Below are 144,179 nucleotides of genomic sequence, written 5' to 3' on the forward strand. Positions count from 1 at the left end.
GTGTGTAGCGAGAGAGAGAGAGAGAGAGAGAGAGAGAGAGAGACAGAGAGAGAGAGAGAGACAGAGAGACAGAGAGAGTTAGGGAGGGAGAGAGAGGGGTTGTGTGTGCCTCGCTTTTCAATGTGATGGAACTTGTAAGATTGTGTGTGTTGGAGAGAGACGGAGATAGGGAGGCACAATAAATCATTTTTTCGTTAACCCATTCAACACTCATGGACCACGGTATTATTATCATTGCAGATATTGGTGGAGACGTCAAAATTACAATCCAGTTCGGTAGCGTTTAGCGTTGTGATCAAAGCGTTCAGCGCCCATAATCCAGGTCCATGTATGAATTTTCATATTTGATCATTTATCTCGAAATTTGACCACATTACCTAATTTGCTTTAAACTTGTTTAGTCTTTCTCACCCTTCTTTCCAATGATTTCCTACAATGTACCATCATGATTATGATGCTTAGATAACACAAGTTATTGTCTTCTCCCAACTTCTCTGATTGAGGAGGAAGCGCGGGGGAATTCCAAGTTATAACTATTGCGAGGGACTTATCGTCATGTGGACAGCTTTTAAAGTGAAGACGTTACCTGTGAAGAAGAAGACGCTTTAAAAGTGAAGAATTTACCTGAAAGCAGTAGATTGAACAAAAAGAAAGCAACAAAAAGTTCGAAAGTAAGCAGGAAAGTAATGATTTCCAATCTTTCCTCATCACACTCATCAATATTTTCCTCTGTGATTTCCCATCATTTCGTGACTTTCTCCATTTCCTACATGCCTGATACTTCCTCATGGGTTCACCATTTAATCACTCCCTACATTTCCTCCTTTCCTAATAATATCATCTAATATGGATTAATATGTCCTTACTCTTTTGCAGGCTGTACCTACTTCACCTTGAAGTTCCATCATTTTGTCACTTTCTCCTATTTTCTACATTCCTAATACTTTCAAATAAGTTCAGCATTTCCTCATCTCCTGTATTTCCTGTTCTCCTAATTCTTCCCCATCATTCATCATTCGCGCTTAACAAGTTCCCGCGAATGCATTATTTTTCATTCGACTCCTACTCCCCTACTCCTTTCGATGTAAGTCTTAACGGGTTTAATTCATATTCATAGGAAATGGGTGTTCTCCGACTTCTCCACATATTTTGCCTACGAAGTAAATTCAAAAGTCTTACGCAAGAACGAGCAAGAAAATTTCTAATGGGAAAATTAGAGAGTGGGTTGCCGAACTCGATCTCATGTGTGTGATAGAAAATAGAAATTAAATGGTACGTATACCTATGTATGGTACGTAGTTAAGAAATAGATATTTAAATACAATTTTAGGTGCTTAGATATGCTATTGTGTCGTCATTCTATGAATAATCTTACTCTTAGCAGAATAACAGACAGAATCACTAACTTAATAACCAAAGAAACTTCCTTAATATGTACATACATAACCAGTTGTTCTTAAGAAGTTTCTATATATTTTGAATATTTGACTCTTTTACCTGTTTAAAACTCCACACATAAACGGTGGTGTTGCTTCAAACTTCAAATAGTGCTGTGCATGGTGTTGCCTTTAATAATAGTCAACATTTCAGCCCAATTTTAACTCCTGTCCCTTGCTCCCTGCATGTTAAACATGCATCAGTATCCTGGGGAGGGGGAGAAAAAAGTTTCAAAGGTTTTTAACAAAAGCTTAATAGAATATTTCCTATTAGTTTTTCCTTCCCAAGCTTGTTATATCTGGGCGAGCGGCTTAAGCTAATAAATAAACAGAAACTTTTCGGGACAACTCGTGCGGTCATGGCTCCGAGCCAAAAACTTCGGTTTAATTCTAATCATATTTTATTTTTCCACGAAAATCTCCCTCTGTCCCTCATCCGCAGATGAAAATTATTTCAATTGTTATGTTTTCGAGGGATAAAAGAATGAAGGTGGCCCAGTGACGCACGAACGTGGGGGAAATTTCGAGGGAAATATCTTTTTCTGGGGGGACGGAAATTGTGTACCTTTTTCCCGAAAGATCGCTATCGAAGGGGCGACCCTTTTCCTCCCTCATTTAGTATTATCCAGAGGTATATTTGTGTTTTATGTTTACCTTACTCTTTATTTCCTTAGAATTCTGCAAACTGGTCATGTAAATTTTTGAAAATGTAGAAAATTAGAATAACTTTTCTCTTGATTGTCGTTCATCGTTGTAGGAACAATAGCAGTTCTCTCACGGATCGTATTCTGCTTTGCGAGGTGAGTTTTCAATGTTTTCCTCCGCGATATAACATCATAGCTACTGCAGAATATGAAGATCTTCATTTAAAATCCTATTGGACATGCACTATCCAACAAGAGCTTTCACAGTCGCAGATTTCAGGAAGAAAGCAATTATGATCATGACGTTCATAGCCTACATGAGAAGTCTGGGACACAGGATAAGGTAGGTGTTAAGTATTTCAGTATCTAAAAGATATCCAGTGAAACCAAATTTCATAAATGCCGTCTACCATATCTTTCTGAATTCCGAAGCCTTCGCCACTGGAAAGCCATGCCTGTATGCGGCGGAAAGGCTTTGCCTTGTCAACACCAGCGAAGTCTCATAATTCTCAAATCATAATCTTCAACTGTTGAGTTTTTTCAAGTACCTATCTAAGTTGTCTTCTAGTTCTTGTGTGACATTGGTTTGGTTTTTAACTGATATAGGTTGTTTCTTGTGTGATTGTATGTGTATCTTTGCTGTAAGCTTACCTATGTCTTCTTTCCTTGTTGGTACAAGTGTACACTGCTTCATTCCTTCTTTTCCATGCTTCCCAAATTGTTCAATAATACCATGCAAATCTTCCATGTATTTGTTTATGTGAACGTTGTTGTTTTACCCAACTTGAAAGACCTTCATGCTGTAAGCTTTGCGGAAAATGTATGATTTTATGTGGAAGACTGACATTTCACTGTCACTTCCATCTCTTTTCCCATCACTCTCAATTCACAATAGCTGTTCTCTCACGGATCGTATTCTTCTTTGCGAGGTGAGTTTTCAATATTTTCCTCCGCGATATAACATCATAGCTACTGCAGAATATGAAGATCTTCATTTAAAATCCTATTGGACATGCGCTATCCAACAAGAGCTATCGCACTCGCAGATTTCAGGAAGAAAGCAATTATGATCATGACGTTCACAACCTACATGAGAAGCCTGGGACACAGGATAAGGTGCTAAGTATTTCAGTATCTAAAAGTAAAACCAAATTTCATAAATGCCGTCTACCATACCTTTCTGAATTTCGAAGCCTTCGCCACTGGAAAGCCATGCCTGTATGCGGCGGAAAGGCTTTGCCTTGTCAACACCAGCGAAGTCTCATAATTCTCAAATGATATCAGGTATATAGGTGGTTTTGGTGGGGAGGTTTTTTATGTTCTGAATATTTGTATTGTTTGTGGGGATGCTGACGCAGGTTACATCAGTGGCAGGGTATAGGTGGTTTTGGTGGGGAGGTTTTTTATGTTCTGAATATTTGTATTGTTTGTGGGGATGCTGACGCAGGTTACATCAGTGGCAGGTTCGGTCCACAAACTTTTAGGAACAACTTTGAAAGGTCCTTTTCCTTATTAGATAGCTCCTAATTTTTGACAAAATCATTTAGGAACGACTTCGAAAATCTCTTTTTGGAGGGTTTTGAGGGCACGTTTTCTGAAATGTAAAATTCGAATTTTGTTTGATCAGCAAAATAACATTCTTCTCTTGAGCTGTAAGAGTTTTGATCGGGTACCTAATATCTACGTATTCCTAATTTAAAGGATTCCTCTTTCGAAAGAGGAGACAGGAAAACCCGACCAAAAATCTTAAATTTTTTATAGGCTCCCTGAATCCAGCATTTACTCCACCATTACTACCTACATTATCTACCTACTTTGTGTGAGGTTTTACAACATTTCACAACACTGTGTTACCTTCATGCCAACTGTGAAAGCATCTATTCCCCCATACTAGGATACACCTTCATCTAGCGTGTAAGTAATTTATTTTATTGTTCAGTTAGTAGGTAATAAATTAAACGGTAAGTGCTTTCCTTGATTGTTTATTATACCCCATTTAGTGAGTTTATTGTACCCCATTTCGTGTGTTATAGGTGTGACAGAGACATCTCATTTTTATCTCTCGAGCAAAAGAGCTTTTATGTAGCTCTTCTCCCTTTTTTTAATGTTTTAATCAATACGGGTTGCCAGGAACAGAAATCCGGTGGTATGTAAACTGTAAGTGTCTAAATTTTCCGTGGAAAAAGTCCTACAACTCTCGTTTACTCTTGTATTTTTTATAGGTGTGTATTATTTTACAGGTTTCCTCTGAAGTTTAATTCCATGTTACCAATTAAAAAAAAATCTGGTGTGAACATCACACGACTTTCCTTATCCTATTGAATGATGCTTATTTGAGTGTTCTTTTACCCTAACTTTTACAATATCTCTAACCTTTTTTTCGCTATAGCTGAAAACCGCCAAAAAAACGGTCGAAATCTGTCCAAGGAATTGTGATTCCCGTCTCATCTACACCAAAGGCTATCCCTCTTCCAGGTCTTCTAGTCTCCAACACATCCTCCTTACTGTCCGCCACTAGGGAGCTGGGAATCCCGTCCGGTAAATGATAGATAATAATCACTCTCATCCATCTTTCATAAACATCCCCCACCTCCCAGCGCTCCACCGCAAAACCTGGCCAAGGTAAGAACACACAGGGACACAGTTGGTGGTTTTGCGACAAAACAAACATACCCGAACATAAATTTCGCTTCAAATCTCATAAAAACAATCTTTCCCTGCCCTCTGACCCGTTGGCCCCTAGTGGTCCCCTATATGGGAAGATTTATTGTGCTCAAATCTTCGTTAGTCCGCCCCTTCTCGGGGAAGGTTTTTGTCGGACCCCCCGCAGGTTCCCAAACCCTTTCGGAGGGGATTTTATCGGTTTTTTGCTGCAACTTCTTCCCCCACCAAGCTCCTCCAATAATGATCGTTTCATTTCCTTGTGGCCGCTGTTTCAATTTTCTCGGTTTTTATGGAGGAGAGATAATAAATTGGAATGGAGTGTCCATTTGTCCTCACATCATGTTCAGACAAGGAATTAATGCGAATTATATCATCAAGTACGTGACGGAGTTTGAGCAGGACAATAAGGGCCATTACGGAATAATGGGATTGCATAATGGGATAGTTCTGATAATGTGATACAGTGATAAGTACTCAAAATAATTATCTAAAAGAGCAATCATTTATATATTTATTGATGAACTGCCCATTTTCAATAGCTGCTGCCGCAAAATATTATTAGTTCTGTTTACGAAATTCCTAGTTTTCAGTGATTTCCCTGCATTAACAAGAGATACCATTGTCATTTGACCTTCTGTGGCCGATAGAAGAGGGCCCAGATTTACCAGAATGAAATGGCGAATATCACATTCGTACACGTTAATGAGTCAAGTCCATCTCAAGAACATTCAAGATTCTCAAGAACATATTATCCAAAATTTCTCAATAACGCCCCCCACCCCCTTAGTTGGAACAGTTGAAAGTTTTGATACCCTCAATAAGCTTAACAAGCATGACGTAATTCTTCATCCTACGTGCACAACTGCACATTGTCTATTTTTCCATTAGGTAGATAATTAACATTCAGCCCTCCTATTATTAGTTCTGTTTACGAAATTCCTAGTTTTCAGTGATTTCCCTGACATAACAAGAGATACCATTGTCATTTGACCTTGTGTGGTCAACGGAAGAGGGCCCAGATTTACCGGAATGAAATGGCGAATATCACATTCGTACACGTTAATGAGTCAAGTCCATTTCAAGAACATTCAAGATTCTCACGAACATATTATCCAAAATTTCTCAATAACGCCCCCCACCCCCTTAGTTTTGGAACAATTGAAAGTTTTGATACCCTCAATAAGATTAACAAGCATGACGTAATTCTTCATCCTACGTGCACAACTGCACATTGTCTATTTTTCCATTAGGTAGATAATTAACATTCAGCCCTAATCAATTTTGATGGACAACTAATCATTTCTGATATTCTTGGTCAGTACCAGGATCCAGGAAGCTCCATAAAATATATCACATGGTGTGATTCACACACCGGGGCTTTTAACGACCGTGGTCGAATTTTTGAAAGCTTTAGTTTCCTTTACAGGGTGTTTCAAACATTTATCATTACCACAGGTGTCATGCAATACAGAAAATGTGAACGCCGATTTTTTGAAAGCTTTAGTTTCCTTTACAGGGTGTTTCAAACATTTATCATTACCTCAGGTGTCATGCAATACAGAATGGATGGATGCAATACAGAAAATGTGAACGGATTTCGAGAGAGCGATTCTTATTTTTAAAGAGGCAATCCCATGGTGGTAAGTTAGGTAGAAACACACTACTATCACCTATCACGTCACTTGAGCTCACGAGACGTGATAGTGTGTAATGTGAACGGGTTTCGAGGGAGCGATTCTTATTTTTTAAGAGGCAATCCCATGGTGGTAAGTTAGGTAGAAACACACTACTATCACCTATCACGTCACTTGAGCTCACGAGACGTGATAGTTAGTGTGTTTCTACCTTTATGTGCTTCAGCCAAATCTGACGGATGTAGCCAGCAGCTATAACACGTTGAACGAACCAGTTTCCGACTGAACACTGAAGTTAAGTAGTAACGTATTGAGCGGTTGGAATCGATAGGACTATCTGGGACATCACGCAGATCACGCTCTGCTGGCCATTTCGGTAATGCACTCAGCCTCGCAAGAAAAGACCTGAGGGACCTACGTCCAAAGGCACCCCGTACACGGACGGTGATATCAAATATGTGTCGGTTCCCCTAACAAATGGGATACCAAAAACCTTGCTTTTATTTTTCAGGGAAAACACAGGGCGAGTTTCTCTATAACACTCATAACACCGTGTTTTAGGGGGTTCTGGAGAATTTCTAATTATAAAACTTTGGGAACGGTATTCACCTGTGCGATTATTGAGGAGGTGGAGGAGGAGGAGGAGGAGGAGGTGAGGAAAGGGGGAGGAGGAGAAGGGGAAGGGGAGAGAGGACAAGGGAGAGGGTAGGAGGGGAAGAGGACAAAGGAGAGAGGGGAGAGTGCAAAATGTTACAAATGTTACAAATTGAAGGATAAACTTTAAAGCGAATGCGGCAATCATCTTGATGATATAAAAATATTATCTATTAAATTTCTTCACTACTGACATAATGGGTTAAAATAACCTACAGGTGGCAAGATGGCATAAAAACTTCTTTCTTCTGAACTGCTAAATGTGAAGTCCAAAAAAGAGCAAAGTCACCTCTTTTAGGATACTTATTTTCGGATAAATTAAGCCTATTTTCTGTTAAAAGGACCAGTTTATGGAGTATGAAGTTAAAAGGACTAGTTTATGGAGTACACACTACACTACACACTGTAGGTACGTTCCAAGGACATTCAAAGAAAACCCTTCAGATTATGATGAAACTGACGAGTATGTCCTTACTGATTCGTCAGAGCTACATTTCTATCCCTTATTTCTAAATAATAATTAACTAGAGGAAAAAGATAGTGTTTCATTCCAATTGCAGAAGATGATTTTCAACAGGTCAAATTCAGGAAAGAAAAAGTCACAGTTGAGTTAAGATTTCAAGACCTTTTTATTTATATTGTTTGCCAAAGCTCTCTCAAAAAGCATCCATCTCGCGGCTCAAGTTGTAATATTGTAAAAGAGGTTCAAGATAACATGACTTTACAGTATTGTAGGCAATGTCAATTAACACATTGACTGCCCAGCATGAAATGGTGGTGTATAACCACAGGCCCGCGATGTCAGCGATGTATCGTTGACGGGGCCCTCAGGCAGCTCCTGGAGGTGTATGCATGGGGAACAACACGTCTGTTGCTGGCTCCATGTTTTTTGATGAATAAATAATGTCGAACCCCCAAAAACCACTTTCCTGTTTCGTAAATAAAATGTAAAAGAACTGTCTACCTATTGTTCGGCTTTGGGACATTTAATTAGCCTTTTTGAACGAATTGAATGTCAATTTACCTAAGATAAGTGATTGAAAGTAAGGTGATTCCACTTTCTTTACTGGAGATTTAAAGTATATTTCTAGTAATTTTATAGACACTAATATGTCCCAATGAGTTGACAAGACTATTAAGTTAATTGCAAATATTTTATCAAACTCGTTGAATTTATTGAAATATTATTTAACACAATGTTTACACAATTTAGAAACATAGGTAATTTTGCGGCATTGACATATCTTTTAAGTAACTAATGTATAAATAACTCCATGGCGAAGACAGGAAAAAAGCATACCACTCTAATTTATAAATCAAATAATAAATATTGTGATATTGTAACATTGCTTTTGAATTTAGAATTATGTAGGTTGTTATTTTTAATTCAAATATTGCTTAAAATAATATTGCTCTGGAGACTAGAGGTAGGTCGAAAGTATGGTCACGTTGTTCCTATAGGTTTTGATTCCCGTCCGGGGCGGATTTTATCTGTTCGTTCTCGGAATGGCTGGCTTTCTCCTGTCTTGATGTCTTCCTTCTCTCTTAGATTTCGGGACGATAAGACATTAGCAGTTACAGGGAACTGTAAAAAAAAAATGCCCTGATTACCAAAGGTTGGCTAAAATTGGTTGTGCTAATTCTTTCCTAAGTATGGCGAATCCTTGCTTTAAGTTTAAGGTATACATGTAGGTACTTAAGTATAAAATATAATATAATCATAGTTCCTGTAGAAGTAGAGAAAAACAACAGCAACGGTAAAAAACAATGCAAAACATCATCATTGGAATTTGAGCATGATTTCCATTCAACTTTGTGCGGAGCTGAGATATTTCATATTTTTATCTGCGGAGGAAAAATGTTATGTTAAACAATAAGACTCATCAAAATGTTTAATGTTAACCACACTACCATAACAATACTGTAGCATAATATTGTGCAAAATGTTACAAATCGTTGAAATTGAAGGATAAACTTTAAAGCAAATGCGGCAATCATCTTGATGATATAAAAATATTATTAAATTTCTTCACTACTGACATAATGGGTTAAAATAACCTACAGGTGGCAAGATGGCATAAAAACTTCTTTCTTCTGAACTGCTAAATGTGAAGCCCAAAAAAGAGCAAAGTCACCTGTTTTAGGATACTTATTTTCTGATAAATTAAGCCTATTTTCTGTTAAAAGGACCAGTTTATGGAGTATGAAGTTAAAAGGACTAGTTTATGGAGTACACACTACACACTGTAGGTGCGTTCCAAGGACATTCAAAGAAAACCCTTCAGATTATGATGAGACTGACGAGTATGTCCTTACTGATTCGTCAGAGCTACATTTCTATCCCTTATTTCTAAATAATAATTAACTAGAGGAAAAAGATAGTGTTTCATTCCAATTCCAGAAGATGATTTTCAACAGGTCAAATTCAGGAAAGAAAAAGTCACAGGTGAGTCTTTAAGATTTCAAGACCTTTTTATTTATATTGTTTGCCAAAGCTCTCTCAAAAAACATCCATCTCGCGGCTCAAGTTGTAATATTGTAAAAGAGGTTCAAGATAATATGACTTTACAGTATTGTAGGCAAATGTAGGCAATGTCAATTAAGTGTCAAAGATTCAAAGGAGTCAACATGATTCTTGTGTTCCTACATCAGTTTAGACAAGACCGAGTTGAAAACCATCACACTTGATAATATTTTACATAACATAAATGTTTTTGAGTGAATACTATTGACAGAGCCTGAAAGAGAAAACTACCCGTCAACGATATATCACTGACGGGGCCCCAGAGTAAAAATGACCGTCAGCGAAATATCGCTGACGCGGCAGTCAATGTGTTAAGTGTCAAAGATTCAAAGGAGTCAACATAATTCTTGTGTTCCTACATCAGTTTAGACAAGACCGAGTTGAAAACCATCACACTTGATAATATTTTACATAACATAAATGTTTTTGAGATCAATTTCATTAAAGCTGACTTTTACTAACTTAATCTAATTGGGGGAGCTAGACTAAGGGGTATGTAATATTTTTTGTTGGGTATTATGTTACATTGGAACAATTTTAAAATGGAACGAGGGTAAATGAAATTTTGGTGTAACAATTTATATCGCAAAAAAATAAATAAAATGTAAAAGAACTGTCCACCTATTGTTCGGGTTTGGGACATTTAATTAGCCTTTTTGAATGAATTATTGAATGTCAATTTACCTAAGATAAGTGATTGAAAGTAAGGTGATTTCAGTTTCTTTACTGGAGATTTAAAGTATATTTCTAGTAATTTTATAGACACTAATACATATGTCCCAATGAGTTGACAAGTTAATTGCAAATGTTTTATCAAACTCGTTGAATTTATTGAAATATTATTTAACACAATGTTTACACAATTTAGCAACATAGGTAATTTTGCGGCATTGACATATCTTAAGTAACTAATGTATAAATAACTCCATGGCGAAGACAGGAAAAAAGCATACCACTCTAATTTATAAATCAAATAATAAATTAATATTGTGATATTGTAACATTGCTTTTGAATTTAGAATTATGTAGGTTGTTATTTTTAATTCAAATATTGCTTAAAATAATATTGCTAGGAAAAATGTTCTAACGAACAGAAAACGCAATAAATAACAACAATAATAATTAAGAATGAAACAGACTAGAAAGAAAGAACAAAGAAGAAGAAATCGTGGCAGAGGAAGAGAAGGAAAAGGATAGGAATCCGAGGCAAAAGGACGAGGAGAAGGAGAAGAAGAAGAAGAAGAAGAAGAAGAAGAAGAGGGAGGGCGAGGATAAAGAGAAGACGGCGAAGAAGGAGAAGGAGGAGGAGGAAGAGGAAGAGGAAAAACACTGAGAATTAGTGGCGTGTTTTCCATGAAATCTTAGGGAAGAACAGCTTTCCTTCCTCCCTGCGATTATTTCGTTACGCCCTTTATTTACCACTTAGGTACATAACATACATTGTAAGTGATTATCCAACCTGGATTCTACGACCATCAGCAGAATCATCATCTGGATCGAACGGTAGAGATAGCACTAGGCAAAAATGTCGCAATGTCTTTGTCATTTCTTGTATTTAGGTATTTGTGTTTAAGTAACCAATATTAGTATGGAGAGTTTAAAGAAATAAAGGCCGGGACACACATAACCACACCGAGACCGTTCCGAAATACGGCCAAAGTTTGGACGTGCTACGTGGAAGAGAAGGAAAAGGATAGGAATCCGAGGCAAAAGCAAAAGGACGAGGAGAAGAAGAAGAAGAAGAAGAAGAATAGGGAGGACGAGGAGAAAGAGAAGACGGCGAAGAAGGAGAAGGAGGAAGAGGAGGAGGAAAAACACTGAATTAGTGGCGTGTTTTCCATGAAATCTTAGGGAAGAACAGCTTTCCTTCCTCCCTGCGATTGTTTCGATACGCCCTCTATTTACCACTTAGGTACATAGTGTGTGATTATCCAACCTGGATTCTAAGACTATCAGCAGAATGACCATCTGGATCGAACGGTAGAGATAGCACTAGGCGAAAATGTCGCAATGTCTTTGTCATTAAATTTCTTGTATTTATGTATTTGTGTTTAAGTAACCAATATTATTATGGAGAGTTTAAAGAAATAAAGGCCGGGACACACATAACCACACCGAGACCGTTCCGAAATACGGCCAAAGTTTGGACGTGCTACGGCGAGAAAGAAAACAACGCGTTTTAACGTTTTGGGATCACACACCACCGCAACTGCAACCATGTGCCTATTATTCCAATGTCTTTTATTGTGCCGATTCAATACCACTATCAGATATCTTGAGTAGTCGATTATTGATAATTTGGTAGAACACAATAATATGAAACATTTGATAAAAGTCTTCATAGAAGACCAACATAAGTTCTTCGGTCAAATTTAAATGAACTTCGAAAATCTAATATTTTAAATGATAAGAATAAAGTCGAAAAAATATTGCTCTCGTGTAAATTTATTGCTTTTTTAAATTGAAATTTGTGGAAAATAATTTTGAAATTTTGTGTTAGGAACATCATTGAATCAATACTGAATTTTGCCCTTATGAATTCCTTTTTGCACCTTGCATAAAGCAATTTTATTTGTTGCTTATATTAATTTATTAGTTAATATTTCATTCAGTCTTCTGATCTGTTCATAATAGGTAATTTTCATAGAGAAAACACGCAACACCAAAAATGAACACCAAAAGATACAGAACAACACATAAACGGAAAAAAGTAAACATTGACAAAACACCAACAATTCTAACAATTACACTAAACATGTAAACATCAATAAAAGAAATGAAGGCAGAAGAAAATAGACGAAATATTTAAAATACACGTAAAGAATAAAGTAGTATGTTGGTATTAGTAAAAATATCAGATAGCAAAATAGATCCATAGGTAAATATAAAGAATTTTGCGAATTAGGTACCTCAATTTTGATGAATCTATCATGAGAATTAGCAAGAGAAAGTAACTCTTTGTTCCAATATTCTCACATGCATCTCGAGTAGCAACTGTATTGTTTCATTAAGTTTTACATTTACCAACTGATTATTATTTTTCTGGATCATACAGTAAGACTTTTATATTATTCCTTCTAAATAAATTTGAATAAATAGCGAATTTTCCCCATATGAATTTCTTTACAACCTGCATAACCTTTTTAATCTTTTCTTCATGGATTGGATATAGGGTGAGTGTAGCACCTATGGTCAGTGTAGCACCTATGGACACTTTACACGTGTCCAAGGCATTAGCGTTTAAACAACACCAAGTAAATAAAAGATTATATCGAGTCAACTAAGAAATTTATAGGTAAGATAGGAAATCATAGTAGCTATGACATTAGAATAAAGATGCTTTATTTATGTGTGTTTAGCTAAATTCTCTTTAGGAATGATTTAAACATTTTTTTTTTCTTCATTCATAGGTAGGTACGTACATGTTTGATTAAAAGATTTCTTTTACACCAATGAACATCTTTGTGAGCCAGCCTAGTTAGCTTAGTTGGTAGTGCGTCTGCCTTGTAAGCGCTAGGCCGCGGGTTCGATTCCCGCCCGGGGCGGATTTTGATAAAAAAGTCAACGATATATCGCTGACGGGGATTCACTCTTAGGTTCACGTAAAATATACCAAATGATTCCTCACAGGCCCCACTATTCAGTAGCAAAATTGCCTAAACTCTACGGTCAACCACCTCACTCAACGTTGTTTCAATTTCCTGTTATTAATTTGCCTTTCAAATCTCTCCCTCTGGTTCCACAGTGCATTCATCTACCCAAACCTACAGCTACAGATTTTATTAATAAAATACAATAACGAGTTCATTTTTTTCTCTCCTGAAACCCATCAGTGTCTGTGATAACCAGAGTCCTTCAAATATGACGTTTATTTTTCTTAAAATATGACTCTAAAAATATGACTTTATGACAGATTGGCGAACGTAAAGCGGCGGGCGGCAACAGCTTGCATATATTTTCTTACTTTTTTAAGAGCAGAAAAAATCTAGGTACTTTTTTTCAATACTGGAATATTATTTTTTCCTTCTTTTTTTTCAATCAAATTGGGTGGTTGCACTTTAGGAATGGAGGGCATTGACAGGGCTGAGGGCCCGTTGAATGCAGATGGACTGGACAAACAACAAAATCAATGAATCTATCAACTTGAGTGATCCTGATTCCTGATCATGAATATACGGACGGTTTCTAATAGGTTCATTTTCAATTGATTTCTAAAAAAAAAAATTGTTGATTTTAAGCTACAAACCTATCCCAGGATGACGTCATGATTGTAGTTAGGTATAGATAGCTGTATAAATCCTAGTGGAAAAGGATCACACTGATGACCGATATTAGTCACGGTAGAAAATCAAAAGCAAGGTTTTGTATACAACTTAGCAACTTACGAGTGGCGGCATAAGCAAAATTTCCTAAGAGCCCCCTATTGGGACTTTCTGGAGTTCTTAGCTGCTGTTTCAATAAATAAATTTTCTACTGTTTTAATAAATGAAAAAGTTTACAACAGCCTCTCACAACTTCCTACTGTTGATTTCATATTTTGTCAAACTCTGGTCTGACCTAGGGATATAAAGTGGACTTAAGTCACTCACCCACTCGGCACACGATATAGATTCCACCGTAACCAAGTACCTACTTTTTACGTACATAGGTACTTGCCTATAACTTTACATTATGTATTTTTTTTAGTTTATGTTTTTTATACGGTATACATACCTATGCTTGTACTATAGTATGAACCGTACATCTAAAATTATAGTAAGATATCTACTATCTACCCAGATATAGTAATTGTAGTATATACGTACATATAGGTACCTATTTATAAACCAGTTTTCGCGCTTGTACTACCGAATTTATTTTTTGTTTATTTCTTATTTAACTAATTAGTATTGTTTAATATTCTCAAATTACTGTATATTTTTTAGTTGTAGCTATGTGTCGAATTATAAAACTAGTTTGACCTACCTACAATAATTCAGTACCTACGCTCTTTCAAATTGCTAATTTGCTTTATTTCTGGACCACAAAGGAGGAAAAAACTTGAGGGACAGATGATGCGAATGTTCCCATTTATTTACTCACTAGTAAGAAAATTTGGACTGTACACTTGACTGGAGCAAGACTAGTACTACAGTGGAATCAGCGGGAATTGGGTTAAACTCAAAGTAGATAGGTAGTATAGGTACATAAGTATTGCCCACACTTTGGCATTTCTTCCTAAATTTTCGAACTGGAATGGATTGGTTTCAAAGGATTGAAGATTGAAGAAAGCATTTTTTAGTCCGTCCTTCCTTTATTAAATTACAATAGTAATAATAAAAGGTATAGGGACGGACTATTGTATTCGCTTCGGTGTCTGTCTGTGTCTGTCTGTCTGTGTGTGTCTGTCCCCATAGAACAGGCTTGTCCAACTCACGAAAATCACACCTTCTACGTTTGTGTACCGAAGACGTGAATGTCGATATTCACGCACTTGTGTCAGCTGCAGAGTGTCCACAGAAATCGCACTAATGTCATCATGTGGTAAGTTTTCATAATAAAATAAAATTATAATATATTATAATTACATTACACCAGTACATACACCATAATTACATTACATTATGTTCGCGGATTTCGCGATTATGTTCGCGGATTTCGCGATCTTGTTCGCGGATTTCGCGATTATGTTCGCGGATTTCGCGATTATGTTCGCGGATTTCGCGATTATGTTCGCGGATTTGGCGATTTCGTTCGCGGATTTCGCGATTGTGTTCGCGGATTTGGCGATTTTGTTCGCGGATTTGGCAATTATGGTCGCGGATTTGGCGATTTTGTTCGCGGATTTTGCGATTATGTTCACGGATTCGGCAATTATGTTCGCGGATGCGCGTCCCGAATCGACATTTTGGATATTTGGCAAGCCTACTATTAGGTCTCTGTATACCTATTAGGTATCTGGCTGGATCTTATTAGGTATCTGTCACCTTCATAAACCAATCTTAGAACAAAAATCTGGTGTGAACATCACACGACTTTCTATTACATTTGCAGTAAAAAAAAATGTAATAAAAGGGAAATTTGTTGACACAGGGGAGTATCGGACGATTGATAAGAGTGGTATAAAAGTTGATCTGCAACCAGAAGCAGAGAGAATTAAATTTTAATGATTCTGTTTAAGGGGTTCGATTATTTATTTATCATTTAGACATTTCAAATACTTACACAATTTTTAAACAGCATACAAACTTTCTGCACAGTACCATCAATGTATGCTTACAGCATTTTTATTTCTCTGAACCCTAAACTGTTTTCAAGAGGTTTGATGGAGGGAACTGTAATTGCTAAGGTCTCATCGTTTTTAAACAGCATACAAACTTTTTGCACAGTACCATCACTGTATGCTTACAGCATTTTTATTTCTCTGAACCCTAAACTGTTTTCAAGAGGTTTGATGGAGGGAACTGTAATTGCTAAGGTCTCATCTGTTGAATGAATTCGTTCCCCCACGGATAACAAAATCTACTCTATGATCACTTTGATAAGGTATCTATACTTGTTCCTATGAAAATTGGTGGAGATGTCAAAATCACTTCAAATCATTCAATAATGTTAGATCTTTATATACAAATAGTGGAGATGACAAAATCACTTCACATTATTCAATAGTGTTGGAACTTAACACAAATAGTGGAGATGACAAAATCACTTCAAATTTCAAATCATTCAATAATGATAGATCCTTACACAAATAGTTAGTGGAGATGACCAAATCCCTTTTTAAGCTGTCGGCGATGTCACATTCAATACACAAGTTGTCAATGGATTACCGAATTTAAGCAACGTTGCGCGTGGTTGATATCCGGTCGGGTGACTACCGGTTGTTACTGTCTTTTAACCGTGCGTATGCGTGAGATATTCATGGTACCTATCTCACGGTGCTAGGGATTTCAACCCTTTGGATTGGGATTTAAACCCTTTGGACGCCCTGAAAAAAATCTTACCAAACCATTAATACTCGTGTGCGAACGGCCTCCACACCTGAGGATAAATATCTTGGCAAAATGAAGCTTACAATTTATACTTATAATGAAGTTTACAATTTATTTTTATAAAGCTTAACAATTTATGTAATCCAGACTTGACATATTCAGGTAAAAATTCAGAACATGCCTAAACTCTACGGTCAACCACCTAACTCAACGTTGTTTCAATTTCCTGTTATTAATTTGCCTTTCAAATCTCTCCCTCTGGTTCCACAGTGCATTCATCTACCCAAACCTACGCTAAGCTATACCTACATTGCTATAGATGTGCTATACATTGCTATAGATGTGCTATACATTGCTTTGGCTATTTGGCTCTACATTGAGCTTATGAGTAATCTTACAGTTGTATAATCCCTCATGTCACTTTTATTTTGAGAGGAGTCTCAGCACCAAACCTACAGCTACAGATTTTATTAATAAAATACAATAACGAGTTCATTTTTTTCTCTCCTGAAACCCATCAGTGTCTGTGATAACCAGAGTCCTTCAAATATGACGTTTATTTTTCTTAAAATATGACTCTAAAAATATGACTTTATGACGTTTATTTTTCGTGAAGGAAGGAGGAAGAGCTCGGTTGAGATCCAAACTCTGAAACTGCAGTGCAAAGAACCCGCTCTAGTGAACTAAATATTCAGCCTCTCTTTGAAATGAGAGGTATTTTTTTATGCGGACTCGAGTTTTTGGTAGATTTTATCGTTTTTATCCTTATTTGCTAATTGATGACCTGATAGACAGATACAGGCAAAAGGTATTTTTATCTGGGGCCTATTCCTAAAACCCTAAAAGACACGGAGTTCTCAAAGGGATAGATACGTCGCTTTTCAACTGTCGTTTGCTAACTGCAACATCACTTTCTTCAGCAATTGACCTCCTATTCTACAATTAATATTTATTTATTTAGTTAACTGTGGAAGCACCCACTCTATGCCACAAAGGCTTCTAAGGAGCTTATTTTACTTCCCGTGTCCCTGAGGCAGGTAAAGGATTGGGTTTACTACAAGGCTAATCCGGCTAAAGCCACCTTATTCGGAAGGCTAAAGACGGAAATCCGATTTTTTTTTCTTCTAGTTAAGCAAGGTCTTTTTACTGAATTATTAGTTGTATGTATTATTCTTCAACCCATCAAATATACGAGACCTTGTTTAGACTGCTGGGGTAAAGGGACTTTTCAGTCCTATTCGGGCAGGATAAACAAGATATATTCTATTCTTACCGAGTCACTGGATTATAAACCAGGTCCTCGATTTACAGCTACATATATCGAAGCTCAAAAGGGTACAGGTCCAACACGACATTTTACCCAACAAATTCCTACGATGCGGGTAACCATCGCCGTGCCGTCGCGTCGGAGTACCTACATCACGAGATACTGGACATTTCGGTGTGCTGTTCTATTCTGTGCACCAAAAAGCGAAATTGTCAAGATTAATCGTCTCACATGGTAACATTGGCAACCTTTTCCATTACAAAACCCTGGAAACTGAAATCCGAAAAATTCTTAATCTTCTAAAAGAGATCCTTCAGGATATGGCATCCAAAGACCCCTGAATCTGCTGAACTGTAGCTGTCAACAGGTCAACACTTATTCCAATCCAACAGCCAAACTAACAATTGGGCAATTGGAGAAGTAAAAGGTAGATTACATGCTCCTGGTTACAGTTTTGACCATTCACTCAATGGTCAAATCCAAGTCTTCTAACAAGTGGAACCCAGAGACAGAAAAAAACTATTTGATCTGTATAAAAGATTATCGCACCGGTCAATTGCATATCATACCTCAGTGAGCTGCTCGATCACCAATGGTCAAATCCAAGTCTTCTAACAAGTGGATCCCAGAGACAGAAAAAAACTATTTGATCTGTATAAAAGATTATCGCACCGGTCAATTGCATATCATACCTCAGTGAGCTGTTCGATCAAGTAGACGGGGAGTGAAATAAATTCTCAATTTATTTAAATCGAATTTAATTATTTTTTGAAGTTTAAAATTTAATTTTTAGTGTTTCAGTGTTTTGTGGATTTACCTGGTGCCAAAATGAAACTTTTTGTAAGTATACGAGACTTGCTTAGCAATGTTATTTTTTTCCAGTGATTTGGAAATTGTGCTTGGTTTGGTAATCAGTATACCTACCTGGGTGTTCTTTGAATTTCATTTTAAAATTTGTCTTTTGAATATTATTTTGATGATTTACCTATTCAATTTTTCGTTTTACCCACGAATTCAGTACGTAACTGTGGGGTAATGGGAGTATCAATGTGCGTTAACAGCATTATAATTATGTACAGACCTTTTGCAAACAATCTCATTTAAATTCGACTGACCTTTTCAAGAGTTAAAAGAATGCAAACTTAGACTGCTCAAGTTTCGAATTGGTTAGTCCTTAGTCCTCATCAGCCAGCTTTAGTGCTTAGTGTTATCAATAACTGTAAAAGTCTCGACAACTTGTTGTGAGAAGGATGTACTTACTTAAATTTTATGAGATGACTTGGACTCGAACTACCAACCTCCAGATCCGAAGTAAACAAAGTCTGATTACCATTAATAAAAATGTGTTTTGTTTCACTATTTTGAAAAATAGTCATTCAGTCCGATTTCAGCAAGATACGTAATAAAGGTCATTTGCCTGGATATTTCACAAAACAGATTTCGTAGGAAACTTTCGGTCTAGTTTTTGGGACTCATTGGACATTTGCGGGCTCTTTTTGAACGTCAGAGTAAGGTTTACAAGGCTCATGATAAGTACACATTTTGTTTACTCTCACAATTAGATCCCAAAATTTCAAATTTATAAGCAGTTCTAATCACAATTTGTTTACAATACTGAGCAGTCTCATAATAAGCGTGATGTAATCGCTCCAGGTAGCACACACTAAAACCAACATCATCTTCACCCAGGAGGAATTTCTGTATTATCATTATTCATTAATTTGAAATTTCCGGTCTTCCTTATTAACCTAGAAATCTTTCCGAATTCAGAACTCAGCATGCATGCTGTCATGAATGTTTCAGAACCAGTTTTTGGCCAAAACCCAATGTGAATTTTTTATACCAGGTGATAGTATAGGTGACATTTTATGCAGAACTACCTAATTTGAAATTTCCGGTCTTCCTTATTAACCTAGAAATCTTTCCGAATTCAGAACTCAGCATGCATGCTGTCATACTCTGAATGTTTCAGAACCAGTTTTTGGCCAAAACCCAATGTGAATTTTTTATACCAGGTGATAGTATAGGTGACATTTTATGCAGAACTACACATAACTATGGTTATTATAAAGATGTTACATATTATAGCATACAGGTCATCATCATAATCTTATGAGTCACATCTTACAGTAGGGGTCTTACTAGAATCACAGATGAGACTAGTTTCTCTGACATTTACACCGAATCTCTTTTGTAGACCTGTAATTTACATGATAACATATGGAATTTGATATTCACATGATTGCACTTTAATTTGATCCTCACATCAGAGTATCTAATTAATTCAATCACTACATTAATTTGCTAAAAGGGTGTCTGAATATTTTCTGAGTTAGTTCTAGACTATGGAAGTGGTCTACATTACGTAGAATTGAGGTACCATTGTTTTGTGTATTTCAGGTAAAAAAATTATGCTTCGACCGATTCTTGTTGTGTTTTAAATTTAAACTGTTATCGATATTCATCAACCGAGTATGAACCTGTCTTATAACAGGGAAATAGGTACTAGGTAGTTTTAAAAACTCTGTAGTACTTTGTTTTTCCACATGACTGAGCCACTCTGTACTTCCTGTTCCAGGTTTGCCTAGCATTGTTAGCTGCAGTAGCTCTTGCTGACAAGACCTCCTCGCAGAACGAGCAAAAAGAGAACAAAAATGGAAAGAGAGGAATCTTCGGCGAAAGTCTGGGATATGCTGATTCACTGCCAGTCTACTTGACTCCACCAGCTGTTGAATCATCTTACCAATCCTATGTTGCTGCTAGTCCTGCCCCAGTCATTGTTGCCAGCCCTGCCCCAATCATCGCTGCCAGCCCTGCCCCAATCATTGCTGCCAGCCCTGCTCCAATCATCGTAGCCAGCCCTGCTCCAGTTTATGCTGAAGCTGCTCCCATCTATGCTTCCCCTGCTCCTGTCTATGCTGCCGAAGCTCCAGTCATTGCTTCCGGCCCTGAAGTTGTCATTGACTCTGGTTACTCTGGAGCCAGTGCAGGTTCTTTCGTTGAAGAATCTTCAGCATACGCTGCTGGTGCTAGTTACGGTGCTGGTGCAGGAGCTGGAGTTGGTGCTGGCAGAGCTTACGGACCAAACGAAGGCGTCCTCAGACAGGTCACTTACCACAGAGATGTATCCGTTCCAGTATCCATCCCACAGCCATTCCCAGTTGAAAAGCAAGTCTACTACCCAGTCCATGTTCCCGTCCAAGTCCCAGTTGAGAGACCCGTCCCATATGCCGTAGAAAAGCCAGTGCCTTACCCAGTTGAGAAGCCAGTCCCCGTCCCAGTCGAAAGAGAAGTCCCCTACCCAGTCAAGGTCCCAGTCAGAGTTCCAGTGATCCTTACTCCGGAGCTAGTGCAGGTTCTTTCGTTGAAGAATCTTCAGCATACGCTGCTGGTGCTGGTTACGCTGCTGGTGCTGGAGCTGGCATTGGAGCTGGAAGAGCTTACGGACCAAACGAAGGCATACTCAGACAGGTCACTTACCACAGAGACGTATCCGTTCCAGTATCCGTCCCACAGCCATTCCCAGTTGAAAAGCAAGTCTACTACCCAGTCCATGTTCCCGTCCAAGTCCCAGTTGAGAGACCCGTCCCATATGCCGTAGAAAAGCCAGTACCTTACCCAGTTGAGAAGCCAGTCCCCGTCCCAGTCGAAAGAGAAGTCCCCTACCCAGTCAAGGTCCCAGTCAGAGTTCCAGTGATCAAGCCATACCCAGTCCCAATCGAGAAGCACTTTCCAGTTGTCACCGGTGAAAGAACCGTGTCCTTCCCAGTAGCCCAGCCAGTTTTCATTGACAGACCCTACCTTGCTTTCCAGACACCAACCTACAGCGCAAGCACCATCACCTCAGGAAACGGTGCCTTTGGTGGATTCTCTGGTGCCAGTGGATTCTCAAGCGGAAGTGGATTCTCTGGTGGTAATGCTGGATACTCTAGTGGCAACAGATACACCAGTGGAAGTTCTGGATACTCCAGTGGAAGTTCCGGATACTCCAGTGGTAACTCTGTATACTCCAGCGGTCGTTACTCCAGTGGATCTTCCAACAGTGGATTTGTTCCAGTCAGCAGACCAGCCGTCTACAAATCTGCCAACAACGGAGGCAGCTACCCTGGTCAAGGTCAAAGATACTCCAGCTACGGACCAAAATCCTCCTCTTCCTCCTATTAATGAACTCGATCTAGCTTTTAGCAATGTATAATTTGCTGATGTGCTTGTTGATCGCCAGTTCTCACTAGTCAATATGCATTTCTTACTTAGTCTGGTCAAGGTCAAAGATACTCCAGCTACGGACCAAAATCCTCCTCTTCCTCCTATTAATTAACTCGATCTAGCTTTTAGCAATGTATAATTTGCTGATGTGCTTGTTGATCGCCAGTTCTCACTAGTCAATATGCATTTCTTACTTAGTGAACTTTGTGATACTATACCTTATGAAATCTTTGAGCAAAAAGTATTGTTTGTTTTTCTTTTAAAGACGTTGGCAGCTCAATTCGGTAATTCTTAGATCCTTTTATCTCCACGATCTTTCCAACTGGAACCGTTTTTCTATCTCTTTGTTTTGTCTTTTATCTTGGCGTGTGCACCAAATACCGTTTGCTTGCTTATCTCTTCATAATGATTTTTTACTTTCCTTTTTCTCTCAAAAAGGTCAGGGGATACTCTTTTGAAGAAGTGAATGAATGACTACTCCCGTATATCTCGACATGTGTGGGGAAACAGTAGGACAAAGGTGAGGGATATCAAGAGCTATATAATACGTAGAGGGATGATGATTATTGAAGGTAAGATGGTTAGAGAATGTGGAAGCACTTCAAGTATTGATAGTTCTCCACAAGTTATAGGTACACGCGTTCCGGTATACAGGGTGGTCGTAGGTTAGGTGAACGGTAACACGGTATAACATAATGAGAAGAGATAATATTGGTTATGTTGAGAACCTAATTTTCATTTTAAAAAGTTATCATGCTTGGCAATCGAATTAGGCTGATAGTTAAGTAGGTACATGTTTAGGGGTTTTAAAGAAATATCAATGGATAGAGCGAAAGCCATCTTTTATTATCTTTAAAACTTTTGTCCGTCAATAGTGGAGAGAGAGATAGAAAAAGATAGTGAGGGGCTAAAGAAAAGACAGACGGTAAGAGAGAGGGAAGAACTGAAAAACAGAGACGGGACAAGGGTTAAAGGAAAAGACGGAGAAAGAGGAGTCTATAGAGAAAAGACAGAGAGAGAAAGAGGAGTCTATAGAGAAAAGACAGAGAGAGAAAGAGGAGGCTATGAAAAAGAAAAAGAGTGGGGAGTCCTCATAAGACGGATTTGGGGCTGTCTGTTTTGTGTTGCATCACTTTCCAGGGGACTCATTAGTTTTTTTTTTTTTCAATTATTGAATCAACCAAAAATACTCCAGACGTCAAGCAGTCCATGAAAAACTAAAAGATTTACAAGTTCCGCACCACTAAAAGAAAAGAAGAAGGACCGGGAAAAGAAGAACCTAAAATTTAATATGAAAGTACCTTATCAGCTGAATAAGTTAGTAGCGAGATTTGCCCCATACACACATACAGACGAACATTACAAACGAATAAACAAAAAGAAATCTCAAAAGTTCAATAAAAGCATGCTTTTAACGACCGTGGCCGATTTTTTGAAAGCTTTAGTTTCCTTTACAGGGTGTTTCAAACATTTATCATTACCTCAGGTGTCATGCAATACAGAATGGATGGATGCAATACAGAAAATGTGAACGGATTTCGAGAGAGCGATTCTTATTTTTAAAGAGGCAATCCCATGGTGGTAAGTTAGGTAGAAACACACTACTATCACCTATCACGTCACTTGAGCTCACGAGACGTGATAGTGTGTATCTACCTTTATATGCTTCAGCCAAATCTGACGGATCTAGCCAGCAGCTATAACACGTTGAACGAACCAGTTTCCGACTGAACACTGAGGTTAAGTAACGTATTGAGCGGTTGGAATCGATATGACTATCTGGGACAGCACGCTCTGCTGGCCATTTCGGTAATGCACTCAGCCTCGTAAGAAAAGACCTGAGAGACCTACGTCCAAAGGCACCCCGTACACGGGCGGTGATATCAAATATGTGTCGGTTCCCCTAACAAATGGGATACCAAAAACCTTGCTTTTATTTTTCAGGAAAAACACAGGGCGAGTTTCCCTATAACACTCATAACACCGTGTTTTAGGGGAGTTCTGGAGAATTTCTAATTATAAAACTTTGGGAACGGTATTCACCTGTGCGATTATTGAGGAGGAGGAGAAGGAGGAGGAGGTGAGGAAAGGGGGAGGAGGAGAAGGGAAAGGGGAAAGAGGACAAGGGAGAGGGTAGGAGGGGAAGAGGACAAAGGAGAGAGGGGAGGGGGTCGACTATTTAGGGATATTAGGGGGATGATAGCCCACAGGTAAATAAGAGGGTGGGGATAGGCAAGGAATTGTTCAGGAGGGGAAAAGGAGTATTCTGGATAGGGGTGGAGGTGGAGGGAGGGGGTTGTTCAGGGTAAGGAGGGGGAAGGATTAAGAGGAGAGGCGGATATACAACAATACTGCAGGTGAGGATATTTTAATAGGGTTTTCTCTGGTGGGGAGGAGAGTGGAATAAAGGGAGTGTGGTACCTTTTTCTGAGAGAGGGAGAAAGAGAGAGAGGGAGAGAGGAGGGAAAATAAAGAGGAGAGGGGAGGGGAAGGAGATAGAGACAGAGGAAGAAGGGAAGAAAGAGGAAAAGGTAAAGGCACAAACCGGGGTAGAGAGAGGTACCCATTTCTGATGTTTTTCTATAAAATTCCTTCGTCGGTAAAGCTGGGTGTATGTACAACAGCTTGCAATTATGAGAGCTTGCTTTAATTCTAGCTCCTGGAGGTGCATGGGGAACAACACGTCTGTTGCTGGCTCCATGTTTTTTGATGAATAAATAATGTCGAACCCCCAAAAACCACTTTCCTGTTTCGCGTTGACACACAGTCCGGCACAGTCTGAATCGTCCGGCAACATGGATTCACCTCGTCGATCGACGGCCGCGGCCGGTCGACTATGTTTGGACACTCCTTTATATGGCTATTGACTCTGCTCAAAATTAGTTACCTTGATGCTTGGTGTTGAAAAGATTGGATGTCGACACATCAACATATTCATTGGTTAGGCCGGTCACTAACAACAGGCATATGCCTATCATGCAAAACCTGTTGTGAGTAACAGGCTTTAAATTTCCTTTTCCTTGTAGTATTTCTTAACCTGATGCACGAGTACCTTAAAATAAGTATTGAGATAGGTGAATACCCCCTTTTATAATCGTTTGTATATCTCCAGACGGCACAAGTCCCCATCAATTGGGGTTAAAAACAAACAAGCTGCAGTTTCGGAAGCCCAACGAGGTTCAAATCTCGCCACATGTCCAGATCCCCAGATGCACCCGGGCTGCAAATGTGCTAAATCCAGTATATATGTATAATATAATATGGTACATCTGGCTGATCAGATGCGAAAGAGGTGAATAAACCCTTCGCAATCGACGGGAGCCCACGATGCAAATGTCTACGGGTCACCAAACTCTGGAAAGGGTTCGAAGAACCTTTAAAAGGGTTGGTGAACCAAAAATTATTATCACCTTTGTATTGTACATTATATTTGGAGCACCTTTTTATTCCGAGGTAGGCTACCCTATCTGTCCCGGATTTGATTATCAAATTAGAATAGTGTAGGGTCGTTGTACTAAAAGAAGACGTGGGCCTTGATCCCCCATATTCGCAATAGTGCTCTGCAAATCTTCATAGTAGGTACTCTGTTTTTGAAATACACTAACCAATAACCTATTTCAAAGTAAATCCTGTTGCACAGTTGTATGGAAGAGAAGGACCAAGGACCTTCTTTGAAAATTTAGCCAACACCTGGGAGCAGCCTAAGACGCGTTTCGTTCTTATTTGAACTCATCAGTTAGACATAGCTCTCAGGTGCTGGCCAATTCTGCAAATCTTCATAGTAGGTACTCTGTTCTGGAATTTTTGAAATACACACTAACCAATAACCTGTTTCAAAGTAAACCCTGTTGCACAGTTGTATGGAAGAGAAGGACCAAGGACCTTCTTTGAAAATATTGTTTGTAGATCATTATGGAGAGAATGGAGGAATATGCTAGCTCAAGAGAGGGTCCTACATTTTAGTCGCATGTCCTATTTGGGATTCGAACCTCAAAAAACATTTCCTTTTCTAAGATGAAATTGGAAAGATGACCTTTTTCGGGTTCGGGGTACCTATTGTGCGAGCTTTAAATTTTGAATAAATAAAATTTCATATTGTTTGTAGATCATTATGGAGAGAATGGAGGAATATGCTAGCTCAAGAGAGGGTCCTACATTTTAGTCGCATGCCCTATTTGGGATTCGAACCTCAAAAAACATTTTCTTTTCTAAGATGAAATTGGAAAGATGACCTTTTTCGGGTTCGGGGTACCTATTGTGCGAGCTTTAAATTTTGAATAAATAAAATTTCTGTAGTCCGTACCTACCCCTTTATTATTGTACCTTATTTGGATTTGGAATACTTTTGCGAATAAAATGTAAATTTATGCTCAAAGCGAATTTCCTAACATCCATCTATTCTACCTTATTTTGAAGAAAATAACTCGAGATAGGGAAGAACATGAAAGAAATATTTAAATGAAGAAACATTTAATATCCATATCAAAATGGATATACAGGATGCCTGAGGATTGAGTTTACACATCCATCTATTCTACCTTATTTTGAAGAAAATAACTCGAGATAGAGAAGAACATGAAAGAAATATTTAAATGAAGAAACATTTAATATCCATATCAAAATGGATATACAGGATGCCTGAGGATTGAGTTTACAGCGAATTTCCAATTCAGCGTAGCGTTAAGGTCAACAAAGGGTTGCATGTAAATTATCCGTGTAGCATTGTTGCTCCTAGGTTTCAGATGTCTTCTGCAGTCTGCAGCATTTACCTATTGTCCCTGATTTATAAATCTGGAACAGCTGTTTAGAGCAATTGCTGTTGATCACTACAACACGTGATCTCTGTAAATATCTGGAATCTTGAGTTTACACATGTGTTCATAATGATTTGGCACGGGAAGTTCTCCGTATCTGGTAAGTCAGACGCAGGTTGTTTCCGTTATTTTGTTGTAAACTTTTTTGGCCCTTTCTTGATTATCTGTAGTTAATAGTTATCAGTTATGATGTTGTGTCAATGCAATTTCTTCTACGGTACCTAATACCATTACGAATGTAGGTATGGGCTACATTTTTCGAACCCAAAAATTTACGAATCAGTTTTGGAATTATGTAGATAAACCTACTCAGTTTGAAAAGCATTGCTTAGAGTGAATCGTGCACACATACATTCTGAACACCCAGTATACGTACCAATAGTTTTTATACATAAAAAAAGAACATCAAACATCGAATAAATTATTGTAAAACGAAATAAAATACATAAATAAAAAGCAAATATTGAAATTTCATTTTATCATCATTTTAGATAAACCTACTCAGTATGAAAAGCATTGCTTAGAGTGAATCGTGCACACATACATTCTGAACACCCAGTATACGTATCAATAGTTTTTATACATAAAAAAGGAACATCAAACATCGAATAAATTATTGTAAAACGAAATAAAATACATAAATAAAAAGCAAATATTGAAATTTCATTTTATCATCATTTTTGTAAATGGAGGAAAAAATGAATTCGAACGAGAGCTTTTCCCAGTTGAAAACAGATAAATCAACTTCCTATATTGAGTTTGATACCTGCAGTCAATGCGACCATTATTTTGAATTTTCCAATGACCTAAACGTATGCTATAACTTTGGTATGATCAATGATGACAATGGCAATGCTGATGTTGATGGTTGATGTAAAACTAAATTTTGCAACAGCTTAATTCGGTTATTTTTATCCGATTTTTAAGCCGAAATTTTCTAAATATTATGTACTTTTATTGTTATCTGACAGAATACTTTCAGAATGAGAGCTTTAATAACTTCCCGAACCATTTTCCAAAGTTCTCATTTTTTAAGAAAACCAATTGCCTTATTTTTCCTTAAAATTAATAGTACCCAATGACCTAAACGTATGCTGTAACTTTGGAATGATCAATGATGACAATGGCAATGCTGATGTTGATGTAAAACTAAATTTTGCAACAGCTGAATTCCGTTATTTTTATCCGATTTTTAAGCCGAAATTTTCTAAATATTCAAACATGTCTAACATTCAAGTAATTTTAATCTTATTAAATCCATTTGAAAAGAATAATAATTGACTATGTACTTTTATTGTTATCTGAATACTTTCAGAATTAGAGCTTTAATAACTTCCCGAACCATTTTCCAAAGTTCTCATTTTTTAAGAAAACCAATTGCCTTATTTTTCCTTAAAATTAATAGTACTTTTATTCAGTACAAATCTATGTAACTAATATTTTAAATGGATTACAATTGGGATTAAGTTTGGACAATAAATCTACTAGATCCTAGTAATTTTTACATGCGAATTTTCTCTGGTGCGAAACTACCGCTACTTTGAAAACAAGGAAAATCAAAAATGATTATAAGCAACCAATTGTTCATGACCCATTTTCTCTTGAAACGTACCAAAAGTTTATCCTAAAGGGCAGTTGAAATTAAATATTAGACGAAGGAAATCTATTAAAGTAATTGCGTAGTATGAACTATAGTGGATAATAATGGGAAATAGATAAATAAATATCTCATGAAAATATTGCTTCCTAATTGAATTGCTTGTTATTTGGGAAATAATGAAGTCTCTACAACTCGTTCTAAAATATTCTAAGTGTCTAAAAATAAATAATTGAAATCAAAAATTGACAAGCGTGCATAGTAATTTTCATGTCACAAAACAGCATGCTATGTACAGTACAGAATGTTATGAACTTTCAGAACTCACGAAATATGTACATGGGTGTAGTCAATATAGAAATTGATGGGTTGGTAACAAATAAGTACCTACAAAGGCATTACTTGGAAAATGAAAACCCATTTCCTAATTACCTACTTGGGAATGTTGAATTTTACAGTAGATAAAATAAAAGATTATATCGAGTCAACTAAGAAATTTATAGTTAAGATAGGAAATCATAGTAGCTATGACATTAGAATAAAGATGCTTTATTTATGTGTGTTTAGCTAAATTCTCTTTAGGAATGATTTAAACATTTTTTTTTTCTTCATTCATACCTAGGTACGTACATGTTTGATTAAAAGATTTCTTTTACACCAATGAACATCTTCGTAAGCCAGCCTACTTCATTCATACCTAGGTACGTACATGTTTGATTAAAAGATTTCTTTTACACCAATGAACATCTTCGTAGACTTAAAATCCATAGCAAATAATATGATTTTCAATAGTATAAAGTGCTAAGTAAAATAGAAAATAGAGAGAAAATTCAAGTGAATGTTAACTTTAACAAATGAGTAAGAATAATTTAGATACAGTTAAAGCTGTTAAACCAGTTTGATGATTAATTAGAATAGAAAAGAGCGAAAGATATCATAAGCTTAAGAATTAAAATTTTCAGGAAACAGATAAGAGTAAGTAAAGATATAAAGAGAATAGAAACAATACAGATATTTTTTACTCATCTAGTGGATGATACACAGAATATAGACAAGTTGTATAAATTGCAAAACGGAAAAATCCCAAATCATAATAGACATTTGACATGCATTTTGCAAAGTACCTAGTAATAACGCTAATCAAATCTTTTTTTACTTTCTGTATTCTTTTTTACTTTCATGTATATTGTTTTACTTAAAAGGGTAAGTATCTATACTACTTACCTCTATTTCTGCCAGTTATTTATCGTAAGTCGAATTCTGTTACTCACCCGCCCTGGATAAAAAGGGGTTCTCAGGATTGTCACTCGTTACCACTGCTGTAAAACAACTGTAGTAATCGAGTTCTTGTGGAAATAGAGTTCCCTCGTAAAGCCATCATGCATTTCGTCAGGAACTACTAATATTGTGCCTTAACATTGCAAACAACTCGTAATAGCAAGGATATTCAATAATAATTTGTACTCTTTTTTCTAGGAAGCCTCTTCGGAGTAATGTTGTAAAATAGTATACCTACTTTGAAGAGTTTGAAGAGCATTGTTTGTTCGAATTACTAGCAAAGTTTATGGCTGACAAGTAAATTGAAGCCGTAGAAGGACATCGAACTTTTAAGTCTAGAGTCATACCCACTACGTAGGCATGTAAATTATGTCGTACACAACGCGTAACTTGTCATTAGAGGCACACAGTTGTTGCTTCTCCAATATTTGTCTAACTTGTCTTTTTTTACTTTCTATTACCTTTACGTATAGGGAACCTATACAAGGTAATGAGAAAGTATTGCAATCGGTCCAAATTTTCAAAATCCGAGTGGTACGTACTAAAGTCGATTCTTTAGGAAGGAAGTCATAATTTAATTTTCTAATATTTAATCTTGTATCTTATTTACAACAGGTTATGACGACAGTTCAAATGCAGAGACTTACTATGACGAATATAAAACAAGTATGAAGGACGAGACCACAGTCTTTCAGGAAGCTCAGCCACCCTATGATCCAAAATATCTCAAGAACGGTTTGTCGTAGAGAAATAAAATTTGGTATGCTATCCCGGTATGGTCCAAGGACGCGACTGTAACAATTTGGCAAAAATCGGATAATCACCCATCCAGATATTAACCAAAGTAATTGTTACTTAACCCTCATTTCGTGGAAAATGTTGAAAAGGTTGTGAACAAAATATCTCAAGAACAGTTTGTCGTAAAGCGATGAAATTTGGTATGCCATCCCGGTATGGTCCAAGGACGCGACTGTAACAACTTGGTAAAAATGGGATAGTCACCCATCCTGATATTAACCAAAGTCACTGTTGCTTAACCCTTATTTCGTAAAAACGGTAAGAGACATAGAAAACCTTTGGTCATTCGGATGTGAATATTCTAATCAACGTGATTTTTCACGCCGAATCGAATGGTGCTACTCTTAGTACTGTCTGACTTACGGTTGAGAAGTTACGGGTTCGATACTTCCCTGTGTCGACAAATTTCCCTTTTATTCGTGAACCATTAACAAGTAAGCATGTGAATAGTTGATCCCATGGGATTTTTCACGCTTACTATGACGAATATAAAACAAGTATGAAGGACGAGACCACAGTCTTTCAGGAAGCTCAGCCACCCTATGATTCCAAAAGAAACTCCTCCAGAGGTTCAAGGAAGAAAAAGTCCTGGAGTTCCAAACATAATACGACCAAAGATGTGAATATCTACATGAGTTCGGCTACCAAAAACAATTACTTTGAAAAATTATCTACTCAGTCCAAAACATTTTTCAATACGAGGAAGGCCTCTTTGGAGAAGAAAAGTCACCCAAGGTTTGTATTGGATTGTAGTAAGAAATCAATACTCAGGTTCATACATAAGGAAAAAGAAATGGATGTAGCACAGCTCAGAGATTTGAAAAATGAAGTTGATATTGACGAACATTTGATTCCTCTAGAAGAGCTTTACAGTATACTCGATACTCACCCGGACAGAGGTCTTTCTGAACTTGAAGTTAAGAGAAGACTTGAAAAAGATGGACCGAACTCGTTACCTCAAAAATACAGAATCAATAATGTTTATGTTCTCGTTGGATACATATTTAGAGGATTTTCCGCTCTTTTGTGGTTTGGAGCCCTTTTAAGTTTCTTGGCTTATTTGTTGGAGGCAGAAACAAATGAGGAGAAGCCACAGGATAACTTGTGGCTGGGAATCATTCTTGCTTTGACATGTATTGTCACTGGTATGTTTTCTTTCTACCAGGAAAGGAAAAGTTCCCACATTACAGAGTCCTTTGCGAAAATGATACCGACAAGAGCCACAGTAATACGAAATGGCTCTGTCAAAGAGATTGATTCCGCAGGATTGGTAAGAGGTGATATTGTTCTTTTGAAAATAGGTGACAAGGTTCCTGCTGATATAAGACTAATTGAAATTCAAGATCTCAAAGCTGAGAACTCGAGTCTTACTGGAGAAGTAGAGCCTGTTACATGTACCCTTGGTGCTACTAACAGTTTTGCCGTTGAATCTAGAAATCTAGTGTTCTTCTCAACTAATCTTGTATCTGGTTCTGGAAAAGGTGTTGTTATACTGACAGGCTCAAATACCGTGATGGGTAAAATAGCAGGACTGACCAACAGGTTAGAGAAAAAGACAACACCAATTGAGCAAGAAGTGCAACACTTTATGCGTTTGATATCAATGTGGGCATTAACTCTAGGTGCTATTTGCTTCCTTCTTGCCCTATACATTGGATACAATTGGCTAAATGCATGTGTTTACGTCATTGGAATAATAGTAGCAAATGTACCAGAAGGCCTGCTTGCTACTCTCACAGTAAGTTTAACTCTTACAGCTAAAAGATTAGCAAGTAAAAACTGCATTGTGAGGCGCTTACAAACTGTTGAGACTTTGGGATCCATTAGAACGATTTGTACGGACAAAACTGGTACTTTAACTCAAAATAAAATGACTGTTCTTCACCTTTCTTTCAATAGAGAAATATATCACGTTAAAAATGGAGTCGATGTGGATATACAGAACTTTGAGACAAACACGACATACAAGACTTTGGTAAGAGCAGCATGTCTCTGTAGCAAGGCTGAATTTGAACCAAATCAGGACAATATACCAATGAGAGAGCGAAAAGCAAGTGGAGATGCCACTGAGGTTGGAATATTACATTTTATTCAACCTCGAATAAAGAGCATACAGGATGTAAGAAATACGTTCCCTAAAGTCACAGAAGTACCTTTCAACTCGTTGAATAAGTTTCACCTAACCGTTCATTTTTCGCCTCTAAATAAATATTTTCTGTTGATGAAAGGAGCTCCAGAGGTCATTATGGAAAGATGTACGACAATGATGGCGGAATCTGATAAAGAAGCATTTTTAACTGCGGAAAAGAAATATGAACTCGAAGATAAGATAAAGTTATTTGCTAGCAAAGGAGAACGAGTTTTAGCATTTGCAGATTTGCACTTGGGGCAAAACAATTTTCCTGTGAATTTCAAGTTCTCTACAGATCCTATGAATTTTCCTAGCAGTGGATTTCGACTCATAGGACTGATCTCTCTTTATGATCCTCCACGACCAGCGGTACCTGATGCTATAGACGCATGTCACAAAGCTGGCATTCGAGTCATAATGGTAACTGGTGATCATCCATGTACTGCCAAAGCTATTGCTATAAAATGTCATATATTATCAGAGACCTCTTCTGATGACAATGTTTTCACTGGAACAGATCTACGTAAGATAACAGACGAAGAGTTAAAAGATATATTGGAAACAAATAAAGAACTTGTTTTTGCACGGACATCTCCCTTACAAAAGTTGAGAATCGTTGAACTATATCAAAGTCTTGATGAAATAGTGGCAGTGACAGGAGATGGTGTCAATGATGCACCTGCTCTGAAGAAGGCGGACATTGGAATAGCAATGGGTATCACTGGTTCTGAAGTTTCTAAACAAACAGCGGACATGATTTTGATGGATGACAACTTTGCATCAATTGTTTTGGGAATTGAAGAAGGGAGACTAATTTTTGATAACCTGAAGAAATCGATCGCTTATATTTTAGCTTCAAATATTCCGGAAATTCTACCCTTCTTGTTTTATATTTTCTTGGGAATTCCTCTCCCAGTTAGTACAGTAACCGTTTTGTGTATTGATCTTGGAACAGACATGTGGCCTGCAGTGTCTCTTGCTTACGAAAAGCCAGAAAGTAATATCATGAGTAGAGAACCAAGAAATCCAAGGACCGACCACTTAGTCGGTAGAAAACTTGTGACGTATGCTTATTTCCATTTAGGTATATTGGAAACTTTAGCAGGTTTTCTAACATATTTTCATGTAATGTATGATGCTGGATGGGATCCTATGGACTTATTAAATATAAGGAAGTCTTGGGAGTCAAATAACAACTTAGAAGACTCATATCATAAAATGTGGACTCGTACAGAACGAACATGGACTTATTAAATATAAGGAAGTCTTGGGAGTCAAATAACAACTTAGAAGACTCATATCATAAAGTGTGGACTCGTACAGAACGAATGAATTTGGAAAGCACATGTCAGACTGCTTACTTCATTTCTATCGTCATAGCTCAATGCGCTGCTCTCATTGTTTGTAAAACCCGCTACAATTCCATTTATCAGCAAAAAATGAACAATTGGGTGTTAAATATTGGACTTGTTTTTGAAATTCTGGTCGCTTTTGTTTTGTCATATTCACCATATCTAAATAAAGTCCTCAAGACAAGACCAGTCAAAATGAAATACTGGTTAACACCGCTACCAATAGCTGTTCTAATCGTAATTTATGGTGAATTTGGAAAAATCATCAGCAGATTGTACCCCAATTCTTTCATGGCACATCACCTGACGTTCTGAATGGAAATTTTAAAAAATAAAACCTTGAATATCCTTGCCAAGTAGCTAAGTACTTACCTCATCTATTGTTTCTGAACACCATAATCTCATGAATTTATTACTTTTGAACTCTTAATACTAAACTTAGACGAATAAACTAAAAGTAATTTTATGTAAGTATTTTTGAAAATACCTACAAATTATTTTAATTTATTACTTTTGAACTCTTAATACTAAACTTAGACGAATAAACTAAAAGTAATTTTATGTAAGTATTTTTGAAAATACCTACAAAATCCCTATTTTAATATAAATGACTAGATTTTTCACTCAAATCTTTTCTGACCAAAATGATTAGGTGCTTTTATTTTAAGGTATCCATTATTTAATGCAGAGTGTTTCCGTAACCTGAGAGTTTATTGTGTGTTTTTCCCAATTTAAAACTTCAATGAAGCAATTAAATTCACGAGCTATGGACAATTTTCGTGTTTTGGGAAATAACACCATTGCTATTAAACTGTTTGCATGTTAATAGCCAAAGTATACTTAGCTCTATTCGCTTTAACAATGTTATTTTTGAAGGTTCCTTCTTCTTTTTCTTCCACTTGCCAAAAAACCCTAACTTACGAGTATTTTCATTACACACAACATAGGTACAGGTGTGTCTCTCATAAATTCACGTAGAAAACGTGAAAATAGTAACATGCGTAACTAGACATTTTACAAAGTCTTTCTTGGAATATTGACTCTCTGTTTAATTTAACTATATCTGCTGGGAGAAATGCATACATATTCTCAAATTCTTTTAATTTTGAAAGTAGGTATTTTCTATTTTCAAAGTATTGTAAGGGTTATGATGATATTTTCCTCAGATTGTTTCTTTCTTTTCATCGCAATATTCCGTCATGCTACCTCCACATTTTCATTTATTCTTTATTTCATTATGATATTTTTTCTTTTTACTTCATTAGAATTATTGTGTTCTTTATCTTATTTTTATTTATTTATTTTTCAACCCATTACTGTGTCCATAAGATTGTTCGCTATGGCATAAAGGAGGTTATTCAAGATTTCGCTACTTTTTTTTGGAATGAGTTTTTGGAGAAAAGAGCTAGTTTAGAGAAAAGTGCCACGTAATTTACACGTTATGTTAGGTATTTGGGCTTATGGATATCTAGAGGAACACAATAGAAGATTGAGACATAAGTGTAAACCTGTACAACAGCTGTTTTGCTCATCTTATTTTTATTTATTTATTTTTCAACCCATTACTGTGTCCATAAGATTGTTCGCTATGCCATAAAGGAGGTTATTCAAGATATCGCTACTTTTTTTGGAATGAGTTTTTAGAGAAAAAAGCTAGTTTAGAGAAAAGTGCCACGTAATTTACACATTATGTTAGGTATTTGGGCTTATGGATATCTAGAGGAACACAATAGAAGATTGAGACATAAGTGTAAACCTGTACAACAGTTGTTTTGTCACCAATTGCCAGCTTTCAGCATTCAAAGGGCTAATCTCATTCCTTTTCGTTTTTCCTTTCTTCAATTGACATTTTTCGTTCTTGTACAATTTTATTTTCATTTGATTATTGATTTCTTTTGATTGTCTGTCTCAGTCTTTTGTTCTCTCTAATTTTATTGTTCTGCCTTCCAAGGTACTTACTATTGATCAGAAAATCAATTCTCAAATCTTTAGGTCAAAACTTGAGGGAAGGCAGGAAGAGACTGAGGAGGAGGATAACTAAATGGAAATGGGCAAATAGGGAAACTCAATTATGGTCAGCTTATTTCGTCGAAAGTGTAGAGACTGACTTTCGATTTTTAATTCCAGTGTTGATCATCAGTGGAAATTCTTCTAGCCTTTTTATAATTTCATTAATTAAATAACTATATCTTTGTGAGATCGATGCCAAAAAATGGTGGTTTTAATTTGTTCAAACCAAAATCCACTAGAACTTCATTTGAACCAAAAACTAACGATATTCACAATAAAGAGAAGAAGAAGAGGTTTTGGAAACCATCAAGATGTAAGTAAATCTAAAATTTATCATTGGAAATGTATCTAGTGTACATAGGTCTGTAAATACGAGTGGTACCCATCTAGTGGATGATACACAGAATATAGACAAGTTGTATAAATTGCAAAACGGAAAAATCCCAAATCATAATAGATAATAGACATTTGACATGCATTTTGCAAAGTACCTAGTAATAACGCTAATCAAATCTTTTTTTTTAATTTCTGTATTCTTTTTTACTTTTTTTACTTTCATGTATATTGTTTTACTTAAAAGGGTAAGTATCTATACTACTTACCTATATTTCTGCCAGTTATTTATCGTAAGTCGAATTCTGTTACTCACCCGCCCAGGATAAAAAGGGGTTCTCAGGGTTGTCACTCGTTACCACTGCTGTAAAACAACAGAACTGTTATAATCGAGCTCTTGTGGAAATAGAGTTCCCTGGTAAAGCCATCATGCATTTTGTCAGGAACTACTAATACTGTGCCTTAACATTGCAAACATATCAACTCGTAATAGCAAGGATATTCAATAATAATTTGTACTCTTTTTTCTAGGGAGCCTCTTCAGAGTAATGTTGTGACATAGTATACCTACTTTGAAGAGTTTGAAGAGCATTGTTTGTTCGAATTACTAGGAAAGTTTATGACTGACAAGTAAATTGAAGCCCTAGAAGGACATCGAACTTTTAAGTCTAGAGTCATACCCACTACGTAGGCATGTAAATTATGTCGTACACAACGCGTAACTTGTCATTAGAGGCACACAGTTGTTGCTTCTCCAATATTTGTCTAACTTGTCTTTTTTTACTTTCTATTACCTTTACGTATAGGGAACCTATACAAGGTAATGAGAAAGTATTGCAATCGGTCCAAATTTTCAAAATCGGGAAATGGGTGGAAATATCCGTTTTGGGGTCCCCTGATTCCAAAAAAGTGGTTTTTAGCCCATGGTCTGTACGTAACGTACGTACGTACGTGTATCATCCTAAGACTGTTGTTAAATCCGGAAGAGCCTTGATGTTCATTTTGATGAAAGCTTCGACTCTTCAACAAGTTGTTATGCTAACGAAAATAACTGCATTCATGAAAATGTGCCTGATTCTCCCCTCCACTTGTGAATGATATTTTGTATAAAACGTTCGAAATAATTAGAGATAAGAATAAGACGTTTTCATACGCACATAAAAATGCTGAAAAACCGCCAGGCATGAGGATTTGGGATTTATAGCTTTTGAAAGTTAATAGAAAAGCTTCAGTGTGTACAGAAGCTAAAGCGATTTGATAGGGGGTAATGTGGTAGTGGAGAATCATGGATGGGATGGGTTTGGGAGGAGGAAAGTAATCGGGTAATGTGATGAGTCAAAAAAATAGTCGAAACGGTTGACTTTTCAGTCTTCGTCGACAAACAACTTGATCAAATATCATTGAGATTTTGTCGTCATTTGAATTTTTTGAACTTTCCCAGAAATAAAAAATTTAGTACCTACATAATTATTATCCAATAAGTAAGCCTCTAAAACACTCTCAATAAATTTTATTGATAGATACGATACGATCATAGGTACCCACTACCCAAGTCAATTGGTCAGAATTTAGAAAAACAAATAAAAATAATAATGATGAAATGAAAATAATAAGTACTTACATTTACAGGAATCAAAAACACTGGAACATTCAACAGGGAAAAGAAAAATAATGCGCGAAATGAAAACAAAAGCTTTATAATGAAAACACCAAAACCATGCAAATTCAGCGCTAATGAATGGCGAAATCAAAACACGTGCGAAAACACAAAATCCACATGGTGATTAGAAAATCATCTACTAAGATTAGAAACAAACCGATTGCACAACGTTCCCAAGCTTTGGAAAAAGTTCCCATGTGATTTTTCACGCGGAATCGAATGGTGCTACTTTTAGCACTCTCTGACTTACAGTTGAGGCCAGCAACCAGGTGTTCTGTGCAACAAGTCCATTGTTACAACGGGACATACTGACTCTTGAGTCCCACTAGACGTATTTTTGTAGGTACTAAAGTCAATTCTTTAGGAAGGAAGTCATAATTTAATTTTTAATCTTGTATCTTATTTACAACAGGTTATGACGACAATTCAAATGCAGAGACTTACTATGACGAATATAAAACAAGTATGAAGGACGAGACCACAGTCTTTCAGGAAGCTCAGCCACCCTATGATTCCAAAAGAAACTCCTCCAGAAGTTCAAGGAAGAAAAAGTCCTGGAGTTCCCAACATAATACGACCAAAGATATGAATATCTACATGAGTTCGGCTACCAAAAACAATTACTTTGAAAAATTATCTACTCAGTCCAAAACATTTTTCAATACGAGGAAGGCATCTTTGGAGAAGAAAAGTCACCCGAGATTTGTATTGGATTGTAGTAAGAAATCAATACTCAGGTTCATACATAAAGAAAAAGAAATGGATGTAGCACAGCTCAGAGATTTGAAAAATGAAGTTGATATTGACGAACATTTGATTCCTCTAGAAGAGCTTTACAGTATACTCGATACTCACCCGGACAGAGGTCTTTCTGAACTTGAAGTTAAGAGAAGACTTGAAAAAGATGGACCGAACTCGTTACCTCAAAAATACAGAATCAATAATGTTTATATTCTCGTTGGATACATATTTAGAGGATTTTCCGCTCTTTTGTGGTTTGGAGCTCTTTTAAGTTTCTTGGCTTACTTGTTGGAGGCAGAAACAAATGAGGAGAAGCCACAGGATAACTTGTGGCTGGGAATCATTCTTGCTTTGACATGTATTGTCACTGGTAGTTCTCGTTGGATACATATTTAGAGGATTTTCCGCTCTTTTGTGGTTTGGAGCCCTTTTAAGTTTCTTGGCTTATTTGTTGGAGGCAGAAACAAATGAGGAGAAGCCACAGGATAACTTGTGGCTGGGAATCATTCTTGCTTTGACATGTATTGTCACTGGTACTGCCTTCCATGTTTCTGTCCTTATCTCGTACTCTGCTTCATCGTTTTCTTTCTCCTTCTCTATTTATGCTTCATTTTTCATTATTATTTTTATCAACAGTATATTTTTTTTTTCTCTTATTTTTCATTTTGATTTTTATTCACTTATTTCGACATCATGTTTCACGTTTGTCTTTGTTCTGCTTCGATTTTATTTTGTATCAACAGTATATTTTTCTCTTATTTTTCATTTTGATTTTTATTCACTTATTTCGACATCATGTTTCACGTTTGTCTTTGTTCTGCTTCGATTTTATTTTTGGAAAACAAAGAGGAAGATCAAAATTTTTCGTTCTTTAAAACTCCCAACTTTTTACTTCCTTTTGCAACTCTGGACCTGAATTTTGATCTCAATTTATGTACCTACGTCTCAAAATTTTTAACTTGTTCGATAATTTACTTATTAAAATCTCAAAAAGAAACTACCTGTTAAGAAGAAAAAAAAGTAAAATATACGTCTCAAAATTTTTAACTTGTTCGATAATTTACTTATTAAAATCTCAAAAAGAAACTACCTGTTAAGAAGAAAAAAAAGTAAAATGGAATAAGAAAAAAAGTCGGTGTTTCCTTCTACCTCTGGATTCAGGGACAATATTGATTAACAATTGGCCGAATGAGAGAGAGAGAGGGAGAGGGAGAGAGAGAAAGGCACATTTTGTTGAGAAAGTTATGGTTCCAATCAGACAATTTATTTCATCTGGAGTTAATGAAATTTACCCTCCCTTTGTTCTCAAAACCGGAGAGAAAAAAAGGTAATTTAATTATTTTTTTCGGGAATAAATTTATACGAAACATAATAATTTCCAATGACATTTTTAATGTAAAAGAAAAAGGAAGAAACCGAAAGAGAGTAGCGGAAAGCGGAAAAGTCAGGGGTGGAACGAAAATGTTGAGCGAACTTAAAGATAACGAAATTCTCTTTTTGGGCAGGGTCGTCAACTGTGGGGAGGAACGGAAAATAACTCCTGAATTATACTCTGAATATTTTCTTAATCTATTTATTTATTTTCAGGTAGTTTGTTATCAGTGCAACAAAAGTATAGTCCTAGGACTCCTTGGGACTTGCTGAATGCTGGAGTTCACCGAAAGAGAGTAGCGGAAAGCGGAAAAGTCAGGGGTGGAACCAAAATGTTGAGCGAACTTAAAGATAACGAAATTCTCTTTTCCTTCAGGGTCGTCAACTGTGGGGAGGAACGGAAAATAACTCCTGAATTATACTCTGAATATTTTCTTATTCTATTTATTTATTTTCAGGTAGTTTGTTATCAGTGCAACAAAAGTATAGTCCTAGGACTCCTTGGGACTTGCTGAATGCTGGAGTTCGGTACATCCCCAGTCGGTACCCGAAAAGTGGTGCGTACCCAGTCAGTTTTTTCATTTGTTAGTGTGTGTTGGTTGGTATTGAGAAATCTACAGACAGCAGACAGCTGGGATCCAGTCAGGTGTATCATCCTAAGACAGTTGTTAAACCCGGAAGAGCCTTGATGTTCATTTTGATGAAAGCTTCGACTCTTCAACAAGTTGTTATGCTAACGAAAATAACTGCATTCATGAAAATGGTTTTTTCATTTGTCAGTGTGTGTTGGTTGGTATTGAGAAATCTACAGACAGCAGACAGCTGGGATCCAGTCAGGTGTATCATCCTAAGACTGTTGTTAAATCCGGAAGAGCCTTGATGTTCATTTTGATGAAAGCTTCGACTCTTCAACAAGTTGTTATGCTAACGAAAATAACTGCATTCATGAAAATGTGCCTGATTCTCCCCTCCACTTGTGAATGATATTTTGTATAAAACGTTCGAAATAATTAGAGATAAGAATAAGACGTTTTCATACGCACATAAAAATGCTGAAAAACCGCCAGGCATGAGGATTTGGGATTTATAGCTTCTGAAAGTTAATAGAAAAGCTTCAGTGTGTACAGAAGCTAAAGCGATTTGATAGGGGGTAATGTGGTAGTGGAGAATCATGGATGGGATGGCTTTGGGAGGAGGAAAGTAATCGGGTAATGTGATGAGTCAAAAAAATAGTCGAAACGGTTGACTTTTCAGTCTTCGTCGACAAACAACTTGATCAAAAAATATCATTGAGATTTTGTCGTCATTTATTTTGAACTTTCCCAGAAACAAAAAAATTTAGTACTACCCACACAAATTACCAATAAGTAAGCCTATAAAACTCGGATTTTTTTTTTTTTTTTTCCGGAAACACTCTCAATAAATTGATAGATACGATACGATCATAGGTACCCAAGTCAATTGGTCAGAATTTAGAAAAACAAATAAAAATATCAATGATGAAATGAAAATAATAAGTAGGTACTTACATTTACAGAAATCAAAAACACTCGAACATTCAACAGGGAAAAGAAAAATAATGAAAACAAAAGCTTTATAATGAAAACACCAAAACCATGCAAATTCAGCGCTAATGAATGGAGAAATCAAAACACGTGCGAAAACACAAACACAAAATCCACATGGTGATTAGAAAATCATCTACTAAGATTAGAAACAAACCGATTGCACAACGTTCCCAAGCTTTGGAAAAAGGAGGGGGAAATGAAATGAAAATGAAAATAATAATGAAAAGTGTTGCTTTTGACTGTCTCAATGATTTCTTCCATCACAATATAGGTTATTTTTTTTTTTTTTTTTTTTTTTTTTTTTAAAAGGAAAAAGGGTTTTTTTTCGTAGATTTTTTATAACTTATGAAAAATAAATGTGTATTTTTCACATGATAAAATTTAATTCTTGTTGAACTACACATTGTGAATAAGAAACAATGACTGGAATGATGAATTTGAAATTACCAGAACTAGCTTTGTTAATAATAATAATTAATCTTGTAAGGGCAGAAGAAAATACTTATTATGCCCAGATCAAGTGAGTATAAAGAGAGGTTATGTTAAGTTATTTTAGAGATAACTCAAGCACAAAAGAATACAAAAGCAAATCAGAGTCTTGTAAACAAACAAAACAGCAAACAAATGAAAATAAAATAAACAATTAGATTTTCAAAATAAAAATTCAAATAAATACGTGTATTTCTAATTACAGTAATCTCTTACCGTTATAAATCTTAATGCTTTCTATGAAATATGTACATGTTTAAACATGATTTATATCAAATAATACGTTTCTTATTATTTAACATAAAACGAACAATAAAAATAATGACTTAGAATAATTTGGAATGTAGGTATTTATATGGAGATCTTTGTTTATAAGAGAAATTACCTATATTAAGTTATTACTTTTAACTTTCAAGTTCTTAAATAGTAATAGCTTGTAAACATTGTAGTGACTAATTTATTTTTATACAAAGCAATAATTGAAATATTTACAACACATGCCTTTCATATTTCTGTAAAAATAATGACTTAGAATAATTTGGAATGTATTTATATGGAGATCTTTGTTTATAATAGAAATAAAGTAAGTTATTACTTTTAAGTTCTTAAAGGGTAATAGCTTGTAAACATTGTAGTGACTAATTTATTTTTATACAAAGCAATAATTGAAATATTTACAACACATGCCTTTCATATTTCTTACAAACTATGGACGGTTACTACTGTAAATAAATCAACAAATCCCAAAATAATGAAAACATAGGTGAACTAAAAGAACAAGTAGCAATAATACGAAATTCATAATATATATGAATGGAAACACAAGAAAAATCAATTTGAAAAATATACAGATCAGTCTACGGGGAAAAGGGGGAGGAAAATACTCAAACTTAATTCAGAAGGTGAAAATTAGTTTTAAATAACAAACATTTTGGTTTTAAAATCAAACTACTTTTACGTAAAATAGTTAAAAATAGAGGCAATCTGGATACCTTTATAAATACCATTAATAAGCCAACGCATCTTTGGTAAACGAATCCCTTAAAAAAAAAAAATCTAGATGACACTGTGTTGGTTTTGTAAAAATTGGGTATGTGGAAAGATTGTAGGTAAGGGTGTAATGTACTTTTTAGGAGAACGCCATTTATTGATTAGGTATTAATAATCTAATAGGTAGTTTTAAAAAACATTGCTTTGAATCAACTTAAATTTAAAATTGCTTTAAAAAGAAATCTAGATGACACTCTGTTGGTTTGTAAAAATTGGGTATGTGGAAAGATTGTAAGGGTGTAATGTACTTTTTAGTAGAACGCCATTTATTGATTAGGTATTAATAATCTAATAGGTAGTTTTAAAAAACATTGCTTTGAATCAACTTAAATTTAAAATTGCTTGAAAAATTGCTTTTCTAAATACCTACCTACTACCTACGCACCAGTTTTTTTTTTTTTTAGTCAATGTGTTCTCCCGAACGTGTAGGTAATACCTGAGTAGGTTTTAAAAATAATTAAGAAAAAATAAAATAAAGGTAGGTAAGTAGGTATGCACACTTAGAGCTAAACTGATTCTCAACAATTTTGCTCCAAATAATAAGAAAATAAAAAGCAAGGGGAAAAATAAATCACTCAGTTTTGTAAATGAATAAAAAATAAAACTTCGTTGCAATTATTTTAATCAGTAAGACAAATCTAATTTAAAAGGAAAACTTTTCTTTATAGATAGGAGACGATAAACTTGAACATTTAACGTAAACTTTCAATTAATGAAGAAGAGTAGAAAGTGTAAAATCGGGAGAAAGGAAATCATAGTGAAAAATTTGTTCCATAAAAATAACTAAATAACTTTGTAAAAAATTAAAGGAAGAAAAAGTTAATTTCTCTGGTTCTGTGTTGAGAAAAATATAAGAAGTTTCTATAACTAAATAACTTTGTAAAAAATTAAAGGAAGAAAAAGTTAATTTCTCTGGTTCTGTGTTGAGAAAAATATAAGAAGTTTCTAAGGAAAAAAAAAGTTATTGTAAGACAACTTGAGATTTCATCTAAAAAATTACAAGTAAGTCTAAGTAAGTTTTTATTTAAAAGGATTAGAAAGTTTGTTTTGCATACATTTTCCAAAGATCTTCTTAAGAGTAAGAAAAAATGTAAAGAAGTGAAAATTATACCTAGGTAGATTTTTTGTAAACATAGTAGGTATAGATGTAGACATAGAAAAGAGTTTGAATAATTTAAATCATATTTGATAGATTTAACAGTCATAGTTAGATTTAGATACTCGTAAAATTGTGTCTTGTAGTAAAGCTGTATCATTGCTTCCAATAGTTCAAATTATGTTGGTATAGTTACCAATAAAAATCATTTTTCACTATAACTAAAAACTTTTAGTTCCTCAAAAACAAAACGTAGGTTCTTATCACTTAAATTTTTGGGCCTTTCATATCAACTTCAATAGCATTCTCATAATTTTTATGTTTTTCAAGAGATTATAAGGCACCCAGTATTTCCAGATTTTCTTATTATGCAGCAATAACAAGTGTAACATGTACCATTTACAAACACTGCTTTCATTATTCGCTTTATTTAAACAGGACAATTAAAGAGTAAGTTTTTGTTTAGAGGAACTAAAGTTTGAAAAAGCTTTTGTCTTTTTTATAACTTATGAAATCACTGTTAGCAACAAAGTAACGAGCCCCGAGCATTCTCGGAATAAATGTGTATTTTTCACATGAATGGCATTTAAATAAAATTTAATTCTTGTTGAACTACACATTGTGAATAAGAAACAATGACTGGAATGATGAATTTGAAATTACCAGAACTAGCTTTGTAGTGAACTTCTTGAACAAGTATACCAACATGTATTTCCCGATAATACCAGAAATATTTTTAGAAGCTACATTACTACATTTAGGTACATATATTACTGGGATTTAGTACAGCAACTGTGTTTATTTTACATTCAGCTTTTATATCCTGCTCTTGGTACTTGTCTCCATGTCTATCACTAGCTTTGTAGTGAACTTCTTGAACAAGTATACCAACATGTATTTCCCGATAATACCAGAAATATTTTTAGAAGCTACATTACTACATTTAGGTACATATATTACTGGGATTTAGTACAGCAACTGTGTTTATTTTACATTCAGCTTTTATATCCTGCTCTTGGTACTTGTCTCCATGTCTATCAAACTCATCTACATGATTTGTTTGCAAAAGACGAGAAGAAACAAGTTCTGTACATTTCAGAAACATTATTCTTGTCATTAGATGGAAATACGTTACTTTGTTTGAGTCACTTTGAAAAAGTTTAATGAGTTGCTGCTCTACAAAACACATAAAAAAAGTTTTCAGAAAAAAAAGCATAAAGAACATAATAATTTTGTCAAGCTGATGAAAATTCTAAAAAATGGGAAAGAAGTGGAAATATCAACTTACCTTCCTTCCACCACTTCTCTGACTGACTTCCAACAGAAAAACAAATATACGTTAAGAAAGGAAATGATTAGAACCCGGATTACCCGAAGCTTAAGGACTAGAATAAATTTAAAGTTAAGAGACTAGCGAGCTACTGGACGGTGCTGAATATGTGGGACTAGGCAAACAGGACTAGACTATTTGAAGAAGTGCTGAACTTGGTGCATGGACAATGACAGGAGGGCGGGGAGGTTCTGCTGATATTGCTGCTTCAGGAAGGCATGCTGATTCTAAATGTTTGTTCAGATAGGACTTGAGTGCGAACGTCTTATGACACCTGTTACATTCAAAGTTTTTGTTCCCAGAGTGCGTCTGCATGTGCGCGCGCAGGTTTGATCGGTCAGCAAACGCTTTGCCGCAATGCGCACAGCCGTACGGCTTCTCTCCCGTGTGCGAGCGCAGATGACCTTGGAGCAGCCATGGCCTTGAAAACAATTTACCACAGACACCGCAGGCATGGGTCAGCTTATGTGTTAGAAGATGCATCGCCAAAGCTGGCATACTCACATAGGCTTTACCACAGGTTAGACATTTCTTTGCTGATTGAGAATCTAAAGACCGATGCGTCTGCTTGTGCCTGGAGAGATTGGAACTAGTTGCGTATTGTTTACCACACTCGGAGCAAGTGTACTTTGTTCTATTCTCTGGTGTCAGAGGTGAAGGCACATGGGCGTTAATGACGGCAGGCGATTTCTTTTTCGATCTGCCGTACAAGTGTACTTTGTTCTATTCTCTGGTGTCAGAGGTGAAGGCACATGGGCGTTAATGACGGCAGGCGATTTCTTTTTCGATCTGCCGTCACTAACAAAGAAAGCTTCGTAGGTGTAAGCGACTGTTTTAGATGGCGTTGGCGTTTTAATTGTGGTTAGCACAGGCGCGGGGGGTGAAGCACTTAAATCTAGAATAGCTTGAGCGGCAGTTATATCTTCCTCGGGTCTCCTATCATCTAACGAGTAGGGTCTGTAGATATCTTTCTTCTTAGGAGGTAATGATAAGGCAGCTCCAGTGCTGGTGAAGCACATGGCGAGGGATTTCTGTCGTGGATGAGTTTGGGTAGGTGGCCTGTTCTCATTGGGACTATGAAGCGTTGCATAGCAGGGAGGTGTTGTGGTCTCTCTAGGAAGATAGGCAGAGTAGTGGGACAAGTCTTGGACATAACCTGCAATCAGAGAACAGAACGAAACAAATGTGTTAGTGTGTTAGTATTAGAAAATCTACATCTTCATATTCGAGTAAATGGAATTTTAAATGAATAATTAAGGACAAGACTGCTGTACATAAACAATAAACCTGAGAATGTCAAATACCTACCTACTTCATTAAAACTTATGAAGATATAAATTACTATGTGATGAAATATGATACAATACAATTTCCATTTAGATTAACAATATTATTATCAAAGTAGCTTTTTGGACAAAATCCATTATCCTACTGAAATGAACCTCCGACGATACAAACTTGGACATTAGGGAATTGCACACAATACCTTCTTATTCACAACAGAAAGCACAAATAGGATCTTTCGGTATCAAAATTCAAATTTTAATAAAAACGGGAATTGAAAACGGGAGAAACGTCACGAGAGATTCAGTCATTGTGTTGAAAATGAACCGAAGTCTCGTTGACAAAAGGGTTGAAGACAATTTCAATTTGAATGGCCACAGGAATGAAACTTTTCTCTAATATTATATTAATTAAAGTTCACCTCAGCACCTCGGTAAGCTCGCCCAATAAAAGTCCATTACAATAAAAAAAAAAGGTCATTGCGAACGAACTGTTAATACACTTCTACCAGTTTTCCGTTTTTATTGTGTGGGACTGTGGGATACATTATGTAAATGCAGCTCTATTACCAGTGGAGTTATATCTACTTTTCCAAATTAAAACTTTTCAACCGCTCTTTGTGTTGAGGCTTTTGTAGAGCGGTGCTTTCTTTTATGGACTGTAATTGACTTTGCCGTCTACGTCAAAAGCTGCAGTGCAGACTATTGGATCGTTTTCAAAGATGTAGGATATTCTAGATTTGCTTTAATTTTGAGGAGCTGTATAAATTATTCGTTCGCCTTCACTATGTGAGTGAAATATTTTTAAACCGTAAATAAACAATAATTTTCTGTGTAAATCTACATCATCGCACTGCTACTTAACACAAACCAAAAAGTTTAGAAAAGGGCTCCAAAAAGATTATCTGTACAAAAAGTCACAAATGTTTCTCTGTGAATGCTGCAAAAGGAAAGGCTAGCTTGGCTTTGAGAGAAAAGGAGACTTGAAAAAAAAGCCGCATTAAAGTGGGGAAGGACTTTGCGAAACAAGTGCTTCCCCCGTCCCCCATCCGTTTGTTATCCCTTCTCCCCGTCTCTGAACCTTAGTGGCCGAGATGTCTCTTGTCCTTTTTATATTAATGAAGATAGCCGGGGATTATCTTGGACTTAGTAACACAAAAACCTGACTACTTCACATTTTGTACCTTTCCCCGCTTTCCTCTGATGTCATCCCATCTTTTCGTTGGCCTTTTCTTCGAAATCTGTAAACTGTGAAAGCCCGGGTCGACTTTGCTGGGCGGACAGTTTAGTTTTCATTCATTTTACTTTAATTAAATCCCTCGTCCTGACATTAGCCCTTTGGTAACGTGTGGGGCGAGATGTGTGCGGTGGCTGTGGGTAGCTGAATTAAATCTGTGACTCCCACACCGGAGCGGTGTTAATTTGTGGGATCTTTTGTGTTGGTTTTTAGTCACTTAATCGCTGTGACTAGACAAGTCACTTCGGTTTCAAATCGAACAAGAAAAGATAGTAGAAGAACTTGAGTCGTTGTTGCTGTAACTTGATGCATCTGAAGGACTTCGGTAACATTTTTAAGCAGCAAATGAAACAAGAGTTTCCAAGGAAACAATATGGACATGTTGATTTCTTTTTTGACCACGAATACCTGTAGAATATGGTTCTTCAAATTTCACTAAAATTCTACTAACCCGAACTAGTTTTTGTTAGTGATAAACACTCAACTGTTCTACTGCTTTTCTTTTTCCCTATTTGACACAAAAGCACAAGTCACTAGAGGGTTAATAGGAAGGCTTTCTTCTTCCCGTTGACTTTTATTAACCTTTTTTATTTCCACCATTTCTTAACATAAACATACATAATGCCAGAGATTAGAAAGAAAATCCGAACGAAGGGCAAAGTCATTAGAGGAGAAAACTGGAAACCAAGTACATGAAATGGTCTGGAAGGAAATTGACAGGAGAGAAGATGGTTTGCTCGTGGAATTTTGGAATCTTGAGAATCAGGCTTTATGTACCCAGTACCCAGTTACCCACGTTTCAATACAATTATGTGTAGCTAATTGTATAATATACCTTAAAGCTCTTAAGATCATTAGTATTAGTATTAGTGCTTTATTTAGACTGTCGAATTAGGACATGTAGTCCCATTATCTCAACAGTTAAACAGGTACAGGTATTATCATATTAACAGATCCTTTCCATCCATTGTAGGCACCAAAATGCCAACCCTCTAAAAGAGCAGCTACAACGACGATACCTTTAGGAAAAGTCTCCCAAAACGAAAATCAATAGAAATGAAAATTACGTTTTTTTATATAAAAAACTTCGCGTCTCGTTGAAAAAAACAAACTGCATGCGATAAATTTTCCAAGTTTTCAGGCTAAATGAAGGCGCCGCATTTATCACTCTGTGTTCATTTAGTATCAAACTCCGTGTTCTGCCATAGCTAGAGGCGCTCCCTACCCTTCCATCCTATCTTCCCTACCCTTCTATCTCATCTTTCCTACCCTTCCGTCCTCTCCTTCCTACCCTTCCCGTCCTGTCCTTCCTACCTCCCATCCTATCTTCATTTGAAAATGTTCATTCCTCTTTGTGATCATCCAGAGTTTCTCTCTCTCTCTCTCGCTCTCTCTCTTCCTCTCTCTCTCTGCCAGATGAATTATCTCTATGATTCTCGTTTTCGGATTATCATTAGGTATCTCTCCACCACCCCTAGGGCGATACGTTCGTGTGCCAGTTTGGGTTTTATTGTTCCAATTGGCTCGTGACCGCTGCTAGTCTGAACGAAAATTGATGGAAGATGTAGCAAGATAACAGTAAAGGTAGAACCACACTACCATCACGTCACGTGAAGTCATGGTGAGTCAGGGATGTAATTTAAAGTTTTCCCAAAATATTGTGGGTAATTTCGTTCAGGTCAACCACAACACTATCATGTGACATGACGTGACGTAACATGATGGTAGTATGGCTGTTTTGAACAAGATTACCTGCAATATTAAGGGAACACTTTGAACTACATCTTTCTAACTCCCCATGACTTCACGTGACGTGATGGTAGATTTTCTACCTAAGCTCCTTGGAGCTATACTCAAATAAGTGGTCAAATTCTCAAATAGTCGAGGAATTGAGAATAAATTTCATTCCATGGCTGGGATTGAACCCGCGTGTCTAGACACTTCGCCACCGAGACATGCTAGGTACAACGAGTGCGACACGAAAATCCATCTTAAGAACTCTGGGCTCTGGAAGAAGTAACTTCCAAAAGTCCCATTTTATCGACGAACATCTTCGAGACTAGATTGTTCCGGTAATTCAATCAAGTAAAAGGCTTACGACACCTCACCCCGTTCATTTGTTGACTTTGTAACACATGTACACCATAATTATAATTAATATCTCCCAATGTATGCTAACACGTAACAGACCCGGTAAATTTCATATTGGATAAACATTACCGTAACGTTTTAATGTAATGAAAATTTCTCGACGTGTAATGAAAACAAAATTTTCGTATTAATTAAAAATAAAATTGTTTTCGTAACCTCTTCTCTCGAGCTTTTAATGGTAAATAATAATATTCACAGGTCTTGCAAAGTGTAACATAACACCTTCTTGAAATAATATCACAATACAGGGTTGCCAAGTTGGGAATATTATTTTTAATGTTACCTCCTCACCCATAGTTAACGTTAGGGAAGAGGAAGAAATGCTATTAAGTCTTTTGGAATATGGGGGTTCATTATTATCAAAATTTTGGTTTCCTTTATGGATCTACAAAAACAGAAAATAGCAATCCACTAATTACATACGTATATTTTACAAATCATCACATTGTAAGTGATACTGACATCTCCACTAATTTTTGTACATCTCTATACGCCTTGAATAATAATCAGAAGTGAAATTGACATCTCCACCAATTTTTGTACAGCTCCATACTCTTTGAATAATATTGGAAGTGAAAATGACATCTCCACTAATTTAATTTTTTGTATTTACCCATAATAGTTTTAGTTTTATCAGAAAACTCTTTTCCAAAGAAGAAATGTAGACAAATTGTACAATGTTTTTCACTTTCTACCTTCTTTCTACACTCTACTATAAGTAGAATACAGCTTACTTTTCGGTCATTTGTCAGCATTAGTACGCATTTTCTTTCAAATCCACTTTCTTGAAAGACCTACTTGTGTCAAAGTTCGTCAGTCTGTTTGCTACAAGTCTTGTTTGATTGTCTCTGTCGATGCCAATGACAGGCTTTGCTGCTCACTCTGCTCATGATGTGTATTTGATCAATACCTACTTTAATATAAAAAGCACGAAATGCGGAAAAAGAGAAAACGAGGGCCGTCCACAGGAGGATCCCTCCGGCCGACTTTGTCCCGGGCCGGTGCCTCTCAAGAGGGTCTGAAACCAGCAGACTGTCAAAACAGAGTTGAATGGAGATCATAGCGCATAGAGCATCGAGCAGGTAGCCCCGGGTCGGGGCCTCTCAAGAGGGCCTGAAACCAGCAGACTGTCAAAACAGAGTTGAATGGAGATCATAGCGCATAGAGCATCGAGCAGGTAGAGGGAAATTACGATACAAGGAAGCGACAAATACAAACAGCATAAGCTGAAAACGAGAGCTCTATGCACTAGGGAATTGCACACAATACCTTCTTATTCACAACAGAAAGCACAAATAGGATCTTTCGGTATCAAAATTCAAATTTTAATAAAAACGGGAATTGAAAAAGGTGTTGTGGTCTCTCTAGGAAGATAGGCAGAGTAGTGGGACAAGTCTTGGACATAACCTGCAATCAGAGAACAGAACGAAACAAATGTGTTAGTGTGTTAGTATTAGAAAATCTACATCTTCATATTCGAGTAAATGGAATTTTAAATGAATAATTAAGGACAAGACTGCTGTACATAAACAATAAACCTGAGAATGTCAAATACCTACCTACTTCATTAAAACTTATGAAGATATTTAAATTACTATGTGATGAAATATGATACAATACAATTTCCATTTAGATTAACAATATTATTATCAAAGTAGCTTTTTGGACAAAATCCATTATCCTACTGAAATGAACCTCCGACGATACAAACTTGGACATTAGGGAATTGCACACAATACCTTCTTATTCACAACAGAAAGCACAAATAGGATCTTTCGGTATCAAAATTCAAATTTTAATAAAAACGGGAATTGAAAACGGGAGAAACGTCACGAGAGATTCAGTCATTGTGTTGAAAATGAACCGAAGTCTCGTTGACAAAAGGGTTGAAGACAATTTCAATTTGAATGGCCACAGGAATGAAACTTTTCTGTAATATTATATTAATTAAAGTTCACCTCAGCACCTCGGTAAGCTCGCCCAATAAAAGTCCATTACAATAAAAAAAAAAGGTCATTGCGAACGAACTGTTAATACACTTCTACCAGTTTTCCGTTTTTATTGTGTGGGACTGTGGGATACATTATGTAAATGCAGCTCTATTACCAGTGGAGTTATATCTACTTTTCCAAATTAAAACTTTTCAACCGCTCTTTGTGTTGAGGCTTTTGTAGAGCGGTGCTTTCTTTTATGGACTGTAATTGACTTTGCCGTCTACGTCAAAAGCTGCAGTGCAGACTATTGGATCGTTTTCAAAGATGTAGGATATTCTAGATTTGCTTTAATTTTGAGGAGCTGTATAAATTATTCGTTCGCCTTCACTATGTGAGTGAAATATTTTTAAACCGTAAATAAACAATAATTTTCTGTGTAAATCTACATCATCGCACTGCTACTTAACACAAACCAAAAAGTTTAGAAAAGGGCTCCAAAAAGATTATTTGTACAAAAAGTCACAAATGTTTCTCTGTGAATGCTGCAAAAGGAAAGGCTAGCTTGGCTTTGAGAGAAAAGGAGACTTGAAAAAAAGCCGCATTAAAGTGGGGAAGGACTTTGCGAAACAAGTGATTCCCCCGTCCCCCATCCGTTTGTTATCCCTTCTCCCCGTCTCTGAACCTTAGTGGCCGAGATGTCTCTTGTCCTTTTTATATTAATGAGCCGCATTAAAGTGGGGAAGGACTTTGCGAAACAAGTGCTTCCCCCGTCCCCCATCCGTTTGTTATCCCTTCTCCCCGTCTCTGAACCTTAGTGGCCGAGATGTCTCTTGTCCTTTTTATATTAATGAAGATAGCCGGGGATTATCTTGGACTTAGTAACACAAAAACCTGACTACCTACTTCACATTTTGTACCTTTCCCCGCTTTCCTCTGATGTCATCCCATCTTTTCGTTGGCCTTTTCTTCGAAATCTGTAAACTGTGAAAGCCCGGGTCGACTTTGCTGGGCGGACAGTTTAGTTTTCATTCATTTTACTTTAATTAAATCCCTCGTCCTGACATTAGCCCTTTGGTAACGTGTGGGGCGAGATGTGTGCGGTGGCTGTGGGTAGCTGAATTAAATCTGTGACTCCCACACCGGAGCGGTGTTAATTTGTGGGATCTTTTGTGTTGGTTTTTAGTCACTTAATCGCTGTGACTAGACAAGTCACTTCGGTTTCAAATCGAACAAGAAAAGATAGTAGAAGAACTTGAGTCGTTGTTGCTGTAACTTGATGCATCTGAAGGACTTCGGTAACATTTTTAAGCAGCAAATGAAACAAGAGTTTCCAAGGAAACAATATGGACATGTTGATTTCTTTTTTGACCACGAATACCTGTAGAATATGGTTCTTCAAATTTCACTAAAATTCTACTAACCCGAACTAGTTTTTGTTAGTGATAAACACTCAACTGTTCTACTGCTTTTCTTTTTCCCTATTTGACACAAAAGCACAAGTCACTAGAGGGTTAATAGGAAGGCTTTCTTCTTCCCGTTGACTTTTATTAACCTTTTTTATTTCCACCATTTCTTAACATAAACATACATAATGCCAGAGATTAGAAAGAAAATCCGAACGAAGGGCAAAGTCATTAGAGGAGAAAACTGGAAACCAAGTACATGAAATGGTCTGGAAGGAAATTGACAGGAGAGAAGATGGTATGCTCGTGGAATTTTGGAATCTTGAGAATCAGGCTTTATGTACCCAGTACCCAGTTACCCACGTTTCAATACAATTATGTGTAGCTAATTGTATAATATACCTTAAAGCTCTTAGGATCATAAGCAGGTACAGGTATTATCATATTAACAGATCCTTTCCATCCATTGTAGGCACCAAAATGCCAACCCTCTAAAAGAGCAGCTACAACGACGATACCTTTAGGAAAAGTCTCCCAAAACGAAAATCAATAGAAATGAAAATTACATTTTTTTTTTCATATAAAAAACTTCGCGTCTCGTTGAAAAAAACAAACTGCATGCGATAAATTTTCCAAGTTTTCAGGCTAAATGAAGGCGCCGCATTTATCACTCTGTGTTCATTTAGTATCAAACTCCGTGTTCTGCCATAGCTAGAGGCGCTCCCTACCCTTCCATCCTATCTTCCCTACCCTTCTATCTCATCTTTCCTACCCTTCCGTCCTCTCCTTCCTACCCTTCCCGTCCTGTCCTTCCTACCTCCCATCCTATCTTCATTTGAAAATGTTCATTCCTCTTTGTGATCATCCAGAGTTTCTCTCTCTCTCTCTCGCTCTCTCTCTTCCTCTCTCTCTCTGCCAGATGAATTATCTCTATGATTCTCGTTTTCGGATTATCATTAGGTATCTCTCCACCACCCCTAGGGCGATACGTTCGTGTGCCAGTTTGGGTTTTTATTGTTCCAATTGGCTCGTGACCGCTGCTAGTCTGAACGAAAATTGATGGAAGATGTATCAAGATAATAGTGAAAAAAGGTAGTGTGTATACATTTCATGTAAACATTTCATGTAAACACACAACCATCACGTCACGTGAAGTCATGGTGAGTCAGGGATGTAATTAAAAGTTTTCCCAAAATATTGTAGGTAATTTCGTTCAGGTCAACCACAATACTATCATGTGACATGACGTGACGTAACATGATGGTAGTGTGGCTGTTCTGAACAAGATTACCTGCAATATTAAGGGAAAACTTTGAACTACACCTTCCTAACTCCCCATGACTTCACGTGACGTGATGGTAGATTTTCTACCTAAGCTCCTTGGAGCTATACTCAAATAAGTGGTCAAATTCTCAAATAGTCGAGGAATTGAGAATAAATTTCATTCCATGGCTGGGATTGAACCCGCGTGTCTAGACACTTCGCCACCGAGACATGCTAGGTACAACGAGTGCGACACGAAAATCTATCTTAAGAATTGTTCCAATTGGCTCGTGACCGCTGCTAGTCTGAACGAAAATTGATGGAAGATGTAGCAAGATAACAGTAAAGGTAGAACCACACTACCATCACGTCACGTGAAGTCATGGTGAGTCAGGGATGTAATTTAAAGTTTTCCCAAAATATTGTGGGTAATTTCGTTCAGGTCAACCACAACACTATCATGTGACATGACGTGACGTAACATGATGGTAGTATGGCTGTTTTGAACAAGATTACCTGCAATATTAAGGGAACACTTTGAACTACATCTTTCTAACTCCCCATGACTTCACGTGACGTGATGGTAGATTTTCTACCTAAGCTCCTTGGAGCTATACTCAAATAAGTGGTCAAATTCTCAAATAGTCGAGGAATTGAGAATAAATTTCATTCCATGGCTGGGATTGAACCCGCGTGTCTAGACACTTCGCCACCGAGACATGCTAGGTACAACGAGTGCGACACGAAAATCCATCTTAAGAACTCTGGGCTCTGGAAGAAGTAACTTCCAAAAGTCCCATTTTATCGACGAACATCTTCGAGACTAGATTGTTCCGGTAATTCAATCAAGTAAAAGGCTTACGACACCTCACCCCGTTCATTTGTTGACTTTATCTTAAGAACTCTGAGCTCTGGAAGAAGTAACTTCCAAAAGCCCCATTTCATCGACGAACATCTTCGAGACTAGATTGTTCCGGTAATTCAATCAAGTAAAAGGCTTACGACACCTCACCCCGTTCATTTGTTGACTTTGTAACACATGTACACCATAATTATAATTAATATCTCCCAATGTATGCTAACACGTAACAGACCCGGTAAATTTCATATTGGATAAACATTACCGTAACGTTTTAATGTAATGAAAATTTCTCGACGTGTAATGAAAACAAAATTTTCGTATTAATTAAAAATAAAATTGTTTTCGTAACCTCTTCTCTCGAGCTTTTAATGGTAAATAATAATATTCACAGGTCTTGCAAAGTGTAACATAACACCTTCTTGAAATAATATCACAATACAGGGTTGCCAAGTTGGGAATATTATTTTTAATGTTACCTCCTCACCCATAGTTAACGTTAGGGAAGAGGAAGAAATGCTATTAAGTCTTTTGGAATATGGGGGTTCATTATTATCAAAATTTTGGTTTCCTTTATGGATCTACAAAAACAGAAAATAGCAATCCACTAATTACGTTTTAATGTTACCTCCTCACCCATAGTTAACGTTAGGGAAGAGGAAGAAATGCTATTAACTCTTTTGGAATATGGGGGTTCATTATTATCAAAATTTTGGTTTCCTTTATGGATCTACAAAAACAGAAAATAGCAATCCACTAATTACATACGTATATTTTACAAATCATCACATTGTAACTGACATCTCCACTAATTTTTGTACATCTCTATACGCTTTGAATAATAATCAGAAGTGAAATTGACATCTCCACCAATTTTTGTACAGTTCCATACTCTTTGAATAATTGGAAGTGAAAATGACATCTCCACTAATTTAATTTGTTGTATTTACCTATAATACGAGTTTTAGTTTTATCAGAAAACTCTTTTCCAAAGAAAAAATGTAGAGAAATTGTACTATTTTTTTCACTTTCTACCTTCTTTCTACACTCTACTATAAGTAGAACACAGCTTACTTTTCGGTCATTTGTCAGCATTAGTACGCATTTTCTTTCAAATCCACTTTCTTGAAAGACCCACTTGTGTCAAAGTTCGTCAGTCTGTTTGCTACAAGTCTTGTTTGATTGTCTCTGTCGATGCCAATGACAGGCTTTGCTGCTCACTCTGTGATACTGACATCTCCACTAATTTTTGTACATCTCTATACGCCTTGAATAATAATCAGAAGTGAAATTGACATCTCCACCAATTTTTGTACAGCTCCATACTCTTTGAATAATATTGGAAGTGAAAATGACATCTCCACTAATTTAATTTTTTGTATTTACCCATAATAGTTTTAGTTTTATCAGAAAACTCTTTTCCAAAGAAGAAATGTAGACAAATTGTACAATGTTTTTCACTTTCTACCTTCTTTCTACACTCTACTATAAGTAGAATACAGCTTACTTTTCGGTCATTTGTCAGCATTAGTACGCATTTTCTTTCAAATCCACTTTCTTGAAAGACCTACTTGTGTCAAAGTTCGTCAGTCTGTTTGCTACAAGTCTTGTTTGATTGTCTCTGTCGATGCCAATGACAGGCTTTGCTGCTCACTCTGCTCATGATGTGTATTTGATCAATACCTACTTTAATATAAAAAGCACGAAATGCGGAAAAAGAGAAAACGAGGGCCGTCCACAGGAGGATCCCTCCGGCCGACTTTGTCCCGGGCCGGTGCCTCTCAAGAGGGTCTGAAACCAGCAGACTGTCAAAACAGAGTTGAATGGAGATCATAGCGCATAGAGCAGGTAGAGGGAAATTACGATACAAGGAAGCGACAAATACAAACAGCATAAGCTGAAAACGAGAGCTCTATGCACTCCGCTCTGTTTTTAGCCTAATTCAGCGAAAACCACCTAGGTACCGAATAATATTGTTTGTAAAAAAAGTAAAAATTGTTGCAAAGAGAAAAAAGTGTCCATTTATGGCATTAGCTCCCTTTGGCCGGTTGGCCTGTAAACGGCCCTGGAGAGAACGAAGGGAAAGAGAGAAACTATGTTTACTTAAATGCCATCATTTTTTCCCTTTTTCTACTGTTGCATGGATATACGTATTTATACGTCATAGAATATAGTCGTTCAGTGTTTGGTATAGTGGGTGTACTTCGCACTAGAAACTTTTTCCTTGGAAACTTGGAAGAAAAAGTGGTAAATACCTTCAAAGTTGCCATCTTGAAATTGAGGAGGTACCTACCTAATTAGAAGAATGTTGGTGCAGGTTCCTGGGTGCACTACCTATGTGGTATGTAGATCGTTTCTGCCTCCATATGATGATCCAAAATACTTAGTCATTATTTAAGTATTTATTTACTGTCGTTATCAAACTTCATTTTACAAATAAAGTTGACAGCCATTTGCCCTAATTTTTTCTACGTAGGTATTTGAGTTTATTTTCATTGGAAACCAAATTGTACTCCGTTTGTGTATTTATATACTTTGAGTAGGTTCCTCAAATCTGCATGCTTTCAAAACACCCTCTATTTAAAAAAAAAGAGGAAAAACACAATATTGTATTGCTGATGTTTGTTTTCATGCAATACCTCCCTCTCTTCCTTCTCGCCTCATCCCTCCTTTTCCTTTTCTCTTCCTTCTTACTGGGGAGAGAAGGAGGTAGAGGAATGGGAAGGAAGAAAATGAGGGAGAGGGAAATTTCCATCATTAAATGGGAGAGAGGGAAATGAGAGGAGGGAATAAGGAGGGAGGGAAGGAGAGGAGGGAAGGAGAGGGAGAAGGGTTCTCTTCCTTGCTGTGAAACAGGATGTCCATCGATATTAGCTCTTGACCAAAATGGGAGACAGGTGACGGAAAGAACAAAATAGTAGGTAGACTTTTTTCAAGGGCAAAATTTCGGGAAATTCGGTGTCTCCACTAGCTCAACCTATTTTCATACAGTTAACCTGCTGCTGTACAATAATCCAGTACACTGATTTCCAGGCAATGAATCAAACAGGAAGTCGTAAAAGCTTGAAAGAAATTAATCAAAAAGAAGAAGAAGAATAAAAGGACCTGTGGATTTTTGCAAAAGAACTAAAGAATTAGAAAACTGAAAGCAAAGGGGGAAGAGGGTGACTGAAATGAGAAGAAAAGGAACAAGAACAAAAAGAGAAGAAAAAGGAACAAGAACAAAGAGCTCAGGAGAAGAATTCGAGGAACAAAAAGGTAAGAAGGAGAATTCGAAGGAGGAATCGTTCACAAGGAATAAGAATATAAGAAACGTAGCCGAGTGGAAGAATAAGGTAGAAAAGAGAAGAAATAGCGAAAGGAAGTTGAGCAGAAAATAAAATGTAATACAAAGAAGACGAAAAAAAAAAACTAAAGGAAGTCTAAAGAAAGAGCCGTTAGGGAAGAGAGAAGAGGAAGAGTGTGAGAGAGAGAGACAGAGAGAGAGAGAGAGAGAGAGAGAGAGAGAGAGAGGAAGGAAGGAAAAGGAGACCAGAAGAAGAGAGAAGAGTAAGGAAAAGACAGGAAGAAAGAGAGAGAAGAGGAGAGGTTTAGATTTTTTATTTGTTTAAAATTTCTTCTTTTTCTCTCTTATTCCCGTTTTTTTTTTTTTTCCTTATCATTCGTACCATTCTGCAGCATCTCTTCTCTTTTCTCTCCCCCCTCTCTTCCTCTCTTTTTTTTTGTTTTGCCATTTCTAAAAGATTATAATATTAATCTTCATACCTCTCTCTCTCTACCTCTTTGTCTTTCTTTATATCATACCCTCCTCCTCATTTTCCTTCTCTCTCTCTCTGTCTTTCTCCCTCCCTCTTTCTCTCTCTCTGTCTTTCTCCCTCCCTCTTTCTCTCTTGTAAAAGATCCTCGGGGTATTTAATTGAAATCTCTTCTTGTTATTTCTAGTCATTCCCTCTTGCTTTCCTTTTCTCCATTCCCTCTTGCTTTATTTCCTCTTCTCCTGACAGCTTTATTTCTCTAAGTTTTAATCCTGGCTAGGAATGGTTGGCATATGACCACTAAATAGCTAAACCCTAGGTATGTATGTATGCTTATAATCTAGTCTAGTCCAGTCTAGTCTAGTCTAGTCCAATGGTGGCTCAGTAATAAAGCGTTTGGCTCTTAATTCGAGGAACTGAGGTTTTAGGGACCATAGAGGGAATATATTCCCTCTATGGCTCTATGGTCCCTCTATGCTCCCTAATATATTCCCTCTATGGTTTCTATCCAAAGAGGGAATATCTTTGGATAGAAAATTTGTAAATCAGATATATACCTACCTGAAATAGGTACCTTTCTTGGTGGAATATTTATCAAATCCAGAGCGAAAATCTTGCCAAAAAAATCGGGTTTCTATACGTAGGAATCCAATAGTCCCATACTTTCTATTCTCCCTGTGGCATTTCCAAGTTCCAACCTTTTCAACGTCTCTATAACAATCCTACCTAGACTTGATGAGATCGACAAAACGCCCCAAGCCTTTCGTCAGTGCTTTCAACATATGGCTCCCCTGCCAAAGCGTTGTTCATTTGTGGAATCTTTTGTGTTGGTTTTTAGTCACTTAATCGATGTGAGCGGAGTAGAAGAGCTTGAATCGTTGTCGTAACTTGGTTCAACATGCTTCTTCTGAAAATTTTGACAGCAAATGACCAAAAGTACCCTTGAATACCTATGAAAATTTGAACGTGATGATTTCTTTTCTAAATATATGAACATGAACATGATTCAGATTTAAGATTCTACAAACCCGAACTTGCTTTTGTTAGTGTTCGGAATATTTTGTATTTTTGTCACTGGACACAGGTACACTAGTGGGTTAATAGGAAGGCTTTCTTCTTCCCGTTGACTTTTATTAACCTTTTTTATTTCCACCATTTCTTAACATAAACATAATGCCAGAGCCATGAGTAAAACATTACCTCCGTCTGAAAACGAGTTAAGAATAAATTCCCCAAACACATCATTTCTTACCTCTCTTTGACCTGTTCCCCTTCATGATATTGTCCTGATACTTTGACAGGCAAAATAAAACAATCCACTTTACTACACTCTCACTTACTTATGTACAAACCCACTTAGGTCCCTATGTATACCTTATTTACTGAGTATACTATGTATAAAGGGGGTTCAAAGTTCAAATGGTAACTTGGCCATGGAAAACGAACCACCTGAAATTGTTGTTTTTTTTTAATTTTTTTTCTTAAAGAAGGAGAAGGAGGGGTAGAAGAAGAAAAAGAAGAAGAAGCAGAAGAAGAAGAAGTTTGACACTTGGAGCGAATTTTTGAAACTCAACGGAGGTCTTATCGTTCTGAAATCGAACAAAGGAGGATGGGAAAGGAGAATTTGGAGAAAGCCAGACGTTCCGAGAACGAACCTTAAGAAGACACTGTATTATTAGGACGGATATGTAAGCTATGTACCTCAATGTACATATCCCTATCCTCCTATATATCTCCATATAGGTAAGTAAATAGGTATACATACGTATAAGTAGCTTGTATCTATCTATACCTTTACTCGTAACTAGAGTACCTACATTTTTATATGAAACGTTTTTCTCTTTCGAAGTAAAATTGCTGAGCACTTCGCTGTGATGCCTCGTAAATTTGAATGTTTTTTTTTTTTTTTTTTTTTTTTTTTTTTTTTTTTTTTTTTTTTTTTACTGCCAAAATGCGTGATATGTTCACACGACATCGCAATGCTTCTTCTTCTTCTTCTTCTTCTGCTTCTTCTATTTCCTCCTCCTCTTTCCTTCTTGTTCATGTTCTCTTACAACATGTCCTTTTGATTCCAGTTGGAAATGTTTGTGTAAGATTGAAAAGATCTGGTGTGAATATCACACGCCTTTCATTATGGAAGAAAAAAAATCTCGGGCTTAGCTGATGAAAAAGCCTTATGAGATGTCGAAATTAAATACGTATATTAAGCACGCAAGTTCAAACAATCTTATGCAGAGATGTTACTTTTCCTCCTCCTCCTTCCTTCTTGTTCCTGTTCTTTTACAGCATATCCTTTTGATTCCAGGTGGAAATGTTTGTGTAAGATTGAAAAGATCTGGTGTGAACATCACACGCCTTTCATTATGAAAGAAAAAAAATCTCGGACTTAGCTGATGAAAAAGCCTTATGAGATGTCGAAATTAAATACGTATATTAAGCACGCAAGTTCAAACAATCTTATGCAGAGATGTTAAACATTTTAAATCTTTCAATCCAGTTTCCAATCGTGGTAGAACAAACCTGTTGTCAAAACTCCCAAACTTTTCAACTCCAATTCTTCACTTCGAATTCTTCTCCTGAGCTCTTTGTTCTTGTTCCTTTTTCTTCTCTTTTTGTTCTTGTTCCTTTTCTTCTCTTTTTGTTCTTGTTCCTTTTCTTCTCATTTCAGTCACCCTTTTCCCCCTTTGCTTTCAGTTTCCTAATTCTTTAGTTCTTTTGCAAAAATCCACAGGTCCTTTTATTCTTCTTCTTCTTGATTAATTTCTTTCAAGCTTTTACGACTTCCTGTTTGATTCATTGCCTGGAAATCAGTGTACTGGATTATTGTATAGCAGCAGGTTAACTGTATGAAAATAGGTTGAGTTAGTGGAGACGCCGAATTTCCCGAAATTTTGCCCTTGAAAAAAGTCTACCTACTATTTTGTTCTTTCCGTCACCTGTCTCCCATTTTGGTCAAGAGCTAATATCGATGGACATCCTGTTTCACAGCAAGGAAGAGAACCCTTCTCCCTCTCCTTCCCTCCTCTCCTTCTCCTTCCCTCCCTCCTTATTACCCCCTCTCACTTCCCTCTCTCCCATTTAATGATGGAAATTTCCCTCTCCCTCATTTTCTTCCTTCCCATTCCTCTACCTCCTTCGCTCCCCAATGTATCATGAGAGAAATTTCCCTCCCTCCCTTCAATCTCCCTCCTTTTCCTCCCCCTCCCATATCATGATAGAAACCTCAACAAGTACCTCGTAAAAAAAAGGGCTGAGATATCCCCAAGCCCCGGGAACATAAATTGACCCTCTCTTATGTTTTCCCTGACGTTCGCAGTTTTGTGATTTTTTTCACCCCCCAAACACGAAGGGAAAAAAAACTGCTTACTGATGCATTGCCAAAAACATTGGGGAAATTTTTCGAGTTTTTGACCCTTTGTTTTTTGTGTGTGGGATAAGTGAGGGCTGAGGTATCCCCAAGCCCCGGGAAACATAAATTGACCCTCTCTTGTGTTTTCCCTGACGTTCGCAGTTTTGTGATTTTTTTACCCCCCAAACACGAAGGGAAAAAAACTGCTTACTGATGCATTGCCAAAAACATTGGGGAAATTTTTCGAGTTTTTGACCCTTTGTTTTTTGTGTGTGGGATAAGTGATGGAGATTGAGCGAGTATTGGAGAGAGAGAGAGAGAGATATAGAGAGAAAGAGAGAGAGAGAGAGAGAAACAGAGAAGAGGAAGAAGAGATATGGGGAGAATAGGAACAGGAGAATAGAAGAGAGAGAGAGAGAATACCATTGAAACCAAAAACGGAAAGAGCAACAAAAAAGAGATAGAGCGAGAGAGAGAGCATACGAAAAGAAGGAAACGAGGGAGCAAAAAAGAAGAAGGAGGATGAGAAAATGATGAAGGAGGAGAGGTGAAACGACAGGGAAGAATGGATATGAGAAAGCAAACAATAATATAAAAGTACAGGGAAAATGAACTTTTCGGGGGGAGGGAGAGAAAGGGAGAAAACAAGAGAGAACTGTCGACCTGTTGAACAGAATAGAAAACTTTCTGAGGGGAAATTTTCGAGCTTGGGAAAACAATATTCGAGTTGGGTGAGAAAATTTTAATTAGGAACTTTTGTGCTACCAAAGAGTATGAATGATTTGCTATCCAAAGTAAAAGGTAACAGAATGAGCTAACCAAAAGCACCTTTGAGCATTTTAAAAGATTATTTGCTACCTGAGTAAATTAAAATGTAGCAGAATGTGGCATAAAAAGTGGATGTTCTACTGTAAAAAGATGAGGTGATTTGCTGCTCCAAATATGGAAATGTAACGATTTCTTTCGTCGTACATTTTACCACATGAAAATTTTGGTGGAGACGCCAAATTTCCACTCATGTACGACAAATGTGTTTTTGTTAGTGGAGACACCAAACTTCCAAGTTTCTTAGCCCGTGTGAATGAAGCTTTATAAATTGAACGAATAACACCTTTGTTAGGGGTGTTAGAGGATACTGCCACTCCCCACTAAAGGTTTTTCTCACTAAAAAGGGGGATGTTGTGTACTTATGCCTGTCTCAAGAGAGAGGCTGAGAGGGCGAGAGAGCCTAGTCTGCTTTCCTTTTAAATATCTACTTATTCTTGCAAACAGCTTACTTGAAACTTACACATACCTACATGCAAGTTTTTCAGCCCGTGTGCATGAAGCTTTAGAAATTGAACGAATAACACCTTTGCTAGGGGATACTGCCACTCCCCACTAAAGGTTTTTCTCACTAAAAAGGGGGGATGTTGTGTACTTATGCCTGTCTCAAGAGAGAGGCTGAGAGGGCGAGAGAGCCTAGTCTGCTTTCCTTTTAAATATCTACTTAAAGAGTGATGGAGATTGTGAAGACTCTTTCCATCACTCTCTCGACAGCGCCAGGGATGAGTGACAGATTTTAATAAAGACGGAGTAGAGAATAGAATAGAAGTGTTGCTCGAGATAGTTAGGGGAGGGAGAGAGAGAGTGAGGGAAATAGGGATTTAAATAGGGAGGGAAAAGAATGGAAATATGAAGGGGAGAGAAGGAAAAAGAGGAGAGGGAGGGAAAGGAAGAGGATTGAGAGGAAAGGTTGGGGGAGAAAAAGAGAAAAAAACAGGCATAGATTTTTATTCGCCTCTTAGACTCTTGTGAATTTATTAACCCTCAAGATGTCTCGAAAAATTGCACAACCGGCAACCGTTACAAATACGAGACCCGTTTGGGACGGAACGACTTTAGAACTTTTTCAATGTCAACAATATTTCCATTGAAAATAGAGCCGCCAAGTAGACAACCAACAGCGGTAACTTGAAGGCTTGAGCAACATGAACTTCCAACTGTACCCAAAAAACGTAGAGAAATAAATAGAAAACACAGAAATCCTCTGTTAAGCCTCTGTACACAGTGGAAACATTTGTTTCCACAGTACACAGAGGAAATTCTGTACACAGTGCAAGAGAAATACAATAAATGTTTCAACTGTTGCGCAACTTTCAAGATTATTATTAGGAAAGATGGAAATGCAGATTGTCACTCCAGTGGGTGTGTGTCTATCTTTCTGTCTTTCCAAGAAGGTTATCAAAAATGTCCACTAAGCTTCCAACGGGTTAACCGAAACTTATTCTTTCGAATTGACACATTGTTCTCCCTTCAGAGTGAGGGAGACAGAAGATAGCTTATCATACCCTTCTGGGTGTGGGACAAGGAGAGGAAATACATTTCCATTATTAACTTTACAAGAATGCCAGAGATTAGAAAGAAAATCCGAACGAAGGGCAAAGTCATTAGAGGAGAAAACTGGAAACCAAGTACATGAAATGGTCTGGAAGGAAATTGACAGGAGAGAAGATGGTTTGCTCGTGGAATTTTGGAATCTTGGCAATCAGGCTTTATGTACCCAGTTACCCACTAATCAATACAATTATGTGTAGCTAATTGTATAATATACCTTAAAGCTCTTAGGATCATAAGCAGGTACAGGTATTATCATATTAACAGATCCTTTCCATCCATTGTAGGCACCAAAATCCCAACCCTCTAAAAGAGCAGCTACAACGACGATACCTTTAGGAAAAGTCTCCCAAAACGAAAATCAATAGAAATGAAAATTACATTTTTTTTTTCATATAAAAAACTTCGCGTCTCGTTGAAAAAAACAAACTGCATGCGATAAATTTTCCAAGTTTTCAGGCTAAATGAAGGCGCCGCATTTACATTTTAAATCTTTCAATCCAGTTTCCAATCGTGGTAGAACAAACCTGTTGTCAAAACTCCCAAACTTTTCAACTCCAATTCTTCACGTAAAGGAATCTTTGAGGGTTTCCTTACTTCCTTTAGGGTTAGAGGCAACTTTGATTTCGTTCGCTTTGTCTTCCACGAAATCCTAATTCGGTCTCATTTATAATTCAGCCTGCCCTTTTTCTTTTTTTCTTGTAATGGAATTTTCGATTCCCATTTTCATCATCATTATCCTCTTCCCTAATCTTTGTTTTATTCATGTTGAAAGCACTGACGAAAGGCTTGGGGCGTTTTGTCGATCTCATCAAGTCTAGGTAGGATTGTTATAGAGACGTTGAAAAGGTTGAAACTTGGAAATGCCACAGGGAGAATAGAAAGTATGGGACTATTGGATTCCTATAACAACCCGATTTTTTGGCAAGATTTTCGCTCTGATTTGACAAATATTCCACCAAGAAAGGTAGGTTATTTCATGTAGGTATCTGATTTGGCAATATTTTCGCTCTGATTTGACAAATATTCCACCAAGAAAGGTACCTATTTTATGTAGGTATCTGATTTGACAAATTTATTTCTATCCAAATGGATATTTCTATCCAAAGAGGGAATATATTCTCTCTTTAATATATTCCCTCTTTGGATAGAAAATTTGTCAAATCTATAGAAAATTTGGATAGAAACCATTGTTTTAGGGACCATAGAGGGAATATATAGAACCATAGAGGGAATATATTCCCTCTATGGTCCCTAAAACCTCAGTTCCTCAAATTAAGAGCCAAACGATTTATTACTGAGCCACCATTGGACTAGACATAGATACCTACCTAGGGTTTAGCTATTTAGTGGTCATATGCCAACCATTCCTATAGCCAGGATTAAAACAAAGAGAAATAAAGCTGTCAGGAGAAGAGGAAATAAAGCAAGAGGGAATGGAGAAGAGGAAAGCAAGAGGGAATGACTAGAAATAACAAGAAGAGATTTCAATTAAATACCCCGAGGATCTTTAACAAGAGGGAAAGAGGGAGGGAGAGAGACAGAGAGAGAGAAAGAGGGAGGGAGAGAGACAGAGAGAAAGAGGGAGGGAGAGAGACAGAGAGAGAGAGAGAAGGAAAATGAGGAGGAGGGTATGATATAAAGAAAGACAAAGAGGTAGAGAGAGAGAGGTATGAAGAGATTAATATCAGGCTAAGAAGCTAAGTCACGTATTCTGTTTACCTCATTTTTGTATCATTTTGCATTGTTCTTTTCCTATCAAATATCTAAAATACAAGTTTTTTTGTTTTTATTTTATTTAGGACTTATTATTATTTATTTTGTTACTTTTTTTTAAGATACCTAGACCTTTGAATTTCTTATAAATATTTATACCTATCAATTGTATAATGAAGTAAACATTGCTAAGTGGATAAATAAAGGATCTTTGAGCTTAAGGACGGGCAAGATTTGAAGGATGACGTAAGAAACAAAGAAATAAAAACAAAAATAGAAGGGTTGTAGGCGGAATAAAAAATCTGAATTATTACCGGAGAGGGAAAGAGAAATAGAGAGAGAAGCGTATTTGAGGGAAAGATAAATAAAAGATAGACAGCTTCCTTCCTCTTTCTTTCTCTCTCTCTCTCTCTCTCTCTCTCTCTCTCTCTCTCTCTCTTCTGCATGTTTTGTGCTTAAGGGCGGGCAAGATTTGAAGGATGACGTAAGAAACAAAGAAACAAAAACAAAAATAGAAGGGTTGTAGGCGGAATAAAAAATCTGAATTATTACCGGAGAGGGAAAGAGAAGTATAGAGAGAAGCGTATTTGAGGGAAAGATAAATAAAAGATAGACAGCTTCCTTCCTCTTTCTCTCTCTCTCTCTCTCTCTCTCTCTCTCTCTTCTGCATGTCACTTGTAAAAAAAAGAGACAAAACCCTTTTACAGCATTTTCCTCGTTTTCTTCTTCTTACTCTTCCTCATTTACATCTTGTGTCACTCTTCCTTCCTATTCCCTCCCCTCTTATCTTCCCCTCCCCCTCCAATCCCCTCCAGACAAGGAGGAATGAATTAAAATATGCGAATCTCGGCTTGAAAATAAAAAAAAAGAGAGACAAAACCCTTTTACAGCATTTTCCTCGTTTTCTTCTTCTTACTCTTCCTCATTTACATCTTGTGACACTCTTCCTTCCTCTTCCCTCCCCTCTTATCTTCCCCTCCCCCTCCAATCCCCTCCAGACAAGGAGGAATGAATTAAAATATGCGAATCTCGGCTTGAAAATCTTGGAATGCGAACAGGGTGGGTAAGAAGTAAAGGAAATAAAAGGAGAAAAAAAATAAGAAGCTGAAATGAAGTAGGTGAAGGAGAAGATCGAAATAACGAAAAAAAAAGAAGAAGATGATGACGAAGAAGAGCGGTTACCAAAAAAACGAAGATGAAGACAATCGGAGAAAAAATAGGTATATAAATGAGAAACTAGGCGACAACCTTGCGGAATGCTGTCTACGGTTTTTCTCTTCCGAATTTCAAGTTACTTCCCAATTGAATCATCAAAACTGGTCGGAAATTAACAGGTTTTTTTGTACAGTTCAAAAACATGGGTACGTGGGGAAAATTCCAAATAAAAATCGGAATTTACCGTTACCGTGTCAAACTCCTTTTGTAAGTCAATATCCCGCGGAAAGAGAGGAAGAAAATTGTTAAAAAAGCGAACAATGGAGAAAAAAATAAGAAGCTGAAATGAAGTAGGTGAAGGAGAAGATCGAAATAACAAAAAAAAAGAAAAAAAAAAAGAAGAAGATGAAGAAGAAGAGCGGTTACCAAAAAAAGAAGATGAAGACAATCGGAGAAAAAATATATAAATGAGAAACTAGGCGACAACCTTGCGGAATGCTGTCTACGGTTTTTCTCTTCCGAATTTCAAGTTACTTCCCACAATTGAATCTTCAAAACTGGTCGGAAATCAACAGGTTTTTTGTACATTTCAAAAACATGGGTACGTGGGGAAAATTCCACATATAAATCGAAATTTACCGTTACCGTGTCAAACTCCTTTTGTAAGTCAATATCCCGCGGAAAGAGAGGAAGAAAATTGTTAAAAAAGCGAACAATGGAACGGAAAATTAGAACACAAAATGGAATAGGCACACGTTCTGCAGCTTTCCACTCACCTTCTTCTGTGTAAATAAAACGGAGCGTAAATATAAATATATTTACAAGCCTTTGTATAACGGAGGCATTTTTAAAACGGAAAGATAAATGCGATTTTCTTCTGTCTTGAGTTTTTTTTTTTTTTTTTTTTTTTTTTTTTTTTTTTTTTTCTTTTTGTTGTTTTTTAATAATAAAATTTATTTTTTTTTTTTTTTTTTTTTTTTAATCCTTTCTACTCCTGTTGGTACCTACAGGTTTCTCTCTCTCTCTTTTTTTTCTCATCTTCATCGCTGTCATTTTTTGCCTCCTTAATTCTCAGGACTTTGTTCTAAAGCGACTTCCTTTCATAATGCTTCCTCTATTTTGCTGTTAAAATATTAGCTTGAACTTGAAAATGGGTTACATACTCTCCATTTTCACGGGGGTTGGAGATTTGACTATTGGGAGATTTGAATAATGGGAGATTCTTTAGTCACCATAAAATTACAAAATCGATAAACAGGTATGTTTTTGAATCGTCTCTTGGAGAAAACTCAAGGATCTTCGAATCTTCATCGAAAATTCCTTTTTGGCAAGATTTTCGCTCTGATTTGACAAATATTCCACCAAGAAAGGTAGGTTATTTCATGTAGGTATCTGATTTGGCAATATTTTCGAAGTGGATTAATATGTTAGAAAGAGGGGGAGGAGGTGAAGAGGGACAGGACGGAGTGGGAATAAAGAAAAATAAAGACATAAAAGAGCTCATAAAACAATATGTCCACGACAATAAAAAAACAAGAACACAAATCTTTTATACCAAAACATCGGACGAAGGAGGAAAAGAAGAGAAGGACGGTGGGAAAAGGAAGAAGAAGAAACACATGAAGGAAAAGAAGAAATACACAAGAAAAAGAACAATAAAAACCAAGAAACAAGGAATGAGAAGAGCGGAAAAAATGAAAAGATAGAGGAAGAGGGAGGAAGAAGGAAAAAGAAAACATTCAACAGTCATGCACATACTGTGACACAGCATGGAGAGAGAGAGAGGGGGGAGGGAGAGCGAGAGAGAGAGAGGGAGAGAGAGAGAAAAAGGGAAGAAGGATGGAGGAAAAACAAATAAAAATAATTTTCTTAAAAAAAGAAACGAAAAGGGCACGAGAAGAAATATTGCAATAAAAATACTGAACTCCATCCTATACAAGATGGAAAAACATTTAGATAGAGATGTAGACGAAGAAATTGCTCAGAGAGATAGAAAGGATGGGAGAGAGAGAGAAGGAGAGAGAGAACTGGGAGGGAAAGAAAGAAACCAAGAAAGAGATAAAATATTATGGAAAGACAAATATAAAAATTAAAAGAAAACATGAAGAAATCGTAAAACCGGCTAGAGAAAGCAGAGCATTGAGAAAGAAATTAGGAGGAGGCTCAGAGAGATAGAAAGGATGGGAGAGAGAGAGAGAGAAGGAGAGAGAGAGACAACTGGCAGGGGAAGAGAGAATCCAAATGGGAAGAAACCAAGAAAGAGATAAAATATTATGAAAAGACAAATATAAAAATTAAAAGAAAACATGAAGAAATCGTAAAACCGGCTAGAGAAAGCAGAGCATTGAGAAAGAAATTAGGAGGAAGAGAGAAGAGAGACATGGAGAGGCCTGAAATATTGATGGAGGCGAATTTATGGCGAGAGAGAGAGAGTTGGAGACGAATAATTATTAATGAGTAGTAGAGAGAAAAAGTGACAGAAAGAGAGTTAAATTGAAGAATACAATAGAAGTAAAGACGAGAGAGAGAGAGAGAGAGAGAGAGAGAGAGAGAGAGAGAGAGAGAGAGAGAGAGAGAGAGAGAGAGAGAGAAAAAAAGGTAGACTTTGGGTATACGCAAATGAGTAAGCCCAGTCAAAAAATTGTAAAGAATTCCATTATTTAAAAAAGTTAAAAAAGAAAGAAAAAAAAAACTGATAAAAAAGACCATTCCGAGAGTCCATAGGAATTCAAAGGGCTACAAAATCCCATATTATTATACCTCTCTCCCCTTCATTTTTCTGGACTTAGCAAAAAAATCCCTTTTCTTTTTTTCCCCTCTCCCTCCCATCCGAAGCATTCTCTATTTCTGTCTCCCTCGCATGTTTTTATGCTTGTTTTCTACCTTAACGTTTTCATACTTGAAGAATTTAAGGCGAATTTATGGCGAGAGAGAGAGAGTTGGAGACGAATAATTATTAATGAGTAGTAGAGAGAAAAAGAGACAGAGAGTTAAATTGAAGAAATTAATAGAAGTAAAGACAAGAGAGAGAGAGAAAGACCTCTTTATTAGTAAAATAGGTACACTTTGGGTATACGCAAATGAGTAGGTAAGCCCAGGCAAAAAATTGTAAAGAATTCCATTATTTAAAAAAGTTTAAAAAAAAAACTGATAAAAGGACAATTCCGAGAGTCCATAGGAATTCAAAGGGCTACAAAATCCCATATTATTATACCTCTCTTCCCCCTTCATTTTCTGGACTTAGCAAAAAAATCCCTTTTCTTTTTTCCCCCTCTCTCTCCCATCCGAAGCATTCTCTATTTCTGTCTCCCTCGCATGTTTTTATGCTTGTTTTCTACCTTAACGTTTTCATACTTGAAGAATTTTCTCCATTTCATCCCTCCAACTCTTCCTTTCTCCCACTCTTCTTCCCTCCAATTGACCTTTATTATTTTAGTTGTGTAGTTTTTTCTCCTCTATCTTTCTCCCCCTTTCTCTCCTCCTCTCTTTCTCTTTTCTTCCTCGCTTTTTTTCATTCACGTTTTCCAGAAAGTTGTGCTTTGGTAAAACTCGTATTCCATGTAGAAAGTTGGATAGACTTAAAAGTCTCGTTCCATGATAGTAGAAAGACTTGTGTGAGTTGAAATTATCCAAATGATTAGTTCCTTTCTGATCCATCTTTCTTTTATAGACCAAACAAAGGTAGGTACTTTCGGCGTGATAGAGCATTTTGCGATCACGGTGATTTTGTCACATCCACTAATATAGGAATGTTTTGATGTGCTCATTTCGCCCTCTTCTTAAATTCTTGCCATGTACTTTCAGCGAGGGACTGAAAAGGTCTTTTAATGGTATATTATTTAATCAAAAGTTTTAGTTAAAATTGGCAAAAAAAAAAAAAAAAATGTACCTACCTAGTACCTAGGTATTCACATCTTGATAAACTCTGAATTTCTGAAACTTTGCTAACACAAATAAATGAAATTTGCTGATTAGATTTTGGGTCCAAATTAGCCTCTGATGACCTCATTCTGTCCTTCCTTTGAGCATTGAGTGAGATAATTTACCGAACTGTCTAATACATTTGAGAGAAATGAAAGATAAATTTACTATGAGTCATTTTAGACCAATATGTACCTACCTACTCGTTTACGAAATAGCTTCAGGACAAGTATACAACTGCTGAGTAGATGAAAACGAAGGGAGAAGATCAACACAATACGAAATTATTCAAGACACAAAGTAGGCATTAGATTCGATCATGTTCTTTCCCCTTTCTCCCTCTTCCAAAACGTTCAAGGGGGGGGGGAAGTAGAAAATTCCCTCACATATTGTCCAAATTAGGCTTGTTTCCCCTCCTCTCCTTTATTCTCTCTCCCTTGCGTATCCTTTATTTTACCCTTCACTTTTCCTCTTCTTCTCCCCTCACACCGTGCAATTTAAATACCTAACAAGTAGTTTCACCCCTCCACAAATAAATGTCCCGTCCCTTTTCTACTTGGCCCCTATCCCCCCCCCCTTTCATTTTAATACCTCCACCTCCTCCTGATCTCTAACAAGAAACATTCCCTCCAAATTCTCCCTCCTTTTACCCCCCCTTCCTTCCTTTCTTCCCCTCCCCTAAGCTCCTGAGGCTCTCTTCGGATCATCTATCTCTTTTCTCCTCTTCTGCCTGTCTTTCTATGTCATTCCTTTCTTCTAACCTCTCGCTCTCCTTATCTTCCCTCCTTCCATCTCTCTCTCTCTCTCTCTCTCTCTCTCTCTCTCTCTTTCTCACCACTGTCCCTTCCAAATTCCATTCTTCCCTGTCTTTCTATCTCTCTCTCTCTCTCTCTCTCTCTCTCATCCCCTATCCTTCGCCCCCACCTTCTCTGGGAGAGATCCCTACTCTATCTCTCCCTCTCTCCTCTCCTACCATCTATTCCTACCCCCACCCTTCCTGAAAGTCCCTGCCTCTCCCCCCGATTTCTCTATTTATCCCCCTCCCCTACTCTTCCTCCCCTTCTAAGCTCTCTCTCTCTCTCTTTTTTCTCATCTTCATCGCTGTCATTTTTTTCCTCCTTAATTCTCAGGACTTTGTTCTAAAGCGACTTCCTTTCATAATGCTTCCTCTATTTTGCTGTGAAAATATTAGCTTGAACTTGAAAATCGGTTACATACTTTCCATTTTCACGGGGGTTGGAGATTTGACTATTGGGGATTTGAATAATGGGAGATTCTTTATATCTTTATTCACCATAAAATTAAAAAATCGATAAACAGGTATGTTTTTGAATCGTCTCTTGGAGAAAACTCAAGGATCTTCGAATCTTCATCGAAAATTCCTCTATCTCTTCCCCCCCCCTCTCTCTCTCTCTCTCTCTCTCTCTCTCTCTCATTGAAAAATAAACAAGAACAATCATAGTAAACATGACATGGGAAATCATAAAATGACAACGAGGGAGAAAGAGAGAGCAAAAGATAAATAAAATATAAAGGAAATAGAAAGAAGAAGGAGAGGGAAGGATGGTAAATTTTAGGAGAGCAAAGTACATATAAATATAAGAGAAATGGAGAGAGTGAGAGTGAGAGTGAGAGAGAGAGGAGGGGAGAGACAAAAGATATGGCGAGTAAGAACAAAAGGCTATATGAGAGGAAGAGAGAGAGAGAGAGAGGAAAGAAAATTTTCGGGGAAATCTTTCGTTAAATTAGAGAGAGAAAGAAGGAAGGGTGAGAGAGAGAGAGGGCAGCGCAACAGATGTGTAAACACGCCCGTGGATATGAGAAAGACCCCGAACTTCTTGTTCTCTCTCTCTCTCCCTCTCATTCTCTCTCTCTCCCTCTCATTCTCTCTCTCTCTCTCATTCTCTCACTCACTAGCTTGATCTCTCTCTCATACTCTCTTACACTCTCTCTCTCTCTCTCGTTCTCCCTTGAGAGTTAGAAGTACCTACAACCTTTTCTTATGTGAAACTGTATTGGAGAGTGTTCAGTTCTTATGTGGCACCAATTATAAAGGATCGAACGAGTGTTGAAGAGGGAGAGAGAGAGAGAGGGAGAGGGACGGAGATGAAAAGTAGAAGAGAGAGAGAGATGAAGAATGAAAAGAAATGAAGCGTAGAAGGAGGAGAAGAAGAGGAAGAAGGACAGAAGAGAAGAGAGTGAGAAAGATATAAAGAGTGTGGGCGTTTGAAAGGAGAATGGTAGAGAGAAAGGAGGAGAGAATGAGAGAGAAAGTGAGGAAGAGGGAGAAAGAGAGACGAATAGGTAGAGAGGAGAGAGTGAAACAGAGAGGGAAGGAGGAAATGAAGGAGAAGGACAAATAAAGAGAGAGAGAGAGAGAGAGAGAGGGAGGAAGAAAGAAAGGGAAAGGGAGAGAGAGATAGTTGAAAACTGTTGATGTGATGTGTGTCTTCTAGTGCTTTGTAACAGCTTGGGTCATACAGGGGGCCCCACAAAACTTAATATTACTTATATACAGGGTGGATTTCACCCCATATCTTCTGTCAATCCAAAATCATTTTGAAGATTGAAGAATAAAATTATAACCAATATGAACTTATGAAGAACCAATACATAAATCTTCGAAAAGCTAATAACGGTAAAAAAAAAGGCTATATTTGGAAGAGATAGATCAGTAAATACCTATAATCTCTTTCTTTCAAAGCGTAGATTTGTAATAATCCAAGCAAAAAGGTCATTGACAAAAGAGGAATAATTTCGTCAGAATTGGGACACCCAAATTCGAACTCCACAAACACCTTATACCCCATAGACATAGAACTTTTTAAACACCATGTACTCCCATATATTCATTTTGTATGAAGTAGCTATTCTCCTAATATAATGGAAATTACTGTCAAACAATGCGGCGGAATGGAAAGAAGATGATAATACATCGCCGCCATTATTAAGACAAGAAGCTAACAGGAGAAAGAGGAGGGCGAAGGAGAAGTGAGGATAGGGAAGATTTGAAGATGAAAGAAAGGATGGGATAAGGAAGATGGAGAAGAAGAGATGGTTAAGAAGATTTGAAAAGAGAGAATAGTGTGAGAAAGATTTGATAAAATCTAAAATAGAGTGAAGAAAGATAAATAGAAAATAGAAGAAGAATTAAAGAAAAATAAAGGAAGGAGAAATGCACAAAATTTATGCAAATAGGAGAGGATGAGATAATCGGAAAAGAAATTGGGTAGGAGTGTGTTCGAGGAGATGCAATTTGGAGAAGTAGAAAAATAGAAATTTAGAAAATAGAAAGGTGTCTTGAGCTAATAACTCCGAAAACGTCCTCCACAATAATATTGACCAATTATAAAAATTATACCTGATGACAGCGAGGAAAACACGCAGGGAAAAAATAATAAAAGAAATGATAAGCAATAAAAAAGTGAAATCAAAAAAAGACGTAGAAAAATGGATTATTATGTTAGAAAGGGGAAGGGAGAGGGGAAGAGAGAAAGGAGGGAGTGGGAATAAAGAAAAATAAAGACATAAAAGAGCTCATAAAACAATATGTCCACGACAATAAAAAAACAAGAACACAAATCTTTTATACCAAAACATCGGACGAAGGAGGAAAAGAAGAGGAGAAAGAAGGTGGGAAAAGGAAGAAGGAGAAACACATGAAGGAAAAGAAGAAACACAAGAAAAAGAACAATAAAAATCAAGAAACAAGGAAAGAGAAGGGCGGAAAAAAACTGAAGAGATAGAGAAAGAGGGAGGAAGAGGGAAAAAGAAAACATTCAACAGTCATGCACATACTGTGACACAGCATGGAGAGAGACAGAGAGAGAGAGAGAGTGGAGAGGAAGAGTAAGAGTAAGGAGAAGGATGGAGGAAAAACAAATAAAAATAATTTTCTTAAAAAAAGAAACGAAAAGGGCACGAGAAGAAATATTGCAATAAAAATACTTAAAATTTTAGGAGAGCAAAGTACATATAAATATAAGAGAAATGGAAAGAGTGAGAGAGAGAGGAGGGGAGAGACAAAAGATATGGCGAGTAAGAACAAAAAGGCCATATGAGAGGAAGAGAGAGAGAGAGAGGAAAAAGAGAGAGGAAAGAAAATTTTCGGGGAAAACTTTCGTTAAATTAGAGAGAGAAAGAAGGAAGGGTGAGAGAGAGAGAGGGCAGCGCAACAGATGTGTAAACACGCCCGTGGATATGAGAAAGACCCCGAACTTCTTGTTCTCTCTCTCTCACTCACTAGCTTGATCTCTCTCTCTCTCATACTCTCTTACACTCACTCTCTCTCTCTCTCCCTCTCTCTCTCTCTCTCGTTCTCCCTTGAGAGTTAGAAGTACCTAAAACCTTTTCTTATGTGAAACTGTATTGGAGAGTGTGCAGTTCTTATGTGGCACCAATTATAAAGGATCGAACGAGTGTGAAGAGGGAGAGAGATGAAAAGTAGAATAGAGAGAGAGAGAGGGAGAGGGACGGAGATGAAAAGTAGAAGAGAGAGAGAGAGAGAGAGAAGAAGAATGATAGAGAGAGAGAGATTGTTGAAAACTGTTGATGTGATGTGTGTCTTCTAGTGCTTTGTAACAGCTTGTGTCATACAGGGGGCCTCACAAAACTCAATATTGCTGATAAACAGGGTGGATTTTCCCCCATAGAAAATCCCAATTTATTTTGAAAACTAGAAAATAATATTAATAGATAATGAACTTATGAAGAACCAATACATAAATCTTCAGAACTCTAATGTTGGATTTCACCAATATTTCTTTAGTCATTAGAACTCCTGTTAAGCTAACAGCTATTAGTTAACTTCCATTTCATTTTTATTGGCTTAACAGGGCTGTTAAGCTAACGGGCTGTTCGAGGCTGGAAAGAAGGCTTTCTTCTTTTATCTACCTACATACATACTCGTATAATCTCTTTCTTTCAAAGCGTGTATTTGTAATAATCCAAGCAAAAAGGTCATTGACAAAAGAGGAATAATTTCGTCAGAATTGGGACACCCAAATTCGAACTCCACAAACACCTTATACCCCATAGACATAGAACTTTTCAAACACCATGTACTCCCATATATTCATTTTGTATGAAGTAGCTATTCTCCTATTATAATGGAAATTACTGTCAAACAATGCGGCGGAATGGAAAGAAGATGGGAATACATCGCCGCCATTATTAAGACAAGAAGCTAACAGGAGAAAGAGGAGGGCGAAGGAGAAGTGAGGATAGGGAAGATTTGAAGATGAAAGAAAGGATGGGATAAGGAACATAAAAGAAAGGATGAGATAAGGAAGATGAAAGAAAGGATGGGATAAGGAAGATGAAAGAAAGGATGGGATAAGGAAGATGAAAGAAAGGATGGGATAAGGAAGATAAAAGAAAGGATGGGATAAGGAAGATGAAAAAAAGGATGGGATAAGGAAGATGAAAGAAAAGATGGGATAAGGAAGATGGAAGAAAGGATGGGATAAGGAAGATAAAAGAAAGGATGGGATAAGGAAGATAAAAGAAAGGATGGGATAAGAAAGATAAAAGAAAGGATGGGATAAGGAAGATGGAAGAAAGGATGGGATAAGGAAGATAAAAGAAAGGATGGGATAAGAAAGATAAAAGAAAGGATGGGATAAGAAAGATAAAAGAAAGGATGGGATAAGGAAGATAAAAGAAAGGATGGGATATGGAGGAGAAGAGATGGTTAAAAAGATTTGAAAAGAGAGAATCACTAGTGTGAGAAAGATTTGATAAAATCTAAAGTAGAGTGAAGAAAGATAAATAGAAGAAGAATTAAAGAAAAATAAAGGAAGGAGAAATGCACAAAATTTATGCAAATAGGAGAGGATGAGATAATCGGAAAAGAAATTGGTTAGGAGTGTGTTGGAGGAGATGCAATTTGGAGAAGTAGTTGCAATTTGGAGAAGGTGTCTTGAGCTAATAACTCCGAAAACGTCCTCAACAATAATATTAACCAATTATAAAAATCATACCTGATGACAGCGAGGAAAACACGCAGGGAAAAAATAATAAAAGAAATGATAAGCAATAAAAAAGTGAAATCAAAAAAAGACGTAGAGAAGTGGATTAATATGTTAGAAAGAGGGGGAGGAGGTGAAGAGGGACAGGACGGAGTGGGAATAAAGAAAAATAAAGACATAAAAGAGCTCATAAAACAATATGTCCACGACAATAAAAAAACAAGAACACAAATCTTTTATACCAAAACATCGGACGAAGGAGGAAAAGAAGAGAAGGACGGTGGGAAAAGGAAGAAGAAGAAACACATGAAGGAAAAGAAGAAATACACAAGAAAAAGAACAATAAAAACCAAGAAACAAGGAATGAGAAGAGCGGAAAAAATGAAAAGATAGAGGAAGAGGGAGGAAGAAGGAAAAAGAAAACATTCAACAGTCATGCACATACTGTGACACAGCATGGAGAGAGAGAGAGAAGATACACAAGAAAAAGAACAATAAAAACCAGAAACAGGAAAGAGGAAGGCGGAAAGAAACTGAAGATAGAGAAGAGAGGAGGAAGAGGGAAAAAGAAAACATTCAACGTCAATGCACATACTGTGAACACAGCATGGAGAGAGACAGAGAGAGGGAGAGCGGAGAAGTGGAGAGAGATAGAGAGTGAAGAGAAGAAGATGGGAGGAAAAACAAATAAAAATAATTTTCTTAAAAAAAGAACCGGAAAAGGGCACGAGAAGAAATATTGCAATAAAAATACTGAACTCCCATCCTATACAGAGAAATGGAAAAATCATTTAGATAGAGATGTAACGAAGAAATTGCTCAAGTAGAGATACGAAAGGATGGGAGAGAGAGAGAAGGAGAGAGAGAACTGGGAGGTGAAAGAAAGAAACCAAGAAAGAGATAAAATGATTATGGAAAGACAAATATAAAAATTAAAACGAAAACATGAAGAAATCGTAAACCCGGCTAGAGAAAGCAGAGCATTCGAGAAAGAAATTAGGAGGAAAGAGAGAAGAGAGGACATGGAGAGGCCCTGAAAATAGTTGATGGAGGCCGAATTTAATGGCGAGAGAGAGAGAGTTGGAGACGAATAATTATTAATTGATAGTAGAGAGAAAAAGTTGACAGAAAAGAGATGTTTAAATTGAAGAAACAATAGAAGTAAGACGAGAGAAGGAGAAAGAGAGACAGAAAGAGGAAGACGTAGGAGTGAAAAAGAGAAAAGAAAGAGAGAGAGAGAGAGAGAGAGGAAAAAAGGTAGACTTTGGGTATACGCAAATGAGTAAGCCCAGTCAAAAAATTGTAAAGAATTCCATTATTTAAAAAAGTTAAAAAAGAAAGAAAAAAAAAACTGATAAAAAAGACCATTCCGAGAGTCCATAGGAATTCAAAGGGCTACAAAATCCCATATTATTATACCTCTCTCTCCCCTTCATTTTTCTGGACTTAGCAAAAAAATCCCTTTTCTTTTTTTCCCCTCTCCCTCCCATCCGAAGCATTCTCTATTTCTGTCTCCCTCGCATGTTTTTATGCTTGTTTTCTACCTTAACGTTTTCATACTTGAAGAATTTTCTCCATTTCATCCCTCCAACTCTTCCTTTCTCCCACTCTTCTTCCCTCCAATTGACCTTTATTATTTTAGTTGTGTAGTTTTTTCTCCTCTATCTTTCTCCCCTTTCTCTCCTCCTTCTTTTTCTCTTTTCTTCCTCGCTTTTTTTCATTCACGTTTTCCAGAAAGTTGTGCTTGGGTAAAACTCGTATCCCATGTAGAAAGTTGGATAGACTTAAAAGTCTCGTTCCATGATAGTAGTAAGACTTGTGTGAGTTGAAATTATCCAAATGATTAGTTCCTTTCTGATCCATCTTTCTTTTATAGACCAAACAAAGGTACTTTCAGCGTGATAAAGCATTTTGCGATCACGGTGATTTTGGCACATCCACCAATATTTGAATATTTTGATGTGTTCATTTCGCCCTCTTCTTAAACTTAAATTGAACGACCGAATTCTCACTAAGGTACTTTCAGAGGAAGGCTCTTTTGTTGGTGTACTACTCTACAATTTTGGCTTTAGGTCGATGAAATTGGACATTTGTAACAAATTCACCACACAACGAGCAAATTTCCATGCTGATTTCTTGATGAGATTCGGAGTTCCAATTAGCCTCATTCTGTCCTTCCTTTGAGCATTGGGTGAGATAATTTACTGAACTGTCTAATACATTTGAGAGAAATGAAAGATAAATTTACTATGAGTCATTTTAGACAAATATGTACCTACCTACCTACTCGTTTACGAAATAGCTTCAGGACAAGAACAACTGCTGAGTAGATGAAAACGAAGGGAAAAGATCAGTGGCGTAGCGTGGTCTAAATTCAAGTGTAGGGCGTTGTAGGGCTCATGCACAGGTCTACCAAGTCCCATCACAGTACATGCCATTAATATTTATGGGCATTAGAGTGAACTTTTGAGTTGTATGGCCGCCATACACGCCATACATACACGCTACGCCACTGGAAAAGATCAACACAATACGAAATTATTCAAGACACAAAGTAGGCATTACATTCGATCATGTTCTTTCCCCTTTCTCCCTCTTCGAAAACGTTCAAGAGGGGGGGAAAGTAGAAAATTCCCTCACATATTGTCCAAATTAGGCTTGTTTCCCCTCCTCTCCTTCTTTCTTCCCTCTCCCTTGCGTATCCTTTATTTTACCCTCCACTTTTCCCCTCACACCGTGCAATTTAAATACCTAACAAGTAGTTTCACCCCTCCTCAAATAAATGTCCCGTCCCTTTTCTACTTGGCCCCCTATCCCCCCCCCCCCCCTTTTCATTTTAATACCTCCACCTCCTCCTGATCTCTAACAAGAAACATTCCCTCCAAATTCTCCCTCCTTTTACCCCCCCTCCTTCCTTTCTTCCCTCCATCAGTTATCTTCCCCTCCCCTAAGTTCCTGAGGCTCCTCGGATCATCTATCTCTTTTCTCCTCTTCTGCCTGTCTTTCTATGTCATTCCTCTGTCCTATCCCCTCTCATTCTTCCTCCTTTGCCTCTTTTTCTCTTTCTTCTCCTACCACCATCCCCAATGGAGGTTATTTCATTCCATCCTCTTTCTCTCCCTATCTTCCCTCTTTCCGTCTTTTTCTAACCACTGCCCCTTCCCATTTCAATCTGCCCCGTCCCTCTCTCTCTCTCTCTCTCTCTCTCTCTCTCTTTCTCACCACTGTCCCTTCCAAATTCCATTCTTCCCTGTCTTTCTATCTCTCTCTCTCTCTCTCTCTCTCTCTCATCCCCTATCCTTCGCCCCCACCTTCTCTGGGAGAGATCCCTACTCTATCTCTCCCTCTCTCCTCTCCTACCATCTATTCCTACCCCCACCCTTCCTGAAAGTCCCTGCCTCTCCCCCCGATTTCTCTATTTATCCCCCTCCCCTACTCTTCCTCCCCTTCTAAGTCCCTGCAGGACATAGTGTTTGTTCAGGCCTTGGGGATTTCCATGGGGATTCATCAAGAAAGAGGGACTCCAGGACAACAATACTATTCCTCATCTCATTTGAAACCTCTGAAACTTGCCAGCCTGTACTGGAGAAAAACTGCTTTTTTTCGCAATTTGATCATATTTTTTAACCCCCTTCGATTTCGTCCACCTTACTTTGAGAGAGTTAAGTAGATTTTTTTTACTGATAAATCAGTCATCTTGTTGTTAGCAGGTATAATAAAATTAACAATCTATGTAGACATAAAATAATATGTAGGATACTGTCTGACATATTACTAAATTATTAGAAAAAAAGGTAAATAATCCTTACAATTAAAAGGACTCCACAATATGTCCATCCATGTACAAACCACGATTTCTCCAAATATCATTTCGAAATAAAGGCCCCTTCAATCTGGAAATACAACTGGAATCCAACCGTTACCAAAAACTGTGACGGAACCAATGACATTAGTTACTTCAAAAAGCATGCCATTTGGAACCAGGAAACATTAACGCATTAACAGTGACGGCGGGGAAGTACGTAATTATTGTGAAATCCCCGCTTGAAGAACCAGAGGAGGGGAATTCAAAGGATTTTCCTCCCACATCCTCTGTAAATTGATCAGTTCAAGAAGGGGAGGTACAGATAATGACGGATAGGGAGGAGAGAAAAAAAATGAAAAATTACTTGTTGAAAGTTTTCACAAAAGTTTTTCATATAAAAATTAAATGAAAAAAGAAAGCGGGGTGCCCTCGAAATCGACGGAAGCGCGGCCTTTTTATTAAAGAAGAAAACTTTGACAGGGAATTAATGATTGGATCCTTGAAGAACCAGAGGAGGGGAATTCAAAGGATTTTCCTCCCACATCCTCTGTAAATTGATCAGTTCAAGGAGGGGAGGTACAGATAATGACGGATAGGGAGGAGAGAAAAAAATGAAAAATTACTTGTTGAAAGTTTTCACAAAAGTTTTTCATATAAAAATTAAATGAAAAAGAAAGCGGGGTGCCCTCGAAATCGACGGAAGCGCGGCCTTTTTATTAAAGAAGAAAACTTTGACAGGGAATTAATGATCGGATTTTTTTCTTTTTTTTACAATAACATATCAGACCCTGCCAAGAGTATGATACATGGAGAGAAATGGGTAAGGAACTGGGGCAAAAGAAATTCATAGTGCGGAAAAGACATTTCGAATGACTTAAAATACTTAAATGGTCCAAACCGACAAATTATTGTGATTTTTTTGCTGAAAATCTTCGGAATTTGGAAGGTAAATCATCTCTTTAAAAAACACGTCTACCAAGTTGAGCCTCAGTGAGGAAAATACCTAACATTCCAACACATAAATTCAAAAACGTAAAAACTTGTCAGATTCTCACCTAGCTCGGTGTTTGGATTTTTTTCTTTTTTTTACAATAACATATCAGACCCTGCCAAGAGTAATGCTACATGGAGAGAAATGGGTAAGGAACTGGGGCAAAAGAAATTCATTCATAGTGCGGAACATACATTTCGAATGACTTAAAATACTTAAATGGTCCAAACCGACAAATTGTTGTGATTTTTATGCTGAAAATCTTCAGAATTTGGAAGGTAAATCATCTTTTTAAAAAACACGTCTACCAAGAATTATTGAGCCTCAGTGAGGAAAATACCTAACATTCCAACACATAAATTCAAAAACGTAAAAACTTGTCAGATTCTCACCTAGCTCGGTGTTGTTTAACTTCAACGACCTTTAAAATTGGACTACCTGTATGATAAACTATAGATCTAGGTACCAATAATTTGGTTGGAACTCCTGTTAAGTACATATTCCGTTTCTACGAAATTACGAATTGTGCCTTTTACGACTTGTATCACTTTTCTCCTCGGCCTTTGAATAACGTTAGGTGAAATAAATGACACAGTACAAATCCGATAGCGAGCTAGGTCGCTTTTTAATCAAACCTTTTCTTTTTTTTAGTGTTGTTTAACTTCAACGACCTTTAAATTTGGACTACCTGTATGATAAACTTTAGATCTAGGTAGGTACCAATAATTTTATTTGGTTGGAACTCCTGATAGGTACATATTCCGTTTCTACGAAATTACGAATTGTGCCTTTTACGACTTGTATCACTTTTCTCCTCGGTCTTTGAATAACGTTAGGTGAAATAAATGACACAGTACAAATCCGATAGCGAGCTAGGTCGCTTTTTAATCAAACCTTTTCTTTTTTTTCAACAATTTTAATCAAAGAAGTATTTATTACCTTCTCTACAAAGGCTTGAAAGTGGGATTTTTTCAAATGAAAAATGTACTTTTCTGTCTGCTTCTTTTTTTCCTTTTCCTCCATTTCTCTCCGTTTTCTCCTTTTCAATTACATTTTTTATGTATGGAGCAAATTTATATTTTACACAGGCAATGATTTTAGATTTAATATGGAAAAGGTCTTCCTTTTCCTCCATTTCTCTCCATTTTCTCCTTTTCAATTACATTTTTTATGTATGGAGCAAATTTATATTTTACACAGGCAATGATTTTAGATTTAATATGGAAAAGGTCGGGCGAGAGAAAGCTGTAAATTGTAAGCTTTGTGAAATTCTAACATTCATACGGTAAGTAATAACGGGTACCTTCCTCCCTTAATGAATATTAGAAATGTTGTCAACATTGAATGGGAGAAAAATATACTTTTAATCAGGAGGCGAATAATTTGTATTTTTTCTCATTACTATTCGAATATAACTGTGAACTCTCTATTCAAATATGTAAGTGTGAACATTACTATTTAAAGAACCGTGAACTTAAAATAACAGCTATTGTGGTGGAGATGACAAAACTACCATTCAAAGAAATACACTCTTTTGGTGGAGATTCCGAAATTACAATTCAAATCATATTGAACTTGCCAGGAAAAAGCGACGTTAGAGTCGAAACCCCTCTTGTGTTGCTATGTTTCTCGTGACCTTTTCACTGACTGCGGACGGATTGGGGTGGTCTTGACTTTTGACAGGTTTTTTTTCGCAAACAGGTTTCTTTCCAATTTGTGCTCTCTGAATTTTCGGCCTTCAATATGTAGTGGAGATCCATAGCCGCTGCACTGGTCGCTTCAAATCAGCTTCTTTTTTATATTTTTCCCCCTTTAAGGAGCTTCATTTCACTACTAAAAATAATTATGTATCTATTCTAAAACTGTTGAGCTTGGCATTGCTATTTTACTGTACAGTAAACAAACTCGTCTTCTAGGATTGTTAGAAAAAGTAGAGGAAATGCGATACCAAGTTTTCCAACGGCGCGGCGATTGATAAAAAAAGGGTATTACAGGAACTTAGGAAGTAGCAAAAGGGACCCTAACTACATGCAACATTTACCCTAAGTCCCTAAACCAATATAAGAGAGTCACCCTTCCCCCACCCTACCCTTAATTTTGTACCAAAGCCAGCCAGGAGAGAGGGGTAAATCTCCTAATGAGCCATTTCAGCCATTTGAAGGTCAATTTAATATTATTGTCAGCATTTTTCTTTTTTCTGAAAGTTCAGAGCTCATTCTCTGATGAGCTTTTTGCAATTAAAATGAGCATGTAGGAGGGAAATGTCATGTTATGCTGTATTATTGCAGTTGGCTTTATTGTCTGATACAATAATGAGTGCTTTCGCTGTTGGAAAGCTTTTTAGGTGGATTCTAAAATGCTCTGAAGCAGGTAATGAATGGTCCATGCAATTGAATACTTATTCCTAAATGTTCTTGAAAATGCAAAACTGAAGAAATACAATAAATTATTATAAATGGCAGAGATTGCCTTGGGCAATGATTTCGTCCTTTGTTTGTAATATTTCTTGTACTAAACAACTAAACTTGTGTACATTGAATGATAATCAAGAATGAGTCTTAATAAATAAATGAAAATTTAGATGCATCAATAGATCAGACAGAAGTCACAGACCAAACCAACAGATCAAACTCCATCAATACTCAATCGTCTGCTCATAAAATTGATATACAAACACTAAACAGCGGGGTCGACATAAAAAATGGCATATAAAAGAGTTCGCCTACCGTACAGACACATAGATGGAATGGAAAAATTGTCGTAAACCGGCAAGCAAGTTTATTGTCAGTAAAAATATTAACTTCTGGCCTGTGTTGTATCTTTGGTGTCGAGGAAAAGTTATGTCAAATTAAATGACACTGTACCTACATATTTGTGTTTGTGTCTTCTACATTCATACATAGGACTGTGATCGATCGAAGATTTCTGATTTTGGCACCAGATGGAATGGAAAAATTGTCGTAAACTGGAGAGCAAGTTTATTGTCAGTAAAAATATTAACTCCTGGCCTGTGTTGTATCTTTGGTGTCGAGGAAAAAGTTATGTCAAATCAAATGACACTGTACCTACATATTTGTGTTTGTGTCTTCTACATTCATACATAGGACTGTGATCGATCGAAGATTTCTGATTTTGGCACATCCACTAAAATGGGGAATATTTTGATGTACGAGGGAATCTGTTGATGGCTCTTTGGGTAATTAAGTAGATATTATAACATAAATAGGCATTTAAAATTTCTCAACCCTAGCTATATGTAGTTTTTCTTTTTGAGGACATGGATTTACTGGTCTTACCAAATAAAGGACAAAGTCATGACGACTTTGTGACTAAGGAACCAATCGCAAAAGTGGATCAATGAATGATACATACCTGAAACAAACAAAAAACAAGCAAGTTAGATACATACTCTGTTGATATGACTACCATAATTCCTGTACTGGAGAAAAACTGCTTTTTTTCGCAATTTGATCATATTTTTTAACCCCCTTCAATTTCGTCCACCTTACTTTGAGAGAGTTAAGTAGATTTTTTTTACTGATAAATCAGTCATCTTGTTGTTAGCAGGTATAATAAATTAACAATCTATGTAGACATAAATATGTAGGATACTGTCTGACATATTACTAAATTATTAGAAAAAAAGGTAAATAATCCTTACAATTAAAAGGACTCCACAATATGTCCATCCATGTACAAATTACGATTTCTCCAAATATCATTTCGAAATAAAGGCCTCTTCAATCTGGAAATACAACTGGAGCCCAACCGTTACCAAAAACCGTGACGGAATCATCAACATTAGTTACTTCAAAAAGCATGCCATTTGGAACCAGGAAACATTAACGCATTAACAGTGACGGCGGGGAAGTACGTAATTATTGTGAAACTATGCTCCTGGACAAAATTAGCGCACACCTTAAACTTTTCAGGTTTACTTGACCCCTGGTGACCGAGGGTTAATATTGGTATGTTTACAAGTTTTATGAATAATGCACATTACTTGCAGTCTCCGGATGGACGTGAGCGCGTGTGGAGAAGGCTTTAGTGTTTAGTGTTTCAAATACAGGCAACAACAAAATATTTGGAAATTTTCAAGGTGTGCGCTAATTTTGTCCAGGAGTATATATATGTATAATGGTGGAGATGACAAAACTACAATTCACATAAAGCTTGATGAGTGAGGCCGGGAACAGCCAGCAGCATGCAATTCCCCATTTGGTCACCCATCCGGATACAAATCAGGCACAACGTTGCTTAAGTGATCTGGTGCATTCGTGCTATCGCCCTTAGCTATCTATTTAGATCAAAAGTATCCAGACTAATGGAGTCGCCATACTGCATTACCTCATTAAACAAGATTAAAATTTAATTTCGCAAACGGGTATAATATTGATAAAATACTTCAATTTAAAATCCACCTCGTACATTACGCTGGTGGAGAGAATGGCCGTATTAAAACAATGAAACAGTATCGAGTGAAAAGTACTGCATTAATAGGATGAACTAAAATACCCCTTGCCAAATATACAGGGTAGGAAAGGCGAAAACCTTACAATATTTATATCTTTGAGAACTCTGTTCGAATGGGTGTTTGTTTGCTAGCAAATGATGCAGCAATCCAAGTTGCAGAATACTGGAAGAGGAATATTTGACACAGTCATCGGTCAATGGGGACACGAAGAGTAAAAAGTATTGTAAGTGCGTGTTTGTTTATACGAGGTCAAATCTTAAGATTATGTACTTCTATTTACTTTCCTTGTCCTATATATTATAGACCTGCAAATCCCAATACTATGTACATATACTTGTAGGTAAATATAAGACCTCTCTGATTACTGAAAATGTTGAACCAAGGACTATCTACAGGTCAACCATAATGTAATTATTATACTTAATTCAATGTTACCAAAAAAGCTACCAAGTAGGTACCAATCCAAAAGTGATTGTTAAGAAATATAAATTAATAAGGACCTACTTAGGTACTCCTTATCTATTCAGCTTGTTTCTTCAATAGCTTTCACCCTGCTTTACCTAATCTATTTATTATCTCTTGAATCCTCTTGAAAACCGAATAGGATAATGGAGATGATTGAAAGAAAAAAAAAATAGAAAAACAAACAAAAACAAAAGTTCAGAAAAACAAGAAGTAGAAGGAAGGAGGAGGAGAAGAACAAGAAGAAGAAGGATAAGGGGGAGAGGAAGACGAAGATGAAGAGGAAAATATTGAAATAAGAGAATGGGAAAAGGGAGAAGAAGGGAAAAAATATTGAAATAAGAGGGAAGGGGAAGACCATGGGAAATAAATGAAAACTTTTTCCCTCCGCTCCATTGTTAATCAGTAGAAAATTTATATTTTCCATAAAAAATTGAAGAATAAGAAAAACTTTTTCGCTATCAATATAATGCGAATATCTGCTTATATTTCTGCAACCAGTTGCGGATGTTGTTTTTATAGCGAAATGAAAAGCATTGTTAATAACAGGATATAAGTACTGACAGATCTATTGGTTATTGGTAGGGTTGACAATAAGGAGAAAGATAAGACAAGGAGGACTTTGCAGAAAGAAGAGAAGAATATGGAAGAAGGGAGTAAAATTAGGTATCTACTTCCCATAGGTATTTGGTTTTTTGGGCTGAATTCAGAGATAGAGAGAGAGAGAGAAATTTGAGAAAAAGGGAAAAAATATCACCAGACTAAACTACCTACTGACTCGTACTGCTCCAGATAATCCAGAAATGAGGGAAAATAATTTCACCGACTAGAAAGAAAAGAAAGCAGAGAGGAAAAGAGAGAGAAATGAGCTAGGGGGAAAAAAGAGGTTAAAAAGAGGAAGAACGGAAGAGGAGAGAAGAAGAAGAAGAAGGAAGAGGGTAAAAGGAAGCAGAGAGGTAAAGAGAGAGAAATGAGCTAAGGGAAAAAGAGGTTACAAAGAGGGAGAGAGGAAGCACATAGGAGAAGAAGGAAGAGAGGGAGGAGTGTGATGTGTATGGAACGAGAAAATGATGATGAAGCACAAGCAAAGGTGCAAGACGAATGGGAAGAAGGAGAGGAAGAGAGGGAAGAAATGAAGGTAGAATGAGGAAATCCCAATTTGAAAAATATCAAGCGAACTTGTTGCTTGAGTTAATTCTTCCATTTCTCTCTTGTTTATTTCTCCCTTCCTCTTCCTCTCTCTCTCTCCCTTCTGTTTTTACCAATCTTGAATTCTTCCTGTTCTCTCTATATTTCTTCTCTATATTTCTGCCTTTCTTTTCTGTTCTAATATCTCATTATCTTTCTCCTTTCTGATGCAAAGCAACAGTAGATTTACAGTCTGGTCTAGGATGATGCTGCAATTCAGGAGGAAAAAAATGATGGAGAAGGGCATTGAAGAGCTTCTACTGAGCTCACCATTGAAACCAAGGGTTATCAACTCTTGTGTGACATGTACCCCTAAAAAAAAAAAAAAAAAAAAAAAAAAAAAAAAAAAAAAAAAAAAAAAAAAAAAAGCTAAAACCAACTAGTTATTAGAGATCATTGGAGTGACTTGAACGGCAGATGTGAATATAGTCCTATTGAAATTACCTATCTGCTTTTAGCTCAACCATCAGATTAGAAAACAAAACAAATACCTACAAACTACAAACCAAGAATAATTCTACGACTTTGCACCGCTTTATCCTCACAACCTCTAGCATGTTCGTTATCTAAACTGGGGCGGGGACCGGCACGTCTCGTCGGCCACGTGCTAATGCTGACCTCACAAACTATGTAAATCTTACATAGTGTGTGTGCTCACCAGGTAGTCCTGACAGGCGGACCTATTCAGGGTAACTGTAACTGCAGCAGTTATAGATTTAGCAGTCAAGGTCTTATCGTCCCGAAAGCGAAGAAGGAAGACAGGACAGGAGAAACATGACGATAAGATCTTTTAATAACCGAGGACAAAACGTGGAAAACTCTTCGCTAGAAGTAATTAAATCATGTTATACTGAATGATGATGCCGTCGTCAGCTTTTCATGCTGTTATTTTACTGGTGTTAAAAGCACGCATGTTGCACTGAAGAGTCCAACACAGAACGTATAGGTAGCACATTACCATTATTTTTGCATCTCGCCTCTCCCGTGCTTCGGGTTCTTGAGTGGCATTTAAATTGTAAGTCCCTGCAGGACATAGTGTTTGTTCAGGCCTAGGATTTCCATGGGGATTCATCAAGAAAGAGGGACTCCAGGACAACAATAGTATTCCTCATCTCATTTGAAACCTCTGAAACTTGCCAGGAAAAAGCGACATTAGAGTCGAAACCCCTCTTGTGTTGCTATGTTTCTCGTGACCTTTTCACTGACCGCGGACGGATTGGGGTGGTCTTGACTTTTGACAGGTTTTTTTCGCAAACAGGTTTCTTTCCAATTTGTGCTTTCTGAATTTTCGGCCTTCAATATGTAGTGGAGATCCATAGCCGCTGCACTGGTCGCTTCAAATCAGCTTCTTTTTTTATATTTTTCCCCCTTTAAGGAGCTTCAATTCACTACTAAAAATAATTATGTATCTCTTCTAAAACTGTTGAGCTTGGCATTGCTATTTTACTGTACATTAAACAAACTCGTCTTCTAGGATTGTTAGAAAAAGTAGGGGAAATGCAATACCAAGTTTTCCAACGGCGCGGCGATTGATAAAAAACTTAATGGCCGACAAAGGGTATTACAGGAACTTAGGAAGTAGCAAAAGGGACCCTAACTACATGCAACATTTACCCTAAGTCCCTAAACCAATATAAGAGAGTCACCCTTCCCCCACCCTACCCTTAATTTTGTACCAAAGCCAGCCAGGAGAGAGGGGTAAATCTCCTAATGAGCCATTTCAGCCATTTGAATGTCAATTTAATATTATTGTCAGCATTTTTTTTTTCTGAAAGTTCAGAGCTCATTTTCTGATGAGCTTTTTTGCAATTAAAATGAGCATGTAGGAGGGAAATGTCATGTTATGCTGTATTATTGCAGTTGGCTTTATTGTCTGGTGCAAAAATGAGTGCTTTCGCTGTTGGAAAGCTTTTTAGGTGGATTCTAATGCTCTGAAGCAGGTAATGAATGGTCCAAGCAATTGAATACTTATTCCTAAATGTTCTTGAAAATGCAAAACTGAAGAAATACAATTAGGTATTATAAATGGCAGAGATTGCCTTAGGCAATAATTTCGTCCTTTGTTTGTAAAATTTCTTGTACTAAACAACTAAATTTGTGTACATTGAATGATAATCAAGAATGAGTCTTAATAAATAAATAAATGAAAATTTAGATGCATCAATAGATCAGACAGAAGTCACAGACCAAACCAACAGATCAAACTCCATCTATACTCAATCGTCTGCTCATAAAATTGATATACAAACACTAAACAGCGGGGTCGACATAAAAAATGGCATATAAAAGAGTTCGCCTACTATTAGAAAAAAATGTTATCAGTCATTTCAACATTGAATGGGAGAAAAATATACTTTTAATCAGGAGGCGAATAATTTGTACTTTTTCTCATTACTTTTCGAATATAACTGTGAACTCTCTATTCAAATAAGTGTGAACATTACTATTTAAATAACCGTGAACTTAAAATAACTAACATTCAAATAGGTAACTGAGCTATTGTGGTGGAGATGACAAAACTACCATTCAAAGAAATACACTCTTTTGGTGGAGATTCCGAAATTACAATTCAAATCATATTGAACTATGTATAATGGTGGAGATGACAAAACTACCATTCAAAGAAATACACTCTTTTAGTGGAGATTCCGAAATTACAATTCAAATCATATTGAACTACCTATATACCTAAAAATAATAGTGGAGATGACAAAACTACAATTCAAATAAAGCTTGATGAGTGAGGCCGGGAACAGCCAGCAATTCCCCGTTTGGTCACCCATCCGGATACAAATTAGGCACAACGTTGCTTAAGTGATCTGGTGCATTCGTGCTATCGCCCTTAGCTATCTATGTAGATCCAGACTAATGGAGTCGCCATACTGAATTACCTCATTAAACAAGATTAAAATTTAATTTCGCAAACGGGTATAATATTGATAAAATACTTCAATTTAAAATCCACCTCATACATATTAAAATTTCTTAACCCTAGCTATATGTGTAGTTTTTCTTTTTGAGGACATGGATTTACTGGTCTTACCAAATAAAGGACAAAGTCATGACGACTGTTTGACTAAGGAACCAATTGCAAAAGTGGATCAATGAATGATACATACCTGAAACAAACAAAAAACAAGCAAGTTAGATACATACTCTGTTGATATGACTACCATAAGAAAGGAACTTTTCACTCCTGACAAAGGGACTTTTCAGTAATGACTAGTGACAAACGGACCTTTATTCGGGCTGGACAAACAAGGCTTTATTCTATTCCCTAATAGCTATTATAGTAGGATGGTAGGTAGGTGTTATTCGCCGGTACACATAAATAGGTACCTATATCGCTGGTACACACTTCACACTTTCCTACTCTCTTCACTGAAGCAGCATTTGTTTTTACGGCGTCCTCAGGTGTCAGCACTCAGCATACTTCACTTGCTGATTCCAAGCACAGTAGGATGGTAGGTAGGTGTTATTCGCTGGTACACATAAATAGGTACCTATATCGCTGGTACACACTTCCCTACTCTCTTCACTGAAGCAGCATTTGTTTTTACGGCGTCCTCAGGTGTCAGCACTCAGCATACTTCACTTGCTGATTCCAAGCACACTGGACTCTTCAGTCTAGTATAGTATCGAAAATACCTATATTTATGTAAATCTTAGCACTCACTATCAGGTAGACCTGACAGGTGTGTCTGAACAGGTCTACCTGATAGTGTGTGTGCTCATCAGGTAGTCCTGACAGGCGGACCTATTCAGGATAACTGTAACTGCAGCAGTTATGGTTTTAGCAGCCAAGGTCTTATCGTCCCGAAAGCGAAGAAAGAAGGACAGGACAGGAGAAACATGACGATGAGATCTTCTAATAACCGAGGACAAAACGTGGAAAACTCTTCGCTAGAAAAAATAATGACATCATGTTGCACTGAAAGATGATGATGTCAGCTTTTCGTGCTGTTATTTTACTGGTGATAAAAGCACGCATGTTGCACTGAAGAGGCCAACACAGAACGTATAGGTAGCACATTACCATTATTTTTGCATCTCGCCTCTCCCGTGCTTCGGGTTCTTGAGTGGCATTTAAATTGCCATAAATTTTCTAAGTGGAATTTTATTGCAATTTAAAGTTTGCTTTCCCGGAGCTTTCCGCCTTGTCATCCTTGCCATTTTCTGAGATGCCATCGTCGAATGGCGTGTATGAAAGGTTTATAGGGTGTGAAATGTCGAACCGCGTTGGAATAATTAAAAAAATGACGTAAACTATGCAGTGTGAAGGCTGCAATGTGTGTAGGCTGCACTCGGCTGCAGAGTTATTTAGACTGAAGGTCATTGCGACCAAATATAACCTTCATACATAAATTCAGGCACACGGCAGTGCGCCAGGCCAAGTTTCAGTTTACCTAATCTACGAGAATGCCCGATTTTTAGTCAGCCAAAGGCCGAGTCCAAAATCCTTGTAGGTCCAATGAGTTCAGTGAAAGTACTTTCAAAGGAATCTCAAATATTTTACAGAGGAAGTATAACCTCCATACATAAATTCAGGCACACGGCAGTGTGCCAGGCCAAGTTTCAGTTTACCTAATCTACGAGAATGCCCGATTTTCAGTCAGCCAAAGGCCGAGTCCAAAATCCTTGTAGGTCCAATGAGTTCAGTGAAAGTACTTTCAAAGGAATCTCAAATATTTTACAGAGACTATTACAGAGATGGGATCATTGGAGTGATTTGAACAGCAGATGTGAATATAGTCCTATTGAAATTATCTGCTTTTAGCTTAACCATCAGATTAGAAAACAAAACAAATACCTACAAACCAAGAATAATTCTACGACTTTGCACCGCTTTGTCCTCACAACCTCTAGCATGTTCGTTATCTAAACTGGGGCGGGGACCGGCACGTCTCGTCGGCCACGTGCTAATGCTGACCTCACAAAAACACCTCACCAAACAATAAAGCCCCAACAAGGAAGCCAATTCGAATTTAAAAATTTTACAAAAAAATTCGCAAACGATCAACTTTTCTCTATAAATTTTTTCTCCAATTCTTTCCCTTTTGTTAACTTCTCCTTTTTATTCCTGGAGAGAAGAAAGTTTGCGAAGTTTTAATTTGCTCGCAATGTTTCAAAGTTTTATCTTATTATTATCATTATTATGAGCTACACAAAAAGGATAAACTTTTTTTTCCTGTACTGGATAAAACAATGAAACAGTATCGAGTGAAAAGTACTGCATTAATAGGATGAACTAAAATACCCCTTGCCAAATATACAGGGTAGGAAAGGCGAAAAACTTACAATATTTATATCTTTGAGAACTCTGTTCGTATGGGTGTTTGTTTGCTAGCAAATGATGCAGCGATCCAAGTTGCAGAACACTAGAAGAGGAATATCTGACACAGTCATCGGTCAATGGGGACACGAAGAGTAAAAAGTATTGTGTGTGTTTGTTTGTACGAGGTCAAATCTTACAATTATATACTTCTATTTACTTTCCTTGTCCTATATTTTATAGACCTGCAAATCCCAATACTATGTACATATACTTGTAGGTAAATATAAGACCTCTCTGATTACTGAAAATGTTGAACCAAGGAGCTTTTACTCCTAGGCTTCTCAGCCCTAGTTTGATCAGGATAAACAAGGTTTACTGCCCTCTAGAAAAGGCAAATTTAATAAAATACTAGCGTTATTTATGACTAGGATTCACTTAATTTTAACATACCCAACTTAAGTTTCGTCTATATCATAGACGAAATGTTGTGTTTTTTGTTATCCTAAACAATTGGATAATAAGTTATAGGAGATAGGATGTCTAACATAAGTTTGTGACATGGAACCACCCCGTATTCAAGTAAAACCGCATTCAGCAGTGTTGCTTCATTGAGGATTAAAAGTTCGCCCGTAAAATAGTCGGGGGGGATTATAGCGTGCTTTGGCACTTAATAAAATACTACGGTTAATTATGACTAGGATTCACTTAATTTTAACATACCCAACTTAAGTTTCGTCTATATCATAGACGAAATGTTGTGTTCTTTGTTATCCTAAACAATTAGATAATAAGTTATAGGAGATAGGATGTCTAACATAAATTTGTGACACGGAACCACCCCGTATTCGAGTAAAACCGCATTCAGCAGTGTTGCTTCATTGAGGATTAAAAGTTCGCCCGTAAAATAGTCGGGGGGGATTATAGCGTGCTTTGGCAAATCGATCCTCTTTGAAACCTATCCACGTTTGTATCAATGTTACTTCGGGTTGTCGTAAGTGACTCGAACTTACGCCTGTAACACACGTTAGATAATGACGTAACCGTGTGAAAATCAAGGCGTAAGGCGTAGGTAAATGGGAATTTTAAGGCGCAAATGGGAATTTTGACCAACACATTAATGGTTCTTGGTTTTACTAATTTTAATTAAAAAGAACTCTTTGAAAACTTCAAAAGATATGGTTTTTAAAACAGGCAATACCTAAAACGAGTAGATTTTTCTATGAATGGATTGACAGAAAGGACAAAATCTCTCTCTACATGTGAGTGGAAATTTGCAATAAAGGATAAATTTGATCCACAATTTTACATGTTTTTCCGAACGAATGCCCTCGAACACCCCATCCCCGATACACAAACACCCTGTTTCACGTTAAACTGCGATCCTAAGATATCCTGTAAGAAGGAAAAAGGAGAAACTCGAGTAAAGTATGAAATATTGAACTGACGCTTCTAGCTCCTACTCTCCTGGTCCTGCCAATGCCAGGGCAAAGCTGGGATAGAGAAGTAGAGAACCATTTTTCAAACCCCTCTCTATATGTATTAGAAAATTTATTTTACTTTTCAAAAATATATAGCACACCATTTTCTTCCATTTAAAACGATTTTCTTCATTCTTGTTCGTCGTCACCTGCGATTTTCCCCTTCATCGTCTCCTTCTTCTACTTCGTCTTCTTCTTCTTCTCCTTCTCCTTCTTCTTCCTACTTCTTTGTCTTCTTTTACTTCTTCTCTTCCTACTTCGTTGTCTTCTTTTACTTCTCCTTTGACTCCTTCTTTTAGTTCTTCTTCTTTCCTGTCTTCTTCTTCATTCGAAATGTGTAAAAAAGTTGTTGCAATTTATGACGGAATAATGGAGTTACGTCTGACCTTAGCAGAGAAAAGAGAGGAAAAAGAAAAAAAATGGTGTGTATGAGAAAGGAACGAAAAGGGAAAAGGTATGAAAAATTACGTTTAGAAGCAATAAAAAAGGGACTGAAAAAAAAGGTGCTACTGATACCTTATAATGTGTAGCAGGTATACCCTTCCCTTGATCCCTCCGTAATGGAGGTCCCTGCAATATTTCAGCATTATCGGGAGAGGAGGTCACCTCACTGGACGTTCAAGGAAAATGGGGATTGGTGACAAAATGTGACGTCATTATCAGGAATAGAGATGTGAACCGTAGCCGAACCATAAAATCTAGGCATTTGGTGAAATACAAGGCTAGAGCTCTGTCCGGCTGTCCCTCGATAATTGCCTATCATCAATCTTCAATCTACAATTCTACACCTAATGTCTCTACAAATCTGCACTCTACAATGTTAGCTTCTCAACTGTCCTTATGAGGCTGAACTGCACCTTGAAATTCAAACAGCTGAAGAAATCTCTACCCTGCTGCTGATTGAAACCGGACCTACGAACTAGGCCCGTGATGACTAAACAGATGCTATGTAGCAAAGAGTATTAGGATGTTACTAAAATTTAGATTTAACGTTTTGGCGAAACCACTAAGGGGCAAAAAAGACTACCAAGAGGATATTTTAGGACCACATTTTAGAAAAAGCATCCCACTACCCAAAGTTAAGTTCTATTTACACGACTTCATAAAACTGAATTCAAGACCTACGTACATTAGACAAAAACATTTACCTATCGCAGGTTTTTAGGATATTTCAACATCCCTTCCTTCTATTTCTTTTTCGTTTTTCCAGCTCAATATTTGATTACAATAGTACCTGGATGTACCAACCCGAATGAATGTGCAACATGTCAAAAAATACTTCTATTGTGTACATTGTAGGTTGCTAACAATGTATATAAATTATACAGGGTGTTTATATAAAATTTATTTTTTATTGTTCAGGGTGACGCATGAGGTCCCGGAAGTGGAATTGGACGCGGATTGACATGGAAAATAGGTGGCCGGCCATTTTCTCTGTCGTTGCTGGGATAGGTAGTTATGAGAGAGAGAGAGAGAGAGAGAGAGAGAGAGAGAGAGAGAGAGAGAGAAAGATTTATAAAGATAAAGATGTGGACAACGAGAAGGGATAGACAGAGAGAGAGGGAGGGAAAGAGAGAGAGAGAGAGAGAGAGAGAGAGAGAGAGAGAGAGAGCCTGAACTGAAAAGAAAACCATTAACTTTATGTATTTTAACCTGTTGATGTTTACAAAATCTTGTGAGAAAAAGTTTAAATAAACTCTTGGAAACTATAAAGATAGCAAGGAAATGAAGTCCTCGGTGGGTTAAAACAAGATAGGAGAATTTCAAAAGGGCAGAAAAATGTAGAAGTTTTTCGCATTTTTCCTTTATTTGTGTCTCATCTTCTCATCATAGAAAGTGAGGATAGATTGGATAGAATGAAAACTGAATATTTCGACTTCGACCTTCGAGCCTGTTTAAAATCCAGCTATAATTCCTCGTTGAATGCAACAATTCGTGATGGAACTATACCGGTGGTAGAATTGGTAGATTCAACATTTTATCATTAGAATCGGTTCCTTATACATATCGTAATGGGGAAAAGGAGTATTTTTTCCTTATCAATATTTTAATTTTCACTGGACGACCACTGAATTTTAGTTTGTAACACTATCTACAGGTCAACCATAATGTAATTATTATACTTAATTCAGTGCTACCAAAAAAGCTACCAAGTATACCAATCCAAAAGTGATTGTTAAGAAATATAAATAAGGACCTACTTAGGTACTTCTTATCTGTTCAGCTTGTTTCTTCAATAGCTTTCACCCTGCCTTTCCTATCTATTTATTATCTCTTTTGAATCCTCTTGAAAACCGAATAGGATAATGGAGATGATTGAAAGAAAAAAAAATAGAAAAACAAACAAAAACAAAAGTTCAGAAAAAGAAGAAGTAGAAGGAAGGAGGAGGAGAAGAACAAGAAGAAGAAGGATAAGGGGAAGAGGAAGACGAAGATGAAGAGGAAAATATTGAAATAAGAGGAGGGGAAAAGGGAGAAGAAGGGAGAAAATATTGAAATAAGAGGGAAGGGGAAGACCATGGGAAATAAATGAAAACTTTTTCCCCCCGCTCCATTGTTAATCAGTAGAAAATTTATATTTTCCATAAAAAATTGAAGAATAAGAAAAACTTTTTCGCTGTCAATATAATGCGAATATCTGCTAAAATTTCTGCAACCACTTGCGGATGTTGTTTTTATAGCGAAATGAAAAGCATTGTTAATAACAGGATATAAGTACTGACAGATCTATTGGTTATTGGTAGGGTTGACAATAAGGAGAAAGATAAGACAAAGAGGACTTTGCAGAAAGAAGAGAAGAATATGGAAGAAGGGAGTAAAATTAGGTAGGTATCTACTTCCCATAGGTACCTATTTGGTTTTTTTGGGCTGAATTCAGAGATAGAGAGGGAGAGAGAGAGAAATTTGAGAAAAAGGGAAAAAATATCACCAGACTAAACTACCTACAGGCTCGTACTGCTCCAGATAATTCAGAAATGAGGGAAAATAATTTCACCGACTGATAGAAAAGAAAGCAGAGAGGAAAAGAGAGAGAAATGAGGTAGGGAAAAAAGAGGAAGTAAAAAAGCAGAGAGGAGAAGAAGGAAGGGAGGAAGCAGAGAGGAAAAGAGAGAGAAATGAGCCAAGGGAAAAAGAGGTTACAAAGAGGGAGATAGGAAGCACATTGGAGAAGAAGGAAGAGAGGGAGGAGTGTGATGTGTATGGAACGAGAAAATGATGATGAAGCAAAAGCAAAGGTGCAAGACGAATGGGAAGAAGGAGGGGAAGAGAGGGAAGGAATGAAGGTAGAATGAGGAAATCCCAATTTGAAAAATATCAAGCGAACTTGTTGCTTGAGTTAATTCTTCCATTTCTCTCTTGTTTATTTCTCCCTTCCTCTTCCTCTCTCTATCTCTCTCTCTCTCTCTCTCTCTATCTCTCCCTTCTGTTTTTACCTATCTTGAATTCTTCCTGTTCTCTCTATATTTCTTCCTTTCTTTTCTGTTCTAATATCTCATTATCTTTCTCTTTTCTGATGCAGAGCAACAGTAGATTTACAGTCTGGTCTAGGATGATGCTGCAATTCAGGAGGAGAAGAATGATGGAGACGGGTATTGAAGAGCTTATACCTACTGAGCTCACCATTGAAACCAAGGGTTATCAACTCTTGTGTGACATGTACCCCTAAAAAAAAACAAAGGCTAATAGCTACTAAGTAGACAGTTAATTAAAACAGTAAAACACTAACATATTTGAAACAGCGCAGCGATTCCTGCATGAGGCTGTTGATATTTCCCCAAAAAGATAGACGAAAAGGAGAGAGAAGGAGAAAGAGTGAGAGAGATAGAGAGAGTACTGAAAGGAGAGGAAATATCAAAGTGAAACAGGAATAGACAGAAAATGAAATGCAGAAGGAGGAGTGAATATGGAGTATGGGTCGGGTATAAATCTAAATTGATATATCAGCTAATTTACAGCCCACTGAACACAAAATAGGTTAATTTTAATTTATAGCCGAGGAAAGTGTTGGTCTTTTATTTTCATTAACCCATCCGACCTTAAATGAAGAGGCATCACAGTTTAAAAGCACAAATTATACAGGGTGGTCAACCCAATGTAGGTATTCAAAATTCAAATCATTCAAACCAATTGGTCTGTTTGAAATCGAGATTTTAAAAAGTAATATTGTCATCTCCACTGATTTCTGAAAAGCCATAGTCACAAGGAGTGCTGTTGACATCTCCACTATTTGTGTAAAGATATAACATCATTGAGTGATCTTGACTTAATTAAGTATCCACTAATAACTAATTGGTAAAGCCATAGTAGGTATATTAATCATTGAGCACGAAGAAGTGTTATTGACATCTCCACTATTTGTGTAAAGTGCTAATATAAAATTTCTGAAAAGCCATAGTCACAAGAAGTGCTGTTGACATCTCCACTATTTTTGTGTAAAGATCTAACATCATTGAGTGATCTTGACATAATTATATGTATCCACTAATAACTAATTATTGGTAAAGCCATAGTAGGTATATTAATCATTGAGCACGAAGAAGTGTTATTGACATCTCCACTATTTGTGTAAAGTGCTAATATAACTGCGTAATAAAAAGAGTTTTTGTCATCTCCACTAATTTTTGTACAGCAACGCAGGTGGTGTCAACTTGATGATCGTTTCAACCAAGGAGACTAGAGCAGCGTTTTTGTTAACCATTCTATTGACAAAGATTTTTTTTTTTTTTTTTGTGAAAAGAAGAGTTTTGAAGTTCCACAATCTTCGGTTTTTTTGAGACACCCTGTCTAAACGAAAGCTCCATAAAACCATACGTGCAAAGTTTTGCGAAGAAAAACCGCACAGTGAAGATCCCCGTATAGGTTTTAATGGCGTATGATTTTCCCTCCGTATTAAGTAGGAAAGCTCGCACCTAAAAGTTAATTAAGCCGATACAGGCCTGTTCCCCTTGTTTATGATACGCAGAGGAAAACTTTGGTTGTGGAAATGGAATGCCACGACCGACGAAACCATCAGACTTTTGTGTCGTATCGTAGGGACTTTTGTGTCCATTCTAGCGGTCTAAATGGGAAATAGTAAAATATTGCAATGTTACCTACCTAAGGGTAGATGGTAACTTTTATAGAATCGTCAGACCTAGGTACTTGTTTCCAATGCATTGGTAAATAACTCTCAGGGGAGAAAAATGGTAGAAACCTATAAACAAATACTTAGATCTGGCGATCCTTCAAGAGTGACAGAGTAGCTTATGTATTCCTAAATCAAGTGCAAGAGTGTAGGAAGAGATAAACAAACTGTAATAGACTTTAGGGGAATTAGGGTAAATGTACCATTTATTCGCCCACCTAAAAAACGTACCATTTATTGGCCCACCTGCCCACATTTATTTTTCTAATTTTTGTTTTTATGACTACAGTTTTTGTATAACACTGGTTCGATAGCAGTCTTTGAGCCCTTTCTTTTGATGAAATTGGATCTTGAAAAAGTGCGTCCAGTTCAGATTTAAATATAACTGAGTAATAAAAAGAGTTTTTGTCATCTCCACTAATTTTTGTACAGCAACGCAGGTGGTGTCAAATTGATGATCGTTTCAACCAAGGAGACTAGAGCAGCGTTTTTGTTTAACCATTCTATTGACAAAGATTTTTTTTTTTTTTTAAAAAAAAGAAGTATCTTGAAGTTCCACAATCTTCCGTTTTTCTTGAGACACCCTGTCTAAACGAAAGCTCCATAAAACCATACGTGCAAAGTTTTGCGAAGAAAAACCGCACAGTGAAGATCCCCGTATAGATTTTAATGGCGTATGATTTTCCCTCCATATTAAGTAGGAAAGCTCGCACCTAAAAGTTAATTAAGCCGATACAGGCCTGTTCCCCTTGTTTATGATACGCAGAGGAAAACTTTGGTTGTGGAAACAGAATACCACGACCCACGAAACTAACATTGGTGTTCTTTATTTTAACAAACTCCCTGTCGCGATCAGAAACTTACCTCCAAGAGCATTTAAATCCTACCTCGAGAAATACCTGTATAAAAAGGCATTCTATTCGAGGGATGAATTCCTGACGTGTTCCGATTCCGATTTAGTGGCCTAGAATGTGCCTGATGTCCTCACAAACCCCCGTTACCCATCAGATGACTGTTATCTGGTTACTAGAAATAAGTAAAAACTCTTTTTAATTTTTATTTTAGATTTTCTATTTTTATTTTGTGCTTGTAACATGTAAACAATTTGTTTTGAGTTGAAATACATGAAACTTTGAAACTAATAGACTTTTGTGTCGTATCGTAGGGACTTTTGTGTCCATTCTAGCGGTCTAAATCGGAAATAGTAAAATATTGCAATGTTACCTACCTAAGTCTAAATGGTAACTTTTTTAGAATCGTCAGACCTACTTGTTTCCAATGCATTGGTAAATAACTCTCAGGGGAGAAAAATGGTAGAAACCTATACACAAGTACTTAGATCTGGCGATCCTTCAAGAGTGACAGAGTAGCTTATGTATTCCTAAATCAAGTGCAAGAGTGTAGGAAGATATAAACAAACTGTAATATTAGACTTTAGGGGAATTATTCATCCTTGATAAGGAGAACCAAAAAGGCAGATATATTTCTGCAAAATATATCTGCCTTTTTGGTTCTCCTTATCAAGTTGACCCACAGAACTTATAATGACTGCTGAAACCCTCCAAGAAATTATTCATCCTTTTCAGCGATTATTTATAGAGATCCAGCGGAAAGTTTAAGGCTCCTAATTATACTCCAATGCAAGAATAGGAAACGAGACTCGAGAGAAGAGTCCTTATCCTTGAAGTTTAAAATGGTACACTTACCCTATTTATAGAGAACCAGCGGAAAGTTTAAGGCTCCTAATTATACTCCAATGCAAGAATAGGAAACGAGACTCGAGAGAAGAGTCCTTATCCTTGAAGTTTAAATTGCGTTCTTTTCATAGAATGGAGCAGTTGCAGTTGGGTAAAAATTATGAATAAAAGGTCGATTCCTACGTAAAAAGTTGTGAAAAATCCAAATCTGAAGTACGTCTAGATCTCCTCCCTACCCCTCCGGATTTTGTTAAATTGAATTTTTTGCCTTCATTCATACAACAAAAGTCATTTATCTCCTACGTCTAGATCTCCTCCCTACCCCTCCGGATTTTGTTAAATTGAATTTTTTGCCTTCATTCATACAACAAAAGTCATTTATCAAGATTTTCTTCTTTCAACTTTTAATTTTTCGAAAATTCTTACCTTAAACTGCACGAGAAAGAAGCGAAAAGAAAAGGTCTTAATTTTTTTTCTTTTCTTTACGAGTATAATAATTAATAGTTGCCTTTTCGGGAAAGTTTAATATTTTTTCCCTAATTTGAAAGTAATGATTAGGGTCGGAATGCTTTTGAGAAGGTTATGCTTTCGCTTGTGAATAGGGTTTTCGGAGTAATGATAATAATTTTGAATAGAAACAGAAGAGCGTGGACTTAATCTAAGGCCTGCTTTTTTTTTCGGCAGTCATTTAGGTGGGCGAATAAATGGTACACTTACCCTATTCATCCTTTTCAGCAATTAGGGTAAGTGTACCATTTATTCGCCCACCTAAAAAACGTACCATTTATTGGCCCACCTGCCCACATTTATTTTTGCTTTTTTTCGGCAGTCGGGTTTTGAATAATTTATGTAGATTCAAAAGGTAGGTAGGTAGTACACTGGATTTTGAAAGAGAAAGCAATAATGCTGCTGACTTGCTTTTTTTCTGCTTGAAATGAAAATGGTAATCCACTGAGTGAGGTAAGAGTTCTGGTTTAAGAAATCCTTCTCCTTTTCTACCATTTGAACACAATCATAATCTTTAAAAAGATCTAAAACCATTACTAATGAACTGATGACATTTGCAAATAAATGCAAGTAGAAATTTCTTCCATTATTCAATTCGGCAGTCGGGTTTTGAATAATTTATGTAGATTCAAAAGGTAGGTAAGGTGGTACACTGGATTTTTAAAGAGAAAGCAATAATGGTGCTGACTTGCTTTTTTACTTTCTATTTTCTGCTTGAAATGAAAATGGTAATCCACTGAGTGAGGTAAGAGTTCTTAAACCATCATGAAATCCTTCTCCTTTTCTACCATTTGAACACATAATCTTTAAAAAGATCTAAAACCATTACTAATGAACTGATGACATTTGCAAATAAATGCAAGTAGAAATTTCTTCCATTATTCAAAAAAATATCATCCAACTTCAGTAACTACATAAATTATTAATGTTTGATTTAATTTCCTTTGGTATGCACGGAATGCAAATGATACCTTTTCATCTTTTATCATTGTGCTTTGTCAGTCAAGGAATAGGCATGGTTTTTAATTAAATTATTCCAATTTTGATATAGGTACCCTTTATATGCGATTATTTGCATGGGAAATGATAAAAACTACAGTAGTGGTATGACAGTAAAAAGCCTTTGTAGAAATGCATATTAAGTATTTGTATTAATTTTGTAAAAATAGATAAGCACTAGTAAACATCATCATTTTATTTATAACATTTACCTATATCATTTCCATACGAATTTTATTGTTAGTGGATGTGTCAAAACTACCACGTGAAAGCTCTCAATATTGTCATATTCCTTGCATTAGAAATTTTTCCACTAATTATTCTTCATAGAAATTACCATACATAAGTAGGTAGGTACTCTCGAAATAGTTTTAGGGTATAAATTTGTAATGTAGAACCGTCATTCAAGAATTTCTCGACAGATGCCGATTTCATTCCCGAATTTTTGGATCACTTTTCTTGGACTCATTGACTTTAAAAATTGTCCTATTTTTCCCAATTTCCGAAGGTGTTTTTAAGTTAAAATCTCATGTTTACAAACGTGATTACCTAATTCTTCATTGTTTACTTGTTGCCTTCTGATTCGGCTTTCTAGTGTTTTTTTAGTAATCTGATGTTATAGCCTTTAATAACTTATTTGTAAATTATTTTAATAATGACCAATGAGAACTCACCATTATAAAGCAAAGTCAAATGTCCGCTATCGGACGGGGGGTGTAAGGGAGGGGGGCTAGGGGCCGTTGTCCCCGCTGTGGGGCTCGAGGGCCCCCACACGTGGCTGTTGCCCCCGCCAGTCACCGTCACCACGTCGATTTCTTCTTCTTCCTCTTCATCTTGAAGTTCGGACTTAGGATTGACCGCATCTCCTTCGGTGGAATTCCAGGGGTAAGCTTTCCACTTTTTTGCCATAAGACATCGGGGCATTTTTTACGAACAAATATTTCGTCATCCGGGGTGTGGGAAATTGTGTCGATCAGTTGCCGGGATGGAAAAGTCGACGATTTTATATTTTTTTTAAGGACGAAAAAAATTCCCGAAGATTTAAGAAGAAAATTGAGAGATGTTAGAGTTTTAAAGTTCCGAGATTTTTTTAGGTGAGAAATTGTGTCGATCAGTTGACGGGGGTGGAAAAGTCGACGATTTTATATTTTTTTAAGGACGAAAAAAATTCCCGAAGATTTAAGAAGAAAATTGAGAGATGTTAGAGTTTTAAAGTTCCGAGATTTTTTAGTGAAGACGGAAGACGAAATTTTTTATTAGTTTTTTATTTTGAGGAAGAAGAACGACACAAGATTGAAGTGGTTAAATTGAGTAGATAATTATTTAAATTAGTTTTGAGTTTGAATTAAATTAGAGAAAAAACATAAACAAGTTTAGAAAAAAGAAAAGAAAGAAAAAAAGATAGAAGAAAAAAGGAGAAAAAAGAAAAGACACTCGGCGTTATCCGAAGCGCTCGTTCCTCTGGCTCGTGCGGTTTTGAAGCCTCTTCATAGCTGGAGGGTGCTTATATAGTGGTTTACAAACACCCCTTCGAAACCCCCCTTTAGCACATTTTTTCTTTCACCCCTTCTAACTTTCGAAATGCGAAAATCTCCATGCCGTAACGTGTTGCACCAGAGCGCTGGTAGTTATCAACAAATGCTTTATTTATTTTTATTTTAGAAAAATATAATAAAGGAAATGGGGTAGGTATATACGCTGTAATAGTGTGTGTAAGGTATACCTGGAGCGTGTAGCTTACAGCTGTATACAGGTAAATAGGTAGATTCTATATTGTACGAGAGTGTTGTACTAATTATTATTTTTGCACTATGATATCTATCTTGATAGCAATTAATTCTTAACCTCATATTTCATGCTGTCAGCCTTTGCTGCAACCGCATCGTATTCAACTTTGGAGATCGAAAAACAGTGTGTTATTTGATTTTTATCTCCCTGGTATTTTGTCGATCAAAGGGCGCTTGTACAAAAGACCATGGGAAATTTAAACTCAAGCGATAAAGTCGAAAGAACAGAGCAGGTTTTAAAAAGGCTGATAACTTGGAATTCTTTTCTTCTTGTGCTAATAGGCTGTAAAAGTCACTCTTTGCCAAACCTACAGTCGTAGTCGCTTAGAAGTAGTCAAAAAGGGACAATGCGGATGTTATCAGGCTTCACTGTTTCCCAAGATCTTCCTAAGTGTGTGAAGTCATCACCGTGTCCCAAAGATGTCCGGACCTTTAAGCTCCAAAAGTCCTATAGGTTTGGTCTTAAAAGTCATAATACATTCTCACCAATGTACGAGTAGCTGCCAAGGTCGAGAAATTCATGCTACAAAGTAGAAAGCTTGCCCGGCAATAGCTTCCATATTTTAATATCATTCCAAGCTTACAATAATACGATGGGAGGCATTGTTACACCGACAGTGTCAGGAGAAGAACTTCTTAGGAATTGGGCAAAAATTCTCATTTGTCCACTCAAACAAGATCACCCGGGGGATTCAAAGCTTTCCAAGAATTCGAGGCAACAGTACCTAGTAAATGGAGGAGTTATATCTTGATGTTGAGATGAGGGAGGAAGAAAAGAGGTATAAGGAAAGAGAAAAAAAAAGGATATTGTGGGAAAGGAAAGTAGGAAGGGACGGATGTATGAGGGAAGAAAGGAGCTGAGGGAGGGAGAAAGGAGGTAAAGAAAGAGAGAAAAAGGGATATTAATTGTGGGACAGGAAAGTAGGAAGGGACGGGGGTACGAGGGGGTAGCATACTAATATAGCATGCTATGTGGTTACGCACGATGTCGTGTCGTGTCTCAATAAACAATGAACAAACATACATGAGCTCCAAACTATATCATTAGAGTGATTTCCTGTTAATTGCAAATAATATTGTAGACAAACAGCGTATCAATCCAGTGGAGGCGGTTCAGCTTAAAAAGAGAGTGAATAAAATTGACCTTTAATGTTTAAGGCGTCATACAGAAATAGCGGATTTTCAAGCTCTTTTTTTGGGGATTCCTTTCATCAAGAACTTTCAAAAATAGGTAGAAGTATACATGGGTACATACTATGATTCCTTTTAAACCAAACTAAGAGCAAATGACTATGTAGTTAAAGAGCTTAAAAAAGCTAAAGTCCAAGTGAGCTACATTGCTGGAGAAATGATCTTCTGCACAACTATCCCATAGCGTGGGATTTGAACCAGCAGCCCCTCGGTTACAGCTCCAATACCCCACACCAACTGAACCACTGAGACTGTGAGAAAGACATAGAAGCACGAGAACAAATCAAAAAGGGAGCAAAAAAGTGTGCAACAAACAACCTCAACGTCTACTTATCACTGGAACTATACATGATATAAATAATTAAATCACTAACTTTAGAACACTCACTTTATACGAAAACTACCCACACTAATGCACTGCTTACAGGGACAACCACAGGGGGGGGCGGGTTAGTCCATTTAAAACTTGGAGCATATCCTGCACGATTCCCCTGCATTTTATTTAGCTGGCTTCCCTCTCCCGTCACTCTATCCAATGGAGTAGCCATTTCCTTTTCAACAGATTTCCAATTCTCACATTTATGTATCAGATATAAACTTTATAGGTGAAGTACCTCGTGATAGTGTGAGAGAAAAGCAATTCGAAATTTTACACGAAATGAAAATGTTCACATTAATTTGAACCCCTACATTTTCCTCTTCAAAAATCTAAAATTGATATTGGTACGAGTATTATTCTTTGTTTGGTCTCCCAGATTTCTTCTAGATTAATTCTAATATTCTTAGAACAAGAAAGAAAATAAGGGATCTTGTATGACTGAAAACATCCAGAAATCCAGACCAATCTAAGACAGAATTCTTCTTCTTTCCGGGTCCATAGGACAGGCATGTTTCAAATATTACATAATCTCACCATGTTGGAAGGAATCCAGCACTCCGTACACAAAAGCCCACTCTGAGGCTTAGCTGTACTGGTAACAGTCCTAAAAGATGGGTTAAGCTTACGAATCTATGTTTGTAAGGATTGGGATTTTTAAACCCCTTGGACGCTCAGAAACAATGTCTGTGCCCCTTACATCACTTTCATGTCCTAACACAGAATTGTCTGAATTGCTCGTTACAAAGCAAACAAGACTCATCCTTGTGGACCATAAACCTACAAAGTTAGCAATTTAACATCTTCATATCATTTCCAGCCAGGAAACCATCTTAATAGAAATAGACAATAAAGGATGAACACTGCAGTATACCTCCTTAGTATTAGGTTGTCCTGGCCGAACACAGGGCTAAATGACCTCAATGTATTCATGTACAACGAAATAATTACATTTAGATGACAACAAGTTATTAGGCAACATTTTACAACCTTACCAGGCAAATCTGTTTCCGTGTTGCTGGAACAACCGCGGAAGGACCTAGGCTTTTATTCCCGTTTCAAAATTTCTTCTAAACTCCTTGCGATGAGACTAAACCGTGCATTGTCATATTTTCCTCCACATCGCTTGGCATTGTCCCCATGTACATCCAGTCTCCTCTAAGTGTAAACACAACCTCCACATGTAACGGAGAAGAAGTTTAATAGCATGTATGTGTTGCACGGACATTTTAATGGCTTATTTTAAAGCTTTCCCTTTGGCAAAGTTGATAAATAGCTTTTTCCACCTCTTATGCTGTATGTAAGTCTTGTATAAGTCTGTACTCGCTTTCATATAATGTTACTGATTACTATGTAGCCCGCCCCATATTATAGGGTAGCACGGGAGATGCTCGCTTTTATATTCGTAAAGTTGCATGATAAAGTGTATGTTTAAGAGTTTTGTTACCAACTTGTGTAGCATGCATAATCCTTGGCTTCCTCAGAGCCATTTCACCTTTTTCTATTATGGATAGAGGAACAAGTAGGGGATTGGTTTAATAGTCACCTTATAACATGCATATTAACTGTTTTTATGTCATACATCTATGTATTCCTTACTTGCAACGTGTGTATTACAAACCCCCTCTTATTTTTACCCGTTGGGTTAGAAGATTCTCAAGCAAACCGGTAATATTGCAAGCTGCAAATGTCTCCAAATCTACATAATTGTTTGTTTTCTTGTTCAACTCAATGAGTTGTATCAGTTGTATGTGTTTTAGTGTCCAAAGTAGTTTTCGTTTCACAACTTTCTACCTTCTCTGTGATTCACCATGAACTTTTGAGTAATCGGAGCTTTTGTGGAGTCTTGTATGTCACTTCGAGAACACTGCCAACTATCCCCAGACTCATTTGGTATTACAAACCCCCCTCTTATTTTTACCCGTTGGGTTAGTAGATTCTCAAGCAAACTAGTAATATTCCAAGCTGCAAATGTCTCCAAATCTAAATAATTGTTTGTTTTCTTGTTCAACTCAATGGGTTGTATCAGTTGTATGTGTTTTAGTGTCCAAAGTAGTTTTCGTTTCACAACTTTCTACCTTCTCTGTACGGTTCACCATGAACTTTCGAGTAATCGGAGCTTTTGTGGAGTCTTGTATGTCACTTCGAGAACACTGCCAACTATCCCCAGACTCATTTGGGGTTTTCGGGAGAGAGATGAGAATGTCTTGAGCTCCCCAGATAATTTCAAGTGCCACTTGTACGGAAATATAATTACCCCTGACAGTCATTAGTGGCAGGGTAGGAGGCGTGCATATGAATGAGGTATATGACATATCGGGGAGGTAAGGGGTGGTAATTCCCTCCTCCAGCGCTGTATTTACTGGTAATCTCACTTCATGGAATCCCTCAAGGGACTTTGTCCCATCGTTGCGGCCTCTCAATATTGTCATATTCCTTGCACTAGAAATTTTTCCACTAATTACCTACCTATTCTTCATAAAAATTACCATACATAAGTAGGTGCTCTCGAAATAGTTTTAGGTTTTAGGGTATACCTAAATTTGTCAAGAATTTCTCGACAGATGCCGATTTCATTCCCGAATTTTTGATCACTTTTCTTGGACTCATTGTCTTTAAAAATTGTCATATTTTTCCCAATTTCCGAAGGTGTTTTTAAGGTAAAATCTCATGTTTAAAAACGTGATTACCTAATTCTTCATTGTTTACTTGTTGCCTTCTGATTCGGCTTTCTAGTGTTTTTTTTAGTAATCTGATGTTATAGCCTATAATAACTTCTTTGTAAATTATTTTAATAATGACCAATGAGAACTCACCATTATAAAGCAAAGTCAAATGTCCGCTATCGGACGGGGGGTGTAAGGGAGGGGGGCTAGGGGCCGTTGTCCCCGCTGTGGGGCTCGAGGGCCCCCCCACGTGGCTGTTGCCCCCGCCAGTCACCGTCACCACGTCGATTTCTTCTTCTTCCTCTTCATCTTGAAGTTCGGACTTAGGATTGACCGCATCTCCTTCGGTGGAATTCCAGGGGTAAGCTTTCCACTTTTTTGCCATAAGACATCGGGGCATTTTTTACGAACAAATATTTCGTCATCCGGGGTGTGAGAAATTGTGTCGATCAGTTGACGGGGGTGGAAAAGTCGACGATTTTATATTTTTTTAAGGACGAAAAAAATTCCCGAAGATTTAAGAAGAAAATTGAGAGATGTTAGAGTTTTAAAGTTCCGAGATTTTTTTAGGTGAAGACGGAAGACGAAATTTTTTTATTAGTTTTTTTTTTATTTTGAGGAAGAAGAACGACACAAGATTGAAGTGATTAAATTGAGTAGATAATTATTTAAATTAGTTTTGAGTTGAATTAAATTAGAGAAAAAAACATAAACAAGTTTAGAAAAGAGAAAAGAAAGAAAAAAAGATAGAAGAAAAAAAGAGAAAAAAGAAAAGACACTCGGCGTTATCCGAAGCGCTCGTTCCTCTGGCTCGTGCGGTTTTGAAGCCTCTTCATAGCTGGAGGGTGCTTATATAGTGGTTTACAAACACCCCTTCGAAACCCCCCTTTAGCACATTTTTTCTTTCACCCCTTCTAACTTTCGAAATGCGAAAATCTCCATGCCGTAACGTGTTGCACCAGAGCGCTGGTAGTTATCAACAAATGCTTTATTTATTTTTATTTTAGAAAAAATATAATAAAGGAAATGGGGTAGGTATATACGCTGTAATAGTGTGTGTAAGGTATACCTGGAGCGTGTAGCTTACAGCTGTTCAGGTAAATAGATTCTATATTGTACGAGACTGTTGTACTAATTATTATTTATGCACTATGATATCTATCTTGATAGCAATTAATTCTTAACCTCATATTTCATGCTGTCAGCCTTTGCTGCAACCGCATCGTATTCAACTTTGGAGATCGAAAAACACAGTGTTGTGAGTTATTTGATTTTTATCTCTCTGATATTTTGTCGATCAAAGGGCGCTTGTACAAAGGACCATGGGAAATTTAAACTCAAGCGTTAAAGTCGAAAGTACAGAGCAGGTTAAAAAAGGTGATAACTTGGAATTCTTTTCTTCTTGTGCTAATAGGCTGTAAAAGTCACTCTTTGCCAAACCTACAGTCGTAGGTCGTAGTCGCTTAGAAGTAGTCAAAAAAGGACAATGCGGATGTTATCAGGCTTCACTGTTTCCCAAGATCTTTCTTTTGAGATAAAGTGTGTGAAGTCATCAGCGTGTCCCAAAGATGTCCGGACCTTTAAGCTCCAAAAGTCCTATAAGTTTGGTCCCAAAAGTCAAAATACATTTTCACCAATGTACGAGTAGCTGCCAAGGTCGAGAAATTCATGCTAGAAAGTAGAAAGCTTGCCCGGCAATAGCTTCCATATTTTAATATCATTCCAAGCTTACAATAATACGATGGGAGGCATTGTTACACCGAAACAAATAATGAGACGACCTCACATAAAGTTCTCCCGTCCGAACAAAATTCAATAACATGCAAATGACTTTTCCGTTATGCCCGAAATGGAAATTAGCCGAAAATTACAAAACTGAAATAATATTCTCGTGCAATCGTTCAACGCCGGGTAGCCCTTCTAGTTAACCCTTGTGGAATAGCTGTTAAAGGTCAGGACCACAATGTTAGTTTAAACTTGGTTTAAGTAATCTGATTGCTCACTCACTTTGTGACCCCGAATGAAGCGTATTTTTATGTCCTACTACGTATAAGTAAAGACGTCCCTAAAGGAACCTTATTGATGCGAATCTGCGTTCCTGGTAATCGTTCAACGCCGGGTAACCCTTCTAGTTAACCCTGATGGAATAGCTGTTAAAGGTCAGGACCAGAATGTTAGTTTAAACTTGGTTCTGATTGCTCACTCACTTTGTGGCCCCGAATGAAGCGTATTTTTATGTCCTACTACGTATAAGTAAAGACGTCCCTAAAGGAACCTTATTGATGCGAATCTGCGTTCCTGGATGGCTCTCTTTTTGTCATTCCCAATACAAGATTTGTAAGGGACTTGGGCAAGAAAAGCCATCCTAAGTGACGAAATGTTTGTAGAAAAAGTAGATTGTTGATAGTATGATAGCTATTCCGACAAAATGGGAGCACAAGATCACGAACATGACGAGACCAACAGCGACACTTCAAGGTGCATCTTTCTGACAAAAAAAGCTAAAAGCGCCAAGATCTACTTCTTCAAAAATTTTGAGAAAAACAAAGCAAAATATAATCGTATGGATGTGACATTTATCTGCCACACAAAAAGTATTTACCTCCCTAATAACGATTAGTAAAAAGTCCTCGGCTGTCACAATTTGTCCCCACAATCAAGGAGGGGTTAAACACAAACGGACTTATCAACTTGTGTGTCCGAAAAAACCGCAACGATGGGACAAAGTCCCTTGAGGGATTCCATGAAGTGAGATTACCAGTAAATACAGCGCTGGAGGAGGGAATTACCACCCCTCACCTCCCCGATATGTCATATACTTCATTCATATGCACGCCTCCTACCCTGCCACTAATGACTGTCAGGGGTAATTATATTTCCGTACAAGTGGCACTTGAAATTATCTGGGGAGCTCAAGACATTCTCATCTCTCTCCCGAAAACCCCAAATGAGTCTGGGGATAGTTGGCAGTGTTCTCGAAGTGACATACAAGACTCCACAAAAGCTCCGATTACTCGAAAGTTCATGGTGAACCGTACAGAGAAGGTAGAAAGTTGTGAAACGAAAACTACTTTGGACACTAAAACACATACAACTGATACAACCCATTGAGTCGAACAAGAAAACAAACAATTATTTAGATTTGGAGACATTTGCAGCTTGCAATATTACCGGTTTGCTTGAGAATCTACTAACCCAACGGGTAAAAATAAGAGGGGGGTTTGTAATACACACACGTTGCAAGTAAGGAATACATAGATGTATGACATAAAAACAGTTAATATGCATGTTATAAGGTGACTATTAAACCAATCCCCTACTTGTTCCTCTATCCATAATAGAAAAAGGTGAAATGGCTCTGAGGAAGCCAAGGATTATGCATGCTACACAAGTTGGTAACAAAACTCTTAAACATACACTTTATCATGCAACTTTACGAATATAAAAGCGAGCATCTCCCGTGCTACCCTATAATATGGGGCGGGCTACATAGTAATCAGTAACATTATATGAAAGCGAGTACAGACTTATACAAGACTTACATACAGCATAAGAGGTGGAAAAAGCTATTTATCAACTTTGCCAAAGGGAAAGCTTTAAAATAAGCCATTAAAATGTCCGTGCAACACATACATGCTATTAAACTTCTTCTCCGTTATATGTGGAGGTTGTGTTTACACTTAGAGGAGACTGGATGTACATGGGGACAATGCCAAGCGATGTGGAGGAAAATATGACAATGTACGGTTTAGTCTCATCGCAAGGAGTTTAGAAGAAATTTTGAAACGGGAATAAAAGCCTAGGTCCTTCCGCGGTTGTTCCAGCAACACGGAAACGGATTTGCCTGGTAAGGTTGTAAAATGTTGCCTAATAACTTGTTGTTATCTAAATGTAATCACGATTGTAGAAACGAAGTCCTTTATTTCGCTGTACATGAATAAATTGAGGTCATTTAGCCCTGTGTTCGGCCAGGACAACCTAATACTAAGGAGGTATACTGCAGTGTTCATCCTTTATTGTCTATTTCTATTAAGATGGTTTCCTGGCTGGAAATGATATGAAGATGTTAAATTGCTAGCTTTGTAGGTTTATGGTCCACAAGGATGAGTCTTGTTTGCTTTGTAACGAGCAATTCAGACAATTCTGTGTTAGGACATGAAAGTGATGTAAGGGGCACAGACCTTGTTTCTGAGCGTCCAAGAGGTTTAAAAATCCCAATCCTTACAAACATAGATTCGTATAAGCTTAACCCAACTTTTAGGACCGTCACAAGTACAGCTAAGCCTCAGAGTGGGCTTAGCTGTACGGAGTGCTGGATCCTTCCAACATGGTGAGATTATGTAATATTTGAAACATCCCTCTCTTATGGACGCGGAAAGAAGAATTCTGTCTTAGATTGGTCTGGATTTCTGGATGTTTTCAGTCATACAAGATCCCTTATTTCCTTTCTTGTTCTAAGAATATTAGAATTAATCTAGAAGAAATCTGGAAGACCAAACAAAGAATAATACTCGTACCAATATCAATTTTAGATTTTTGAAGAGGAAAATGAAGGGGTTCAAATTAATGTGAACATTTTCGATTCGTGTAAAATTTCGAATTGCTTTTCTCTCACACTATCACGAGGTACTTCACCTATAAAGTTTATATCTGATACATAAATGTGAGAATTGGAAATCTGTTGAAAAGGAAATGGCTACTCCATTGGATAGAGTGACGGGAGAGGGAAGCCAGCTAAATAAAATGCAGGGGAATCGTGCAGGATATGCTCCAAGTTTTAAATGGACTAACCCTTGGGGACACACTGGTAAGCAGTAAGCATGATACAATAGCAGAGCATCAACTATCAAGCTTTAGGAATGAAATAAAGGTACGAGTATCAACAGACAAAAGACATTAGAAAACTTGGTGTCAGCAATTTTCTCGCTATTCAAAAAATACCATTGGCAATCCAAAATCTTCAAAGAGGTTAGCAAGCAGCATTTGGTAATTATCTTTTGGGTAGTCACTTAATGTCCAGTTTCTTATGAACACCTGATCAAATGCATACTCGTACCATGAATTTGTATTGTTTTGCTTTCGCCATGGAAAATCTGGTTTTTCCCTGGAAAATGATCAGGAATACATACAAATTTAGACTTGAATAGGGCAATTTTAACGTGATCTCTTTTTTAAAGAGGTTTGACAGAGAGAACTGTAACTGCTAAGGTCTTACCGTCCCGAAATCGAAGAGAGAAGGAAGACAGGATTGATCTTTTATTTGTAGGAATATGCTCAATTGTGACCTGTCATGATATAGACGAGATTTTCAATGAAACTCACCGATGCTTCCTAGTGAAGGGTTGAAGAAAACGATACCTGTTTTTGTCGGAAATAGCTTCCGTCTTAATAGCAGCTAGTAGCGTATCTTTTGCTGTTCTTCCGGACTTGGAGTTTTGAAGTTGAGGGCACACGCGCTCATTTCACATGGATCAAGTTACCCTAACCATATGGGGGAAGGGTTGGACTATAGGGAGCCCCTGAAACCTAAAGAAACTTTGGGAACGGAAAGTGATGATGAGCCGTGCTTTTGGAAACATACTATCATAGCCTGTGACTTTATGCTCTTCTGGTAAGCATGATACAATAGCAGAGCATCAACTGTCAAGCTTTAGGCATGACATAAGGTACGAGTATCAACAGACAAAAGACATTAGAAAACTTGGTTTCAGCAATTTTCTCGCTATTCAAAAAATACTATTGGCAATTCAAAATCTTCAAAGAGGTTAGCAAGCAGCATTTGGTAATTATCTTTTGGGTAGTAACACAAATGTCCAGTTTCTTATGAACTCCTGATCAAATGCATACTCGTACCATGAATTTGTATTGTTTTGCTTTCGCCATGGAAAATCTGGTTTTTCCCTGGAAAATGATCAGGAATACATACAAATCTAGAATTGAATAGGGCAATTTTAACGTGATCTCTTTTTTAAAGAGGTTTGACAGAGAGAACTGTAACTGCTAAGGTCTTACCGTCCCGAAATCGAAGAGAGAAGGAAGACAGGATTGATCTTTTATTTGTAGGAATATGCTCAATTGTGACCTGTCATGATATAGACGAGATTTTCAATGAAACTCACCGATGCTTCCTAGTGAAGGGTTGAAGAAAACGATACCTGTTTTTGTCGGAAATAGCTTCCGTCTTAATAGCAGCTAGTAGCGTATCTTTTGCTGTTCTTCCGGACTTGGAGTTTTGAAGTTGAGGGCACACGCGCTCATTTCACATGGATCAAGTTACCCTAACCATATGGGGGAAGGGTTGGACTATAGGGAGCCCCTGAAACCTAAAGAAACTTTGGGAACGGAAAGTGATGATGAGCCGTGCTTTTGGAAACATACTATCATAGCCTGTGACTTTATGCTCTTATCAAGCGTTCCGGGAGGCGCGCGAACGTCAAGAGTTCGAAGCAACGACCGGCCCATCAGACGAAATTTAAATCAAATGGAAAGTTTTGGAATTCTGTTGGTTTTCTGCTGCCCACTTGGTGGCCTATCTCGACAATTTTTTCATGAACATGACGCTACAGCTGTGTTGTCTCTCTTTAGGTACCAACCTTATCAAGCGTTCCGGGAGGCGCGCGAACGTCAAGAGTTCGAAGCAACGACCGGCCTATCAGACAAAATTCAAGTCAAATGGAAAGTTTTGGAATTCTGTTAGTTTTCTGCTGCCCACTTGGTGGCCTATCTCGACAATTTTTTCATGAACATGACGCTACAGCTGTGTTGTCTCTCTTTAGGTACCAACATCCCCAGAAAGCGAAGAAGAAAAAGAAGATGAAAAGGAAGGCCTTTTTTCTTTCTTCTCCACAAAATAAAGCGGTGAAATTCAAGAAAGCTTTTATTTCAATAGCTGAAATTCGAAACTTCGAATGTACTTAAATTTCTAGGTACCAACAACCCCAGAAAGCGAAGAAGAAAAAGAAGATGAAAAGGAAAAAGAGGAAGGCCTTTTTCCTTTCTTCTCCACAAAATAAAGCGGTGAAATTCAAGAAAGCTTTTATTTCAATAGCTGAAATTCGAAACTTCGAATGTACTTAAATTTCATTTTTCAAATCATTTTACTCATCCTATTTTTGTTTACACAGTTTTTCGTAAAAGTTTTTCTCTCCTTCCCCTCTGTCTCCCTCCTCTTCCTCTCTCGCTTAATGGCTCCTCGTATACCTACCTGAATCATAACACAAAACAGTTGAAAATCGGCCCCAATGATATTGTCCGTGGCTTTTGGCGAGTATGGTAAACCGGGGTGAACGAGGTACTGAATTTACGAGTAATGAACAGCGCATTGCGCTGAATGCGCTAAAGTCTCATAACTCATAATGACTAGATATGACGGTTACTTATTTGCGGAACGGCCGGTCTGAGGGTAGTATTGAAATGTAGTGCGTAACTAATAGTTGGAACTTATACATCTAAACTGCACACTTGCACAGCCTACAAAACAAAGTGATAGATTGGCGGGGAGCTTCAAGTTACCCTACTTTACCTTATTTCTGTTATTTACCAAGTTTGTTTGTTTACCATTTTTCTTTTCATCACTTATTCACTTCTTTATTTTATTATCTCTTCGGTGTTTTATTTTATGTATTTTTCTTGTTTTTCCTCAATATTTTGGGTTTATTTACACAACAACTTTACGCACTTCATAGTCACAATGAGCCGAAAAACATAGGGAAAATAATTGAAAGGGCCAATAATTTCCGTTTGATTTGTCGTCAGGTTTTAAAGACTACAGTCCGTACAGTCCAATCAAAAGACAATCCAAAACCGAAAGATACTTCTTCTTGGCGTTCACAAGACGACACGACATTCTTCGATTTCTCTTTTCAAAGTCATTTTCAAATTTTTGAATCCCATTCAACTTTTCCATTTCCTCCTATTGTATCTACTGGTGCTAATCTACCGTTTTCTCTTTTTTCCATGTCGGTTCTGTATTTATTTTCCGTTCTTTTACCGTTTCGTGCATCACGAATTATCATTATTTTTCCTCCTTTGTATCTTCTTTTGCTTGTTTCCTTCCGTTTGATATTGAATTGTTTGCGAAAGCCATCCCCCGGAAAGCCTATTCCTAGTGATAAGAGGCTTGCTTTTGACCTTTTCAAGTTTGATACGAGCATAGGAGGAGATGGACGTTGCGGTTATAGTTGGATTTGAACCGACTTAGGAGGTACCTAGGTATTTACTGAAAATAATCCGCCTGGAACATCAAAGAGAATTCCTTGTATTCCAAGTTTCTAAGGCTAATATGGCAATGCACTATTGACTGCAATCTAAGGTGCTCTTGTTGGTTCTAAAGGAGGCAGTTAGGTATAAAATGCCTTTCTTTTTCAAAAGCACACTACTTGAATTCTAAGGAAATTCAGAGGAATTTCAAACAAGGATTTTGCATTTAGGGAGATTTTTTTTTTTCTGTAACCAATGAAAAAGTCGGTTTGGCCGTTCATAGGTTTTCCATAGCTATTTTTCTCTTACATCCCTTCTCCCTCTCTCCATCTCTCTCTCCCTCTCTCTCTATCTCTCTCTCTCTCTTGCCTATATTTTTTCTTCATATCATACTCATAACATCCCACCATATTATCTGCCTCATCCCCAAGTGACCCAAGCAAATATCATAAGGGAAGGCAAAAGAAAATAACCTTTTCCTATATTTTTTTCGTACGGAACCCCTGAAAAATGCCCTAAAGGAGCCCCTTTTTCTCTATCTCTCTCTCTCTTCCTCGCTAGGTATGCGTCTCTCTCTCTCTTCTCTCTAGGTATCTCTTCATTTCAAATAATTCCATAAAAGCACCGCGGTCTGTTATCTCCCCCCCCCCTCCATTTTTTCGGCTACAAAGGGCATTTGCTCGGGATGTAGAAATTTTTTCCGAAAACGAACTTTACAACGAATTGATGTGGATTTACATCGAAAAGGCCTCTCCATTATTGTGTTGAAAAAATGCTTTTTTTAAGTATTGTTTTTACGAAGTAGTATGCCGTTATCCTTGAAGTAATGCCACACTTTGCCTATAGGCAGTGTGTAACATCCATTTTTAGGAGGGACGTCCAAATACCAACCGTACACAGCGTTGCCTAACTTCAGTGATCCATCGGAACTGATGGGCTTCACAGTAAGTTTCTCAGAAATTCTGCTATATTGTACCTATTTACTCATTTTGTTCATTCTTTGGTTAGCCGAAATCTATTCCAGCCATTTAACCACACGGGTTTCCGAGTTTGTGAGCTCATTAAATCAAGATCAGTCGCGGATAATTCATTACCCCCACGTCGCGTTATGGAGAGCTGTTCAAATCAGATAACAAAGTCACCCCCACCCCCTCGAACCCCCCTCCAACTCTCGTTCCACCAAGGTCCTGAGTTCGATGCTCGCTGGTGACGTATCTATAGCGGAAGTCAACATGCACCCTTCTCTCTCTCTCTCTCTCTCTCTCTCTCTCTCTCTCTCTCTCTCTCCCACTACTTCCTTCCTATGTATATGTCTGAAGTCACGTGTTCTGACTGCAGCCCCGTGTCTAATAACAGTTGTCTCATTGTTATCTGTGCGGTAAGTCAGACCGGTAGCTTATCCGGAGATAGGATCTGGACTGAGGTTAGAGCTTTTGTATACAGGATGGATTTGTTGGAGGGTTCCTGAATTGGCCTTGAGAATTGCCTATCTGCCTATTTAAACAGATCTTGGCTCCGGTTTAAACAAACTCATAAAAAGAATCTACAACTTTTGACTAGGAACTTAGAACTTGTTGTAAGAATGGCCGTAAAAAAAAAGAAAAAAGAAGAAAATTTGACTTTTAATACCTATAAGGTGATAATTCATGGCCTTTGGCCTTAAAAGGTCTGTTCTGTATAGGTGCCCAATTGGATTCTTCGATATCATTTCCAAAGAATAGTTTTGAACGAAGATTTTGCTATTTATTCCAGTCAGTTTTTGTTCCCGGAACGTAAGAACTAAACAGATAACTTCCGTACCTATTCGTTTCATTTCCATTTGGTAACATTATTTTTTGGTCTCGGAGAATTGTTACATTTTCACACCACCATTTGACACACCCTGTATTGAAATCAAACCTGTGGAAAGTTGGAACGGGTAGTTCCTAGCCAAAAGGTTGTTATACCAGGTGAACCATTTTTCTTTGTCATTACGAGAGTTCGGGGCGGGGGATAGGGTAGCACTGAACAGTTGGACAGTGGACACTGTAGACAGGTATCACTGAATCGGTTACCCAAAAGACCGCCCGAAAATATATGCAACCCGCAATTTAGTGAAATACTTGCTTACAATGGCTATTCGAATTATAATATTATCTGTTTTCGTTTCAGAACAAGAGATTTATTCCGCTTTCGTTTTATCATTTTTTCATTCCTATTGTATCTACTGGTGCTAATCTACCGTTTTCTCTTTTTTCCATGTCGGTTCTGTATTTATTTTCCGTTCTTTTACCGTTTCGTGCATCACGAATTATCATTATTTTTCCTCCTTTGTATCTTCTTTTGCTTGTTTCCTTCCGTTTGATATTGAATTGTTTGCGAAAGCCATCCCCCGGAAAGCCTATTCCTAGTGATAAGAGGCTTGCTTTTGACCTTTTCAAGTTTGATACGAGCATAGGAGGAGATGGACGTTGCGGTTATAGTTGGATTTGAACCGACTTAGGAGGTACCTAGGTATTTACTGAAAATAATCCGCCTGGAACATCAAAGAGAATTCCTTGTATTCCAAGTTTCTAAGGCTAATATGGCAATGCACTATTGACTGCAATCTAAGGTGCTCTTGTTGGTTCTAAAGGAGGCAGTTAGGTATAAAATGCCTTTCTTTTTCAAAAGCATAGGTTTAAATAAAAATAATAGACAGATAGGTATGGAATCGTAAAATGCGAGTGAAATATAGGTGGGATTTGTACCTTATTTACATGATTTTGATGTAGTGGTACTCCAGGGAGCTACAAGTAGTAAAACTGTAAGCGCAGGAGAATTGGTCAGTTAGCATCTAAAATTCTATTGTTGTACAATCTCACTCTGACAACAGTGTCAAATTTGGCACCTCTGCCAACGAGCACAAAATCAATGAAAATCACGACAGTCAAAAGTTCTAGTGATTTTCATGTTTTACACCTCTACAAGTGTAGACAACTAGTCATAGAATAAAATATACCTTGTTTATCCTGCTCGAATAGAACTAAAAGTATAAAAGTAAAAAGTCCCTTCATCCCTTTAGTCTAAACAGGGTTTGGGATCCTTCCACCTCCGGAATTTACATAGGAATGGTACCCAGATCAGTCATTGATTGATTGATTGAGCCATCCCAGCACTTCTCAATTCAATACAACAAACGTAGCAATGGTGCCCAGTTCGCCTATCTCTCCCCTACTCAATTCAACACGATATCAAATAAATCTAGCATAGCAAACAGTAGAAACGAACGTTATTATTTAAATCTCAAACCCCGACATGACGGGAAAAGTCTCATGACTGTCAATTGCATGACACTCATGACAACGTGACCATTTTTATGACCATTTCCATTCTATGGCACGTGCCATCTCGATAATGATAATGTGCTTATGGAAAATAGGTAGATAACAGTAATAACAATGCTAATAATGTGATTTTAGTAATAATGGGCAGACAGGGCCGTACACAGCATAACCAGGCTGTGGGCCCCCTCTTAACAATAGTCGTATTTTCCTTCGAAATTCCCCTCTTCTGAAGATTTTTTTTTTTGGGGGGGGGGGCGAATGGGACCGGATGGACCCCCTCTGTGGTTGTCCCTGTAAGCAGTGCATTAGTGTGGGTAGTTTTCGTATAAAGTGAGTATTCTAAAGTTAGTGATTTAATTATTTATATCATGTATAGTTCCAGTGATAAGTAGACGTTGAGGTTGTTTGTTGCACACTTTTTTGCCCCCTTTTTTGATTTGTTCTCGTGCTTCTATGTCTTTCTCACAGTCTCAGTGGTTCAGTTGGTGAGGTATTGGAGCTGTAACCGAGGGGCTGCTGGTTCAAATCCCACGCTATGGGATAAAATTGTGCAGAAGATCATTTCTCCAGCAATGTAGCCCACTTGGACTTTAGCTTTTTTAAGCTCTTTAACTACATAGTCATTTGCTCTTACTTTAGTTTAAAAGGAATCATAGTATGTACCTATACTTCTACCTATTTTTGAAAGTTCTTGATGAAAGGAATCCCCAAAAAAAGAGCTTGAAAATCCGCTATTTCTGTATGACGCCTTAAACATTAAAGGTCAATTTTATTCACTCTCTTTTTAAGCTGAACCGCCTCCACTGGATTGATACGCTGTTTGTCTACAATATTATTTGCAATTAACAGGAAATCACTCTAATGATATAGTTTGGAGCTCATGTATGTTTGTTCATTGTTTATTGAGACACGACACGACATCGTGCGTAACCACATAGCATGCTATAGTATGCTACCCCCTCGTACCCCCGTCCCTTCCTACTTTCCTGTCCCACAATTAATATCCCTTTTTCTCTCTTTCTTTACCTCCTTTCTCCCTCCCTCAGCTCCTTTCTTCCCTCATACATCCGTCCCTTCCTACTTTCCTTTCCCACAATATCCCTTTTTCTCTCTTTTTCCTTACCTCGTTTCTCCCTCCCTCAGCTCCTTTCTTCCCTCATACATCCGTCCCTTCCTACTTTCCTTTCCCACAATATCCCTTTTTCTCTCTTTTTCCTTACCTCGTTTCTCCCTCCCTCAGCTCCTTTCTTCCCTCATACATCCGTCCCTTCCTACTTTCCTTTCCCACAATATCCTTTTTTTTTCTCTTTCCTTATACCTCTTTTCTTCCTCCCTCATCTCAACATCAAGATATAACTCCTCCATTTACTAGGTACTGTTGCCTCGAATTCTTGGAAAGCTTTGAATCCCCCGGGTGATCTTGTTTGAGTGGACAAATGAGAATTTTTGCCCAATTCCTAAGAAGTTCTTCTCCTGACACTGGAATCGTTCTTGGCAAAATCGCCATGAATTATTTTCTATCGATTCACTATTCCTTAACGTGGAAACTTACAAAATTGCAGTGGATACCTTATACCTAACTATGAGATCTGGACAGGAGTACTGGTCATTTTTATCTGCGAGGCATACTTTATAGGTGAAGGTTTATGTACTAACCTGAGAACTGGACCAACAGCAACAAGGAAAACAAATAGGGAAGAAAAAGAAGAAGAAGAAGAAGAAGAAGAAGAGAGAGAAAAAAACGATCGTATAAAAATATGACACGTAAAATAAAAGAGCTTTTTATTATAAACCTTGAGAAATGGGTTTTAATAAAGTTTTGAGGAGTAAAGTACTCCCCTGGGTACGTAAACATCCTCTCCCTACTTCCTCCCTGTTTGCAACCCTCGTAATACGTCCGCCTCTCATGGAAGCTTCCTTCTGTATCCCCTACCAATTTTTTTGCCTGTCAGTTTTGACTAGTTGATAGCTTCGAACGGTGTTGTGGGCTTGTCGACGTCACAAGCCTTTTCCCTATCAGAGAATGTTGCATCTTTTTATTTGGGAAGATTTTTTGGTAGAATGTTCTTGGAGTTGGAGGCATTTTGAGTTTGCTCCATATTCGGCCTAGGAGAGACAGAGAGTAAGTGAGTGAGTGAGGAAGAGAGTGGGAGAGGGAGAGAGTCAGATATAGAGACAGAGAAAGAGAGAGAGAGGGTGGAGAGAGAGAGAGAGATATCGTGGACCAATTAATAGGGTTCTGTTATAATAGGTACAACTTTAATAGATTAAAAAAAAAAAAAAAAAAAAAAAAAACCAATGTTAATTTAATAAATTAAAAAAAAAAAAAAAAAAAAAAAATACCTATGTCTCACCAAACTGGTGATTTTAATGTTAATGTTTGTTATTGTTTATTTTTTTATTCACCATGTCCACATTGGTTTTTATCAACATAAATAATGTCCTCATCACTTTAAATGTGTTATTCGTAGACACGAAAAACAAAACTAATCATAAAAGAAAACTAGAACCTGCCCGCCTTTTATGATTTATCGAACTAACTCCGCAGGGATCTTGGAGGGAGGCGGCACTTTTCCCTATCGATAATATCAACAAAGAACTTGAAAAAATAGAAAGAGGAGTAAAAAAACACAAGACAACATCACAACTTGTGAAGAATTCAATTACTTGTACGGCCCATATTAAAGACTTTTGAAGATAGGAAAGCCAGAGATAAAAAAAAAAAGTGTGAAAGACGACGAAGAGAAATAAAATGCTTTTTGACAACAAGTTTTGACACGTTTACATAAAAAACGATGACTTCGATGAAGATGTAAGGAAAAGTTTTGTGAGGAGACAGGGATATGGAGTTTGATGCGGAGATGGATGTTATTGATAGAAAGATAGACCTAATTCTCAACCGGCTGCGAAACCAACAATGGCACATTGACTGACGCAGGATTACTGTCGATCGACAAGTGACAACAGAAACCATGATCTACCCCCCTCAGGCTCTTTTTTTGTTCCATTACTGTGGACTGGGCTAAAAAAAAAAAAAAAAAAAAAAAAAAAAAAAAAAAAAAAAAAAAAAAAAAATCCCCACAAAAAATTTCCCTAAAAATTTTAAAAATACCAAAACAAAACAAAAAAAAAAAACAAATATTCCCCGACAAAAATTGCCTGTAAAATTTACATAATGCCGGAAAGTTGCTCGTTTACACGGTAAATTTTTTTACGAAGATCCTTCAAAGTTTCTTTAAGTGTAAATGGTCCATGACAAAATTCGAGCATTCAAGAAATAAAAAGTCTAAAACGGAGGCACGTAGCTTTGTATAATGCGTAGGTGGACATTCTAAAAACTTTCAAATTGAATGTAAACTTTCTTTATTGGCCTTCAAAAAAGAAACTAAGAAAGCATCAACTACCTAATACCTATTAGAACAATAACAGGTAGATATGGGTAAAGTTACCCTATTTAGCAGGAGCAAAATGGAAAGCAGCAAAAACAACGCAGTGAAAAAAGTATTGCATCAATATATTTATTTTATTATTATTGGAAAAAGCATCAACACATTCGCTGCCCGTGAAGAATATTAGACTCGATCTCTATGGTACAAATTGCCTTTGAAAATTTAGTTTTTTGGCAAATGCTCCAAATTATAACGAAATATTTTCAGCATAGGTATCTATCTACCTACCTATCACTACATTTGGGGGCCCCAAACTGCCCGGGCCCCGTAAAATTCTTCATCTAAAATCCTACGGAATTGGTTTAGAACTGCAAACAATATTACAACTACGTGTTATGTAAAAATGTAAAATATTGTAAAACAATATTGCAAGTTCAAGTTCAGACCAAATCGTATATGTAAGTCGAACCAGATCATTTTTTTTTTTTTCTTCTTTTTTTATGCTTTAATAAGTTTAATTTATTTACCTTGATCATTATCGATATGGGTAATACCTATTACCTATGTATATCTTCGGGGCTTCGCTTCGGGTCTAAGCTCTGGTGACAGTTTTTTGATCCACTTTTACCTCGCCGAATAATTTGACACACTTCTCTACCTATTTTGAATGAAAAGAGGATATTATGTCGGCAAATAAGGAAAGTAAATTCTGGACCGGTGGTCCGATTACGTACACTTGGGCTTAGTTTATTCTTTTTCCTTACTTAATAAAAACAATGTTGGTTATGATCATATGCCCTGCGGAAGCTAATGAGCACAATATTGTATGTTTTTTTTCAATATTTTTTTGTTGTAGTATCTGGGTACTTTTACTGCACCTAGGTGTAATAATTGTGTGTTGGTGCAAAAAGTTTAATTCGTAATTTTATTTAGTATAAAACAATTCTAGTCTTAACAGAATGGTATCAGTTTGAATTTGTCTCTCAGTGCATCAACATGGCAGCCAAGGTGAGTTCCTAAGTCAAAATCAAAGTCCTACCGGATTTATTTAACAAATTCATTTTACTTACAATTATTTCGGTTTATAGACTGAGAGATGTATGCCTACCTACCTACCTATTCTTACTCGTACTTTAAAAATGCATCCTTTTTCCATTCTTCTTTCTATGACAACTGTGTTTTTTTTTTCGTTTTTCAGATCGTCATTTTCATTGCGGCCATCGCTGCCGTGCATGCACACAAACATGTCTCCCCAGCCCCAGCTTCAGCTTACAAATCAGCTTCCAGTTATGAATCTGCCACAGTTCAAGCCCCAGCATACTCTGCCTCAACTCCGCGTTACTCCGCAGACTACCAAGAGGCTCCAGTCTCCGCCAAGTACTCTTTCGCCTACGGAGTAGCCGACTCCTACACCGGAGACTTCAAGAGCCAAAGCGAAACCAGAGACGGTGACCAGGTTAAGGGACAGTACAGTCTTGTTGAATCGGACGGCTCCAAGAGAAACGTACAATACAACGATGACGGGTACGGTTTCAACGCTGTCGTCACCAAGGAAGGAACTCCATCATACGCTTCCACCCCAGCTCCAGCTTACACTGCCCCACGTTCCGAGTTTGCCTTAGCTTACAACTCTGCCCCACGTTCTCAGTATGCCCCAGCTTACGCCTCAGCACCAGCCTACAAATCTGCCCCAGCTTACGCCGCAGCACAAGTCTTCAGAACTGTCCCAGCTCCTAATTTGGTGACGTCTTACGCTGCAACCTCAGACTACAACTCTGCTTCAGCTTACAAGTATGCCCCACGCAATAGAGTTCCTTCGGCTTACAAATCTGCCCCAGTTTCTGGCTCATCTTCAGCTTATCATTCCGTCCCAGCTTACAACTCTGCCCCACGTTACGAATCTGCTTCAGTGCTCGCCTACAAATCTGCCCTAGCTTCTGAAATTGCCTCAGCTTACAGCTACTCCCCAGCCTTCAACTCTGCCCCACGATATGCCTCTGCCCTAACTTACGCTTCAGCGCCAGCCTACAAATTTATACCAGCTACTGTTTCTGCCTTATCTTACAAATCTGCTCCAGCTTACAACACTGCCTCAGTCTACAACTTTGCCCCAGCATTGAGTTATGCCCCCGCTTACACTTCAGCCTCAATGTACAACTCCGCAGTTGGTGAGGTATTGGAGCTGTAACCGAGGGGCTGCTGGTTCAAATCCCACGCTATGGGATAGTTGTGCAGAAGATCATTTCTCCAGCAATGTAGCTCACTTGGACTTTAGCTTTTTTAAGCTCTTTAACTACATAGTCATTTGCTCTTACTTTAGTTTAAAATGAATCATAGTATATACCTATACCTCTACATGTCTTTTAAAGTTCTTGATTAAAGGAATCCCCAAAAAAGAGCTTGAAAATCCGCTATTTCTGTATGACGCCTTAAACATTAAAGGTCAATTTTATTCACTCTCTTTTTAAGCTGAACCGCCTCCACTGGATTGATACGTTGTTTGTCTACAATATTATTTGCAATTAACAGGAAATCACTCTAATGATATAGTTTGGAGCTCATGTATGTTTGTTCATTGTTTATTGAGACACGACACGACATCGTGCGTAACCACATAGCATGCTATAGTATGCTACCCCCTCGTACCCCCGTCCCTTCCTACTTTCCTTTCCCACAATATCCCTTTTTCTCTCTTTTTCCTTACCTCGTTTCTCCCTCCCTCAGCTCCTTTCTTCCCTCATACATCCGTCCCTTCTTACTTTTCTTTCCCACAATATCCCCTTTATCTCTCTTTCGTAGCCTCCTTTCTTCCTCTCTCAGCTCCTTTTTCCCTTCATACATCCGTCCCTTCCTTCTTTCCTTTCCCACAATATCCCTTTTTTCTCTCTTTCCTTATACCTCTTTTCTCCCTCTCTTACTTCCGTTCTTCCCTCATACATTCGTCCCTTCTTACTTTCCTTTCCCACAATATCCCTTTTTTCCTTACCTATTTTTTCCTCCCTCATCTCAACATCAAGATATAACCCCTCCATTTACTAGGTTAGGCACTATTGTGTCGAATTCTTGGAAAGCTTTGAATCCCCCGGTTGATCTTGTTTGAGTGGACAAATGAGAATTTTTTGCCCAATTCCTAAGAAGTTCTTCTCCTGACTCTAGAATCGTTCTTGGCAAAATCGCCATGAATTATTTTCTATCGATTCACTATTCCTTAACGTGGAAACTTACAAAATTGCAGTGGATACCTTATACCTAACTATGAGATTTGGACAGGAGTACTGGTCATTTTTATCTGCGAGGCATACTTTATAGGTGAAGGTTTATGTACTAACCTGAGAACTGGACCAACAGCAACAAGGAAAACAAATAGGGAAGAAAAAGAAGAAGAGAGAAGAAAAAAACGATCGTATAAAAATATGACACGTAAAATAAAAGAGCTTTTTATTATAAACCTTGAGAAATGGGTTTTAATAAAGTTTTGCTTACAACTCTGCCCCAGTCTCTAGTTCTTCTTCAGCTTACAACTCCGCCCCAGCCTCCAGTTCTGCCTCAGCTTACAACTCTTCCTCATCTTACAACTCCGCTCCAGCCTCATCTTACAACTCTGCCCCAGTATCATCTTACAACTCCGACCCAGTCTCTAGTTCTGCCTCATCTTACAACTCTGCCCCAGCCTCATCTTACAACTCTGCCCCAGTATCATCTTACAACTCCGACCCAGTCTCTAGTTCTGCCTCATCTTACAACTCTGCCCCAACCTCATCTTACAACTCTGCCCCAGTATCATCTTACAACTCCGCCCCAGCCTCTATTTCTGCTTCAGCTTACAACACTGCCTCAGTCTCTAGTTCTTCTTCAGCTTACAACTCCGCCCCAGCCTCCAGTTCTGCCTCAGCTTACAACTCTGCCTCATCTTACAACTCCGCTCCAGCCTCATCTTACAACTCTGCCTCAGTATCATCTTACAACTCCGACCCAGTCTCTAGTTCTGCCTCATCTTACAACTCTGCCCCAGCCTCATCTTACAACTCTGCCCCAGTATCATCTTACAACTCCGCCCCAGCCTCTATTTCCGCTTCAGCTTACAACACTGCCTCAGTCTCTAGTTCTTCTTCAGCTTACAACTCCGCCCCAGCCTCCAGTTCTGCCTCAGCTTACAACTCTGCCTCATCTTACAACTCCGCTCCAGCCTCATCTTACAACTCTGCCCCAGTATCATCTTACAACTCCGCCCCAGTATCATCTTACAACTCTGCCCCAGCCTCATCTTACAACTCTGCCCCAGCATCTAGTTCTGCCTCATCCTACAACTCTGCCTCATCTTACAACTCCGCCCCAGCCTCTACTTCTGCTTCAGCTTACAACTTATCATCTTACAACTCCGCCCCAGCATCTAGTTCTGCCTCATCCTACAACTCTGCCTCATCTTACAACTCCGCCCCAGCCTCTACTTCTGCTTCAGCTTACAACTCTGCCTCATCTTACAACATCGCCCCAGCTTACAACTCCGCCCCAGCTTCTAGTTCTGCCTCATCTTACAATTCGGCCCCAGCCTCCAATTCTGCTTCATCTTATAACTCGGCCCCAGCTTACGCTTCAACCCCTGCTCCAGCTCCTGAATTTGTTCTAGCTTACAATTCTGCCCCCTCTTCGGAATCTTCCTCAGCTTACACCTCTTCCCTCATATCGGCCTTCAATTCCGTCCTATCTGAATCTACTCCAGCTTACAACTCTGAACTAACTTCGGCTTACAATTCTGCCTCCTCTCCTAACTCTGCCTCAGCTTACAAATCCGCCCCATCTTCTGAATATCTCCCAGCTTCCAATTCCGCCTCATCTTACAACTCAGCCCCAGTCTCTAACTCTGCCTCATCTTACAATTCTGCCCCAGTCTCTAGTTCTGTCTCCTCTTTCAATTCTGCCCCAGTCTCTAGTTCTGTCTCCTCTTACAACTCTGCCTCATCTTACAACTCCGCCCCAGTCTCTAGTTCTGCTTCATCTTACAACTCCGCCTCAGTCTCTAGTTCTGCTTCATCTTACAACTCTGCCCCAGTCTCTAGTTCTGTCTCCTCTTACAACTCTGCCTCATCTTACAACTCCGCCCCAGTCTCTAGTTCTGCTTCATCTTACAACTCCGCCTCAGTCGCTAGTTCTGTCTCCTCTTACAACTCTGCCTCATATTACAACTCCGCCCCAGTCTCTAATTCTGCCTCATCTTACAACTCCGCCCCAGTCTCTAGTTCTGTCTCTGCTTACAACTCTGCTTCCTCTTACAACTCCGCCCCAGTCTCTAGTTCTGTCTCTGCTTACAACTCTGCCTCCTCTTACAACTCCGCCCCAGTCTCTAGTTCTGTCTCTGCTTACAACTCTGCCTCCTCTTACAACTCCGCCCCAGGCTCTAGTTCTGTCTCTGCTTACAACTCTGCCTCCTCTTACAACTCCGCTCCAGTCTCTAGTTCTGCCCCATCTTACAACTCTGTCTCAGCTTCTAGTAGCTCCCCAGCTTACAACTCTGCTTCATCTTACAACTCCGCCCCAGTCGCTAGTTCTGCCTCAGCGTACAAATCCGCCCCAGCTTCTAGTCCCGCCCCAGCTTACAACTCTGCTCCAGCTTACCAATCAGCTCAAAACTCAGCTTATGAAGTTATCCCAGCTCTCAACTGGTCCCCAGCTTCCAATCCTTCCCCAGCTCTCAATTTTGACGCAATTTTAAATGCTGCCATAGCTTACACTCCAGCTCCAGCTTTTGAATCTGCCCCAGCTTACAATCCAGCCCCAGCTTTTGAATCTGTCCCAGCTTACACACCAGCCCCAGCTTTTGAATCTGTACCAGCTTACAAATCTTCCCAAGCTAGCACTCCAGCCCCTCCTTGTGAATTTTCACAAGTTCACACTCCCGCCTCAGATTTGGTGGCAAGGTCAGCTTACCCAAAGTACTAAATAAGAGACAGCTGTACACAAATTTATAGTTGATTCATTGTTACCAAAGTTCTTCCTTCCATTGTGTTCATTGTCTGAGAAAGTTTCGGTCTACCCGGGATTTGAACCTAGAACCCCCGGGTCTAAAGTCAACGGTGTTGACTGATTGGTCCAGGGGACTGAACTGTACTTTCCTCTGTTAGTTATATTGCCCTCTAATACTTTTTTATCTGCCTGTGATTTTCTAATTCTAAGTTTAATACGTGTAATTCTGTGTAAAATTCGTTAAATAAATGTATTCTGCCTCCTCTTACAACTCTGCCTCATATTACAACTCCGCCCCAGTTTCTAATTCTGCCTCATCTTACAACTCCGCCCCAGTCTCTAGTTCTGTCTCTGCTTACAACTCTGCCTCCTCTTACAATTCCGCTCCAGTCTCTAGTTCTGCCTCATCTTATAACTCCGCCCCTGTGTCTAACTCTGTCTCCTCTTACAACTCTGCCCCATCTTACAACTCTGTCTCAGCTCTTATAACTCCGCCCCTGTGTCTAACTCTGTCTCCTCTTACAACTCTGCCCCATCTTACAACTCTGTCTCAGCTTCTAGTAGCTCCCCAGCTTACAACTCTGCTTCATCTTACAACTCCGCCCCAGTCGCTAGTTCTGCCTCAGCGTACAAATCCGCCCCAGCTTCTAGTCCCGCCCCAGCTTACAACTCTGCTCCAGCTTACCAATCAGCTCAAAACTCAGCTTATGAAGTTATCCCAGCTCTCAACTGGTCCCCAGCTTCCAATCCTTCCCCAGCTCTCAATTTTGACGCAATTTTAAATGCTGCCATAGCTTACACTCCAGCTCCAGCTTTTGAATCTGCCCCAGCTTACAATCCAGCCCCAGCTTTTGAATCTGTCCCAGCTTACACACCAGCCCCAGCTTTTGAATCTGTACCAGCTTACAAATCTTCCCAAGCTAGCACTCCAGCCCCTCCTTGTGAATTTTCACAAGTTCACACTCCCGCCTCAGATTTGGTGGCAAGGTCAGCTTACCCAAAGTACTAAATAAGAGACAGCTGTACACAAATTTATAGTTGATTCATTGTTACCAAAGTTCTTCCTTCCATTGTGTTCATTGTCTGAGAAAGTTTCGGTCTACCCGGGATTTGAACCTAGAACCCCCGGGTCTAAAGTCAACGGTGTTGACTGATTGGTCCAGGGGACTGAACTGTACTTTCCTCTGTTAGTTATATTGCCCTCTAATACTTTTTTATCTGCCTGTGATTTTCTAATTCTAAGTTTAATACGTGTAATTCTGTGTAAAATTCGTTAAATAAATGTTATACGTAATCCACTAATCTTGAAAACTGTTTTATGCCAAAAAAATGTCAAGAAAATTCACAACCGTTTTCAAGATAAGTGATTGTCTAGTTATTCCAAATAATAATCAACTGTTGTTGTTTCTTTTATGATTTCAACAATATTTTATTTCAGGAAACGTAGCATATTTCACTTTACCTAAGTAAAAATCACTCCATGATTTGGCCTGATTCGCAAGGTTTTAATCACCCTCAGTAAAAACAAAAAAATCGTAGTTTTTCTCAAGTTTTTATCTAAAATCCTAGGAATTTGAAAACGAACAATGAACTTCCAATTATGTCTACAGTATCTCTGTCTTCTGCCTGTTAGTTAAGCTATCAACTAGTCATAGAATAAAATATACCTTGTTTATCCTGCTCAAATAGGACTAAAAGTAAAAAGTCCCTTCATCCCTTTAGTCTAAACAGCGTTGGGGACCCTTCCATCTACGGAATTTACATAGGAATTGTACCCAGATCACTCATTGATTGATTGAGCCATCCCAGCACTTCTCAATTCAATACAACGAACGTAGCAATGGTGCCCAGTTCGCCTATCTCTCCCCTACTCAATTCAACACGATATCAAATAAATCCAGTATAGCAAACAGTAGAAACGAACGTTATTATTTAAATCTCAAACCCCGACATGACGGGAAAAGTCTCATGACTGTCAATTGCATGACACTCATGACAACGTGACCATTTTTATGACCATTTCCATTCTATGGCACGTGCCATCTCGATAATGATAATGTGCTTATGGAAAATAGGTAGATAACAGTAATAACAATGCTAATAATGTGATTTTAGTAATAATGGGCAGACAGGGCCGTACACAGCATAACCAGGCTGTGGGCCCCCTCTTAACAATAGTCGTATTTTCCTTCGAAATTCCCCTCTTCTGAAGATTTTTTTTTTTGGGGGGGGGGGCGAATGGGACCGGATGGACCCCCTCTGTGGTTGTCCCTGTAAGCAGTGCATTAGTGTGGGTAGTTTTCGTATAAAGTGAGTATTCTAAAGTTAGTGATTTAATTATTTATATCATGTATAGTTCCAGTGATAAGTAGACGTTGAGGTTGTTTGTTGCACACTTTTTTGCCCCCTTTTTTGATTTGTTCTCGTGCTTCTATGTCTTTCTCACAGTCTCAGTGGTTCAGTTGGTGAGGTATTGGAGCTGTAACCGAGGGGCTGCTGGTTCAAATCCCACGCTATGGGATAAAATTGTGCAGAAGATCATTTCTCCAGCAATGTAGCCCACTTGGACTTTAGCTTTTTTAAGCTCTTTAACTACATAGTCATTTGCTCTTACTTTAGTTTAAAAGGAATCATAGTATGTACCTATACTTCTACCTATTTTTGAAAGTTCTTGATGAAAGGAATCCCCAAAAAAAGAGCTTGAAAATCCGCTATTTCTGTATGACGCCTTAAACATTAAAGGTCAATTTTATTCACTCTCTTTTTAAGCTGAACCGCCTCCACTGGATTGATACGCTGTTTGTCTACAATATTATTTGCAATTAACAGGAAATCACTCTAATGATATAGTTTGGAGCTCATGTATGTTTGTTCATTGTTTATTGAGACACGACACGACATCGTGCGTAACCACATAGCATGCTATAGTATGCTACCCCCTCGTACCCCCGTCCCTTCCTACTTTCCTGTCCCACAATTAATATCCCTTTTTCTCTCTTTCTTTACCTCCTTTCTCCCTCCCTCAGCTCCTTTCTTCCCTCATACATCCGTCCCTTCCTACTTTCCTTTCCCACAATATCCCTTTTTCTCTCTTTTTCCTTACCTCGTTTCTCCCTCCCTCAGCTCCTTTCTTCCCTCATACATCCGTCCCTTCCTACTTTCCTTTCCCACAATATCCCTTTTTCTCTCTTTTTCCTTACCTCGTTTCTCCCTCCCTCAGCTCCTTTCTTCCCTCATACATCCGTCCCTTCCTACTTTCCTTTCCCACAATATCCTTTTTCTCCCCTCTGTCTCTCCCCTCTTTCTCTCTCGCTTAATGGCTCCTCGTATACCTACCTGAATCATAACACAAAACAGTTGAAAAGCGGCCCCAATGATATTGTCCGTGGCTTTTGGCGAGTATGGTAAACCGGGATGAACGAGATCCTGAATTTACGAGTAATGAACAGCGCATTGCGCTGAATGCGCTAAAGTCTCATAACTCATAATGACTAGATATGACGGTTACTTATTTGCGGAACGGCCGGCCCGAGGGTAGTATTGAAATGTAGTGCGTAACTAATAGTTGGAACCTATACATCTAAACTGCACAGCCTACAAAATAAAGTGATAGATTGGCGTGGAGCTTCAAGTTACCCTACTTTACCTTATTTCAGTTATTTACCAAGTTTGTTTGTTTACCATTTTTCTTTTCATCGCTTATTCACTTCTTCATTTTATTATCTCTTTGGTGTTTTATTTTATGTATTTTTCTTGTTTTTCCTCAATATTTTGGGTTTATTTACACAACAACTTTACGCACTTCATAGTCACAATACTGGACAGGAGTACTGGTCATTTTTATCTGCGAGGCATACTTTATAGGTGAAGGTTTATGTACCAACCTGAGAACTGGACCAACAGCAACAAAAGGAAAACAAATAGGGAAGAAAAAGAAGAAGAAGAAGAAGAAGAAGAAGAGAGAGAAAAAAACGATCGTATAAAAATATGACACGTAAAATAAAAGAGCTTTTTATTATAAACCTTGAGAAATGGGTTTTAATAAAGTTTTGAGGAGTAAAGTACTCCCCTGGGTACGTAAACATCCTCTCCCTACTTCCTCCCTGTTTGCAACCCTCGTATTACGTCCGCCTCTCATGGAAGCTTCCTTCTGTATCCCCTACCAATTTTTTTGCCTGTCAGTTTTGACTAGTTGATAGCTTCGAACGGTGTTGCGGAATTGTCAAGCCGAAAAACATAGGAAAAATAATTAAAAGGGCCAATAATTTTCATTTGATTTGTCGTCAGGTTTTTAAAGACTACAGTCCGTACAATCCAATCCAAAGACCATCCGAAACCGAAAGATACTTCTTCTTGGCGTTCACAAGACGACACGACATTCTTCGATTTCTCTTTTCAAAGTCATTTTCAAATTTTTGAATCCCATTCAACTTTTCCATTTCCTCTTATTGTATCTACTGGTGCTAATCTACCGTTTTCTCTTCTTTCCATGTCGGTTCTGTATTTATTTTCCGTTCTTTTACCGTTTCGTGCATCACGAATTATCATTATTTTTCCTCCTTTGTATCTTCTTTTGCTTGTTTCCTTCCGTTTGATATTGAATTGTTTGCGAAAGGCATCCCCCGGAAAGCCTATACCTAGTGATAAGAGGCTTGCTTTTGACCTTTTCAAGTTTGATAGGAGCTGGAGATGGATATTGCGGATATAGTTGGATTTGAACCAACTTACGGAGTTCATAAGTACCTAGGTACTGAAAACGATCCGAATGGAAAATACAGGGAAGTCTTTGTATTTCAAGTTTCTAAGGCTGTGATCCAAGATGCTTTTGTTGGTTCTAAGGAGACAATTCGGTATGAACTCCTTGAATACTAAGAAATTCAGGGGAACTGGGAAAACAGGGAGAGCTTCTTGGATTGCATTTAGGAAGTTTTTTCTTGTGTAACCAATGAAAAAGTCGGTTTGGCCGTTCATAGGTTTTCCATAGCTATTTTTCTCATACATCCCTTCTCTCTCTCTCTCTCTCTCTCTCTCTCCCTCTCTCTCCCTCTCTCTCTCTTATGTCATATACTTCATTCACTCTCTCTCTCCTTCTCTCTCTCTCTCTCTTTCTTGCCTTTATTTTTTCTTCATATCATACTCGTAACATCCCACCATATTATCTGCCTCATCCCCAAGTGACCCAAGCAAATGTCATAAGGGAACGCAAAAGAAAATAACCTTTTCCTATATTTTTTTTCGTACGGAACCCCTGAAAAATGCCCTAAAGGAGCCCCTTTTTCTCTATCTCTCTCTCTCTCTTCCTCGCTAGGTATATGCATCTCCCTCTCTCTCTCTCTTCTCTCTAGGTATCTCTTCATTTCAAATAATTCCATAAAAGCACCGCGGTCTGTTATCTCCCCCCCCCCTCCATTACAGGGATCTTGGAGGGAGGCGGCACTTTTCCCTATCGATAATATCAACAAAGAACTTGAAAAAATAGAAAAGGGAGTAAAAAACACAAGACAACATCACAACTTGAGAAGAATTCAATTACTTGTACGGCCCCTAATAAAGACTTTTGAAAATAGGAAAGCCAGAGATAAAAAAAATCTGGTGTGAACATCACACGACTTTCCTTATCCTATTGAATGATGCTTATTTGAGTGTTCTTTTACCCTAACTTGTACCGAAAACGAACTTTACAACGAATTGATGTGGATTTACATCGAAAAGGCCTCTCCGTTATAAGCATCAGATGATTTTTTTTTTTTTTTTTGAGATTATTGTGTTGAAAAAATGCTTTTTTTTAAGTATTATTTTTACGAGGCTGATGCCACACTTTGCCTAGGCAGTGTGGAACATCCACTTTTAGGAGGGACGTCCAAATACCAACCGTACACAGCGTTGCCTAACTTCAGTGATCCTTCGGAACTGATGGGCTTCACAGTAAGTTTCTCAGAAATTCTGCTATATTGTACCTATCTACTCATTTTGTTCATTCTTTGGTTAGCCGTAATCCGTAATATATTCCAGCCATTTAACCACACGGGTTTCCGAGCTCATTAAATCAAGATCAGTCGCGGATAATTCATTACCCCCACGTCGCGTTATGGAGAGCTGTTCAAATCAGATAACAAAGTCACCCCCACCCCCTCTAACCCCCTCTATCTTTCCTTAAACCAAGGTCCAGGGTTCGATGCTCGCGGGTGATGTAGCGTAAGTCAACATGCACCCTTTTCTCTCTCTCTCTCTCTCTCTCTCTCTCTCTCCCACTACTTCCTTCCTATGTATATGTCTGAAGTCACGTGTTCTGATTGCAGCCCCGTGTCTAATAACAGTTGTCTCATTGTTATCTGTGCGGTAAGTCAGACTGGTAGCTTATCCGGAGATAGGATCTGGACTGAGGGTAGAGCTTTTGTATACAGGATGGATTTGTTGGAGAGTTCCTGAATTGGCCTTGAGAATTGCCTATCTGCCTATTTAAACAGATCTTGGCTCCGGTTTAAGCAAACACATAAAAAGAATCTACAACTTTTGACTTGGAACTTAGAACTTGTTGTAAGAATGGCCGTAAAAAAAAGAAAAAGGAAGAAAATTTGACTTTTAATACCTATAAGGTGATGATTGATGGCCTTTGGCCTTAAAAGGTCTGTTCTGTAGGTGCCCAATTGGATTCCTCGATATCATTTCCAAAGAATAGTTTTGAACGAAGATTTTGCTATTTATTCCAGTCAGTTTTTGTTCCCGGAACGTAAGAACTAAACAGATAACTTCCGTATTCGTTTCATTTCCATTTGGTAACATTATTTGGTCTCGGAGAATTGTTACATTTTCACACCACCATTTGACACACCCTGTATTGAAATCAAACCTGTGGAAAGTTGGAATGGGTAGTTCCTATCCAAAAGGTTGTTATACCAGGTGAACCATTTTTCTTTGTCCTTACGAGAGTTCGGGGCGGGGGGATAGGGTAGCACTGAACAGTTGGACACTGTAGACAGGTATCACTGAATCGGTTACCCAAAAGACCGCCCGAAAATATATGCAACCCGCAATTTAGTGAAATACTTGCTAGTGTGAAAGACGACGAAGAGAAATGCTTTTTGACAACAAGTTTTGACACGTTTACATAAAAAACGATGACTTCGATGAAGATGAAGACGTAAGGAAAAGTTTTGTGAGGAGACAGGGATATGGAGTTTGATGCGGAGATGGATGTTATTGATAGAAAGAGATAGACCTAATCCTCAACCGGCTGCGAAACGAACAATGGCACATTGACTGACGCAGGAATACTGTCGGTCGACAAGTGACAACAGAAACCATGATTTACCCCCCTCAGGCTTTTTTTTTTTGTTCCATTACTGTGGACTGGGCTAAAAAAAAATAATAATAAAAAAAAACTTTCAAAACCACAAGATATATCTGTATCCAATTTCAAGACACAATAATAATGGATATTTCTCTCAATATTCCCCGACAAAAATTGCCTGTAAAATTTACATAATGCCAGAAAGTTGCTCGTTTACACGGTACATTTTTTACGAAGATCCTTCAAAGTTTCGTTAAGTGTAAATGGTCCAAGACAAAATTCGAACATTCAAGAAATAAAAAGTCTAAAACGGAGGCACGTATAGCTTTGTATAATGCGTAGGTGGACATTCTAAAAACTTCCAAATTGAATGTGAACTTTCTTTATTGGCCTTCAAAAAAGAAACTAAGAAAGCATCAACTACCTAATATTAGAACAATAACAGGTAGATATGGGTAAAGTTACCCTATTTAGTAGGAGCAAAATGGAAAGCAGCAAAAACAACGCAGTGAAAAAAAGTATTGCATCAAGATATTTATTTTATTATTATGGGAAAAAGCATCAACACATTCGCTGCCCGTGAAGAATATTAGACTCGATTCTCTATGGCTATGGTACAAATTGCCTTTGAAAATTTAGTTTTTTGGCAAATGCTCCAAATTATAACGAAATATGTTCAGCATAGGTATCTATCTACCTACCTATCACTACATTTGGGGGCCCCTAACTGCCCGGGCCCCGTAAAATTCTTCTTTTAAAATCCTACGGAATCGGTTTAGAACTGCAAACAATATTACAACTACCTGTTATGTAAAATATTGTAAAACAATATTGCAAGTTCAAGTTCGGACCAAATCGTATATTATGTAAGTCGAACCAGATCATTTTTTTCCTTCTTTTTTTTTTTATGCTTTAATAAGTTTAATTTATTTACCTTGATCATTATCGATATGGGTAATACCTATTACCTATGTATATCTTCGGGGCTTCGCTTCGGGTCAAAGCTCTGGTGACAGTATTTTGATCCACTTTTACCTCGCCGAATAATTTGACAAGTAAATTCTGGACCGGTAGTCCGATTACGTACACTTGGGCTTAGTTTATTCTTTTTCCTTACTTAATAAAAACAATGTTGGTTGTGATCATATGCCCTGCGGAAGCTAATGAGCACAATATTGTATGTTTTTTTTTTCTTCAATATTTGTTGTAGTATCTGGGTACTTTTACTGCACCTAGGTGTAATAATTGTGTGTTGGTGCAAAAAGTTTAATTCGTAATTTTATTTAGTATAAAACAATTCTAGTCTTAACAGAATGGTATCAGTTTGAATTTGTCTCTCAGTGCATCAACATGGCAGCCAAGGTGAGTTCCTAAGTCAAAATCAAAGTCCTACCGGATTTATTTAACAAATTCATTTTACTTACAATTATTTCGGTTTATAGACTGAGAGATGTACGCCTACCTACCTACCTATTCTTACTTTAAAAATGCATCCTTTTTCCATTCTTCTTTCTATGACAACTGTGTTTTTTTTTTCGTTTTTCAGATCGTCATTTTCATTGCGGCCATCGCTGCCGTGCATGCACACAAACATGTCTCCCCAGCCCCAGCTTCAGCTTACAAATCAGCTTCCAGTTATGAATCTGCCACAGTTCAAGCCCCAGCATACTCTGCCTCAACTCCGCGTTACTCCGCAGACTACCAAGAGGCTCCAGTCTCCGCCAAGTACTCTTTCGCCTACGGAGTAGCCGACTCCTACACCGGAGACTTCAAGAGCCAAAGCGAAACCAGAGACGGTGACCAGGTTAAGGGACAGTACAGTCTTGTTGAATCGGACGGCTCCAAGAGAAACGTACAATACAACGATGACGGGTACGGTTTCAACGCTGTCGTCACCAAGGAAGGAACTCCATCATACGCTTCCACCCCAGCCCCAGCTTACACTGCCCCACGTTCCGAGTTTGCCTTAGCTTACAACTCTGCCCCACGTTCTCAGTATGCCCCAGCTTACGCCTCAGCACCAGCCTACAAATCTGCCCCAGCTTACGCCGCAGCACAAGTCTTCAGAACTGTCCCAGCTCCTAATTTGGTGACGTCTTACGCTGCAACCTCAGACTACAACTCTGCTTCAGCTTACAAGTATGCCCCACGCAATAGAGTTCCTTCGGCTTACAAATCTGCCCCAGTTTCTGGCTCATCTTCAGCTTATCATTCCGTCCCAGCTTACAACTCTGCCCCACGTTACGAATCTGCTTCAGTGCTCGCCTACAAATCTGCCCTAGCTTCTGAAATTGCCTCAGCTTACAGCTACTCCCCAGCCTTCAACTCTGCCCCACGATATGCCTCTGCCCTAACTTACGCTTCAGCGCCAGCCTACAAATTTATACCAGCTACTGTTTCTGCCTTATCTTACAAATCTGCTCCAGCTTACAACACTGCCTCAGTCTACAACTTTGCCCCAGCTTTAAGAGGTTTGATAGAGGGAACTGTAACTGCTATGGTCTTTTCGTCCCGAAATCGAAGAGAGAAGGAAGACAGGAGTCTACAACTCTGCCCCAGCATTGAGTTATGCCCCCGCTTACACTTCAGCCTCAATGTACAACTCCGCACCAGCTTTCAACTCCGCCTCATCCTCATCTTACAACTCCGCCTCAGCTTTCAACTCAGCCCCACGTTATGAATCTGCCCCAGCTTCAGTTTCAACCCCGGCCCTTGCCCCAGCATTGAGTTATGCCCCCGCTTACACTTCAGCCTCAATGTACAACTCCGCTCCAGCTTTCAACTCCGCCTCATCCCCAGCTTACAACTCAGCCCCACGTTATGAATCTGCCCCAGCTTCAGTTTCAACCCCGGCCCCACCTTGTGAATTTGCCCTAGCTTATACCGCAGCTAGTCATTTGCTCTTACTTTAGTTTAAAAGGAATCATAGTATGTACCTATACTTCTACCTATTTTTGAAAGTTCTTGATGAAAGGAATCCCCAAAAAAGAGCTTGAAAATCCGCTATTTCTGTATGACGCCTTAAAGATTAAAGGTCAATTTTATTCACTCTCTTTTTAAGCTGAACCGCCTCCACTGGATTGATACGTTGTTTGTCTACAATATTATTTGCAATTAACAGGAAATCACTCTAATGATATAGTTTGGAGCTCATGTATGTTTGTTCATTGTTTATTGTCTTACAACTCTGCCCCAGTATCATCTTACAACTCCGCCCCAGAGTCTATTTCCGCTTCAGCTTACAACACTGCCTCAGTCTCTAGTTCTTCTTCAGCTTACAACTCCGCCCCAGCCTCCAGTTCTGCCTCAGGCATGGGATTAACTATTCACTTGCTTATTTGGTAACGGTTCACGAATAAATGGGAAATTTGTCGACACAGGGAAGTATCGAACCCGCAACTTCTCAACTGTAAGTCAGACATTTCTAAAAGTAGCACCATTCGATTCGGCGTGAAAAATCACATTGATTAGAATATTCACATCCGAATGACCAAATGTTTTCGATGTCTCTTACCGTTTATACGAAATAAGGGTTAAGCAAAAATGACTTTGGTTAATATCAGGATGGGTGACTATCCGATTTTTACCAAATTGTTACAGTCGCGTCCTTGGACCATACTGGGATAGCATACCGAATTTCATCGCTTTACGACAAACCGTTCTTGAGATATTTTGTTCACAACCTTTTCAACATTTTCCACGAAATGAGGATTAAGCAACAATTACTTTGGTTAATATCTGGATGGGTGATTATACGATTTTTACCAAATTGTTACAGTCGCGTCCTCGGACCATACCGGGATAGCATACCAAATTTCATCGCTCTACGACAAACCGTTCTTGAGATATTTTATTCACAACCTTTTCAACATTTTCCACGAAATAAGGGTTAAGTAACAATTACTTTGGTTGATATCTGGATGGGTGACTATCCGATTTTTACCAAATTGTTACAGCTCCAGCACTCAGCGTGCTAAAACCCGTCAGTCTTATGTAAATATGTTTCATTATTATTATTGATGGAAACCTTTTTACGTCAAAATTGGGAGGAGGAGGAAGATAGAAAGAGGAGAAGGGGAGGCTAGAAGGAATGGGAAGTGGAAGAGAAATGATGACGGGAAGAAAAGGAAAGAAAATAGGTGAGAGAAAGAGGGAAGGGCGTTGCCTCAATAGTATTTGAAGTTAGCCTCTTTGGTGGTGGATCGAAATTGTGACGGAATAGAATATCCGCCATAAGCGAATAAGAAAGACTTGGACAGTATACTCGTATTTCTTGGAAAGTAGGTATTTTTGTATCTGGTTATACGAGTCTTGAGTCTTCAATGAGGGCCTTCAATCCTTCATGATTGTTTAGAGAAGAAACCCAGCTTTGAGGCAAAGATCTGAGAGTAGTGATTTACCGACGCTACGGACTCCTTTGTTGGTGTTCAATTTCTTCAAGAATCTAAGATCTCCCTCAGGTATTAGGTAGTAGTGTCAGTGGTGGCATCATATGGTAATATTTTTTTTTTTTACGATAACTTCTGGTAAATTAAGAATAAATTGTGGAGAACACAAAACTGGCAAAGACCTTTTAATATATTTTTAACAGGTTTGATAGAGGGAACTGTAACTGCTATGGTCTTATCGTCCCGAAATCGAAGAGAGAAGGAAGACAGGATAGGAGAAAGCCAGCCATTATTTATTTATGGCAAAGACTTGTAGGAACCTTTTAGCCTTCTCCTGTCACCGTACGTCCCACGGGATCGAACAGGCAGGCCACCCATCATATTAATAACCACGCTGTCTGTTGCTTTGCTTTCCATCAAGAACTTATCAGATTTATTCATGGCAAAGACTTGTAGGAACCTTTTAGCCTTCTCCTGTCATCCTACGTCCCACGGGATCGAACAGGCAGGCCACCCATCATATTAATAACCACGCTGTCTGTTGCTTTGCTTTCCATCAAGAACTTATCAGTGATGCTATCACTCAGCCCAGCATTTTATTAAGAAAATGAATATTCATCCTTATTATTATATCTGTGCTCTCTCTCTCTCTCCCTCCCTTTTCTCTCTCTCTCCCTTTTCTCTCTCTCTCCCTCTCTCTCTCTCTCTCTCTCTCTCTCTCTCTCTTTCTCTTTCTTTCTCTCCATATCAATCTTTCTCTCCTCCCTATCTCATTTCATTCTACCTCTAATATCCTCATTTCTCTTCTATCTATTCCCATTTTAGTGATTTACCGACGCTACGGACTCCTTTGTTGGTGTTCAATTTCTTCAAGAATCTAAGATCTCCCTCAGGTATTAGGTAGTAGTGTCAGTGGTGGCATCATATGGTAATATTTTTTTTTTTTACGATAACTTCTGGTAAATTAAGAATAAATTGTGGAGAACACAAAACTGGCAAAGACCTTTTAATATATTTTTAACAGGTTTGATAGAGGGAACTGTAACTGCTATGGTCTTATCGTCCCGAAATCGAAGAGAGAAGGAAGACAGGATAGGAGAAAGCCAGCCATTATTTATTCATGGCAAAGACTTGTAGGAACCTTTTAGCCTTCTCCTGTCATCCTACGTCCCACGGGATCGAACAGGCAGGCCACCCATCATATTAATAACCACGCTGTCTGTTGCTTTGCTTTCCATCAAGAACTTATCAGTGATGCTATCACTCAGCCCAGCATTTTATTAAGAAAATGAATATTCATCCTTATTATTATATCTGTGCTCTCTCTCTCTCTCCCTCCCTTTTCTCTCTCTCTCCCTCTCCCTTTCTCTCCATATCAATCTTTCTCTCCTCCCTATCTCATTTCATTCTACCTCTAATATCCTCATTTCTCTTCTATCTATTCCCATTTATCTTTCCTTTTTTTTTCGCACTCTCTTTTCTTCTCAGAATCTCTCTCACATTCAAATTTTACCAGTTGCTTTTTTTTCGTACTGAGAAGGAACATCTTCTACATACATTTTTGATGCCCTGCCATTAGAAACCTTCTGAATTCCTGTTACAAATTCTAAAGGTGTGTCCACACATGGTCGATCGG

At 37.7% G+C, this 144,179-nt stretch overlaps 6 protein-coding genes and 1 long non-coding RNA gene across 7 annotated transcripts in view; 5 read left to right on the forward strand and 2 right to left on the reverse strand.

Moving 5' to 3' along the window:
* The first annotated feature begins 18,488 nt into the window (after positions 1–18,488).
* Positions 18,489–22,192, forward strand: LOC103518332 (calphotin-like). The gene is made up of 4 exons (XM_026830009.1): positions 18,489–18,634; positions 20,373–20,784; positions 21,150–21,902; positions 22,053–22,192. The coding sequence occupies exons 1-4, from the start codon at positions 18,623–18,625 to the stop codon at positions 22,106–22,108; spliced, it is 1,233 nt and encodes a 410-aa protein (XP_026685810.1). The 5' UTR covers positions 18,489–18,622; the 3' UTR covers positions 22,109–22,192.
* An 8,096-nt stretch (positions 22,193–30,288) lies between these two features.
* LOC103518361 (sodium/potassium-transporting ATPase subunit alpha-B-like) lies at positions 30,289–34,318 on the forward strand. The gene is made up of 3 exons (XM_026830002.1): positions 30,289–30,371; positions 31,001–33,770; positions 33,860–34,318. Exons 1-3 carry the CDS (start codon positions 30,358–30,360, stop codon positions 34,283–34,285), a joined length of 3,210 nt encoding a protein of 1,069 aa, XP_026685803.1. The 5' UTR covers positions 30,289–30,357; the 3' UTR covers positions 34,286–34,318.
* Positions 34,319–34,372: 54 nt separating this feature from the next.
* Positions 34,373–35,906, reverse strand: LOC113471115. Its single transcript, XR_003393938.1, has 3 exons — positions 35,727–35,906; positions 34,553–35,478; positions 34,373–34,457 (listed from the first exon to the last, which is right to left on the reverse strand). It is a non-coding gene; the product is annotated as an uncharacterized LOC113471115 (long non-coding RNA).
* Positions 35,907–35,925: 19 nt separating this feature from the next.
* On the forward strand, positions 35,926–39,110 carry LOC103518372 (sodium/potassium-transporting ATPase subunit alpha-like). Its single transcript, XM_017447831.2, has 2 exons — positions 35,926–36,293; positions 38,386–39,110. The coding sequence occupies exons 1-2, from the start codon at positions 36,173–36,175 to the stop codon at positions 39,108–39,110; spliced, it is 846 nt and encodes a 281-aa protein (XP_017303320.1). The 5' UTR covers positions 35,926–36,172.
* Positions 39,111–45,159: 6,049 nt separating this feature from the next.
* LOC103518383 (zinc finger protein SNAI3-like) lies at positions 45,160–104,940 on the reverse strand. Its single transcript, XM_026830019.1, has 3 exons — positions 104,665–104,940; positions 46,377–46,774; positions 45,160–46,257 (listed from the first exon to the last, which is right to left on the reverse strand). The coding sequence occupies exons 1-3, from the start codon at positions 104,912–104,914 to the stop codon at positions 45,748–45,750; spliced, it is 1,158 nt and encodes a 385-aa protein (XP_026685820.1). The 5' UTR covers positions 104,915–104,940; the 3' UTR covers positions 45,160–45,747.
* Positions 104,941–125,899: 20,959 nt separating this feature from the next.
* Positions 125,900–131,873, forward strand: LOC103518394 (platelet binding protein GspB-like). The gene is made up of 4 exons (XM_008483459.2): positions 125,900–125,911; positions 126,102–127,087; positions 128,377–130,818; positions 131,345–131,873. Exons 1-4 carry the CDS (start codon positions 125,900–125,902, stop codon positions 131,871–131,873), a joined length of 3,969 nt encoding a protein of 1,322 aa, XP_008481681.2.
* A 7,632-nt stretch (positions 131,874–139,505) lies between these two features.
* The window catches only part of LOC103518412 (cuticle protein 21-like), a 10,239-nt gene continuing 5,565 nt past the window's right edge, over positions 139,506–144,179 (forward strand). Inside the window, exons 1-3 of the mRNA XM_026829970.1 lie at positions 139,506–139,517; positions 139,702–140,206; positions 140,468–140,588. Coding sequence (XP_026685771.1) covers positions 139,506–139,517; positions 139,702–140,206; positions 140,468–140,588 — 638 coding nt within the window. The remainder of the gene's footprint in view (positions 139,518–139,701; positions 140,207–140,467; positions 140,589–144,179) is intronic.

This window comes from Diaphorina citri, unplaced genomic scaffold (genome assembly GCF_000475195.1).
Source record: "Diaphorina citri unplaced genomic scaffold, Diaci psyllid genome assembly version 1.1 scaffold60, whole genome shotgun sequence".
In the NCBI taxonomy this organism is placed as follows: Eukaryota; Metazoa; Arthropoda; class Insecta; order Hemiptera; family Psyllidae; genus Diaphorina; species Diaphorina citri.

What these genes read in the sequence shown, in the direction of transcription:
- LOC103518394 (XM_008483459.2), top strand. An exon ending in GTTGGTGAGGTATTGGAGCT is followed by an intron (nt 127,088 to 128,376) that starts GTAACCGAGGGG and finishes GTTTTAATAAAG; the next exon opens with TTTTGCTTACAACTCTGCCC. An exon ending in GCCTCAGATTTGGTGGCAAG is followed by an intron (nt 130,819 to 131,344) that starts GTCAGCTTACCC and finishes ACTCTGTCTCAG; the next exon opens with CTCTTATAACTCCGCCCCTG.
- LOC103518372 (XM_017447831.2), top strand. Translation starts at nt 36,173, where the DNA reads ATGCCAAAAAATGGTGGTTTTAATTTGTTCAAACCAAAATCCACTAGA. An exon ending in GTTTTGGAAACCATCAAGAT is followed by an intron (nt 36,294 to 38,385) that starts GTAAGTAAATCT and finishes TATTTACAACAG; the next exon opens with GTTATGACGACAATTCAAAT.
- LOC103518361 (XM_026830002.1), top strand. An exon ending in ATGATGCTGGATGGGATCCT is followed by an intron (nt 33,771 to 33,859) that starts ATGGACTTATTA and finishes TACAGAACGAAC; the next exon opens with ATGGACTTATTAAATATAAG.
- LOC103518332 (XM_026830009.1), top strand. An exon ending in TTACTCTGGAGCCAGTGCAG is followed by an intron (nt 20,785 to 21,149) that starts GTTCTTTCGTTG and finishes GAGCTAGTGCAG; the next exon opens with GTTCTTTCGTTGAAGAATCT. An exon ending in CAACGGAGGCAGCTACCCTG is followed by an intron (nt 21,903 to 22,052) that starts GTCAAGGTCAAA and finishes TTACTTAGTCTG; the next exon opens with GTCAAGGTCAAAGATACTCC.
- LOC103518383 (XM_026830019.1), bottom strand. Translation starts at nt 104,914, where the DNA reads ATGCCCCGATGTCTTATGGCAAAAAAGTGGAAAGCTTACCCCTGGAAT. An exon ending in TTTGACTTTGCTTTATAATG is followed by an intron (nt 46,775 to 104,664) that starts GTGAGTTCTCAT and finishes CTCTGATTGCAG; the next exon opens with GTTATGTCCAAGACTTGTCC. An exon ending in AATCGCCTGCCGTCATTAAC is followed by an intron (nt 46,258 to 46,376) that starts GCCCATGTGCCT and finishes CTGACACCAGAG; the next exon opens with AATAGAACAAAGTACACTTG.